The sequence below is a fragment of the Patiria miniata genome, unplaced genomic scaffold (genome assembly GCF_015706575.1).
Source record: "Patiria miniata isolate m_02_andy unplaced genomic scaffold, ASM1570657v1 HiC_scaffold_3, whole genome shotgun sequence".
Lineage (NCBI taxonomy): Eukaryota > Metazoa > Echinodermata > Asteroidea > Valvatida > Asterinidae > Patiria > Patiria miniata.
Genome location: NW_024037069.1, coordinates 42,339,745 through 42,457,869, shown reverse-complemented (window position 1 = coordinate 42,457,869; position 118,125 = coordinate 42,339,745). Strand labels below are relative to the sequence as shown.

Sequence of the window (118,125 nt, the reverse complement as noted above, 5' to 3'; positions counted from 1 at the left end):
TTGAAGAAATAAAATCATTGAATGTGTAAATACATGTACAAACACAATATTGCTGAAACACAAAACTCAGACATTAAAAAAAAAATTGTGTTTGCTCATTCTGACTAATGCCCCTGTCACACAGTGCCATTCTCTAGCCCGTACGTGATATGATGGTCACGACCAAAAAAAAGGCGAAACCTGGCTAGGACGCGGGAAATTAAAAAAAAAATATGGCTCCAGCCTTGGATCCCAGGCAATCCATGTGTGTCCCGTCCTCATCCAGTCCAAGCTGTTCTCAGGCAGTTCTATTCAAGACAAAAGTGGCTCGCACTCCGGTCCCCACTCATTCCTCGTCCCATCCAAGCCGTTGGCGTCAAGTCTATCACATGCTTATCCCGAGCTTACAATGGGTGGAGGTCTGGGTAGGCACTGTGTAAAAGCACGGCATGGACGTAGGAGACTCCTGAGTGAAAGACAGTCCCGATGCAGCTCCGTGCATGCAGTTCTCACAACGATGCTGCCGACCGCCTTCTCGTCGGCCCCACATCCAGGCCGTTCGATTTAAGTCTGGAAGTAAGGAAGGGAGAGGACCTTCCAGTGTCTATCACGACCTATGCAGTCCACCACAAGTCCCCAACACGAGCTCTCCATTCAGAGCAGTTGCAATCAAGTCCTTGTCCAGTTTGGCCGATGTCTGCGGTCGTGACACCGTCGGGATGCCAGAACGGCACTGTATGACAGGGCTTAAGAGGTCACCTACTTAACAAAAAGGCTAACAATGTTTCTCCTTCCAGTCCAGTCCTACATTAAGGCATGCAACTTTCCCCAGGATTGGCCGATTCCTAATTTTAAATTCCTACCAATGCTGTTTGAAAGTGCTTAACAGTAGTAATTTTGTACAGCTTGGAATTTCCTCCTTTTCAGAAATTTACCAAACCACACTGTCTTTTAATACACCTCATACATGTTCATGATCGAGAGCCTAGTTCTCACTGGTCCATTCGCCATCACGTCAGCTGCTGGTGTTGCGGTTTACAAAGCGCATATGCGATGTGTCGCGCACAGGTCAAATAGGCAGGGGTAGTTGATTATCGCACGGGTTACTCGTATGGTAGTCTACTATGCATGTGCTTTACGAAGCTATCGTGGAACTAGCGCAAAAATTTTCGCATGCCCATGCGAACATCCCCCTAGATTCATGAAAAGTTTGGGGCACACGCACAGCAACGTTCTGCTGAGAAAACTGATGTGAAACCAGTTTTTAAGAAATTTCAGTGAATATGTATGAGATATAGTCAAACAAATCAAACATGGTTTGCTTTGGGTGGAAATCGATATCAGCTCTCCTCGGAATTGGAAGTTAACTAAATAGTTCCTGCGACTTCCAATACCTCAGTATTGCAATAACCACACAAAATAGTATCGACTATCAACCCTCAAACCATGCTTTATTTGTATTAACTGTATCCTAACTGGGTCAGATCTTTAGAGATAAAAGATTCATGCAAACTCTACTTCCACTAATACCATTCAGACTTGAGATAAATTAAAAAATATATGTCGTAATAGTTCTTCATGCTGATGCGTTCTGCACCCTGCACCCACTCCGTTCGTTACCTCTAAGTAATGGAGTCTGGGGCGAATTTCAATGCTGATAATCTCACAGAAAAATCTCCGTCTTTTGGATTAGCTTTGTATCAAAGACCAGACCACAGTTTCACTGCATGCAAGTTTTCACAATCATTCAACATGAAATTAATAGCTAAAGATGAAACGTTTGGATATTTTTTTTGTCCAGTCATTTAAGGAAAAATCTCTCTGTACACAGCGCCAACTGACATGCAGCTTCCCCTGCGGCACATCAGGATGAATCTAGATCTGGATAATGATATAAATTGCTGCATGCTTACTTGAATTAAAAATCCCTCACAAAAGGGAAATAAAATTTAAATTGAGCTTGAATCTTTCCCACCTGTCTTTTAGAGTGAGATGCCAGCAATATAAAGTTTTACACAATGCCTGAAAAAATCCCCATCATTGGATTGGTGGTTCATTGATCATGTGTGATCGAATTATTCGTCCCAACTCAAGCTGCGGCCGCCCTGAAAAACAAAAGGTCTATTCCTTAGTGAATAGAACTTCCATTCCACAGTCACACTATTGGTTGCACTACAACACAGCTCTGATGACTCTGATGCTGTACATTTCAAAGTACCAGTTTACAAATTACCAATCAGACGACGAGGATTCATTCAGGTATTGCATTAAACAAATAATGAATGTTTCACACTCGTGCGATGGAAAGAACAATTTCATGAGGTGACAGATGCAATGTTCCATTCACCTCATGGAACGGAACATTTTATACAACAGCCAAGTAAATCCTTGTCATTTGATTGGAGGATTGTAGGTCATGCGGCATTTATCAATCGAACCATTGCACGGCCTACGTCATAACCGTGCATTTTTGGTTCCATTCACAGTGCATTTTCATCTCATCCCTTTTGGTCTATTGCACGCTACGCGCAGCGGCAGGGCGCTATACGATCTTTGCGCTATTCAGACCATAGCATGTGTTATAGCAGTAGAAAAGTTGCCTTTGAAGTTGATGCAATTGCCTTGAATAATGTTTAACTTACCATGTCAATTTTCATTATTGTCAATGATTTGGTTTTAAACCTTGAACAAGCTGGAAAAAAAGAAGTGGATATGATACAATTTTGTGAATTTTGTTCGTTCTTAAAGTTTTATCCTCCAATTGAATGACAAGATCTATTTGGATGTTATATAAAACAAAAAATGAATGTTTTGCATTCGTGCAATGTTGAGAATAATTTCATTCTTTGAAAGATGGAATGTTACATTCAACTCGATTTGCCTCGTTGAATAGAACATTCAATCTGCCAACTCATGAAAATATTCTCACCATTGCACTCATAAACATTCATTAGTTGTATAATATTACACCGACATTTTCTTCAACCTTCTCAGTACCACACTGGGAACAAGGTGGACTTTCAGATCCCTATACACTATGTAGATTAAAAAGCTGCACAGACAGGAATATTCCACATCTAGAATCTGGAGGTGTAACATAACCTTGGACTAGGCATGGAGGTGGATGGGGTTATGAACATTGTAATAGGAATACCAGGTATCTTCAACCTATAGGAAAAATGTCCCCTATTTACAGCTTTAGGTCTGCTTTTTGTTTATGTCCTACAAAAGTATATATTTTCCCATCTATTGGGAAGGGCAGAGTTGTGGTCAAGTCAATCTAAGTAACAGGGGATAAAAAATGACATGTTAATGAGCTCCGTGCACAAACAACAGAGGGTTTGCCCACGTATAGCGCGAAGCAGTGCACGACTAATTTATTCTGAATGTACACAAAGCCATGGCCTCCGTGCGCTAACAAAAGAGGGCGCATTTTTACAACTTCTTAGAGCCCCTTGGACGGGACATCGCGTGTGCGTATTGTACTGGTTTGCGCGCAAAGTACGCACGACTTATTTATCCTGAATGTGCAAAAACCTAAGCCATAGCATCCTTGTGCGTGAGCGTCAGGCGTCGTCGGGGCGTGAATACGTTCTAATTTAACTTGCGATGGTCTCCCAGACTAATCCCCACCCCAATAACGTTGGATCATTCGAAATAGGCAGTGGATGGACCAGGAACCAGTCTGGGTCTCCCCCAACTCTCCTTTTCTGGCCGTTGAAGGGGTACTTGTGCACGGAGCCCATAGGGCGTTTTCGAATCCCTGTTCTTGACAACACGCGTGTAACACGAGAACGTGTTCTCGAGCTGATTGTTACGAACGCGCGGGTGCGTGTCGCATCGATATAAAGCAATGCAAAATGGCCAACAATCGTCTGAATTTGTACTTAGGCCTATTCCAAATGAACGAGGACGACTGTTGCAAAACCGGACATGCGGGGATGAAATTGCAGACCTGCACTATAAATGGTATTCTTATTCCAATCATTAGGGTATTAGCAAAAAAAACAACACACAAACAACTTGACAATCTGCACAGTCCGCCATTTTGTTCAAGCTGCACCTCGCCGAACCCTCCATCAACCGGGGAGTGAAAAATTCGATCCGCGAACGCCCTCTTGGGTCTGTTCGTCACATTCGAGACCGCTGTTCTCGTGTCGGGTTAACCCGAGTGTTGTCAAGAACAGGGATTCGAAAACGCCCATAGTGTCTTCAGCAATGCGTTTGACTGTCTCTCTGTGTGGTCTTCCCCAACTATCCCCTTTCCTTTCGTCGAGGGGGTATTAGTGCACGAAGCTCATAGCTTTACACAACCCTTTCCAACCGGCATTTCAGAGTCATGCCGAACCACTTGAATGGCTCGGGTCGACCAAACTAGAATTTGGTTTCAGACACGGGAACTTTGTATTATTAATTTTCCATTGACTAGATCTTGAAAGACTGTTGATTTTGTGTGTGAAGTCATTTCTAATTTTTAATGATAATAATAACATGGTGCTTATATTGGGCTTTATACCAACGGTCTCCAAGCACTTCACAATTATTAAACCTGCTCATCAGGCAATGAGAGCAGTTTTTTTTCTGCAGCAGTTGGAGATCTACACAATGTGGTCTCTACCTTCACAGGTACCCATTTATACTCCTGGGTGGAGAGAGGCAAGTTTAGTAAAGTGTCTTGCCCAAGAACTCAAAGATCATGTTCCCCGTCAGGGTTCGAACCCACGTACCACGGCACACGAGTCAGACACTGTAACCACTGGGCCACGGCACTCCACTTTGAGGTGAACTCTACTTTTCAATTAGTTCAGCGTTGCTCTGGAATGCCAGTGTGCAATGGGCGTTACTTGACCTGAATGACTGGCAAGTGACCTGTGATTGACTTGACCTACCACTCTGACTACAATAGATCGATCCAATAAGCCCCGCCCACTGCACATGTGGGCAATTAACACATGCTGTGATTGGTCAGAACACAACGGGGGCGGGGTTTAATGGATCAGTCTATTCTGGAAAAGGGGATTCCAAGTCCGTCATTACTCACCAAACTGCCCCTGCTACCTCAGTCATTCCCTCCATAATCTTTAATAAATTGCATCATTTTTCTGTACACAAAGACCCTAAATAATTCCATGTTATGCCTTACATCATTGGCTCTTGTAGTATCTGTAGAACACGATACCTCCAACGGCCACCACGGCAGCACAGATGCCCACCTTGAGCCAGATGGAGTGGGATTCTTGGGACACGCCCTTAAGATGCCTGCAAAGACATTGAAACAAAATCACGAAATTAAGGAAGTTAATGCATAATACAGCAAGCAAACATCGAAGCTGAGGAGCCGAAAAAAATAAATCACGGTAAAGCAACTGAGCATTTCATCCAAGGTTGCCTGAGAAGCATGTGTCACTGTATTTTCATTCTATGTATACATAATGGTGCATTCGAGCGTGTTACTCTTGCTACTCCCGAGTGCAGGAAAATGTTGCGTGTGCAGTACTCTCGGTGCAAGAGTATACTCCCGGACTGAGCGAGAGTACACTCTCGCTTACCCTGGGGCCGTTCTCCTGCTGTTCGTGTGCTCAAGAGTATGTACTTGTGTTAACAAGAGTAACAAGCTCGAACGCACCCAATGTGAAAATAAACAACAATCCATCATTTCAAGCATTCAAAAAGTTCATACTCCATAAATATACAGAAACAAAATGCATAATGTATGTATGCCACAGATACAAGTACGTAGCAAAAAACATGAAAAAAAACACATTAAATACATGTAGGTCTGCTTGATAAGTTGATATGCATCCATAAAATGAAGCATGCATGTGGCCTGTCTAGAAGGGATTTTGATGTTACTGAGGTTATTTTAAACCTAGACCAATGGATCAAGAAATTATGAAAATCATTGTTTTGTAAAATTCTGCTGAGGACGCCACACTTTTGTTGAATTCTGAATTATGCTTGATTTCATCAAGTAGCATGAGAAAGACCTAAATGAGAGTTAGGCAAAATGCTAAATATATGCATGATAATTTTTTTAATTTGTGGTTACAGTGTCATGCAAATCTGTATGCCATTTGAAGTTTATCACTTTTTGCATACAATATCGTTTTGAGATTTAAGATAAAACACAGTAAATAGATAATGAAATACATGTGCTTGAGTACAATTTATTTGTATTTAATCATGTCTACTGTGTTAGTTTCACTGAAATGTCATGTACAACTGGTTGAAATCTGGTTTGATAAGATATAAATTAAAAAATTTCAAGCACAATGCAAAATAATACTATTTCTCGAAACAAATGATATTCACTTTACATTCACATTACGAATGGTTCATTCCTTCACATGCTTCACATAGTGTACAAGATGCAGACATTACACAATCATCTCAATGAAATCATAAACACCGACGACAACTCAAAAAGTCATTCTCTTGCTGGAACACATGGCCAGAAAAGCAAGAAACACAGACTGGAAAAGAGTCAAAAGGAAGGAAAAGGTAAAGAGGAAGATGGTGTCAAAGTAAAGGAAAAAAATGAAGTGGTGAGAAAAGAGGGAAAAAATGACGGCGAAGGTTTGGTAGAAGGGCACAAGATCATCGCTCACTCATGGGTATTTAATACCAGTAACGGTGAAAGTACTGTGCCAACCACTGGACAAAATGGCTGCCCTGTTACGCTTGTTAGAGAGCTATCCATAACCATTATCAACCATTCAATTGTTTCGCATTGTGTACATGTGCGCACATTGCAACCGTTGCCAGGGCTCGAAATATCCACTGGACCGTGGACCGTGTCTAGTGATTTCAGCGTCGGTCTGTGACGCCCAAATATACTAGCAGTTGAGGTCTGATTAATGGCGTGCTTTGAGTTCATTACTTGATTGATTAAAATTACCGACCAAAAAACTCCCTATTGTAAAAAATAGTTCAGGTCTAGTAAGATTCTTTAGTTACTAGACCTGCTGTCTAGTGCTTTTTTTAAATGAAATTCGAGCCTTGAAGTTGCCAATAAAAGCAGTAATCCAAAATGGCAGCCTTCGACCAAACCCTCATATCTGCGGCTTAACCTGCTTTGAAACACCTGGCGCAATATATGTTCAGCAATTCACCCCCTTTCAAACAAATCATACACGATTAAATAACTTATCAGTAAAAGAGGGGGAAAATCTACAATTTACTATGCGTTTCACGCTGGCACTTCGTGCGTGATGTATCCGTGCCCTGTGCACGCGTAGTGGATAGCGAGTTATAATAAGATAAGTTGTTGCGGTAGCACCATGTGGTAAATCTCTTTTGTGAGTATGTGTGGTTCTGAAAAGAACCAGAGGGTACTCAACGTTTCCGACAGTATGCTCTGCCCGTCGTCAGAATAGCGAGTTGCACATGACGTCAAAAGACCACACAACCTGATGGCAAATCTGGTGCGTTAACCGTATAAATTGATTCTGTTCGCTTGCAAAACCTCTCTATTCTGAACAATGGTCGGCTAAAACGCTCATGTAATTACTGCGTTACTCGGTGAGTGTGCAGCAGTCCCATGCTGAGATTAGTAGTGTATAACATGGAAAAAGGTATGAAAGCCGAATGATAAATGGGTATAAAACTAAAATAAAACAATGAAAACAGGGAGTTTTTTTTTTGGATAAAAGAATGACACGAGAGGAAAAAGAAACTTGGTGAGATGATCAGAGCAAGAAGCTTAGAACAAGAGACACATCCAGAGGAGGGCGGGCAACAGAGAGCGAAGAACACAAAGAAACCTTGAGCCAAGAGGGCCGGAGGCTAGCATCAGCTTGTCTCTGATCCACAGGGCGGCTGGGTGCTCCACCAGGACCCCCTTAACAAGACTGTAAAAAAGATGGAGGGGCGGGTGTGATGTGGAGAGAGAAGGCGGCGGGGGATAAACAAAGAGAAACAAGATGCTATATGGGTGTGTTCAGTGGCCCCTTGGGGTTGAGTGTGTGGGGTATGTACTCGGTGTGTCATGGGATAGTGCTGTTGGTGATTTTACATCCCAACTACAGCAACCGCCCAACTTTAGACAAATCGGAGTACGCTAACAAGTCTATCGTGGAGGCCCCCTTTAATGGCGAAAGCATTGTGCTAGCTATTGTCCAGATAATCCATCATGGGCCAGTTGCTTTGTACAATACATGTAGCACGCACAATGGCTTATCCATTAAAGGGGGCATCAGAGAGTTCATTGATCACGTACCCGGATTCAATCATAGTTGGGGCAATTGCTTTAACCCTAACCTTCCCAAATCCTCCAAAATCCTCTTTGCAAAATGGAGGATTTTGCAGGATTGAGGCTATATGGCAAAATGTACGGCTGATTCTGGAGGATGCACTGTTTCAAGGTCTTAGGCTGAGACCTTGTGTTGTTTATGCTCAGCCATACATACATGTATACGCTTAGATTATACTTGGAACTTCCGCACTGCTCCAGGATATCACTGGCTCTGCCTCAACATATTGACAGTCATAGCCGGAGGATTTTGCAGGATTGAGGCAGTGGTCACCCCTCCAAGGACCACATTCAAGAAATAACAGATAATTTTGGAGAATTGAGGCTGTTGCAATCTTTACATGGATGCAGTTGGAGGATTTTGCAGGATTGAGGTTGCATCCTAGCAAAAATGCCTGGGGAGTTAGGGTTAATTGGGATGGAACTGTTGGATTATCTGGAATAGGATTTTAAAAGCGAGTTCTCAACTTGGGGATTGCATTGGATGAATTCAAATTTTCTATGAAAAATCATGTAATAATTAAAGTATGACATGTCTGCCAAAAAAGTTCCAACTGATTTGTTTTGAAGTGTCAAACAATTTACATTGATACTAAATAGATACCAAATATTTAAATAATAAATCAATAAATGCGCTCAGTGTTTAGGCAACAAATAATACACAATTATATTTTCCTTATGAAATACATATTTTCAGTTAATTTCAATGTCACTGTGGCATCAATGTCAGATCATACTGAACGGAAAAAAATGAAGTATAGTGCTTCAATATTGGGAGGTGAGTTTTGTAATTGTTGGGCAAGGTGTGGCAGACAAGGTTAAAGAAGCCGTTGAGAAACACATCTCAAAATAACAAAGCTCAAAGTAATAATGTGCAGCCATCATAAGAGAACATATCAGTGATGCTTACTACTGAAGAGATCAGCAAGAATAAGCTGCCCATGCATTTTATGCCTTCTTGCTTACAAAACTAATAAAAGTAAACTTGCTACGGTTCACATTTCCAAAGCGGAAAAATTATAAAAAAAAAATTACTATTTTGCTAGAGTACATGAACTTTGCAGGACTAAATATGTCAGGTCTAGGATACCAATGAAAAACATGTCTTCCCTTGCCCTGATCTTTATCATGGTCTTTTGAAATATTCCCCCCAACTTTTGAATTTTTAACTAGGCCCTTTTGAAAAGATACACCCATTTGACTATGAAATGCTTACATATCTGAAGAAGGTAGGATTCACGACAATTAACCCTAACCACCCCAACTCCATAAAAATCCATCCCCAATGTTGGTGGATTTTTGGGGACTTGGTCCAGTAGGCCTGGTGTGACTAAATATTGATGGAGTATGATGGACTTGGGCCTAATGGCCTGAAGCAGTGCTAGGGGTATCCGATTGATTTTGCCTAGCTTCCTGTACTGCTATTGTGATAAAAGCCATGTGTATTAAGTCCATGAATGTCAACCAGTGCGTCAGTGGTGGATTCCATTTATGTCATGTACAGTTTTGTATTGGACGCACAGTGATTGATGGATTTTGATGGACTTGGTCCAGTTCCTAGTAAAAGACGCTGGGGAGTTAGGGTTAAAATCCAGCATATATTAGTTTTTTTTATCTCGAAACCGTGCCAATGAATAGTATCTACAGATTGTGACGGTATTTCTTGATGTGCAAATTTACAAGAAAAGAAGTAAAGATCATGCATAGTTTGTGCTGTGAATAGCTTGGCGTGACAGAAGACGAACAACTTCAGTGAGTACTAGGGGTGTGCATCGGAACCAGCTACCCGAGTACCCGACCGCTAACGTCAGGAGCCGGTTCCAGATTATGGGATCGAGATACCCGAAACCAACTTTACAAAGTACTATTTACTTATCAAAAAATCAAAGCGGCCTGATATTTCAGCCTCAGCAATGCCTTCTTCAGAGGCAAATTGTTAGTAACTTCTCAGACAATGAAAAGGGTACTGTATGCCATTTTTAGAGAATTTTCAAAATGAAAACCAGGCTACATGGACAATCAAAACAGATTTCACGTTTATGCGTATTTTAAAGTGGCAAATCCTTTCACCGGCACTGTACACCATTGTATCTTGCTGCACTGATGCGCCGATGTGGAAGTTTTATCGTGCCGACCTTTATGAATAATCTAAACAGCAACTTCCGAGATTTGAATTTTGGGATTAGGTTTCTTTCACAGGTACCCGGGTACCCGTGTTTTACTTCAATAGGGTACCCGGTTCCCGTAAATGCACACCCCTAATGAGTACTGAATTGGAAAGGTTTGAGAGCAGTGTGTGTGAAATAGGTAGCTGTGCAAAAAGACGGGCAACAAAAACAATTAATTCCTGTACACCATGTCACCTATGAGTTCACGCCTGGCGGAACCGACAAGCAAAACAATTAAAACCCAAGTGTATTTCTGTTTTTCTCCTTTTTTTGTATACAGTGGAATGTTGCTATACGAACATTAGACTATACCAAACATCGCCCTTGGCTCCCACTTTTTGTGTACAACACGTACCGAACATTGTTGTTGAAAATGTCAAGAAAAGAGCGACAAGCGGCTGTTATTTCCCCAAGGAATAGCCACCCATTGCTGTAGGTAGTAAGCTCAAAACTGTGTAATTACATAATTCAATAGTCAGCACGTGTTCAAAGTTGTCTTTCAGTAACTACCAATGCATGCAGGGTGAAGTTCTGAAGGGCGCTATTTATTGAAAAGTGAGTACCAGAGCACCGGCAGCTTAAAATCGCTATACCGAACGATCGCTATTGTGAACAATTTCTGTGGATCCCGTGATGTTCGTTATAGCAGCGTTCCACTGTACTGTCTTCTCCCCCTTTTAAGCTCATCCATATGTACATTTTGAGGACCATGCAGTGAAAGGTGGCTTGCAGTGAAAGGTGGCTTGCAGTGAAGGATGGCTTGCAGCAGTGCGTTCCAGCCCCACCCAACTAAGCCTGTGTAACCAAGTGAGGGGAACTTGTGCATTTGTAGTCTTATACTTACGGATATGCAGCCAGGGTTGCCAGCTTGATGTAGATGTCTTTGTTGGGTCTTCCTTTGCTGGAGTAGGTCTGGGGAGGCGGCAGGTTGTGACTGGCGCAGAACTGGGCCGGCTGAAGGGTGTAGTTCTGCCGGACCGGATGCATGTCGCTCTTGGAGGCCACAAACAGGCAGGGGATGTGGCTGCTCTCAAAGTGTTGCTGTGAAAAATAAAATTGCACGATTGTAGAATTTATGCATGAGCATAGATTCGTCACCACTCACAAGAGCTCCAATGTGATGGACTCATTGAGAGAGGGCACTAATTCGCATATGAATGGCACCAGGCACGTCATAATAATAGTACCGGAGTCTTATATAGCACACGTATCTACCAACAATTAGGTACTCAAGGCGCTGGAAATGTCAATTACTAAAGAAAAGTAAATATAGTTTATGAGAAAAATATGAGACCCATTATGTAGCACTTTTAAGGGTTTAAAAGGTGCTAAGGTGCATTATTGCAGCCACTGCCAGAAACACCGGGGTAAACCCCTTCTCTTAGCGATAAGGCCAAAAAAATAAAATAGTCGGTCTCTGGTCAGACCGAAGTTTCAGAATTGATGCGGCGACGCGTTTTTTTTGGGGGGGGGGGTGGCTTTTTTTTTTTCAAGCTTGTATTGTACAGACAAGGTGGGTACTATTTTGCTTTTTTGTGTCCTCATTATACATTGGTGTCCTCCATAATTTGCCTTGGGGCCCTTTATCATTTGCCTTGGTGCAATTTCCCCATTCCTTGGTGCTCTTTGGTACAAAAATTTGAGGAGGCGCGGCAATAGAGGGCGCTGTTGTAGCTTCCGTGTTAATTTGAAGAAAAAAAATCGACATGCGCGCTGACCAGAGACCGAGTAATTTCTTTTTTTTGGGCCTAAGTGTTCTTTAACATGCATTACACAACACAAGGGACCTACGGCTTTGCATCCCATCTGAAGGACGAAGCAAAAATGGTAAAGTGCCTTGCTCAAGAGCACAAGCACCATGTTCCCAAAGTCAGGATTCGAACCCATGTACCACGGCACACGAGTCGAACACCGTAAGCACTGGTCCACAGCACCCCATCTGATTTCACTCAGAATGTGCACGAACCAGCCACCAGTAAATCAAAAGTCCAGTCACAAGTCCAGTCACAAGTCCAGTCACAAGCAACAGACCACGAACAATGCCTTTTTAAAGTTCATTTGAATAATTTATGACTTAAATTGGGACTGGATGACGTGTGTTGGACTTTTGAGGACTTTGTGATGACTCGACTACAACACTTTTTGAGATAAAAATGAGTAAGATCCAGAAACTGAGTAAAGTTTTGAACAGTTTGAAACTTACCTTGTAACTCTTGGCACAATACTCAAAAGTCCTTGGATCGGAGATGTCATACATGAGGCAAACCACGTCACACTCCAAGTCCTCTGATGTCAGCTCATCTTGGAGGCCTACATCAATCTCATGCAACTGAAGTAAGAAGGGAGGAAAATATGCACAATAAACGTTACAAAACTTGAGATACCTTCAACGCTTAATGAAGTACCACTCGTCATTCTTTGTACTTTAACTTTCAAGCGGTTTCATTATGTTCTTTCGTTTTCTCAACAATTCAAATGACGTTGAGCTAAAGGCTCTAACCGGATATCATTGCACTATTAAACTCATAATGACATAACTTTCTCAAAACTTTCTCAAAACTTCCTAAAAAAAGTACAACTAATGAAACAATAGAAGTACAATTGATGTGAAAATAGATATGATTTGAGTTTACTTTTGAATTAGTGGATGGATTTGCAATGACGAATATTGAGAGGGAGTGAGTTCCAGCATCTAAGTCCTGCTACAGAAAAAGCCTTGTCACCTGCGTGTTTGAATGTGCATCCTATTTTTAAGTTTTGCTCTGAGCGGAGGCCACTTCGGTTAGGCATGCTGAGGTCTAGTGAATCTGTTAAGTAATTTGGATGTGTGTTTGCTAGTGCTTTGTACATATTCATTGCTGTTTTGTAGACAGTGCGCTTTTGCCCAGGTAACCAGTGTAATTGTTGAAGAAGTGGTGATGCACGACAGTGTTCGGGTTGAGTGTTTATTTAGGCGAGCGGTGTCAGATTGTTCCATCCCACTGAGGAGAGAATTACAATAGTCTAGTCGTGACAAGACCAGAACTCTCACAGCAGCATGTAATGTGTGTCAGAGTCGATGTATTTGCAAATCCTGGATATGTTTCGCAGGTGACAGTTGATTGATTGGCATGCATTGTGATTGATTTGCACGTAATGTCCCTCCCAGTGGTCTGAGGGGGGTACGTGTGCACCAAGTCCATTGTCAACACAGGGTTTAATGTGATCATTTGAAAATCCCTGTGTCCTTACCAGGAGGTGTTTCTCCTGTCCGTACACCTGTACCGTACTGATGGTGTAAGCCGACAGGTGTTCCTTCAGTGAGTGAGTGGCGGAGTCCACCGTACGATTGGTCAATCCCTGCAGGAATGCCGTCTTGCCAGCGCCCCGCGGACCGATCACATTGCACTGGAACACGTTGCGGGAGGTCTGGCGCTTCTCCAGGTCAATCTTCTTGGCTCTGGACACTGCGCACAACAAAGATGAAGACTTTTAAACCTGGGTTAGAAGTAATTTTGCTGTATAGACCATTATCATGTTGCGGCCATCTTGATTTTTTCTCATTCAAGTCAACGTAACCAACGTGAGGCTGGAAGGAAAAATAGTCTGGTTCCTTTTGCATACCAAAAAATATCATTCAGTACTGTTATTGGATACAGGGAACATGACTAAAATGGTGGCAGCATAATAAAGGTCTTTTAAAAAAATTGATTTTTACCATTTGCTAAACACGTTCATAACAACACCCTTGATTTAATGATTTTTTTTAAACATCTCTTACTAACTTTATGGTCCATAGATGTTCTTTTCTTGAACCGAATACTTTTAAAAACCTTGTTTTTAAAAAAATTCACGATAAAATCTACAGCAAAAATATGGGTCATTCTATAAATCTTCGGTCCGTTTTTTCCCCTATTTCCTGTTACAACTGACATCTATGAGTTTATAATTCTCATGCACTCGGCAAACTACCTACCCAACAAATACAAAATCATTTGAAGTCATTTTTAATGATACTTGAATGGCAAATTTACAAAGTACCAAGGTAACAGGGACAGGAAAAATGTCACACTTTGACCCTAAATTTATAGAATGACTTAGATAGCCATTCACGATGACTGACTATGTGGAAAACATGCAAATCCTAAAAAAAAAAAAAAGAGAGGGCCATCATTTAATAACGTCAATGGAGTTCTGACTAACCAATGATAGCAGACAGTTGGTTCTCGTGCTCTGCCATGACGTATCGATAGCCAAAATACGCTAGGTACTCCAGAGTCCGAGAGACATCCAGAAGAGTTGTGAGTCTGTGGCAAAAAGAAATAACAAAATTTAAATAGTTTCTGTACAACATGCCTGCACGTGCAAAAGTTCTAGGCATACAATTATCAAAACTGGTATTTTGCGTATACCAACTCAATTTCAGCTGAAAAAAAATAGAAAATTTAAAGTAAATGTAATGAAAAAAAACCCACGAAGTCCAAGAATCCCAAGATTGAACTATATTCCAAGATCGGAAAAACCCTAGATTAATCAAATAGCTAGCGTCACAGTGGTTAATTTACAAATAATTTCTCTCTGCTTAATAATGGTTTCTCTCCATTTTTGTGCACCATTTGTGCAAGAACGGACGGTATTTGGCAAGAACAAACAGTATACAGGCCATGGGCCTATTAGACATGAAACTTAACCAAGTTGTGTACTGAAACCCCTGCTGCGGTTGTATGACAGCACTCGGACACTATTTAGCGTCGCACAAATAATTTGTCATGTATTGTGGGGTGCTGTGGTCCAATGGTTACAGTGTTCAACTCGTGTGCCGTGGTACATGGGTTCGAATCCTGACCGTGCGAACATGGTGCTTGTGCTCTTGAGCAAGGTACTTTACCATTATTGTTTCGTCCTTCGGATGGGACGTAAAGCCGTAGGTCCCGTGTGTTGTGTTGTGCACGTTAAAGAACCCAGTAACACTTATCGCTAAGAGAAGGGGTTTGCCCCGGTGTTTCTGGCAGTGGCTGCAATATGCGCCACAGCACCTTGTAAACCTTTATAAGGTGCTACATAATGGGTCTCATATTTCTCATCAACTTTATTTACCTTTCTTTAATAATAGACATAATTTCCAGCGCCTTGAGTACCTAATTCATGGTAGATACGTGCCCTATAAAAGACTCCGATACTATTATTATTATTACATGCCAAATAGTCTCCTGCGTTTACTGCACATGCTCAGCGGACACTTTTTCGCACTGAACAGTTTTTGGAGTGACACCAATGCAGTCTCAGACTCTGAGGCTGTTTGACTTTAAGACCCTTCACCAGTTGGATTGTGTTACACTAGGCAGGGTTGTCCCTTTACCAACTGCTATATGTTGCTGCATATTATCAAGGTGTTCAACCAAAATACCCAGAGGATTGAGGGTTCAACCAACTTACGTCCACTGCGATAAGCAACCCTGTAGCGTTATCCATCCCTTCTCATTGGTGCTGACCGTCATATTGACGTCATTACCCCACGGCATGACGGGACACGTCTGAAAGAAGTTCTGCAGCTCAGTCGGCGATAAGGCACCATCTTTGTCCTGTAAAAAAACAAACAAATTATTTCAATAATCTTGAAAATCATGCCATTCTCAAATTTAAACAAATGCACCTATTAAAGTCCAACCCACTGATAGTTTGACAATCAATGCTATAATTAACCCTAACCTTCCCAAATCCTCCCAAATCCTTTTTGCAAAATAGAGGATTTTGCAGGATTGAGGCTAAATGGCAAAAATGTGCGACTGATTCTTGAGGATGGTAAACAATGTATTAATGCTGAGATTCTCTTTCATAACTATGCAAGAGCTTGCCCTAAATAATGTGATTAGCAACAGTGTCTTTGGTCTGGAGAATTCAAAGTCAAAACGTGCCCAGCATTATGAGCAAGTCAGTGTACCAGATGTTATTCAAATTTAACTCCCAAAGGGTATAGGTTATTGGCAAATGTTTTATTGACTGTATGTTATAATAGTGAGTTAAAACCCTGTATCTTTTTTCATTACTGGCACGATATAACAAAACAATTGTTGACTGCTGTGATGTGGGATATCGGGTTTTTAACCGCCTCTAGGTGCATAGTTTGCCTATTTGCATATGCCCCTCGGGTGCTAAATATGCCATATCCCACATCACAGCAGTCAACAAATGTTAAATATGACACCTGATGAAAAAAAAATAAAACAGGAAGAATTTGAGGGTCCAGTTTCATATTTAGACAGCAATTCATTTGCACAACAGGAAATGTGATGAATGAAGAAGTGGTTCCAATTTTAATAACTGAATGTGAGTGGTTCAGGAAATAATAATGGCAATTCAGTGTATTACGTTTCAGTTGATCGAAAATGAGTAGATAGCTGATGTGTGATATTACCTGCATTGCAGATTGTATTACAAGTGCAACTCATTGCCCTGTCAAGTTCATAGTAAACACCGCAAACTTATCTTGTCTTAGTATCTTTCCACCATGCAAACCTTCAAATCTCAACTCATAACCAAATGGACAATGTCGTGGCAAATTTTAACTGCGTGTACAAACTATTACAGAAGCAATGAGCTATGGTAAGTTCACTTTTATAATATACATGTACAACTTCTTGTACTGTCAAGTTCATAATAAACACCGCAAGAAAGAAAGTGCACACTCATTGAAGGGGTCATTATTTTGAATCTGATCGTCTTAAGGTGACGCCATTTATATAGACCTTTGGGGAATGTTGTTAGCTACATTTTGATACCCCGTTTGCTACCAAAGACTGTAAATTGTCCAAGATTGACAACGGTTTATGAAAAATGATACAGTTTGAAAAGTTGCAAATTTAAAGATTACGCGAGGACAAATTGCTAAGGGCCAACACACGTGCACGTTATTCATTGGCCCCTATCGCCTGCACATTGCCCAAACAAATTGCGGGTAATTAGATTTTGCGTGCTCCCAACGCATACAAGCACCATGCGATCGATATTCCCTGCTGTTCGTTTCGGGCAGTGTAGAATTGTCACACAGTAATTTCCAATCACGTACTCTTTAAATTTACAACTTTTGTTTGCAGTGTTTATGTAAATTTGCAAGAACAGTACTTTACCTGATCATATTTTTCAAAGAGCGTGGTTAAGAACTGGTAGCCCAAGTGACTTAGCTCCGTTGAGCTGCCTCGTCCAACTCGTAACCTAAACACAAACACATCGTACATGATTCATTGATCAAAATAAACACTTACTGGTCAAGGGGAAAGTTTGATGAAAATTTGGTGTAGGTTCACATTCAATGCAAAATGGAAGGTGAATTAGTACGGCAGATAGGTGCAGGGATTGTGCCTTTGATGATACAAGCATGGCATTTGGCACACAGTCAGAGTGTGTCCTGGGAAAGATATTTGGCTATAGGGCCATCGCAGATTTGTCCTTTGAAAAAATATAGGTAGAATAACAAGCAATGGCAGCCATTTTGAAAAATTTGAAAATTGCTTGTTATTCTACCCATATTTTTTCAAAGGACAAATCTGCGCTTGCCCTATAGCCAAATATCTTTCTTAAGGCATACTCAAACTGTGTGCCAAATGCCATGCTTGTATCATCACAGGCACAATTCCCCGAAATAGTTTCCCTATCTGCCCCACTAAATGTTTTAAGGGTCAACCTATAAATTTAGGGCCCAAAGTGTGACATTTTTCCTGTCCCTGTTACCTTGGTACTTTGTAATTTGCCATTCAGCATATCATTAAGAATGACTTCAAACATTTTTTCATTTGTTGGGTAGGTAGTTTGCTATTCATAATCACTCTTGGAGAACGGCTGCATAAAGGCTGCATGCAGAATTATCAAATCATAGACGTCGGATGTAAACAGGGGCAGGAAAACAGTGGACCACAAATTTATAGAATGACCCGCATCTGTGATGTCACCGCAACCGTCTACACTGTGGATTTAATTAACACATTCCAACTCCACCAAATTTTGCAACAAATGTTTAGTGAAGTCATATTTGCTTCGCATTCGCATGCACTATGAACCTGCATCTAGACAGATGAGCGAATAGTCAGGCCATTTCTTAACAACGTGCTACTGCCATGCCGAACACAAATTTCTTAAAATTGGGCACAGCAATAGCACAGCCTTTAGAACCATTTGGCTCGATATTGAGCTCGGCATGGCACCATTCTTTGGCTCAACAGGGTCTGCCGTGCTATCGTCAAATTCCGAATGGAAGTCGCACTGTTCTAAACGATGTGCCATTGCAGGACGAGATCAATTCAATTTGAAATTGGGGCAAACTTTTTAGAAAGTCGCACGCTTATAATACCCTCTCTCGCATACGCATTAAGGGGGAGTGAATGAGGCATGAATACTGGATGGCACGCAAAGTGCTTCAAACTGCTTGAAAAATAAAACAATGGCAGGCTACTCTTGGGCATTTTGTTTGTTCATTTTAGCTTGGCGTTTATCCGCTCCGTTCACAAGTACCCCCTTAGGGGCAAAGAAAGTACAGTTGGGGGTGACCGAACGACGCCATCTTGCCTGACTGCAATATTTTGCCGCAAAGCGCGGCTACTGCGTATACATAGTACAAATCCCCTGGTGTACATGCATCACACAAAAGGAACGGTGCGTGCGTGTCAACCTGCGAAATGTATGTGTCCCGCCCATGGGATGTCGTTGCTAGGTAAAAGGGCGCCCTCTTGTGTTGGCGCACGGAGTCCATAGTAACTGTCATGCTACAGCCGAGCTACTGCCAAGCTCACTTCAATTTAGCTCAGGACGGCCGCAGCAGGACGTTCAGATCAAGCTTAAATGCAACTTAACAAATTTTGGAATTCTAAGCTATACCTTGGCCGGAGATATTCTGCCGTGAGCTTGAGGTGATCTGTGTAGCCAAACTTCCTAAGTACAGTCCACGTGGTCTCGTGCCTACCCCGCTGAATGAATAATGTGTGCAGGAATAAAAACCCTGTCCAAAGACAAAAGAAAACAAGGAAAATTTACAAGTTATTTTGGGGTTAAATGCCATCAAAATTATAAATATCCCAATACTTTACCGGGAAATGAAACAATGTTCCTCCCAAGCATGAGCAAAAATTGCATAAAGGTCTGCATCATTAATCAAACAAACAGAAAAAAAACTTCCAAAAACATCGTAGTAACTTAAAATTTTACAAACTAGAATTCACTGTCAATCCTACGTGATCAAATTAAAAAAACACATTTTCTGACAATAATTTTTTTTTTTTAAATACTCTGAAATACATGTTGGCATTCCAAAAACAAAACAAAGTTTTCCAAGAATTTCCTGAGACGAATGAATCAAATTTTATAAATTAAACTAAACTGTGAATTCTACATAAAAAAAATCACAGTTTGACAATAAAAAAAATTCACTGAAATTCACATTGGCTATCCAAAAGAAAGAAACTATTTTCCAAGCATTTCCTTAGACAGATGAATCATGTGCAATTGCTCTGTTCACCACAGGTATGACACATCATCCATCTGTTGACTACAACCATACAAATTGCCTCGTGAGGATAACCTCAGCTAAAGATGACTAGTCAAAATTATAAATTTATAAAAGTCTAAGCCCCTTTACCATCATCAAGAAAAAGTTGCTGTAACTGTAAAAACAATGCTTTCAACATAATTTTTAAAAAGCATAAGTTCAAATGTTTGATATAGTCATGTTGGAAGTTTGTATAGTCAGGTCAGAAATCGCAGGTAGGTTCTTTTGTGTACATTTATCATTTTAGAGGTTTGGGGCAAACTTTCAAACTGTAAAAGACATGCATTTCATTTATATCTCATTTGTTCATAGGATCTTTCCATAATTTTGGGGTTCAATTTCTGTGTGTCCTTGTTACATCTGGTAGAAAATGTTGTAAATTCAGGACACATTCTTTAATGCCTTCTATCTCCAAGAGTGATTATGGAAAGCAAAATACCTGCCAACCAAATGAAAAAAGTCATTTTTTTTAATGATATATACATTGCAAATTACACAGGTGAAACCAGTGACCTATTTCATAGCACTGCTTAACAGCCAATTTTCTGCTAACAAAGCCTCCGTCTATTTCATAAAGACTGTAAGCAGTAAGCACAGCAAAAGCACGCTTAACCCTGGAGGAAAAAGTTGCTTAAATCCGTGACGCAACAATAGAAATCTCCATGCATGATCAACCGTTAGCACAACTATGCCATGCAATAGTGCTTAAGTATCATCGTGATTTTTTGTATAGTAAGCCTAACTTTTCTGCTAACTGTTAAGCATAATTTGATTACTGCACATCTGAACTGAGTTTTGAGAAATTATTTCAAATGTATCCTGTCCGTCCAGCCAAAAGTAACACATTTACCTATATGGCCAGCATAATTTCTATCACGGCTGGTATTATTTCTTCCAAATAAAAATCCACAATGTAAGTTAGGAATGATTTCCAGACAAACATCATGCTTGGTGATACACAGTCGGTTAGAATCTGACCTATCTGTGAGAGTCCGTTGTTGACGACCCCCTCCGGTATGTTTTTCCTGACGACCGCCTTGACGTCATCCAGGGCCTGAGGCTGCAACGGCGCATTGAAGCAGCGTCTCTGTATGAAAAATCAAAGTAAGTTAGGATTGTCAGTGAAATCTCTCTGATGTACAATCGCCTACGTTTTATCAACTGGTTTCTGCCACTTCTGTTAGCCACTATTGTCATGAGCCCGGTTGCCTTTTCTCCCCCAAAAATTTAAAAGGCACAAAGTCTGTAAAAACTTAGATATTCGAAAATTTTAAAATGTTGTAGGTTTTTAACACTAATTTTAGATTTTCGCAACTACAGTGGTACTTTATCATCCAAGTATTCCAACCTAAGGCTCCATCTTTTTAATTTCATGTATGAATCTCTAGTTGCAAAGAAACAGAATATAGTACAAACTGGAAATGGTCCACAATTTCTGGGTTTAACTTTTCTCCAATTTTTGCAAGTTTTCTCCACAATCAATGACTCAACATAAGTTTTTACAAGCAGCACGCTAAACGAGTGCCAGAAATAAAAGTCACTATAATATTTCCCCATTTAGTCTATATTTAAAATTACTGTGGTTTTTATAGTAATGTGTTTTACAATTACAATCATGTCAATCTTGTTAGTTGAATTACCTGGAACAAATTGAGCTCATAATCATTCAGCACGCCGTCATTATCCAGGTCGCATATTGTGAATATCCTAGACAGCGCCCTCTTGCATTCTGGTTTAAGCTCCTTGTCTTCTGCGGAGTACAGAGGTCCTGTTGGGTGTAGCACGGCCTTCTGGGCATAGAAGAACACCTCCGAGATGTTCTTGAGGTTCCTTGAAGAACACTGTAAAAAAAAAAGAGAATAATTTTTATGAGATCATATTTTCAGCAAGCACTGTGGCCAGTCACATTCAGTCAACAGACAAAAGCAGGCAGGTAGTCAGCACAGCTGTCTTATCAGTCACCTATATGCAAAAAATAGCTGTATCAAGTAACATAAACAGTCACAGGCAGTCAATCTTGCTTTATGTACCGGTAGGCTGGGAGATCGCAACTGTTCAAAACAGTCACTGGATTGATTTTGACTGCAAGTGCAACTTGGCACAGAATGTACGTTTGCATAGGAGAGTTAAAGGGAATATACATCATTTGCTTTTACTGTAATTTTCAGAAATGGATGGAATTGGGGGGTTGGAAATATATAGCAAATATAGTTACACTGACTTTTTTGAGGTTTTGGGTTCGAAAATGCTATAAAAACCAAGAAAAACAATCATTTTCCTGTAGTCTGGTTCCCTGACTCCATATAAGAAGAAACAGAGCAGTTTACATACATTGGGGAATTGTAAGGTCAGGGAACCAGTCTAGCTGGCTCGTACCCGTTCATAGGTTTGTAATCGATTGCAAACAAGTGCGATGGTCAATTGGGTCCAGTATTTTTAAAAAAAGCCAGTTTTTTCCAACGCTGATCGGCCGATCAGCGTTGGAAATTGATACAAAAATACCACTTTTCTTGAAAATGACAGTATACCAGGTGCCATGATTTTACAGGATGCTTTACACTGTCATTCACTAACAGTCCAGCAAGGTATTTCAAAATGATTTGGTAGTTTTATTTTTTGATGTTTGCAAATGTTGTATTTTCCCTTTAATTAGATATCATGGTTAATTGGCTCTGTCACGGACATTACACTTCCTTTCGTAACGCTGGAATTGCCCATAAGGTGTATTGACATGGTATCATTGTAGACCAATGAAAATTACACCAACCACGAGTCCGAGACCCCATCTTACCTCTACGCACGTCTCAATCTCCGAGTAGTCATTCATGATGGGCACCACGCCTTCCAGGCTATTGGCATCCGCCTGGTCAGACTTGTTGCCCACCAGGATGATAGGGGTGGAGTGGTCAGCTCCTAGGGTGTTCCTGACTAGAGGCAGCCAGTAGTCAGTGATGCTGTCAATGCTCTCACGATGGTTGACGGCATACACGATGCAAATCACGTCGGCCTGAGATAGGGAAACATATCATGAATAATAATCATCCTTAAAAATCTTTGCCTTTGACAAAGATTCTGCTACGATCGAATCATTAGGTCTAATTTTATTTAAGATCAATTCAGCCAGCAAGCAGTTTGTAGCAGTTTTATTCATTTTCATGTTAAAAGAAAAGAGTGAGAGAAAAATTGGGAAAATCCATTTACAACGTACCTGCTCCACTTTAATTTCAAAAGAAAACCACCAGAACAAATGTATAAAACTTGACAACTCTCCACGTCAGTGCAACAAGGTCGTAGCTCCATTGTGCAACATACTCGTATCTCGGGCGAAAACGCTCCGTGCAACGAGGTCGTATCTCGACGTCCCTTGACTTTGTGTGTACATCCGGGATATTTTAAGTGAGATACAACCATTTTGACATTCTGAAACTCCCGTTTCACGTACGGCCCATTTAAGGAGATACGACCTTGTTGCACGGACACGACGAACTGTTTCAAGGACTGACATTCCAGAGTGGAGCGGATGCAAATTATTTCCAAGACTTTAATTAAGAAGCAACTACACATGCAAGTCATTAAAAGATTGACTGATGCAGCACTTCAGGTTACTTTAGAGTCTTATCAATGGAGAAATGAGTACATACATGTTTAGTTCCCTGTCTGGAAACAAATTCTATTTTGGCCAACAAGAGTGGCTTCAATTCGGGTGATTCACAATGCAGTGCGCCACCAAGAGTTTGCCATGGAGAGTCCATTTTCAGGTTTACGGTCGACAAAACATTGCCCATTTGAATGAGTGTCAGTAGCCAACTTGAGCTAATTCGTTAAAGATTGGGGCATAGCGTTCTGTCGCCTTACAAAACACACCATGTTGATAAAAAGGAAAAAAAAGGACAAACAGATACTCGAATCATACGCTTGCGAAACTACTGATCGGAAAAACGACCAATGTGAATTTGTTGAAAATCTCCCGAATTGCACTGGGAAACATGAACTCTCCGTGACAAACTCTTGGTGGCGCACTGCATGGTTAATCGTCCGAATTTAGTACATTATTATTCAGTGTGACTCTGGAATGTCAGTCTGAAACAGGTCTGTAGTTCACTTCCAATATCTGCATATTAATGCTTCTGTTTTTCAACTTGATATTTGATTATGCATTGGACTTACCCTGGCAATTTCCTCCATGAGAATCTCATCGTTCTGTTCCCGTGCTGTCAAGAGGGAAAAAGAATTAGAAATTTTAAGTTAGTATTATTCCTTTAGGTACATGGGATCATATGCTTTTTGTGCATTTCTCTTTTCATTTGTAGCAATAAAATTGCTCAAAATCTTGAGAAGAGTGCACAACAATTAAGTTGTTGAAATTTCAGCTCAGTGAATACTGTACATTTTGAGAAAACAGAGAAAACGATTGCACAATATTTTGGGTCTCGTAACTGGATTCCATTGTTGCTTAGGTAAGTATAAACCAAAAAGACTGTGCCCATGGGCACATTTTCTTAAACCAGCTTCAATGATTGTTTTCTTCTGAATGATACCATTTCAGGCGGAATAATTTCACAGGGTGTTTGGTACCAGTCCTATCTTAACTTTGAGCAAGGATTTTCTTGTTACATTGGAAGGTACGTTTATGGGCAATTGCAAATGTCCCTATGTGCCTTTAAATAGTCTCCGCTGATAAAGTACTATACGTAAGGACTCTTAAGAATGTTCATGTCCATTTGTGTAAGGGAATTATTTGAGTTTGCAAACTTTTGTTGTAGATATTATCGAATCATGAGTCATTACTCACAAGAATAATCCACAATGTGTGTGGGGACTTTCTCAGGTGTCACATCTGGAGGAATCGTAATCTCCTCTGCCCTGGCAGGTACCTACACAAAATCAAGGAACGATAGCCGTCAAATATAAACAATCTTATGGAAACAGGTAAAATATGCATTTTTTCTCATACAAAACATTTAATAATTGTTGACTTTATTGACTCCCGAGGGACACATAACACCGAAGGTTTAGCCCTGCACATGCACCCTACATACCTGTGCACTTACAAGGGAAGTTGGACCACAAGGAAATCACTTTTGTATTAAAAAAAAAAAAAAATCAGAACAGCAGAACTCACCTGATCCTCTTCAGGAAACTCATCACTCACGAGGGTTAAAATGAGTGACGTCTTTCCAACTCCAGCTGTTCCAAAAAAATGTGAAAAAGAATCTCTAATATTACTTTGTTAAAAAACGTGATTTTCTTTTATAAACCCTAAGGCCAAAAAAAAAATATTCGGTCTCTGGTCAGACCAAAGTTCCGGAATTGACGTGGCCAAGCGGCTTTTTTTTTTTTTTTTTTGCTTTTTTTTTTTTCTTCAAGCTTGGATTGTACAGACAAGGTGGGTACTATTTTGCTTTTTTGGTGTCCTCATGTACATTGGTGTTCTCCATAATTTGCCTTGGTGCTTTCGATCATTTGCCTTGGTGCAATTTCCCATTCCTTGGAGCTCTTTGGTAAAAAAAATTGAGGAGGTGCAGAAATAGAGGGCGCTGTTGGAGCTACCGCGGAACATTTTGGGAAAAAAAAGATCGACGCGCATGATTAAAATCGACGCGCGTGCTGACCAGAGACCGACTTATTTTTTTTTTGGCCTAACCTCCTTGGCCCTTTTTTGCTGGGAACCATCCTCATTCCTCCAAAATCCTCCAAGACCGCCTGGAAGACTTTAGAGGATTGAGGGTAAGGGTTAAAGATGATTTAAATAATGCAGGTAAGAATCATATGATTTCACATTTAATAATAACAGAACTGGAAACTTCATTACGACCACAAAATCCACAATCCCTGGCAAAACAAATTCTTCCTTTTGCTTTATTTTAACAAGCCATATTCTAAGGCCTGAACAAGAATATCATGATGCTCACAAAACAAACAATGAACCTTCTTGATGCATAAAATCATAAACAATTATTTTCATTTTTCTGCTATGAGAGAAATTCACTTACAATCTCCGATGAGCAGGATGCGTACGTCTCTGTGGCCATACATGTTTTTTCCCCAGTAAACTAATCTCTGGTTTTACTTTGGTTCTTGGGCTTGAACTTATTGAGCAACTGCCGTGGGTGAGTTTCTGTAAGCAAGTACACAAAATACAGACTGTTAAAGGGGCCATGCATGCAATGTATAATGCAATCCTTGAAAACACACATTTGTGCCCCATTTAATCTTTTTTTCAAAATATTGGGGGCCATTTTCAAGTGTATTTTGGTGCATTTTTGTCACTGTTTTTTTTTTTATGCTAATGCCGAATTCCATATTTCTGATGTCATTTCAGGCAGAAACCTCAATATTACAGTTATTTCAGCAACAAAATTGGCAACAACTTCAACTTGGCAACTTGCTGTTGAATTTTTTTCACGAAACTGATCAAACGTTTTACGAATGAGAAAAATTCACAAAATGATTTAGGCCTACCACCAGAAACACTCTCCATACAGTTTAAACGTGAGTAGATGACACTGACAATGAACACTTTAATTGACAATAAAGTAACAAGAAACAAATTACAATTGGATAAATAAGTTTCACAAACCTGAAAATCTTGCAGAAAAAGAGCGCAAAAAATGTTTTCAAGTCAATCATTTCCCATCGTGCCGGCACGTCTAGCACCCGCCGCTGTGAAAGACACGCATACATAATGCATTAGTCGCGCGAAGGGCGCCGTTGGTAATTCACGTACCTCACGTAGACGTACCTCACGTAGACGTACGAACCAGACTATTGTGAGCTCAGAGATTACGCATTGGGTCAAAGGTGAACTGGAAAAATTCAGCGATCGGTAACTCGATCTAGCGCCCTCACTTGGTCACCTACTGCTGTGCGGTTCAATGGCTGAAAGTTGAGCAACGTTGCTAGGGACCCTGCTTCCCCTAGTGATGTGTGACCTTGCAATTTCGTCGGGGTGGCATACCACAGCGAAGGGCCTGAATAGATCGAGAATTCTTTTCTCATAAATACAATGACACTTTTGCGCACTGCAAACATTTACCTTCAAAATCAGCCAAGCTAGACATGCCCTGGGGCATAAGAATACCGGGCATAATAGGGTAGAACTACGTGAGGTGACAGTATATGCCCTATACCTCCATGATTCTAGAAATAATACTGAAAATTTATGGGAAATACTATTGAGAATAATTTGAAACCCCAATAAAGTAATGGTAAATTAAAAGAGTTATAAACCAAAATTTTCAATCGAATTGAAACGGTCACATTTTTTGTGCTGGGTCCATAAAAATCCACCAGGTCGCACTTTAAATCAACTGCACGGTAAGTTTTGTCCCGTGAACATGATGAGGATCAACTATTGTAATATTTAAACTTGACTTATTTAAATGTCCTTTAATTTGATTTGATGAACTGGCCCTTGATATATTTGATATGCCTCTTGAACTGTACAAATATGTTACCATGATCGCCATTGATCGAGGAAACACATAAGCACACCACAAATCAATATCTCTTCTGACACTGTCACGCGTCAGCCTCGGAAATGTCTCTCGCTACGACGACTATTTTATAACCCCACGCATCGCGCAAATTGAATAACTAGAAACAAGAGCTTTCAGCATGGACAATTTTGAATGCCAGGGACCCCAAGGATCAGGGGTGCTCGCCGGTCAACCTCAACCGTGACTTGTTGGCTCCATTAGCTCCTCATTATGTTTCGAGAGGACAAGGGGTATTTCACGAGCGACTTATAAAATCAACAATGACGGGACAGGACAAGTGAATGAGGGGGTTCGGCCGGGCCGTCCCGCTGCATGCTCACGAACAAGCAGACGAGCCGGAATTTCTGTTTGCAAACAGTGCCACAATAGAGGAGCACACAATTGACGTGATTAGTCTGTGGTTCGGATTGGTGGCACCACAAAGCTGTGACCACTAGACACGGGTGGGGGTGATTCGCACGTCCGTTCAACCCTTGTTGTCAGGCAGAAAAGTAAATCTGCCACTCGGCATACCGCTGGCTCAGGATTTGGATCGTTGTTTCCGTGGAAAGGAAACTTTCACTTGACTTTTTTGTAGCACTTAAATCTCTATGATTGGTTGGTAATGGTTACACCTGTGTTCCGGGTACACCGGATAACGGCTACACCGTGGCTACTGTGTATTGTGAGCGGTGTTAATCCTCGACCGAATAGAGCAATTTCTTCGGATGTGTGATAGAGCGTCTGACAACAACTGATTGGATTGAAAAGTGTGAACATGGCAACGTGAATGTTGGATGAATTCATACATTTTGGTGACTTATCACGACGTATAGACCGACACAGTGTCGGTAAGTTTGCATCAGTATTCTTCACTAAGATATTATACTTGAACATGGTATAAGAATGATGACAGGACTACAGCGTCCGTAACCGACGGAATGATGTGTTCTACCGTGGAGCGGTGACTATTTGACTAAACTTCCAAACAACCATGTATTTTTCATTTGCGGAAAAGTAATGTCGCCATAACTGCATCAGCCATGAAGCCATCGGTGTCCAAAACTGTCCACGTGGACAAGCGTCCGAGTTTCGCCGGCAACCTGGTGACCATCTTCGCCGGACGAGCCGAACGGACGGCGGAGACAACGGCCATGCGACAGAACCTCCCCGGCAAGAGCCACGTAGGACGGATCCTCCTCAACGACAACACCAGTCAGGAGAGACTCCTCGACATGAGGCTGTCAGACATCCAAAACGCTCAGAAGAAGACGGCCACCTTCATCGCACACCAGAAGAAGACCTTCGTGACGCGGATGGAGCATCGCCAGAACACCTGGGTCAGGGAGCACTCTAGGAGAGCCGGTATTCTCAACTCCATGGCGAGCAGAAAGCGAGACAGTATCATCGCGAGGAATGCGGAATCACAAGACTGCGACTTCGAAGATGTATCATCTGACGGGGATAAGCCAGAGGTTGTGAAAGGTGATGCCAATTCCAATTTTAAATCTGGAGAAACAAGTGAAAAAGAGCAAGGGAGAACAGATGCCTTGCCGGAGATTGGTTCGGCCCGGACTAAATCCAGATTTCCACGCGGGAAAGGAAACGATGCTGTTACGAGAAATCACACCAGAACGGATCTTTCTCTGCCCAGCATTCGAGACTCGACTCAAGTAGATGAATCCGCGGCCACCGGTGGGACGAAGCTGCCTTCGGTTCTCATCACAGCGGAAGTTGACGCCGATCAGAATCAGAAGTCTACAGCGCGTAGTCCGAGGAGTAGCGCCGAGCGGAGGAAAAAGAAACCCCGAGGATTAGCAGGACACGAAGCGTTCGTGCTACCCCGCCCGTCTGGACCCTCGCCGACGTTCATCTCCGAAGTCCTGCCCAGAATACAGATCCGGGAGAACCTTCGGATGCCCTCCCACCTCTCCAAGAAGGCTTCGAAGCGCCGCAGGAGGACAAAGAGCCACGCCATATCCGGCGAGGAGGACCCGCTGGCGGACGTCAGGTTCCTGAGATTGCAGCACACTTTAGCCCCACACCTAGCCTGGCAGGAATCTAGGGACATGGCAAGTATCGCCTCAGGTGTGTTGACCGCCAAGAAACTTATGTCAGAGAAGCTGAGGAAGATCAGTAAGAAGGTAGATGAAGACTTTGAGGACGGATAATACATATTACAACGTATGCTACTCTGTGTTGCTTCGAAACCATCTAGAAAGTATTTGTCACGAAGTGTGCTTTTTGTAAAGTTTTGATACCCCCAGTTGCTAAAATACAACAGACGTATCTTTGTCCGAAAGTGCCGTATTACATGAAGTGCTTATTCGTTAACACGTCTGCAATTTTGACAACCGATGTGCCAATTTCAAACAGATTGTTGTTTCAAACAATAGGATTTCAGACATTGTAAACAGCCTTTTAACATTTCTTTTTATCGAGAGGGGATTGGGTTTCCAAGTATACCTTGCAGTGTGGAACATATAATTTCCAAATAATCATGACTGTTTCGGGTTTCATTTATTTTGTAAACATTTAACATTGCACATTTGCCATCAAACATTATCTGCGGATTTGCATTTAACCCTATTGTGTGTGTGTGTTTTGCCAATTATGTACCAAGTATAATTATGAATCTATATTTCACAATAATGGTTATTTCATGTGCCAAATGTTTTCGGCTTAAAAGTTGGTTTAAGTATTTTATTTAACGCAAAAATACTTCATGACATTGTTTTTGTTGTGCAATGTTGTTTGTAAAATATCTAAAAAGAGACCATGACTATCCTGCATGCTGCAGGATCTTGGAAAATAGCTGGGTAATATAATTGGCACACTCTGCAGAACTAAATGGCTACATTAAATTATTTAACTCTGTGAAAAATGATTCACAACTTCCTTTGAATTAAAAAGCCGTGCACCAATATAGAATATTATGGGGAAATCGTGTAGGGGAAGGCCTGTAAAGTGTATTTGTATTTCAATGAGAACATTTAGTCCTCTGAATCTGAAAAAAAAAAGGATATACATGTACATTGTGTATATCGATCAGTTGTCACATGTCCTTCAAAGAGACAGTGTTGATATCACAAGTCTTTTACAAATTCGGTCACAAGTCATCATAGGTCAATCACAAGTCAAATCACAAGTCAAATAAAAGTCAAATAAAAGTCAATCACAAGTCAATCACAAAAGTCAATCACAATTAGTCAATCACAAGTCCATCACTAGTCAATCACAAGTCAATTCACAATACCGATCACAAGTAACAGTGGGTGAAGCCTGAAGGCTACAAAATAAGTGCCATTGTCAACAGGGGATCTACCCGATGTTCCCCAATACCGATGTTCCCCACTACCGATGTTCCCCCAAGTCCTTAGGGTTAGGGTTGGGGCTAGGGTTAGGGTTTATTGGTAGGGATTTCGGGGAACATCGGTATTGGGGAACATCGGTATTGGGGAACATAGGTATGCACCCGTCAACAGTCAAGTTAATTTTACATGCATCTTGTGACTTGTGAAGTTGGATTTGTGATGGCCTTGTTGTGGACTAACGCCACGATCTGTGATGGAATATGCAACATACACAAGTTTTGTCCAAAGGCGAGTATAGCTTTACAGCATGCCCGTGTACGACATGTGACTTCTATTTGTCCATAGGCCATGGGAGACCACTTGTTGCAATCCTCTTAACTACGGTTTTGAGCTCAGTCGCTCTCAGATAACTTCGAACAATTTTTTCTATACCTATTTAAACATTTCAGGCATTACTAATTATATATTCCTCACGATAATTAATTCACACCGTTTACGTAACAAAGCATAACAGCGTGACTTCCAATCGATTTTCCCTTGTTCCGTGTTCAATCTAACAAAACACGACGTGTCAATAATGTCTCTGCCGTGTTGATTTAATAATGAGTGCCATTTATTATTGCAACGACTTATGGAGATCCCTTGAACATACATGTCAGCTAAGTCAATAAAGGTTTGTCAAGTGGTGTAGGTCCCTGTCCCACCTTGTGTCGTTTCTGTGCAACCAAATGTGGTAATCGTAACTAAGGAGGGCTCCCGGCTATGTTATCTCAACACAATATCAAGTCCTGTATTTAAATTGTAAAAGTACATTTAGGCCTACTCTCTTGTACATGTATTTCCACAGAGTGAAAATTTGCGTTTCCGTTTGAAAAATATACGACAAGAAACACAACAAAGGGGGCCACTTAGTTACCGTCACGTTAGCAGTTTTTCCAATGGTTGTGATTTTTGGTTCAAGACCTGAAACCGCGAGAGAAGAATTTCAACACATGCATGAACATGCAGCCCACATTGTGTTTCTCGCCATACAAGGGAAATATAGTGTGAGATTTATTTAATCGAATAGATTTAGTTTCCACGAACTGCTCTCTGTTCCGACCCCCATATGTTCCGACACCCCTATATTTAATAGTCCGACAACCCGCACATAAGATTGTGTTATTGGGTTAGGGTTAGGAATGATGTGCAGTCGGAACACAGCGGGTGTCGCAACATGGGGGTGTCGGAACATAGAGATGTAACCAGTTTCCACTCAAGTAATGTCTTTCATTATTCTTTCTCTTTTTAATAATTAATTTTCACTCTAAATCGTATGTATGAATATGTACTTCCAGTGGTTGATTGGGGGGAAATCTCACTTTTTAGAGCTATATTCGAGAGCACATGGAAAATAACAAGCGACATATGCGTTGGATATTTCAGTGAGTTTAGTTCAAAGCCGATTCTATTTTGTTAAAATCATTAGTCAATTAAAAACACAGACGTTTCGGATGCCACATAACAAGTTTGACAATTTTCGCATTGTTTCCCCACACAATTGAACGCAAATAGATTCAAACTTCAAGAGTTCGGTGCCTCGGTCTTTTCACGACCGTTTGTTATTTCAAAACTAAAAATAAGTACGAATGCAATTCAGATTCATACGGACCTTTTAACGAATTGTATGTTTATGAAAACATTTATAGCTTATTCATGTCTTCAAATCCAGGTTGATATTGATTAAAACTAAACTGAATTGCCAAAGTCTCGTTTTTAACAAACATGACCACCTGCTTCTAAATATATCTTTTTATCAAAGTAACTTGGCTATTTTCGGGCAAATTAATTTAGTTAGTACAAAGAAGATCTTTAAACAAACATGAGGCCGATAAAGGACCAATTTGGCGATCGTATTTGAGGTTTACTTGGGGTGTATGAAACGAGACAAAAGTCAAGTACATTCGTGTGATACGAGAATCACAATTTTGTCAACTTATCGACCAGCGGCTATTTCTGTACACTCGCCTCGAAACCGCAAAGGGTATGTCAACCAACGGTTTGGATTGGTTCATTTTTATCTCCCCGAATGACATTTGTAGACAGCCAAGCTGACCTTAGCTTCAAGTTTATAAATAATGACCCAAACTATGGTCATGTCTCCACAAAATGCCAGTCTATATTGCCCACTTAATGTTAATTAATTCAGCACACGGTGTCAGATGGACGCGTATAAAAAGAGATACTATTTCGTATCCACCATTGTTTGCCACTTCCACCGCTGTCCATTCAAACATCCAGCTCCAAATTTAGCCCTTTATTGTCACTGGCGATATGGACACTTTTAAAAATAGCTCCTTCTCAGAAGGAATGCTCTATCATCATGGAGTGAACAGTAGTGATGAGCTCACAGAGACGGATACGCGTAATATATGTGTCTTGAGGACTTTCAGATTCATCTAAGAGTCCAAAGGGACCGCATGTGGTTAAAACAAACTGAAGGGTCAGTTTTGATACTGCTACTGTTTTGCTTTGAAATCGCCGTAAACCCTGAAGAAAAATGGAACTTGACCGACTGCAGATGCTCATAATAGTGGTAATGACGTCACTGCAATTTGAACAGTGTTATTAAATGTGCGGCTAAAATTGGCAGGTAAAAGAAAACGCGCGGCAAACATGCTTTACTGTTTTATAATGCTGACGATTCACGGCTTCAGAAATAGAACATGTTCAGTCAAAAATGGGTCGTGTGTGGCAAACAACTCCAACCGTGTAAATAATTTGATACAACATCTCGAACGTCAAAGGGAATTCAAAACTTTACATGACGAAAGACAACATCTCCCACTCCAAAATAGTGTTTAAGCTGGTGAAGCCGAGTAAAAATATTGACACAACTAAAGTTTGCGCAAGCAAATTACAGTATTTTACGCGAGAGAGGCGTAGGAAAATTGCGTAGGAGTCCAAAGTTTCACGTAGCACCCACCCCTTGCGCAAAACGTCGATTGTCAAGAAAACAACATTGCAAAACTGACAACTGTGATTAAAACTGAGAAAACATCAAGACACTTAAAGAACATAGGTAGGCCTAAGCATACGAAAACCAAAGGTTTGTCAAACTACTTCGGCCTTTAATTTCCACTGCCGACCCCAATCTTGCTGTCCATGTTGATGGAAAAAATACATGTTTTGTAAAATTGCAGCATTTCATGTGAACGCAGTAAACGGGTGCACATGCATAGCAGACGAGGCACAGTCGGCCAGAGAGATAAATAAGAAGATTTCGCGAAAAGGCTAGATATAGACTTCATGCAGTGTGAGCATTGTCAATGTAGAGGCTACGTCTACTTTCTCCAAGATACAATGCAACACGTAAAGTGCAGTGTGCGAATACAAAGCCGCTGCCGGTGGACCCAAGTAAATCGAGCGAACTTTTATTCACTATTCTGTGTACAAAAGGCTTTGCGATTTTATAGACGCCTTGCGTCAGACCATTCCGACGTCACATTTTGAGGACGGGTCTTGCACAGACGAGTAGACATTTTGCACTTTCACCGTCAACACCTATTATTATTGGTGTTATGCGATCCTGAAAAGCATACATCTTCGTTGCGGTTTGAGTGTGACGGTTTAGGCTAAGGGTGTTACTCATTATTCTGATAGAAATGCAAGGTCTTCGTCACAGCCGTTTTGTTTTTAATAGTTAAGATAAATATTTAGAGAAACATTAATCGAAAATTGTTTGATACCAATACAGGCTGATATACCAAGCAGCCCCATTAGTGGTAAATCAGACAGAAGGCTGAAGCGATTCAATCGTGTCTGCAATCATGTGGCGCTCATAAAGCTCTTTTATACCAAACCTAATAGGAGGTTTGGTCTAATTACCAAACCTAGGAGGTTTGGTCTAAAAACAGGTTTTGTTCCTACCTACGAAGGAACAGTTGCAATCACCCAGAAACGTAACTACCGATGTAACGAGAAAATCCATGCTCAAAAGTGAAGATGGAACTGGTACCAAATACCCTGTGAAATTATTCCGTCTGAAATGGTATCATTCGGAAGAAACCAATCCTTGAAGGTAGTTAAAAAAATAAACATGCTTTAGCAACGGGATAAAGGAGACCCTAAAAATTGCGCATCCGTTTTCTCAGTTTTCTCAAAATGTTTATCCACAGAGCTGAAAAATCAACAAGTTAGATGTTATACACCTGTGACATTTCTTAAGATTTTGAGCAAGTTTGTTGCTTCCAAAGAAAAAAAAAGGTAAACGATTGAATGAGCTTTAAACGACTGTTATTAGGCAAGCCTATAGTAAAGCTGGTCCCTGAGTGTACACAAGTTCTATTCAATTGATTTAGAATGGCTATTCACTGAAAGTCTTCTTCACGTATCTGGTTTACACAGTTGGCCGGAGTTAGACGATTCAATGGAGTCACGGGTAATCCTATACAATAGCACTGCCCGACTCACAAGTGCCAATTAGTAAATCAATGAGGTACAAATGACCCTCTGGGATCAGCAGAAACACAACTTGTATAAGTCCTAAGGTAAAGGTAAAGGGGACGAACCTGTGTTCACAGGAACGGAGTACCCATCCCTCTTTCGTTAGCGATTGGGCCAGACTCGAGTCCATGAAATGCTGCTGTGGGAGGATCGCCACACCTCCTCCACAGCGAGTCTGTTACCTTCCCAGCATTAAATAATGCCGGTACCCATTCAACACCTGGGTTGAGAGGAGTAATTGAGGTAAAGCGCCTTACTCAAGGGCACAACACGCATGGCCACGGTGGGGCTCGAACCCACAATCATGAATCCTATGCCCAACCGCTAGACCACACGTGATCAGTACATACATTTTCAAAGCAAAATCATATGGAGCGTAGTTAAAGACGTTGGAATTGTTTCACGTTGTTGGGTGTTGACAAGGGATGCACATTTTTTTTTACAAAGTACGCTACTGTGGTTAAAATATCTTTATAATATACTTTTGCGAAAGTGACACTTTGCGCGGGTGGAAACCCGAAAAGTTTTTGATTTGTAAGAGTTTTTTGGTTCTTGATTAAATAGGATGAAGCCAAATGCAATTGCGCAATATTAGAGACGGAATATGCAACCATTAGAATTAGAATACTCTTTGGTTAAAATAAAGTTGCTGCATGACCGCAATAATTTTTGGTTTGAAATCAGACAGATAGTTGAGACAAAGGTGCGCCTACGTGCCAACATTTGGGTCGAAAAAGGTCGATAGCAGACATCTGCAAAGAGCAAACGTTTAAATCTTATGGATGATGGGTCAAGATGTCAACCTGGCAGACAGTTTTCGTGTTTATTTGGGAGGAGACAAAAGCCGACAAGGGTCAGGCAGAAACAAACAAAATTTGATATTATGAAAACACGGGTCCAATTACCTTTCTGACGAAAAGCAACAGAAGAGTTGTTTGGGTAAACCAAATACCACATTGAAAGTAACCCACATTCAAATTTCTTTGTGAGGATCCAGGCACCTCTTTCGATCCCCACCAGCAGAAAAATCGTTGAAAAATCATGACCGCGCTAACTACGCCAGTGTCAAAGCAGCTTATTAGAATCGATAAAGATGACTCGCGTCTAGTGTATCAGTCAACCCGACACACAAAAACGCGATTCTCGTCATGAAACCGCGAAGGTGACGTAGAAGGGTAACTGAAACCTCGCCTGGTAAACACGGCGTTTCGTATGGTACGACGTACGGCGCGATGTCACTGTTGACGGTGGAGATGCCGTATGAATGAACTGCTGACGAAAGCAGCTGGGTTGACGATGCAGTGGGATACTAGTACACTGTGCATGCAGTGAGGCCCGCGATGCGGGAATGATATATAAGAAACAGATGGGTTTGGGAGGTTGTCATTCGATCAAACTTCGACGAGCGGGAGCAACGCGTGTGTAGCTGTTTTAAGCCATCGGGTTTTCTGGAGCTTACACATCAGACTGTGTACTATAGCTCTGTAGTCCCGGGGTTTGAAAACTCAACAAGCTCGCATCAGCAAGCCAACCCAGTTCTCTCGATTGTTTATCAACATCTTCGGCCGATCGTAACCATCATGTTCCCGCAGGAGTGCAAGTCAAGCCACCATGCCTTGGTGCGTGCCATCTCGGCAGGTCGTCCCCGTCAAGTTGGGATGCTCTTGGATGCCGGAACGAGTCCCGATGAGAGAGACGAGTGCGGCAAGACGCCTCTCATCCACGCCATCTTCGTGGAGGATCCCAAGAACCGCCGCAAAGTCGTCAAGATGCTGCTCAAGAAGGGTGCCGCTGTCGCCACCACCGACGCTACGGGGAGGAGTGCCCTCTCGTGGGCGTGTCTGCAAGGCAAAGACAGGGAGGTGGATCTGCTGCTGCAGTACAGCGACGTCAACTTGGACTTGAACCACAACGACGTCAGCGGGCGCACGGCCCTGTTCCACGCTGCCAGCTCCGGCAGCGCCGCGTCAGTCAAGCTGATGGTTGACGCCCTGGTGGAGTGTGGCATGAGCGTGGATGTGGCCGACTTCAACGGGGTGACTCCCCTCATGCAAGCCCTCAGTCTCGGCTTCGATGTCTGCGCCACCATCCTCATCAAGCAAGGCAAGGCATCCACCACCGTGGCAGATTCCAGCTTCCTGAGTGCCTTCGACTGGGCCAAGCCCAGCCGAGGGTCCCCAGTCCCCCGCAACCATCTTCCCGACATCTCCGAGTCTTCGAGTTCAAGGGGTGTCTTCAGCGCGGACTGCCGCCGTCGCAGCAGCGGGCTGTGCAGGATGTGCACCCGGGTCTCCTCGGTCACCGACACGGAGTTCGATTCCTGCTACGGCTCCGAGTCGTCCTACTGCGAGGACGGCTTGAACGACCTGGACACCAGAGGACGGTCGCAGTCATTCAGCGACGACGACATCTTTGACCTGGCGTCCCTGTCTCTGGCCGACTTTTCTCCCAAGAGGAGGCCATCTTCTCAAGATTCTGGATGCGAGAGCTGTCAAGATGGATTGCCTCCAATAAACAAACGACCAGGCTCGGCAGGTGAGAATCTTTTGTGATAAAAATGTAAATGTTTTACTTTTGTCTGTATTAAATTTCATGTAAAACAGAACAATGTTTTGATCATGACATTACTGTATACGTCATGCCTCTCTCTTGCCGATCTGTACTTTTAAAGCATATCCATATTTCATGAGATATACATGAAGAATTAACAGCCGAATGTCGGCATTATATGCCCACAACGTCTAACTTTGTGAACACGTGATAGTCAGCCTCATGACAAAAAAACAAAACAACCAACCAATAGAATAATCAAACCAAATTAAAGGCAAATTGAATTTAAATAGTCATTCCCGTCATTTTTATTAAACAAATGTTCATGAATTAAGTATGCCTCTATTTTCCAAATCCTTTCTACTAACAGTAAGACGACCAAGAGCGCACATCCGCCGAAACACTGTCTCGGGACGCCTCGGAAATATTCGTGAGAGCACCGGCAGCGACGAAGTGTTCTCCGATGACGATGACGACTGCCGCTCGGCCCTCTCCGACCAATCAGAGATGAGGAGACAACACGGGTTCCCGATGATTTCAGAAGGGCGTTTCTCATTGGCTTCCCGGGCCGACGGCAGCACCAGACCGCTGACTGCACTACGTGCGCAGATCGACAAACTTCTGTAACTTGTAACAAATTCGGATTGTCCAAATTCCGGTGAGATTCCCTTTTTGGTCAAAACATCATAAAATGACAAAAACAATAAATAAAACAACTGAAACTTCAAATCGATTGAAAAGGTATTCATTATAAGCTAATTAAAGCAACAAAACTTACTTAACATTGGCGATAAAACAACAGAGTGTTGGGTATTCACTAATCATATTTCGAATCCTAAACCAGTTTTTCTTTCACTTTCTCGTTAAGAAATTGAATCTATTTTAATGGCATTGTAAAAACAAATGAAGCAAATAAACTCTTTTAGACTGAAATGGTGAATATCATCCGATTAAAATGAAATACTACAGGAAAAGTAAAACCACCCAATAAGTTATTTGCTGACCAATACCAACCTTTGATAAGCTCATGAATTTGTTATTTTTTTTACGTTTTGTAAAACATCGTGCACTGGAAAACGAAATTGAAAGTTTGGCTATTTTGGTGACAGCCGAAGTTGACAGTAATTTGTGGTTTCCTGTGGCGATTCATGTGTGCACTGCCTTTTGCATTATTCACGACTTGAATGTTGTAAACACTTGATTGTGCCTTCTGGTTTTAATGTTAAACCAACGACACCCTTGCGGTGTACAAAATGCTGCCGAATTGTAAAGTAATTTAAGTATTGTGAGACGTCAACAAAGTCTGAGAAAAAAATGTGTTTTCCTTGGACCAAAATCTATATCTGTTTCCATAAACTAAATTGTGTTTACTGGGTTATTTGAATTAAAAAAAACATCTCAACTATTTATTTTTTAACTAATTAAACACTAACTTTTCGTGACAGTAGCAACGAGCTGACAAAAAAGGGAAAGGAAAGGGAAAACATTTACCTTTTATTTCAGTTTATTTCAAATTTCTCTTCTGTAAAATTCAATGCCCGGAAAGACACGCTAGGCACGCACTTTCACACATGAGTGCTTTTGACCAAACTATGAGGCTTTCCATAAATGTACATTTTATCATTGTTTTTTTTTTTAAGTATACAACCTCTTTTTAGTGTATAAATCTCATTTTCTATAACACCTGTCACAATTGTGACTTTGTAAAGTGGCACATTTTTTTTTAAAGTTTTAAGTGTAAATGGTCGAACACACTGGTGCAAATATATGTACAGTATTTCATATTTAAAAAAAAAAATTGTTTCAACATAATATGGCAACTGTAAATTGGTTGTGAACTATAATTTAAACTGTACATGGCGTCTACAATGATGTATATAATGTAAAAAACCTTGATTTTTCAAATAAGGATTTTTTTATACATAACTTGTAAATACGTTTACTTGTACATGTATATATACATACATACCATTGTACAAAAAACCCAGGAATGTAAATGCGTGTATATTTTGTTCTTACTGTACAATAAAAAACCAGCAGTTGTTATAATAAATTCAGTGAAATTGAGATGACGCTTTGTTTTCAACAATTCTTTTGTACCAGTTGATGAGCTGTTTTGTGTTGTTCTATTTGTGGCTATTTTTTTTAAAAATTCTTTACACGGATAGTAGTGAAAGCAATGAAAACTTTTCAATATTTAAAAAAAAAAGGTAATTGCCTGTGCTTGAGAAAACAAAATATGATAAGAGGAATTATCGAAATGGAAACCTTGAAAAAATCCGTTCAAATTTTTTGGCTGCATGGAATTGGCACAAAACGATGTATATATACACATGGGCAGTTGTTAATTTTTAATGTAAATATTACAAAAAGAAATTGAAAAGTGATCTCACGGTGATAAAACCCTGAATGGGAATTTTAAATATTTTACCAATTTGGAGAAATTCAGTAGCCTCCAAATATCATGTACCAATTTGAGAATGGCCAACTCCAAGAACAGGTATGAAAAATGTTGCCGAGAAATTGTGGGAATAAATATAAGTTGTGGAATAACTGGCTTAGCTGGTATTCATTCCTATTTCTTACATCATATGTCTAATAGAAAGTGTCAACATTATTACCACGAGGAACTGCTGGATTCGGAGGGCGCCCTCTTTTGTCCCACTTTGAGCAGATACAAATTATGGTCGAGGAAAACCTGTTAAAAAAGCCTGAACTCCAAAGTGGCCGAGACCCATGTCGCCAAAAATAGCCATCAATGGTGCACCATTTACTAGTACTACATACAGTAAAGAGCGCCCTCTTGTGTTAAATGAGCAATCAGTCCGTGATCCATCTAGGGCTACTACAGCTGGATACAACATGCAGGTCTATGCAGCCACTTCCCATAGGCATGTGTATAAATCCCAGCCGTAGCCAAGTAGCTCGGACGTGGCCAAAGAATTGCGGCTCAGGTTTGTGTTGTTATAGAGCGCCTTCGTGTGTTCAAGCTATGAGCAGATGTTAGCAAATCCATCCATTCATTTATGCGAATCGTTTTCTTTATTTTAGCGACAAACAAATCTATTGAAATTGCTGAAGCTGTCAATTAAAGCACACTCTTGAAGAAAAAAAAATTCTGGAAAGTGTATTCTCTTGAGTCAAGCTTAAGAAAATAACGACCTCAAAGGAAAGAATCACCTCCCAAGTTTTATGAGATTCGTGTCATTGCAAAAACCATCCTTCAAGGGCATGAATATTAAAATCAGCAAAGCTGAGGGGCCTTCTCTGGTGTCCATTATCAGGGCTCCCTCTTGTGGCATTGTTAAGCATAAATGACGACCCGAAGCGTGAGAGAGCTCTTCATAAAACGGGAATCTTGTCCAGGATGAGATCCATATCGTTGCAGAAGTCGCTCGTCAGCGGCACGCAGTTGAAGTACTGGCACCAGGAGCAGTCCTTGAGGAGGCGGAGGTAGAAGACGGTGAAGACCAGGCAGTAGTAGGCCAGCAGACACAGGATGCTGATCAGGATCTGGACGCGCTTACGGGTCCGGTCAAACTCCCCGAAGTAGATGTAAGGCAGGAAGGTGAAGGAGAGGAAGGTGCCGCAGATGAAGCCGCCCAGGTGGGCGTAGTTGTCGATCCAGGGCAGCAGGCCCAGGATGAAGAGCAGGGCGATGATGAAGAGGAGCTTGGCCAAGGCCTTGAAGGGAGACTTGAGGATCTGCCAGCTCTGGAGGACCTCTACCACCAGGCAGGCGAGGAGGCCAAACTGGGCACCCGCTGGTCCCGTCTGGGGGACGAGGAGAGATAAACAAATGATAACACCTGTACCTGTAACTGATTCAAGGCCAACATTTTTTTTTGCAACAAAACTTTACTGCAACATTATCTTTTACTTTGAAAAAATAATTTGTTTTAAGAGAGCAAAATTACCTCTGCCCTGTAAGGAATGAATATTGCACTTGTGATATTGCCCCCGATACCGCTGAATATGTAGATGATGGAGATACGAAAGCAGCCGGCAAGCTTCTCCAAGTCTCGCAGGATTGTCATTTGCATAATTACGCTCAATATACAGTGGAAGATTCTGGAATGGAACAAAGGGCAGATAGTCATTAACGATCAAAATCCATTTTAAAAACAATTTCATTTTATTCTTAACAATTCTTCTTTAAGATTTTGATGTTTTAAGATTTTTATCTTTTAAACTCACCCAGCATGAAGAAATAGCGAGAGAAAGATTCGATAGATCTGATCTGGATATTCCGGATTGGCAAAATTCACCAGACCACATACGGCATCCAAGCAATTTATCTAGAAATGAGGTAAAAACAGAATAATTCTTAGAGCACCGAGCCCTGAAAAAAATGAAAAATTAAAAACTGATCAAATCTCTGCTATTATAAGTTACAATGTTGGACTACATACGTAACCTTAACAGGGATGAACGATATGTTGGACCCATTAAATCGAGTTAAAACAGATTTTTAAAATCAAAATAACAATGCAAAGATTCGTTAATTTTCTTGTTAGCCAATTTTTTTGGTCTTTCCATTCTGGACACGAACCTGTGAGCATAACGTCGCCTCCTCATGGTAATATCCGTTGACAAATGCACACTGGTCCCTACTGACGATCATGCACTTGCCGTAGATACCGACGCAGCACGGTCTACCGGTCAGTTCGCATGTGGTGTGCTCCTTGTCTGGTATCTCGAAGCTTTCCCAACATATCTGGTGTGAGAGCAATTGAGGAAGTTGTAAATAGTCAGGTCCAATCATGGATACTTTATGTCAACAAGAGCATCTTTGAGCAAGTTCAGGCGCGAACTATCCGCTTCGTACCCCCTACCGGCTAAGGAAGTACAGTTGGGGGTGACCGACCGACGCCATCTTGCCTGACTGCATTTTCCGCGAAGTGCGGCCACTGCGTGTACATAGTACAAATACCCTGGTGTACGTGCGTCACACACAAGGAATGGTGCGCGTCAACCAGCGAAATGTCCCGCCCATGGGACGTTGTTGCTAGGTAAAAGGGCGCCTCTTTCGGTGGCGCACCGAGCTCATAGTTCACCATTGTTCGACTAACTTTACTCGAACAAGGGATGGTTGGACTACTCTAGTCGTCTATTTGGAACTGGACCACGGGGCGCCTTTCCATCACTGGTTACCAACAGCCGTGTGCATCATACAGCGCAGCAGGGAGCCAGGACTCAGAAGTTTCATGACAATATTTTGACCATCATTTGACTAGAGGCGGTCGCACGATGAAAAAGTTTTTAAAACTTTCATGATTATGAAAACTTGTAGAACATACACAGTGTAACACATCTGTCGCTGTGTTGTATTCTTAAACTGTGCTTAACTATACAAAAGGCCGTCGAAACTGACTTTGGGCAACAAAGAGAGGGCGGGATTCTAAATGGTAACAAAATGGCGTTTATAGCATTTTGGAAACAGACTCTTCACAGTTTCAATGACAGTTACTCAGATTATGGTTAACTACAAATTGTTCTCGAACTTGTTCTAAGATGCTCAAAGCAGTTTCACTAGAGATAACACATTTTGGTTACAATAAAAATAACAATAAAATAATATGACTTGCAAAATAAAATCAACGTTGTACTACTTACAGGCCATTTACTGATGTTATCCTCCCACTCATAGGGAGGGACCGAGGCCGGGTTGGTGCAAGATCTGTTCAAAAAATTTTTTAATTTTTCATTAAATGTTGAATTTTTTTTAATTAAACTGAGAAATACATCAATGTTATATTAAGCCAAAAAAAAAATAGTCGGTCTCTGGTCAGACCGAAGTTTCAGAATTGATGCGGCGACGCGTTTTTTTTTTTTTTTTTTTTTTGGTGGCTTTTTTTTTTCAAGCTTGTATTGTACAGACAAGGTGGGTACTATTTTGCTTTTTTGTGTCCTCATTATACATTGGTGTCCTCCATAATTTGCCTTGGTGCCCTTTATCATTTGCCTTGGTGCAATTTCCCCATTCCTTGGTGCTCCTTGGTACAAAAATTTGAGGAGGCGCGGCAATAGAGGGCGCTGTTGTAGCTTCCGTGTTAATTTGAAGAAAAAAAAGAAGGTTGACGCGCATGATTAAAATCGACGCGCGCGCTGACCAGAGACCGAGTTTTTTTTTTTGGGGCCTTACACACCATTTGGCAATTATTCTCAATCCCTTTATACCTTGGATCTTGTCCGCAGACAGACCCAGACGTTCTGGAATTTTCGGGATCCGCTGAATCCGGCCACTTGATGAAATTTGAAAACCGCGTCTACAAAAAGAAAGAAAGAAAGAAAGGAAAACACCTGTTATTTGATCAAACAATGGAACACTGATTAGCTAAGCTGGCACAGTGCCAGAATAGTGACATTATATTGCTATCTTTTTAGTTTATAGGTAATATACAACATTTGCTTTTGCTGTAATTTTCAGAAATGGATGGATTTGGGAATTATATTTTATAGCAAATATTGTTACCGGACCCGTTTAAAGTTTTGTGTTCCTAGATGCTGGAAAACCAAGGAAGAAAAAATGCTGTTCTTGTAGTCTGGTTCCCTTACCCTACTTCAGACGAAACGGAGCACTTTACAGACTTTGGGGAATTGTCAGGTCAGGGAACCAGACTAGCTGGATCTGTAACTGACTGCAAACAAAATGTGGACTAACTAAATTTGGTAAAATTGGGGGCAGTGTTTGAAAAATAAATCAGTATTTTCCCAATGATGGTTGGCTGACCATGATTGGAAATTGACACAAAAATTCCACTTTTCTTGAAAATGACAGCACACTCGGTACCCTGCTTTTACAGGATGCTTGAGACTATTATTCACTTACAGTCAAGTAAGGTATTTCATAATAATTTGGTACTTTTGTTTATTGATGTTTTGCAAATGATTTATATTACCTTTAAATTTAAATTTTTTTTTTTTTTAACTTACTGGACAGTCTTCTGGGAGGGTTTGCACGCAGCCGGATTTGTCTGTTCTTATACAGCATCCCGTCGTGCTTTCTAATTCCCTGTCATCATCGATGCTTTGGTGGATCTGACGGTCTCTATGCATGCAGGGTGAAAACTTGGCACCTAGATGTATCAGGTCGGCCTGTGTAGTAAACAGAAGAAATATTATCAAGGATATTACTGAGGAAAATGAGGAATGCATTTTGAAGTCACCAAGTGCTTTGTTAGTGGGGCAGATACGGGAAATTATTTAGGGGGAATTGTGTCTTTGATGATACAAGCATGGCATTTGGCACACAGTCAGAGTATGTCATGAAAAAGATATTGGGCTATAGGGCCATCACAGATTTGTCCTTCAAAAAAAAAAATTAGGTAGAATAACAAGCAATTTTCAAAATTTTCAAAATGGCTGCCATTGCTTGTCATTCTACCCATATTTTTTCAAAGGGCAAATCTGCGATGGCCCTATAACCAAACATCTTTCTCATGATATACTCTGACTGTGTGCCGAATTCCATGCTTGTATCATCAAAGGCAGAATCCAATCACCTAAATCTACAGTGACATGGCAGTGGTAACTTTTGACAAAAAAATGACTTCAAAAATGACGCAATTTAGGTTTGATTAGTTTTTATGGACCACGCAGATAGCAAACTAGGTTACAGTCAACCTTAAAATACTGGCCAGACAAAGGCAACGCTCCTCCCTACCATATCCCATCCCTGTAATTGGTGGTTCTTCCTCTGTTGGATGTGGTTAATAATATGCCCCAAAACAAAGTGGTTGAATTCTGCCCAATTCTGTACTGCAAATGTTTCAACAGCTCAAAAACTGACTGTGCTTTTCAATTTTGACAGAGCCTGTCTATGTCTGCATTTAGGCCTTGCATGCTACGCAGCCCATAAAATCTCATTGCAATGCCCATGGGCCGAACTTTGCAGGCACTGTTAACTGTCCGTTGAGAAGCTTGTTTTGCTGATGTGCCTCTCCAAACATAGTTTTTAGCTGCGGACAGCAGCACAACCAATTGTTGTGTCTCTCCGTTAGTTGGTTGGTTAGTTAGTAACAAACGTCAGCAACAGCCTTGCATGGCTATAAATCACTTTGTCCAGTTACATATCAACTCCTTCCTCAGGCCCGGCCCTCTGTTGTTCTCTTTAATGGGTCTCCACGGACAGCCTACCAATTTTTTATGCAGTCCTGGAAAATGGGGTCACTAGGGTCAAAAAGCTGATGTGTGTACTGAAAACACTACTCCTTCTAGAAATTACATGGCACAATCATGCCACACTAGCATGAACACAAATGTGTTGGCCCGCAGCTTCCACGATCGTTTCGAGCTTGTTTGAGGAATTATATGCTGTGCTTGTTTGGATTGATTTGTACCAACACTGCCTGCAGTAAACAGAGATGAAACTGGCATATGGCAAAAAAATCGGAAAATAGGCCGAACAAAAATACGTGTCCGAAATCTGGGCCGCACTGCAGATACACACATGTACATGCATGTACAATACACTTCATGCCCAATTTCCAGACACCAACTCTTGCTTATTTTTGATTCAAACAAAATTTTACGATGGAAAAAAAAAGGTCAGTGTTTTCATTGCATAAAATGCCTGAATTAGGGTTTAAGTAATGGAGTCATCAACAGAGAAGATCACTTCTTACTTGAGAAAGTCGAGAAAATAGTCCGAAAGACAAGGGCACCGTTCATGGTGCTTCAAATCATGTCCATGATTCAACCACATAACTCCACTTGCATTCGTACGTGGGGAAAAATCAGGCATTATCGTCTTTCTCTTCCAGCAAATGCCAGTGAAATGTTTCGCTAATGCTCTCTTCGCTATCCTCGAGATAATCATCATGATTTTTAAAGCATTGCATTTTGTACAACTAAATCTGAAACCTCCAAAAATCGCACAACATAATGATTTTATCCACTGGTTCGTTCACAAGGCTACCCGTTCCCGACCGGCCATGTGCTAGCGGACAGTACGGTGCGGTACGTACGCTGGTACCATTGCATATGTCACCTGTCAATGTTTAACCTTTTGTCCAGCCAGAAAAGGCTCCGATCAGTGTTACGGCCTGTGTTTCTACCGTTGAAACACTCCAACAATGACTGGTGAAAAAGATTAAAACTACGTTCGCGATGATTTTAACGTGCCATTTCCATCGAATTTTCTTCGAAATTATGATTGAAATAAAATGACATTTTGTGAAAAATCGTTACCAAATCCACTTTTGTGGGACACAGTGTAAGAAAATCGGAAATTTCGTTGGAAAATTAAAAAAAGTCGGATTTCCGATTAAAATCGGAAAAGTTTCATCTCTGAGTAAAGTAGCAACATTTCCTCATGGATCAAGCCTAAGGCTACACACAAAAGCTTATACGTAATGCCAAGATAATGAAAGGGGTAAAACTAAGTGGATTTCCGCAGTTTGGTGCTACAGCTTAAAACTGATCCCTACGATACTTACTGGTCTGGGGCCGATCCAAAAGTTGTCTGGTTCCATGTACCCCACCGTCTGTATCACCAGGTTTGACTGCTGTACCTACAGTACAAACAACCAAAACAACAGATTAACACAAATCCCTTCACTTAAAAACTTAATAAAAAAAACCCAACACATTTAAGAATTTCCCAACTTCAAATGCACTGAATTCATTTGCACTAATACTACACATTTAACACTTTATATCCCAGGAATATTATTAGAAAATGTGGACTAAAAATTACCCTTTTAACAGAACAGAACAGAACTGTAAAAAAAAAAAACATGATGAAATGATCTGAAGGGTATTTTATGTTCATGTCCTGTCCTACGTATTGACTAGTATGCTTTAGTATTCAGGAGACAAACTGATACAGAAACCGAAACTGGCACTTAATCTCTGCCGTGATTATTTGCCAGAAATCGCTTTCGATTGGTATTAGAAAACTATTTGAAGTAGTTCTAACCCATTGGGAAAACATGTTGAGTGAGAAGCAGCCAGCGAGAGGTTTCGTAATGAAGGAAGTACGGAGCTCAAGAGACACATCTTTACTATCATAAAATCCCTCAAATATAATAAAGATTATAACTGAGAAAGGATATAATATTTGGCAATTATTAATTTACACAGGGGTATGTGTTCGCTTACCAGATCTGTCCTCTGTGAATAGCTGAAGCCGATTGGTGCAAATCCATAAAACGCTATGGAAACGATGACGATGACTATTTGGACTGTTGTTACCCAGTATGTAAAATAAGGCCTGGTGAAAAAAATAGAATATAAATTAATGAATTCATTTTTGACAACCGGTCAATTTCTTTGAAAAAAAAAAAAATTACACTGTCAGAGGTCATTAGCACATGCCACAAAAACCACTGCTGTACCCAAAAGGTCAACTAAATTGGATGCTCTGTTGATTTTCAATTTTGCAATTTCCTTACGCCAGAGAAGGCATGCTTAAAAAAAAAAGGAAGAAAATCCACAAAAATGGTAAGCACTGTTATTTAGGTAAGCATGACATAATCAGCAACGATAGGGTAACATCTCAGTTATTTCATGAATTTCCGTACAGTTAAAATCTAGTGTCAAATTCTGTTACCTATGATCCTCAATCTCCTCGATCTGTTTCCGGACGTTGCTGTCCATCCGCCGGGATTTGTAACTCCGGTTCAGCACCCTCCCCACGAGTCCCTTTCCAATTTGCCTCCGGTCTGAGTTGTCAAACGCCCCCTGCATGATCTGCTCGGCAATCTTGTTCCTCCGAATCGACGGCAGGATGGCGTCTGGCAAGTCTTCAGCTAGGATCGGTGCCATGCGGAACTTGTCTTCCGTGTTCTTTTTCCGCCAGCCGATTCCTGTCGGGCTGCATGGTTTGTGTGGAGGAAAAAAAAATGATCAATTGAAGAAAATGTGACCTTTTGAGGCTTGTCTTGTCTCGATAAATACTGCAACAGCGCCCCTTCTCAGGATCACAAGGGCAGGGTTGGTTGTGCGCATGGAGTTGGTTAGTTGGTTAGTTGGTTAGTTGGTTAGTTGGTTGACTTGGGTGCTTCTTTCTCACAGATGACATTGAAGTGTGTGTTGATGGCAGATTTGAAACTTCCTTTATCCTGAATAGATGCAATCTCTTTAGGCAGTGAGTTCCAGTTCACTAATATGTGTGGGAGAAATGATTGCTTGTAGCATTTTTTGTTTGCTTGGATTGGTATGAAGGTGTCGGTGGTAATCACCAGTTTGTCTGGTATACCGTTTTCTAAAAACTTGGCAGACTTAGAAAATACTGCTTATCCAATTTGTTGTCTTCTAACTGGTGCTAAGTACACAAGCATTGGTTGGGCATCAGGTTAATCCCCTCCACCACAAAGCAAAACAAAACCCATCAAAAGTAAAAGCTGGCATTCGATCAAAATACGAGAACAATGTATAACAGCTCAAAGTTCACTTTCATTTCTGGTACACTGAGGCAACCATAATGCTTCTAGATCTTCCATATCAATCCACAAGGAGGTTTCAAAGTACTTTTCAGGGTTGAATACCCGACAGAGCAAAGCCACAAGTGGTTCACACGGTGCCTGATGCTCAGTGAAACTATAGCTAAAATGAATGAGCCATTTGTTCCTTCACAGAGTATTTTGGAATATGCGAACAGAGTTTAAAATACAATTCCCGCACCGCCCCAAACTGCCCTGTCTATTACTCCCTGTACTGCCTGAAAGTACTCGGGCACTCACCGCTTTTAAGGATTCTTTTAGTGAATTAATCCTTACCCTACTAGACCCTCCAACGCATGCCAATATGTGCCTCAAGAAAATCTCCTATGTTTTTTGCATGGCCCTCCAATATCTGCCATGTCATTTCAAGGGTAACTGGACAGGCACTCCAATACATGCCACAGAGAACAATGAGAGTCCTCTGATAACAAAATGAGTGCCCCCAGCTGGTCAGTATCAGGCACCCTCCAGGGCCTCCAACTCCTGCCAATTGGAGCCTTCACTGTTAAGACAAACTATCTGCCAATAAACTGCAGCTGGAGGGCATTGGCATAACCAACTGACATGCAGTAAACTACCCTCAGAGAGTAAGGGTTAATAAGGGAATAAATGTGTGCTTGGGAGGTGTTAAACACTATGTTTAAGACTGGTTGGAGTCTGGAATGCTGATAATTACACAAGGCGAAAAATACCTTTTCGGTCAAAAAATCAAAACTTTTCGGTCCAAAAGTCAAAACAAGTCAAAAATAAAAAATTTCCAACGATTTTGTTCAACAGTTTTACTTTCTGTTTTTCGAAACACCTCCCTAGCTATATAATAGAGTGTCCAGCTCGCGAGTAAGATGTAAACAACTCCTTTTATGGAGATTGGTGTGTGCGTCGCGCGTACTGTGCGATGACGCGCAGATGCAGCTTTGGTGAGTGCGCAGTGAATTTAGGACTATGAAATACTGACTCATTGGTCGTATTGCGCATGCCTATGTGAGGATTGTGAACGTTCAACCAATAAAATGGTAAAAGGCACTGGACTTCACAGGAGTCCAAATGCGACACTGGAAAAGTGTTTAAAACCAGCCAGCCATGTCTTTATCATGCGTTTAAGACCGGCCACGTGACGGGCTCTCGACCAATAGGAATGGGTAAACTGTCTTAGGTATTTATGAATACAATGTAATACAATGTACTACAGATTCTAATGGGTTAAAGGGTTTCAAAAGTGTCTAGAGTACTCCTAAGGATGTGCAACGTGAAATCTTCTCTCTTAGTTTCTAAGTGTTTGTAAATGCTGAATACTCACATCATTTGTGCCATGGCTGCGGCCACTCTCCCGTCCAGAGGCTCACCCGCCGACGGGACGCGCTGAGTGGGTAGCAAAGGCAGGGGTCTGACTCTCAATACAGCGGGGGCCTCCTGGACCTCAGGGGCGGGCTGACTGGGCTCATCGGGGGTGGGTTCTGGGGTGGGTTCTGGGAGTGGCTCTGCCGGGGAGGGTGTCGTGGGGAGTTCTTTGGGAAGTTCCTCGGTGACCTCGGGGCTGGGGAGGTAGGGAAGGCTGGCCGACATTTTGGCTGTGAGGTGGAGAAGTTGGATTCAGACGTATTAATTTAACATGTGCTCAGCAGCTAAGTACACAGTAAAGATCACTTCTGCTTGAAATGGAAATTACACAAACCCAGACAATGTGATTCAGCGAATAGCTTTAACACTTCACTAAAAACTTTGCCTTCGTCTAGGGTTTTACATTTTAATAATAATAATAATAATAATAATGCATTCTTATAAAGCGCATTACATCAAAGAAAAATCTCAATGGGCTTTACAAAATTAATCGCATAAAAAAGTCATAATAGTACATTAAAAAGCTCGTTAAAAATTTACGGTAGATCAGAAACATTGATTAAAACACACAGTAAGACTCATTAGAAATACATTAAAATCACAATCACTTGGAATATTACTTAAAAACTTGACGGTAATAATATGTTTTTATTGCTGACTAAAAAGATATATTTTTTTTTACTACACTCTATTCATAAGATGGGATTTTGCATCGTGATGTAAATCAAATTAGGTTTTGCCCTTCACTGACGTATAAACACTGTATACTCAGTGTATTACCTCCCGAGTGAAAGTTGGAAAAATCACTCGGATGGGACTTGAACCCACAACCTCCTGCTTAACAGTGTTTATACGTCTGTGAAGGGCAAAACCTAATTTGATCTACTGCACTCTATTACAGCCTTTCCATGATGAATACGGCCACGTCCAAAATGGGCATTGTTGTCTCTGGCTACGGCTATTAACAGTAAGGCATCAATGAAAAAAAATCAAATCCATAGCCACAAAATATTCAATTGGACCTGGCCTCATATTCCACGCCATACAGAAATGTATTTAACATTCAACATAAATAGTATGCGAAAGTCACATCAAAGGCTGCTTCCAAATTACTTGGCTACGGCTTGCAACTACACATGTGCATATGGAAGAAGCCACAGCCACTTCCCATGGGCATGTGTTTTACAGCCTGCCATAGCCAAGAAAAATGGCTTTAGACACAGTCATTATACTGTACCTTTGATTTCCTTCATGTCTTGTTCTTTGGGTGCGGCTGCTTCGTCCGTCTCACCTTTTTCTGCTTCCATGACAGTCGGTAGCGAGACGGCCTCTCGTAGCCTGAGGTCATCGTCGGTCAGGTCACAGGGCACAGCGGCCGCGGCGGCAGCTGCGGCAGGTTCTGTCTTCCTCACGGGGGACTGCCGGACGTGTTTTGGGGAAGTGGTGCTGAAGAAGACGTCATCGGCAAGCTCGTCTGTGAGCTGAAATGCAGGAAAGCAGAAAACGATTGTTTTGCAAATTATTTTTCATCTTTTTCACTTCTATCTAGTACCACTGGGCGAGTAACTCGATTACTCGAGTATGCTACTTGTTGTTCTACTCATGGTCTTTCATCTACTTGAGTACTTATCCTGGTGCGAGTAAAGGCAGGAACTCGCGAGTTGCAATGTAGGGTTTAGGGTTCACTGATATACGTCCCATGCAAACAGGGACTCACGCCCTCTACTTCTCTCTCCCAAGCATTCCATTTGTCCAAAAAAACCCCAAAACCTGATGAAAATAGGTTTTAAGGATGTTTGACAGAACAAAAAAAAATGGAGAATGCTAAAACAGGACTAAAAGATCAAGGTTCACCTAGAAACAAAAAAATTGACCACCCCCTTCTAATTTTGGCTTCGCCCCACTGTACTGCAAAATGGCAATTTCCGACTTTAAGCCCGTTTTGTAGTGAAAGGTCACATACATGCACAGACAGGCACAGGAGTTTTCCAAAGAAATAAAAAAGGGATGCCCTTATCCTTCCAGGGGCATCACGCCCAGTGAGAAGCCAGTGGCTGGGCTCTATATAATCCCCAATCCTCCGACTTCTTGGAGGATTTGAAGGATCCACAAGGGTTAGGGTTAATTAACACAAAGTACACAAATTAAGAGAAACGTACCACTCCTGGGGAGAAGAACGGCGTTGTGTCCATTTCCTCCTCGTCCTCGTATTCACCGATGATCAAGCTGGCTGGTGCAAAGCTGCGGCTGTGAAGTAACGGCGGCCGCTGCTGCACCAAACAGTCCTGACTCACGCTCTGCTTGGGAGCAGTCTTGGGTTGCTGAAAACGACAAAACAAGGCGTGGTTAGTATGCCCTCACTGGACTTCTCACTCTGCAGTGCGTTCAAGCTTAATGCAGTTCTGCGAAAGTGTTGTAACTTGAGTCCCGTTCTGTGTCCGCAATATGTTCTCAAATTTTGAGGTTGTAGGAGTCAAATCAAAGCACTTCCAAAGAGCTGGAATCTACATGTTCAAACTCACAACTGACACAGTACATGTATAAGCAAGAAATGAAAAAGTATCAAGAGTTTGAGTCCGAATTATTATGCAAATTTTTTGACATTTTCTGGATACATTGCACATACATGCATTCAAAAGCCCAAATACTTAGACCAGCAGTCTAGTTTCTGAGGTATATCGTAGAGTTTATATCTCGTTTCACTTGTACTTGGAACAAGACTCGAAACACTATTCTGAAGGTCTACAGGAATGCCACAGGTGCTATAGCCTCCGTTGCCTTGTTATTAACCTTGGCGTTCTTTAAGTACCTACATGTATTTAAAAACAAACAAATGGCCTTGCCACTGTACCAAACTCAATTCCAAGCCTGGTGTACTGAAAAACTGGGAACGCCATCTCTTATCATGTATGACATCATTCGTGTCGATTGCCGATAGGTAAAACAGCCACCCCAGTATCTGTTTCATGTTATTTCTGCATGTTTCCCAAATATACATCAATACTTTTAAATTGTCAATATTTTATACATGTAAGTCATAGAATGGTATCATACAGGTCTCTCTCAAACGACCTCACTTCCTACAGATCGTCACGTGCATTAGCATTTTGGGCGTCACATTTTTGTGATGCTCATTGGCGCGCCATATTTCAAACAAAGTTTGAGCAACACGCACACGTGTTTACAACATTTTGCACTCTGCGCACATACGCTCCTGATGGCGTTGAATACACAGTTGTAATTTTCCTACAAAGATGGCGTCCTATGAGAGAGATCTATTGCTGACATTTGTTATGAATGCGATCACAACGTCCAATTTTGAAATCAAGTGTGCCATGGTCTAATGGTAATACATTTTTGTTCCGTCTCACCCTGACGGATTGTCTCAAGACGTCCCATCCCATCTTGGCCACCGACTGCCTCTTGCTGCGTTGCCTGGTCAGTCGGTGCGATACCTGCTTCTGGAACACGCTGCTGCCGGCTGTCATGCTGCTCATGGCCGAGTTCAGCGGCTGGCGGGTCCCGTCCGTTTCGTCCATCGTTGTTCTCATCTTGGGCCTCGCTGTAGAAATGAAAACATAATTTTAGGGGAGTTTTATTCAGGAAGTGTCATGTACAGTTACATTCTGAATGAGACAGTTTGCTTACTCAAAAGGCGAAGTGGGGATTTTGTGAAGAACAAGAGATATCAGTTCGAGTTTCTCTTTTAGCATATTACACTTTACATGTAAATTGTGTGCCTTATGTACTTGTCAATTGTAACCCGCACCCCGGGAGACCCTGGACTAGCAGGGACTTAGCCGGGGACTTCCATATTGAAATTTGGAAACCCCCGGGTAGTCCCCGGTAAGTTTCTAGTCAAGTGCCACGGGCGGGGACACTGTTTTCTTGGAACCCATGGGTAAGTCCCCGCCCCCGACCGCTGGGCATAAGTTGGAAGTCCCCGCACAGTCCAGGCCGTAGTACACCGGGCCTAATGTGGAAGTCCCTGCATATGCCCCGGCAAAAGATGCCTGGCATAATGCCCTAAACTAAGGCCACTCAGTCATGCCTTAGACAATTCATGATTTTCTGATTTCTCAATCCCCACGCATTCTGATGCATGTCGTTCATGTATGTATACATCATTGTACATGTATAGACTAGTGATTTTCCGAAGGTAAGTCCCGGAGTAACTGCTTGGAAGTCCCGGTATTAGCCCCGGGCAATGCCCCGGCCGGCGGGGCATGCTTTTTGGAAATCCCCGGGTATCGCCCCGGCTTGCGGGGAAACCCCTTTGGAAGTCTCGGGTCAGTCCCGGGGTAATGTCCGGGGTAGCGGGGCACCTTTTTCTTGGAAACCCTCGCGTAGGTCCCCGCTAGTGCCCCTTTATAGCCAGGGTCCCCCAGGGCGCGGGTTACAATTGACAAGTGCATTATCACAGTAATTCACAGTAAACTCTTAATGTTATATGCTCCACCACGCATAGCCTAATATCACATTTTTTTTGGCTCAAATTCTGACATGGCAGACACTTCAATTGTTGCATGTTATCTAAAGTACTAAATGTGAAAAATCCTCAATTTCTGCAAAATTTCATGGGCAAAATGCCTTGGTTCAGCAGAATGTCACTATAAGAAACACTGCTAATAGCAGCTGGTTACAGATTCCATGTAGGAACTGTGGCGCTGTTTAGCCTTCTATATTCATGAGAGGAACGAAGGAGGAATGGGTGTGTGCAACTGTTGAAAGCATATGGCACGAGCGTACCGGTACATGCCCCATTTTATTGTCAGGCAAATTAGGACAGAGTTATGGGGACTTGCTGCTGTCCCCACAAGGCAATTCCACGGTTACTCACGTTACATTTTTGATGTACTTTTGAGTTTCCTTGGGCTGTAATTACCTTACTGAAAAAGTTTAATAACTGTTATCCCCATGGTAGTTAGAGTAGACCTAGACCTACCTAAGCACCAAAGATGACATGCAGAAAAATGTGTTATGATAAACAAGACGCACAAAATCGGTTACTCACGTTACGAAAATGTAACGTGAGTAACCGATTTTGTGCGTCTTGTTTATCATACATAACACATTTTTCTGGATGTCATCTTCGGTGCTTAGGTAGGTCTAGGTCTACTCTATCTACCATGGGGATAACAGTTATTAAACCTTTTCAGTAAGGTAATTACAGCCCAAGGAAACTCAAAAGTACATCAAAAATGTAACGTGAGTAACCGTGGAATTGCCCCACAGCATTTTTGGTCCCCACAAATACATGTACCTGGTAAAGACGAGCACGTATGTCCCCACAACTACAGAACAAGAGAGTGCGTACATGTGCGTACATATTTTGCAATTCTGCAACAAGCTAACAGTGATGTTCAAACACACACCTCGATTGAACACCGCCTTTTTTTTGGTTGCCTTGTACCACTTGTAAAAAAAAAAAATTGTTATGTATGGTATCTGTACCATCCAAGGTTGTTATCCACCTCGTGTCATGTGTCAAGACAAACCCAAGCCCTGAGATCACAAGGCTGTCTGCTAAAGTACTTGAGAAGAATTCTTTGCATGTGCACATACACGTGAAACATTCGTGCTCAATCATGACAAGATTCGTTGCTAATTGCCGCCAGATGTTGAAGGGAGGGTAAACCCTTGAGATAATGACAGAAACAGAGCGCTGATGGAATAAAAATATGTTTAAAGGGGGTTCTAGTGTCTTAACTAAGAAGATGAGCCAATGAACATGCATTGCTGTACTGCTGACAATTCTGCCCAATTAAGGAAATTAATTTTAAAGAAGTGGGCGGGGTCGATGGCAAAATCCAGAAAGGTCCACTGAAGAAACTCATCAAATCTGATCTTTTTTTTTTACAGTATAATTGGTTGCATTAGGGGTCATGTTGCCCATGGATACGACCTCTCGTTCCATCAGGTGATACATTATCACAAGGTCGTTGTCACTCATCCAAAGGGTCAATAATGTGCGACCATGGGGTCATGTTGCACATGGACATGACCTCTTGTTCCATCAGGTCATTCTACATTATAACTAGGTCAATGTCACTCACCCAAAGGGTCAATGATGTGCGACCATGGGGTCATGTTGCCTATGGACATGACCTCTTGTTCCATCAGGTCATTCTACATTATCACAAGGTCATTGTTACTCACCCAAAGGGTTGATAATATGCTGCATTGGGGTCATGTTGCCTATGGTCATGACCTCTTGTTTCATCAGGTCATTCTACACTATGACAAGGTCATTGTCACTCACCCAAAGGGTCAATAATGTGCGGCATCAGGGTCATGTTACCATTGGACATGACCTCTCGTTCCATCAGGTCATTCTACACTATGACAAGGTCATTGTCACTCACCCAAAGGGTCAATAATATGCGGCATCAGGGTCATGTTACCCATAGTCATGACCTCTCGTTCCATCAGGTCATTCTACATTATCACAAGGTCATTGTTACTCACCCAAAGGGTCAATAATATGCAGCATTGGGGTCATGTTACCATTGGACATGACCTCTCGTTCCATCAGGTCATTCTAAACTATGACAAGGTCATTGTTACTCACCCAAAGGGTCAATAATATGCTGCATTGGGGTCATGTTGCCCATGGTCATGACCTCTCGTTCCATCAGGTCATTCTAAACTATGACAAGGTCATTGTCACTCACCCAAAGGGTCAATAATGTGCGGCATCAGGGTCATGTTACCATTGGACATGACCTCTTGTTCCATCAGGTCATTCTACACTATGACAAGGTCATTGTCACTCACCCAAAGGGTCAATAATATGCGGCAATGGGGTCATGTTGCCCATGGTCATGGCCTCTCGTTCCATCATGTCGTCCTCTAAATGAGCCTTGATGCCTCCGTGTCGCCGGCTCAGATGCCGCGATCGTCGTGACTGCCATCTCCGCTGATCCTCGTGCGCGTTATCACCCACGCCAAAGAAATTGGCTGTCACGCTCTTAACACGACTGGAAAAGACCAAAAAAAAAAAAAATCAATGAAGTTTCATTCTAAATTGAAATACAAACCTGAGCAAAACATAAATGTAAATTAGAAAAACTCCGGTTTTTCCCAACAAATTTAAAGAAACAAAGTCTCTTAAATTTATTCTAATAAACGGAACTATATATATTTTGCTCAGATGGACAAGACTGAAGATGAAAATGAAATGACCTTTGCTGGAAAAATTGACTGTGTCATGAGGTTCTGTGCGTGTGTACTGTACATACGTACCACCCATCCAGCAAAATGTTGAAGGTCAAAATGCCTACGTCAGAGTAGTACATAATACGTACATGTACTTCATTTGCATACATGTAATGTACATGTACATATATGCATATAGTGTGTTTTGAATTGTACTATACATATGGTATTTTAATACAGAATGACTAGAAGTAGTTAATCATGCTGAAATTTACAACATTAACAACTGTTTGACCTTTAAGATTGAATTCATTATGAAAAGTTTGATGAGCGAAGACTATGTATACACAGACTCAAAATGTGGACCATGACGGACCATTTCAAGTCTGATAGTGGCCTGCAAATTGATTGACAGACCAACCTACCGTACATGTAATTTACATATCTACACGCGTACCAATAGGATGCTGCATTAAGCGTGACTCATGAGCGTGCAGGAAAAGTCGGCCAATCAAAACTAAAGGGGGAGGAGGCACAGCCAAGATGCATAGCAACCAATACGATTAATATAAAGCACGTCAGTGACTCCTGACGACGGGCAGAGCATACTGTCCGAAACGCCGGTTCTTTTCAGAACCTCACAAACTCACAAAAGAGATTTGTCACACGGTGCTACCATGAATCTTTATCGTATTGCTTACCCTTCACCATGCAATCCTTCAAATCTTATCCGACCAATATGATATCAGAAGCTCAAGGCCGTTGCCTGTCCTTATGTGTTATGAGGTCAGGTCTTCAGCCTAGTGTAGTGGTTGAACATTGTATGGGCAGAGCTCGGCAATAAGCCATTTGCGAGTTAAATTTGAATGAAATCTGGAACGCTGACTTAATCCAATGCTTTGCACGTTTTAACTTTGCATTCTCCTGACCTAAGAGACTGTTGTACTACATGTATATCACGTGATTCGGGGCAAGCCTTATGCTACCAACCCCCAGCTCCGGCATGGTCTGGTGTCTTTGTGCCATTCTCACCCATTGTGAGCAATGTATTGGTGCTAAGCGTCTCTTACGTAACTATGCAAGAGCTTGCCCCGAATCATGTGATTAGCAACAGTGTCTTTGGTCTGGAGAATTCAAAGTTCAAATGTGCCAAGCATTCTGAGCAAGTCAGTGTACCAGATGTTTTTCAAACGTAAATCCCAAAGGGTATAGGTTACTCACAAATGGCTTATTCACTTATTGCCACCCTTTGCTTAAATCCCTTGTTTTTTTGCTGGGATACAGAACTTACTTCATGTCAAAAGTGAAGGCTTCAAACTACTAATTTATAATGTGCTTCAAGCAAGATTTGAGTACAAACTGATGGAGAATTGAAACAAAATGTTGAAAAGACGGCCACAATGTCCCATCATGTCAGTCCCGGGGTCACGGGGTCATCAGAAAATATTTCCAACATGTTTCCATCACTGCCCAGGGAAAATCCCAAGCATGCGCCAGCACACCTTACAATGAGGTTTCTCAGAAAAGATACAAATCATTCGGGAAGTATTCAATTAGGCTGTACAGGGAAAAAAACTTACAAAGTACCGGACACATACTGACGTGGCTGTCTCATTGTCTGCTGTTTTTCATGTTGAATACACGCTGTTTTTCATGTTTAATACAAATAGCGGTGTGTGTAATGTATGACTGGACATGTAGGCCTATAGCTTGTCGATTTTCAAAAGCTTATTTTTTGGAAAAGATTCTCTTGGAAAAAGATTTCAGGCTGTTTGAATTATGGGGGGAAGTACACAGTACGGTAAATGTGCATTTCCATAACAAATATCCTAGAAAGGCCAGTGATACAATTGTACATCAAGTCAAAGCTTTTCCATCATCTACTCCAGGCACAATTCTGCAATACATTTTGTCAGTCCACTTTATCTGTACACCACTTGACCCAATCAAAGGTGACATGCCCCCTTAAAGCCGTCTAGCGCATCTAGAGAGAGGGTCCTAAATCTAAATGTGCATTAGCTCTTCTCTCTTGATTGGTTGTGGGGCCTAATGTAACAATGATTGATAGATTGGTGATATACACTCTGACATTACGGTATGAACGGGCAAATCTGTAGAGACAGGGGATGAAAGTGCTTGGCGGACTTAAAGCCAAGCCTTAAAGCCAAGCCGCAGGGCCGGCTGAATTTAATAAACTGAAAAGAAAATGGAAGGAAACAATCCACTTAGTAAAGATTCCTTCAATAATCTCACGCTCAACTGATTCAGTTTCAGTAGGCCATATTTTTGAGATGTCCTTCCATGTAACCGGCCAATACTATAGCAAATCCAATTCCCAATGAAACACTAAGAATTTGTTTTAAAATTGTGAACAAATTTAACTGATCTGATATGGCTGACAAATAAAGAGGTGCATGCTTACAATATCAGGTACCCGGTACATGTAAGCATATGTACTGTAGGCCCTATGTTGTACGGGTTGGAGAAATCAGAGATTTCACAATCTGGTTATCCTAATTTGTTTTCAATCTGAATAGGGTCATTCCACCAGGTTGGGGACCAATGTGTGACATATCACCATATTAAGAAATACATGTACATGTATATGGATGTAACATGCACTGCTTCCCAACCCGGTGGAATGACCCATGTTGTAGTGGTGGCAGAAATCAGAGATTAAGACATTTCAAAATCCGGTTATCCTAATTTGTTTTCGATCTGAATACTGGTAAATCTGATTTCACCAGAAGTTCCCATCCAGCTGGCAGTCATGCCAACAAAAAGTGACGAGTGAGGTGCCACATGCAATGCCCTCCCAATGACTGGGTATATGTACATGTAGTTTGCAGGATTCAATGAACACTGGGCCTTTACAGCTACACTCCAAAGAAGACCACTGTGACTATACCGGTAGTTACAATCAGAGACCATTAGGGGATGTTCCATTTAAAAAAAAAACCTAACCCCCTACTGGTAGTTCCTCAGGACTACCCTGCTAAATCCAACAGAGTCCAGGTCTGGAGTTTCCTGTCCACTGTGCCTTATTTTTAGTTGTCTGCTGAATCCAACGAAGTCCAACTTACCGGTAGCGTTATAATGCGGTTCAGCTGCCTGCTGAATCCAACATTTTGCATCAGGAATGTACACAAGGGGTTTACTGCTCAATCCAACAGGCTCCATCGGGTATATGACATACCGTAGTTGGATCCCGTTGGATTCAGCAGGGTAAGGGTTAAAGGTTGGTTTTGAATATCCGATTTCCAAAATCCAAACTTATAGCAAACCGAATAATGGAATTCAAACCGAATGTTAAAATATTCAGATTTAAATCCCACCACTAGTATACATTCACGCACACATGTACAATTTGTACACATGTACATACATGGAGGATATAACATTTTTCAATGCAACATGTACACGTACATGTACATGTACATCCATGGAACATCGGCATAAATTTGTACATGTACCCGTATGTACATGTACTGTACATGGACATGTCCATAATATGCAGACCTCCCATACTTACTCCCCCTAGCTCTCCCTCTCACATCATTAAATATTGGTTTAGATTAAAAAGTGTCAAATTTCACAATGCATGGCAATTGCTTGGGATTCTATCCCACGGCCCCCTGGGATGGAAGTTTCATCAGTAAATAACCTCCTATGCAAAAACAGCCCCCTGGAAACTCGCACAGCCATTCACGCAGAAACAAAATATTCTTTAACACAATTCATGGCCTACAGGTACATTTGTAGATGTCATGTACCGGTGCATGTTACATGTAATGTCCTCGTGTATACTGACTTTATCTTCCAGTTCAAATCTAAGCCTCTCGGAATTACTATGATCTTGTGCAAAATGAATTTGTTCAAAACATTCTAGAAACGAGCCCACTAGTCTTTCAGCATTCGCAGTGACCTGTGGTGGAGGTTGGGTCTCTGTTATCAATCAATAAAACGAGGGAGACACAGTGGTGCCCTACAGGTATAGAGCTGAAAGGATGGCAGGCATTGTATGCTTAGCAGGAGTCGCGATCTTTGCTACAATGTATGTACCGTACTTCCAGGGAAAGAAATCTGATATGAATTTTATCAATAACATTTCTGCCAGTGTACCGGTATGAACTCTCATACATACTGTGCATGTAGTTTTAACCGGTCCTAGCTCTATGGTTTTAACAGAATGTGCAACAAAAATGTCTGCACTTTTAAGCTGACAAGACAATTGAATTAATTCTTAATTGCCTTTCTACTATCAAGACAAAAATTATCCATGGTTCAAATGATCCGTGTTTTAAAAAAATAAGGTATTCAGATTCTTATGGACATTGGATAGTAAAATTATCCATGGTTCAATATTATCCATGGTTCAATCTTATCCATTGTTCAAAACGATCCATAATATTGGTTCAAAATGATCCATGTTTAAAAAATAAGTTGTCCAGCATTTTATCTAGCAAAATTATCCATGGTTCAATATTATCCATGGTTCAATATTATCCATGGTTCAATATTATCCATGGTTCAATATTATCCATGGTTCAAAATTATTCAAGGTTGAAATAAAGTTATTTGGTCTTATGGACACTGAAAAACAATATTATCCATGCTTCAAAATCATCTATGCTTCAAACTTATCCATGGTTCAAACTTATCCATAGTTCAAACTTATCCATGGTTCAAACTTATCCACGGTTCAAACTTATCCACAGTTCAAACTTATCCACGGTTCAAACTTATCCACGGTTCAAAATTATCCATGGTTCAATATTATCCATGGTTCAAACTTATCCATGTTTCAATATTATCCATGGTTCAAAAAATTATCTGGTCTTGTGGACACTGAAAAGAAAAATTATCCACGCTTCAAAATCATCTGCATGTATGCTTTGAACTTATCCATGGTTCAAAATTATTCTTTGGTTCAAAATTATTAATGGTTCAAACTTATCCATGGTTCAAAACGTATCCATGATTCAAAATTATCCATGGTTCAATATTATCCATGGTTCAAAATTATTCAAGGTTGAAAAAAAAGTTATTTGGTCTTATGGACACTGAAAAACAATATTATCCATGCTTCAAAATCATCTATGCTTCAAACTTATCCATGGTTCAAACTTATCCATAGTTCAAACTTATCCATGGTTCAAACTTATCCACGGTTCAAACTTATCCACAGTTCAAACTTATCCACGGTTCAAACTTATCCACGGTTCAAAATTATCCATGGTTCAATATTATCCATGGTTCAAACTTATCCATGTTTCAATATTATCCATGGTTCAAAAAATTATCTGGTCTTATGGACACTGAAAAGAAAAATTATCCACGCTTCAAAATCATCTGCATGTATGCTTTGAACTTATCCATGGTTCAAAATTATTCTTTGGTTCAAAATTATCAATGGTTCAAACTTATCAATGGTTCAAAACGTATCCATGATTCAAAATTATCCATGGTTCAAAATTATCCATGGTTCAAACTTATCCAGGGTTCAATATTATCCATGGTTCAACATTACATGCATCAATGCTTTCAAATTTATCCATGGTTCAAAAAAATTGTATGAAGTGTCATACGGATACTGGATAACAGATGTACTCATTGTAATGCAACAATATCTGGGATTTATCAAACAAGATTGAGAAGGGCTGCTTTTTATGAATAACAGTCAAACTGTTGCCCCAGTTCAACAATACAAGTTCTGACAATGCAGCTTGAACACACACTAGTACATGTACGTGTGTTACATATACAGTACATCAGCACTGACGCTGACGTCCATATTTCCCGTTTTAACAGACAATCCCCGCAAGGGAATCCGAGCGCAGGTTTTTAATCCATCCCAGTGAATCAATGTACGCCGAGTCGCTGAGTCGTGAAATGACGACCGGTAGAGGCCCGGAGGAAATAATTGGCTCACGCGGAGAAGGAAAAAAAAACAAGAGAGAGAAATACAAATATGAGATGGGAATCTTGACAGAAAGGATGCAAGGGATGGGAGGAGATTTGCCTTAGAATTGACGATGGAGTCGATGTAGGAAATGTGTTTAACATGCGCGTATGATTGCTTTCAGCAAATCCCATTACCAAGTACATGTAGCAATCTATCATGCCTGCAAACCATCTCAATGTTTTTTTTTAGTCTTGCATAAAAATGTGAATGATATCAAGTCAGTTTTGTAATTCTGTGTAATACTGTATGTACTTTCTAATTTATTAAAAGGATTATCTGCAATTTATTGTGCGGAAAATATGACAAACTTTTCTTGTGAATTACATGCAGGAGGAAAGCTACATGTACATTGTAATAATATAATATATTTTACTGTGCGCTTGTTCCATTTAAAATATGTTCACAAGCCCAGTAAAATAATTGCGGTCTACCCAATGTTTCCCAATACCTAGCATCCCAATAATTGCACAAAGCCTACAAATTTGTAAAAACTTTAATTTAAGCAAATTAAGGCCAAAAAAACCCCAATGTATTCGGTCTCTGGTCAGACCAAAGTTCCGGAATTGACGCGGCTTTTTTTTGGCTTTTTTTTTTTTTCTTCAAGCTTGGATTGTATAGACAAGGTGGGGTACTATTTTGCTTTTTTGGTGTCCCCATGTACATTGTTGTCCTCCATAATTTGCCTTGGTGCTCTCGATCATTTGCCTTGGTGCTATTTTCTATTCCTTGGTGCTCTTTGGTAAAACAAATTGAGGTGCGGCAATAGAGGGCGCTGTTGGAGCTACCGCGGAACATTTTAGAAAAAAAAAAGATTGACGCGCATGATTAAAATCGACGCGCGCGCTGACCAGAGACCGACTTATTTATTTTTTTGGCCTAACAATTAAAAAAACAATCAAGTACCAAATGGAGCCATTTAAATGACCTGCTGAAGCACATTAAGGATGTGCCTTTGCGTTTAATTTTGTAAACGCTTAGCAAATATTTTTTAGATCCATTTAAACGTCTGAATAGCCATTTCATCAAGGCTGACATGTTCCCATCATTACATATACATGTATGTCTGCAGATTGGCGTTATTGACATGATAAATCCACAATGACTGAGAGTCGTTAAAAAAGTAAAAACTTGTTCTACATCTACATGTACCTCAAATGTAATCAAGTACTGCAGTGAACAACTGAAAAGTTGAACAAAAAAATTGACTGGAGCGGGGCTTGAACCTGCGACCTACGGATAACCGTTCCAGTGTTCTAACCAACTGAGCTATCCAGCCCTATGTTGGTGGTTCCCCAATTAGTCAATACCTTTGTTCAAGGGGCGCTAGTCAGAAGCCATTAACCAGTATAAACTAAATAGCTCAGTTGGTAGAGCACCGGAACGGTTATCCGTAGATCGCAGGTTCAAGCCCCACTCCAGTCAATTTCTTTGTTCAAGTATTGCAGTGCTTAGAACTAAGGTTTTGTAAATCAAATAGGTTTAAAAGTTAGGGTTTAAGGTTTTCGTGCTCACATTTCTAAATCAAAAATCACATACGGCTGAAATTTTGACATGAATTAAGTTATCAAATAATACAGTGCATTTCTTTTTCAAACTATTAGGCCTACTTGAATTAAAAGTTACCGGTATTTACATTTTGATGACAACAACCTTTTGCCGAGAACTCCTCCTGCCTTAAATGCGCGCTTAAGCGGCCTCTTAAATCATATAATGACCTTCTGCCGGGAATAACTTTGCTTTACCTCTGCACTACAGTGGGAAGTAAACGCACTGGGAATATGTTTGTTACATTACACGCTAACACCATTATGCCCTGAAAAAAAAAAACATGAAGAACTTCCTTCCGTCCTTTTCATTCTTTTTATTACATGTACATTTACCGGTACGTCAGAATTTCAAAATGACATAGCCCCTCGAGGCAAAATGTACACCAAATGAAAGATATTTCCATGCTGTATCATTTACCCCAAAAACCCAAATTTGACCTTTTGACCAATTTTAGCTCTAACAGCCTTCTTCTACTTGTACCAGCCTACATGTACATGTACATGTACAATGTACATGTACATGTACAATGTAAATCCAACAAAATCCCCCCAAATCTTGAAGCAGATTGTGGCATTTCTGAGGGATCTTAGAGGTTTAGGGTAAATGTGATATTGTATGAAAGTGATGACAAACATGTTCCTACCGGTATTGACAGCAGCGATGACAGCAATCATGATAACAACAATGATAACATACATTTGTACATGTACATGTACTTAAAAACGTTCAAGGGCCCATTTTCATGGCTCTGTTTACCGTTAACGAAAAATCCCCACATTGCAGAGATTTCTGTACTAATGGTTAACACATTTCACAGGTTAGCAAAAAATGTTGGCTTACACATGCATGTGTATATATATCTCGTAACTACATTTGTAGTAGTATTACTATTAGTACAATTTGCCAACTAAACCTAATGCTATCTTTTTTTGGCAAATATTTTATAAAGGCATGTGAACAGTTCAACATTTCAAGACTTTTTGTTCGCTCCTAGAAATGCAACACACAAATACCCTACGTCAATTCGTGGACTGTGTGTCCCTGTCTCCATCGATCAGTCCGTCCATCTCTAATGGACAGACTCTAGCCAATGACATTCTGATGAACCCCGGCCCCAGAGTGCTAGCAAGAGAGAGAGAGAGTACGCTGGCCTGGGGAAAATGCGGGAAGAAACAAGACAATCAATACCTGGGGTCTGTTTGGGGAATATCAGTCACGGTCCGGCTGATACATGGGGAGGATTGGCTGGGACGGGAACGGTTTAAAGGTTTGTCAACATCAACGACAACATTGACGTGTACGGTCTGCATCTCTGCGAGCGAATTAAGCTTACTGCAGACAACGGAAAAAGTCACGCTGTTTGTTCCACCTTAGGTCTAGCCTAGGGTTGACTCCAGTGGAAAAAGAAAAGAAAGCTGCGGTTGTTTTTCAAATATGAATGTCATCCTTTCTCCTAAACTACTGCCCTGGGAAGCAAGCAATCAACAAAAGCAAACAAAATATTTGTGAGAAAAAAAGATGAAACTAACTCATTCTTGTTTTTGATAGCCCGCTAAAAAGCTCCACAAGTCTTCAATTGATATAAAAATTAAGAGGAATCCTAAAAATGTTACACACTAACTTATATGCGAGTCCAAAATTGTGTGCCTTCTTTTTAATTATCAAATTTACCACAAAGAATATATTTCATAGGGTTTTTATAATTGCCTTTTAATTTTTTTCAGTTGGAAAACTTGTTGTTGTTGTACATGCAACTCTTTCAAAATGCCTGGTGATTACATGAGAATACAACAATATTGTCAAATTATGAGCAAACCGGATCTCATTTTTTTTCTTTCCCTGAAGAGATAAAATACAATGCACGCACACAACCTTGAAGTCTTGGATTCCGTGGACAAATATCTCAGACTAGTTGGTCCCGTGCCAATGGCTAGTCACTTCCATGTAAACACTCCTGCTTCCATGGCATTCAAGATGACCACAAAAATTCTACCAGCAGCAAGATTTTCTTGGAATCAAGGCTCTGATGGGTTTGAAATGAGTCAATAACTCTTCCTGTGTTTTGTTTAATGGTTTGGGAGGTTTTTGTAAAACCTGCCGAAATCTTGGAAAGATGTCTTTGCAGCACATGTTTTTTTCCCCCCCATGAACTCACAATACATAAAGCTCAAACATTGGTCATTCTGGAAAACAAATGTAATACAACATTTTGTGAGGAAAGACCAACAAATTGTAAATGTAAATTTCAACATTATGGACAGTTTTTCCCCATTTAAAAAAGTGCAACCAAAACAACCTTTGCTGAGTGCTGAATCATTCCGGATTTAGGATATTTTGTTTTGGGAAGAGTGTGTTATCATATCCACGCATCCAGGGCTAGTATTAGTTAACATTTAAAACAACATTGTGGTAAGATTTCTCACATACCCTGTATCTTCTAGAAGGAAGTTGCACACTGTAAACATAGATCCTTTACAAGCTTAGAAGTGATTACATTCATGCTATACATCCATGACATTTTTTTGTGTCACATTTTCCTGTTATACACGTACACTGTGCCCGTACACTGTACATGTACGTACATGTACAGCATGTACCGGTATGTGTACGTTTTACAAAGTCCCCTTTTTTTTCACAGCTTTATAAACGTACCTCGCAAATATCAAAACATATATGGAGAGTGTATGTAGTTCATTAGGCCAAAAAAAAAGAGTCTCCGGTTTCTGGTATGCGCGCGCGTCGCCGTAGCCATGCGCGTCGGCAAAATGAAAAAGTTTTTTTTCCAATGAAAGATGATGTCTCAGAACCGCCAAACTCACTGGTTTGACTGGAATCCTGCTGCTGCACAATTTTAACGTGTTTTTGGATGGGGTTATGATCGAGAATAAGCTTTATGTGGCCTCTCTGGACTCCCATATGTTTGCACTAAGTTTAGTCGGGCACCATTTGCAGTCATCAGCCGACATTTGAGGCAAAAAAAATCAGGTAAAAAAAAAAAAAGCCGCGTCGCCGCACCACTTTTTTGGGCAAGCTCCATACCAGAAACCGGAGACTTTTTTGGGGGGCCTTAGCTTTTTACCAACAAATTTTTTTTCCAATTGGGTAAATGTTTATTGAGTTGTGGCCAAATCAAAATATGCGCCAATTTTTCAATCTGTCCAGGGTCTTAATTGTAACTTAGGAATGTAATGGATTTGGGATGAGGGTACAGTGTAGTTTTGCATCCTTAAATGTTTCAGTCTTTCTTCTTTTATTTGGTTCTTTTTCCTTTTAAACAATGGTCATTTACCCTTTTGGAAGTAATGGTAGTCCTGAAAAGGACTGTTTGGTTAACGTCTTAGAAACATACTGTGCTGCTCTGTCGCTGCCCTCTACTTGGTAGCCCTAAGCCCTGTCCGCACTGGACTTTTTTTGGTCAAACTAACCGAGACTATGGGTACTTTTCCCATTTTAAGTCCAGTGCGGACAGCCTAGGACGTTTTCCTCTCGGTTACTTTTCCTGAGTCCAGCGGTTACTTTTACTGGCCAACTGCTGCCCAGGAAAACTTCCCACGCGCACAGGAAAACTGACCAGGTCACTTTTCCCGAGACGATAAGTCCAGTGCGGACAGTGCGAGTCGGTAAAAGCGGCTCAGGAAAGCGTACATCCGGCCCGAGCACCCTGTTATGCATACAGAGACCGCACGAACCTGCATGTGCAGTGGCCGAACATTTTGTAGAAACACGCTGCGGTGTCAAGTCCGAGCGGTAAAATCTCGTTAAAATATATATATTTCAACGGACAAATACATATACAGAGAAGAGAGATCACGTTCTGAGAATTAATTTGCGGAAATTCTCTTTCTCCACCGATGTATGTTATTTTCTACGATCCAAATTAGTCCTGATACGCTTCTGTAGTCATGCACGGAACATCATGGTCCGGTACCGTACGTAGGCCGTAGTCACTGGCTCCTGGCCCACATCATAGCTTCGATTCTGTAAGCATGCGATGTGAACCAACGAATACTGATGGCACTGCTGCCGCACGGAACATCGTACAGCGGCATGGCTTCGACGACGTGCATTACAAATGCGTCAGAATTATAGGCCTTTTCGTCAAGATTTAGCGTGTCAAGATGAAATAATATCGTGTAAACGATTATGTTGTGCATGCAAATGGCGTGTGTATATTACTGTGTGTATCGGCGGCTGAAAATGTGATCGGCAATTTGTTTTCTGTGTACGGTGAGTCATTATACTGACAATGTGACAGCTCGGTTACTTCTCCCACGCGGTCTGGGTAAATTTTCCCGTGTCGAAAGTCCAAGTGCGGACAGTGGTCACATTTGACCATTTCTCATTTTACCATCGTCTCGGTAAAACCTTCCCCAAAAAAAGTCCAGTGCGGACACGGCTTTAGCCTTTTTTTTTATTGCGTCAGTCAAAATATCAGTCACCATGGACTAAACGAAAAAGCAGTACTTGTTTTCAATTGGCCATAGCTCAATAACGATTTACCCGATTGGAAAGATTTTTTTCAGTGTTAAAAAGCTACTGAAATATACTCCCTTAATACTGATATTTGTGATGTACATGTATTTTTTTTTACAGCTGTGAAAAAGAGGGGGCTTTGAGAGTTTTTTTTTTTAGATGTATACCCTTTTAATTTACCGCTCAAGTGTCACTGAAAACAACTATTTTCATTTGTTTGGTACATGTAGGTACAACGTACAAAAAAACAAACGTAGTTTGCTCACATGTATTGGGGGAAAAGACATTAAATTTAGGAATGCATCCAGAATTTACAAAATTGTACATGTCAGATGTAACAGGGACAGAGAAAAAGATTCTGACTACTTAGTCAAAATCTTTTGGTCTGGGAACAAAACTAAGTTCAGTATAATTACGAATGCGCATGCACGAATCAATCCGTGCGACGTCATCATATATGACCTGGCCTGTTTAATACAGCCTGGCGCCCTGACTTCTCAAGATCAGGAAGGGGCACGGTCATGGCAGATCAAACCAAGATGGCGGCGAGCTCGTCACAACATGCTTGAATATTTTTCATTTTTGTCAAATGGAAAAATTTACGATTTTGGTAAACTTGAGTTTATATTTTATGAATGGTGTACATGTAACTCTCTGGAATATGATGGTGTACCGCTATGAAAGTGTTCAGTGATGTATTTCGGAAGATTTTTGGAATCAAAGTGAGAGATACGACTGCTGGAGCAACATCTTGCATACATACCGTACATGTAGAACGGCACTATCGGCAGGGCTGTAATGGCGACAATAATAAAGCTGATATTACAGAGCCATTTACAGCCCTTTTTGTTGGGTTGGGAAAAAGTGAACCCCAATTTTATAGAAAGACCCATAAGCCCAAGCCACAGTATTTGTCCCACATTTAACCACAGGAGTTCTCATTTTCACTTTCCTTCCAAACCATACTGTTACATGTATATTGATGGTAATACAGCATGGTCTGGCTGGAAATAGATTCCTTCCTGGTAACAATTACCAATAGAAAGTTCTGGACATCCTCTAAATAAGGCAACTTAATGACAAAATCAGTGATGTGAGCTTAAACACTTCCAATTGTTTATGTACATGTACTTGGAACTTGGAAGCAGTTTAACCACTGAACGGTTTAACCACTGAACTAGTGTGGGCGTATTTTATTTTCCTTAGCAAGGATCCCGGCAGTCACCTCACCGCCACAGAGAGACTATAAACATGCACCTGACCTCCTGACACCGGGATGCCATGCCACAAAACACCTGTTAGTTTCTCTCTTATTATATACATGAACCGGTACGTACAGTACTTTACAATTATACCAAATTCAATTTACATTGGTATGCACATGTTTTATTGATACACGTGTATAAATTTAAGTATAAAATTTAAAGTGTGGGTACAACGTACTTTAAACGGATTTACTATCAGTTTTGCAACTTGCAGCTTAAAAATGGATCGATAATGATGAATTGTCAATTTAGAGCATTGTATTCATCTGGACAATAACATCTGGCATTTTGTGGCCTACCAGGTAATTTAAATTTTCATTTTGATACAAACATCCTGGATGATCAAAATTTTGTTTATACACTTGCATGACGATTACATTCCTCAACATGAAATAAAGTGATGTGCATCACTGTTGATCAAAAGTATGTCAATTGTAAGCCCAGATGTTGTTTTCATGCTACTTCCCATTGAAACATTTATAAGAAAAACATGTGCTGTAATTTGTAACACAAATTATTATGGCCAATTCATCGGTATACTCCTTGTTCAAAAGCCTGATGAACATAAAATACGCAGCCAATCGTTGATACCAATGGAGAATTACATCAGATGAACTTGCTGAATATTTTACCAACTTGATGTGAAGGATATTGCTCAAAACATTGTTTTACAAAAATCTCAAACCTAACTTTACTGAGCTAAATGTAGTGTTACCGTATCTTGAGTTTTCCCACACAGAGGGTCAAATGCCTTAAACTGACATTACATGCATCCTAGAATGTGCCAATTTGGGCAACAAAACATACGATGTTACCAGTACGTGTTATTGGAAAGAGCGTTTAAAACAAAAGTAAGACATAAATGTCCACACAAACATCCTTTTGAAACTGGGCATTTGTGTTATTCTTGCGAGAACCATGTGGGAATGAATTTCGGGGGTTAAATTCGTGAATCACAAAAATCGAGGTGTTGAGTGCTGATTGCGAATCCAGTGTTTTGCATTCTGTGGACGCGCAAGAAACAAGTTTAAGTATAGGTGCTGTGTGTATAAATCTACGTGCAAGTACATGTAATTGAATAGCCATGGCTGGAAGTACGGTTTTGAATGTTTGTAAAAGAAAAAAACATCACCCAAATTTGTTTTTGATCAGATGTTACAAATGGTCACGAAACTTAAGATGATGACCATAATTTCACCCCCGGCTTTACCTCGCATTCTGCTCCAACAAGTTTTCCTCCGAGCCATCGACATCTTCTTCCGTAATGACAGACGTCTCGCGATTACTGGAACTTCCATCTTCCTCCTCCCTGGATCCCACCGCGCTGTTCCTACTCCCTTCCAGCTCCGGATCCAGGAAGGAAACACGGTTCACCTTCTTCTCCTCCACAACCGAGGACGACACCGACATCTCGAGAAAGTATCTGACTCTGACGAGAACTCACTAGCAATTTGGCAACATTGAGATTCCTTCACAGGCACAACTACCAGAATGTGAACAGGAATATTTCCTAGTGGTGTTGTCTTGTAAACATGTACCGGAACATGTACAGAAAAATACTACATTTACATGTGGTTTACACCAGGTGAACAAACACTGCGTAGTGTACAACTTCCAAGGATGGTATCATCAGCAATACGTGGGTGGACGCATGGGATCGCACTCGTAATGGTCTGCCGTTAATAGTTCACTAGTGGTACTACATGTGCACAGCACTATACTGTGGACATCTGGGCGGCACTTTATACTGAACAAGCACAAGTACCGGCACTTCCTCACTTCCTCACATTGTCTTGTTACAAACAAATTTGTTATGCTACCGGTATTTTAGCTTGTAGAACACTTTTCCATACCAGAAGACCATGAATCATGCAGCGTGCAACTTCCACAGATGGTATCAGCAACAGCAACGGTATGTGGGTGGAGACATGGGAACTCACTCTTCCAATAGCGATACTGTCCAGGACATGTATACTGTCCGGGACATGTGCTCAGCACGTAAAGGTACTTTCTTACAGTAATATTGTCTTGTAAACATGTACACATGTACCAGTACGGACAATATTTATAAGCTTAAACTACCGGTACAGCTACAGGCACATGTACAGTATATGTTTTCCACAATAGAAGACCATGAACCACGCAGTGTGCAACTTCCACAGACCGTGGCATCAGCAACGGTATGTGGGTGGAGACACAGCTTGCTACCAACACAGCTCCTCAAAATACACGCCAGGAGTAGGTCCACAGTGTCTCAAGTAATGATGACAGCGAGACTTGTTGCTCCAAGAACGTGTGACCTTTGTGGCTAGACTGCGCTGGGTAGCAAGACTCCCCGATAACACCACCCCGTGGGCCAATGACAGGGTCAACCAGTGCACCCCAAAAGCCATTCTTGGGGATCAGATGCCATCTGGGGAGAACCAAAACAAGTGCTTGGTGTCTCTCAAGAGACACATATCATTGCATGGACATTATGAGGCAGTGATAAAAAAGTCCAGGGTGTTCTTTGGTATGAAGTTATTGTGAAGATAATGGACTTGTACTTTTTTCCTGATGAACTGGCTTTGGATTGGATTATTTGGTGAGTTGTTAGATTTTTTTGACAACCTAGGTTTATTCAAGGTTAATCATAAAGTGTAGAGTAATAGGCCTATGTAGTCATAGTTTATTTGTAAGCAAAATTGGCACATAAAAATTTGAAGTTATGCCTGTAACATATATTGCTGTACGCTTGCATACGTACAATGCATGTTTTGTACATTAGCTACATGTACATTTTGTATCCCACGAATGTCAACCGGTTACATTGTAAATTGTGACTTTTGTGTCTTGTCGCTTGGTATGATTTTTTCTTGTTTTCAATTTTTTTTTAAAGTACATAACTGCTATATGAATGGCATACATGTATATCAATTTCTAAGCATTGACAAATACAATGTACCCATAATTTATAAAGTTCTAGTTACATCAGAAAATCCTCCTCAAAATTCAGCTCCATTTTGTGGATAGGTCGAATGCCTTGCGTTCCATATCACTCATCTAAGAATGGTATCAAAGCGATTATGTGCAATATGAAAAGAATTTTTGCAATCAGGACTTGTCAATGTTTATACCACGTAAATTGTTCAACCTTGAAAGTGAATCTCTTGAGTTTTAACAGCTGCAACACTGCTAGCAAGTGATGACACAATCTTCGGATGCCACTGAGCAGATAGATGGTCCCGTAGGCCCAGGCCTTTTCTTAGAATTATTTTTTTGGGGGGGGGGGGGAGCACGTATACAACTTACAAGTACATTTTATCACACTGTTCTCCCTCAATTGTAAAAAAATAATCCTTAATTTTTAATGTTTGGGTTACGAGTTTCAGATGTATACATTGGTCTTACATGTATACATAGCGTGATAAATATACCGTAGATCAATGAAACGATCACAAAACAGTTAAAAAGCAATAATTTTATCAGCACTTTTGTTATTTTGAAAACAATACTTCAAAATATCCTTTGTGTCAAAATTTGTTTTCTTTTTGAGCAAAAACAGTCTATTTGAAAAAAAAAGATTGAAACATAAAAAAACCTTAACTTTCCAGTTTTGCTAAACATATATTTCCTGATACTAACAGTGGAGTGATATTGAAAGTTCAATCAAACACTCTGAAGTCAAAACAATAATTTATTTAAACACCAATTTATAACTTGTCACAGAGAGTTCCCATCTATTTATCACATAGATTTCACATACGTTCACACAGTACAACTGTTGCCTTTTTATCATCGGCTCAACACATTTTTAAACGCTATACAGTACTTATAATTAAGTAGAATAATCTGACATCCTTTTGTTTTTTTGGCCGGTGTATTGGCGTTGGCAGTGTGGTGACATTCATGACATTAAAGCTTTTTGATGTACCGGTATGGCATCCCAAAAGATAGAAAAAGAAGAACTTGCAAATTATCTTATAACCCATATTTAAGCATTAGCCGTAGGGCCTAAGTGTCAAGTTTTCTAATGAGACATAACACTGTCAAAACCAATTGGCCCAGGACAAGAAAAATTGTTTTCTATTCATTAAAAGCAGATGCTTTTTAGACAATCTTCTGTGATCTGCCCATGGAGCTAAAAAAGGATTTTATATACATGTAGTTCCATGGTCTGTCCAAAACTACATAGTACATGTACATGGTTTGCGCAAAGAATTACATGTACATACACGTACATTTGTAAAAATTTACTTCCGGAGTGTAACGGTATTCTCATCAGTTGAACAAAACAAAAAACCCTGAGACAATAATACTTTTCAAAATGCCGTCCATATCCCATAAGCCCACGGTGAAATGTAAATTGATTTCCCAACAGTCATCCCACTACAAGCACGCATTCCCGGACTAGACTGGAGGCTTATTAAACCCACAGCAGGCAGGGAACAGCATAGGGGGGGGGGGGGGGGGGGGAGGGGGAGATCAGGGCTAAAGATACCCAACAGCTGCCCATAATGTAAATCATAATAACCTCCCAAAAATGTCTGGGTCAAACTGCATTTGAGCCGAGTAGGGGAAAATTACTGCTACCCACCAAGCATTAGACTCTTGACGTCAGATGAAAACAGGAGGTGGTAGTGGTCTGATCATGGTATAGCCATATGAGAACTTGCTTCACACGCACATTTGTTGGCAGCAGATAGAAAGATGCAGAGTTTTGCAGACAGCTTTGAAGGTAAGAGTCTATAAATCAGGTATGTGTTCTTCCATTTTTAGCTCATCATACTCTCCTTGTTTGACATATAGCCAGGCCTGGCACACTTACATGTATATGTTCGGTACACTTAAGGGCCTTTCAATTTCATATTTTTCCAAATTCTCAGCGTTGTAACTGGGTCCTTTTCCATGCTCCATGGTCCAACACAGAGATTTGGAGAACCCCTTGCATATTACTAGCAAGAATCCAACACGGCTTCTACATGTACACGGGTTTGGCCGGCGCTGTACTAAAGGGTAAAAATCCAACCCCAGTATGGACCAGGGTTGGCAGACTCTACCGGGGAGAAAATCAAAATTCTTCAGCCTACAAATGTACCTGCAGTGTACACACTGGTGTGAACATACATACTGAAATGTGTACCCTTGTGGAGACATTTCTTTGTTCTCGTGTAGTAAAGTTTTCGAGTTTGAAAGTGAAGTTTCAAAATGCTCTTTTTTTATCCAGAATTAATTTCCTTGGCTAAAATTTGGACTTAATATATATCCCTTTTCTAAAACTCTTCCATTTGCGATGGATCAACCCACCTTGGAAATTCCTAGTTTTTGAGTAAAATCCATATATTTCGTGAAAATCTTGTGGAGACGTATTCATCTATAGAAATTGTCCTGTGGAGATGTATACAATCTTCTGTTCCCTATTGTACACACGTCTCCAGAGGGCACGGTGTATCACATCAGTACAATGAACATGTACATGCCTTGTTCCTTGCTAGGGTCTACCCATGTTTTATGTGAACTGGTTCCACTTCCGGTGGACCAGTGTTGATTTTAACATGGGTATATAGGCAGACGATAGTGTGAAATTAACTCCCTTTTGAACACTGTACAATGTACATGTTCAGTACATTGATGTCACGATTTAGGACATGCATTGTAATCAGTGCAAATTGCGTTTTAATTACACCTCCCTCATTTGTTCCAGAATAAGGCCTATGGCTATGGCACATTAAAAAAACCAATTCAACGTGCCATACTGTAGGTGTTGACAAATCAGGGTATCTTTTTGATTAACAACTTCCAAGGCACAAAGACGTACATCAATAACATCTTAAGGCTGACATACATTTTGTGCTATGACTCAGAGAAGCTCCATGGAGAAATCAAGGCTAGCACTGGCACTGTGTGGCTTCAGATTTTGGGGACTTCACTTACCCAGTCTTTGAAAGCAAACTTACAAAATGAAGACTGCTGCAAGGAAGGCTGATATCAGTGACTGCACTGTCTTACTTTAATTTGACATCAAGGCAGGTACCGGTACCCTTATGTATGAACTCCTAAAGAGTAGGTTTACATGTTTGCAATTTATCATCCCCAGTAACCCTCCTGCAAAAATACACTCTTTACCAAGTATACATGTACATCCTTTCAAGGGGTGGGCGGATCCAGAACACAATATTTGGGGGCCGAAAAAAATATTGGTCCCCCACAAAGTGGGTCAAAAAAATTACGGCGTGGGGTTCCGGGCCCGCCAGGACCCTGAAAAATTTTGGATTCTAAATGCTCTGTGGTGCAATCTGAGGCAATTTCTGACCACTTTGACCATTTTTTGTTTGGAGTGCCTGCCTTTATAGCAACGTCAATTAAAAAAAAAAAATGGGTTCGTTTTTTTGGGGCCCATGGCCCATGTTGGCCACCCCCTGGATCCACCCTTGAGTCCTTTCAGTCAAAACCAATCAAGTGACTGTTTTCAACAGTTAAGAATTCCCAGCCTACATGTACATACATAAAGCAGGATTGACTGGCTGCGACTGTTTATGTAACTTGATACAGCTGTGCTTTGGCTGTGGGTAATTGATACGCCAGCTGTGCCCACAACTTGCCTGCTCTGTCTGTTCGTGGTCTGCTGACTGAGTTTGACTAGTCACAGTGCTTGCTTGACATACATGTATGATTTGACTGTTGGTGACTAGCCTGTGTTAAAACTATAGCAGGGGAAGTGGATGAAAATTATTGCTTCTGGTTGGGTGCATTTTTCAATGTACAGTTACGACACATGGGAATTGAAAGTTGTTAGAGACCGATCCAGATTTCGATTTTCTGCATTGTTTTCAGCAGATTTTGCTCATCATTGAGTACTACTATATACTACTGACTCAGTGCATAAATAAATCAAAACAGATGTATTTTTAACACAGGTGTTATATTTCAGCATAACTTGTCAAAAATCACTACAGTATGGTGCACGAATGACTGCCTATGCAGCCATTACTTTCTGCACATTCCTCATGAATTAAACGAGCCACCTTGCACATACAGCACAATTATCACTTTAAAAAAAAAACACCACCACAATATCAATGATCTGCAACAACATGATAGTTATTCAAGGAATTCAAAGAACGTGTTTGCTATGAAATTCACAGGTCCCGTTCGCGTTTGCTACTTTGCACAGTACCACAGAGAGCATCAATAAATGCCTGACATTCCCCCACACCTCCATCCCCCATTCTTCAGCTTACAGACAGACCCGGCAAAAAAATTCAGTGTCGGTCCAGCTCAACACATCACACGCTTCATATCGACGGAGACCGGAATGCATTTCATTCAATTTCGGTGTAAATACCGGCAGCAGCTGTAAATGGATCACGAACCAGCGCTTAATATGCCAGTTTGAAACCGAATTACATGCAGCGCTCGAAGGCACGGAAGGAAGAAGGGCTGCAGAACCATTATGCAGACCCTCGGAATTGCAAATGGGCACTTGATTCGGCTCACCCGGGCAGAGTCCAGAGTCATTTATACCAATCTGGGCCCAACAGGTCGGCATTTGATGAGAAGGGATGACGATATTTGCAATTGATGCAGCCATATGTGTAGAACTCAGCACGTTTGCAGATGTAACAGCTTTGTTAGAAATAAATCAAAATGTTCACGTGTAATCAGTATTTATACTGATTACACGTGAACCATGTACACGTATACATGTACATGTACTTGTACGTACATGTACATGTATGTACATGGACAAGATATGTTAGGCAGTGTCACTTGTTGCAGTGCACTGTTTAAACCAGTATTACATGCCAAAACACAAAATAACAGTGATGGATATCCAATATCCACATTTGTTCCATTGTAAATGTTACAAGTGATGGGTGTTTGCAATCCAGCTATAATGAAAAATATGGTATAATCATCCCAACGCTGCATTTATTGCCTTCGAAATGTACTTTCAGACCCAGTGCAAACATTGAACCTGTTTTCTTTTTTAACAAGTTCATTCCCTTTCAGTTTCTGATGATTTTCAAATCATGGTTTGAGAGGAGAAAACCCAAGGAGGAGAACCATGTACCTATAATCAGAAGAAAATTTGAAGTTATTTCACAAAATCTCTCTAATTCCTGTTTTTTATATAAATTTAAAGGCGTCAACTGACTATCCAAAAAGGGTAGTTCCCTTAGCACAAATGTGAAACAGTCACAAATTATCTCAAAAAGGAAGATTGTTTTGATATCATTACTCTGACTTACTTTCTCCATGTTCCCGCTTGTATGATGGCAGACTGAGCCGGGGACAGCGCCCCATCGATGCCCATGGCTTCCTCCGCTCCGGGGTCGCTCATCTGGGAGTAGCGACCCCAATCTGGTGACCCAGACATGACCTTTGACCTGTGCGCACTCCGTCAAAGGACAAGCTACTCGGATCACAGATTAGTCTGTTGAAAGGATGGTGTTCGGTATATTCCGTGGTGTTGAATGCGTCAGCTTCATCTGAGCAACCTGAGAAGTACAGTGAACAAGGAGGAAAAAAAAGGTAGATCATTAGAGATGCATACGACTATTCCAAACTCCTTGGCTCTGTCTGGATAAAGAGGGGGTGCTTTTTAGCAAATTCGAGAGACCAGTGGACAGGACATATTATACAACACCTCAATAAATCCCAGTTATCTTATTGGTGGATTGTTGATCACATGTCATTGAATTATTCGTACGAACGCACGGCGCGCGCGTGGCGCGCAGCGCACAGTGCAATGGAAGTTCTATTGCACTGTGAATAGAACTTCCATTGCACGGTGTCACTGCTGCTGATGGTGGCACTGTTTTACATCGAGATAAATTGAATATGATTGTTCTTAACCTGTCGAACAGTTTGCATTAATATAAATATGATGAACTTGTCGAACTTTTAAACAGTTTTTAACCTGAATAAATTGGCTATTAAAAGTTAACCAATCAGATGACAAGGATTTATTCAGGTGTTATATAAAACAAATAATGAATGTTTCACGTTCGTGCAATGGAAAGAATAATTCCATTCGGTGACAGATGAAATGTTCCATTCCACTCAGCTTCGAGGGCGGATCCAGGGGGGGGCCAAAGGGGGCCATGGTCCCCCCCCCAAAACGAAACCAATTTTTTTTTTTTTTTTAATGTGACATCGCAATAAAGGCAGGCAATGAGTACACCACCATCTTTTCCTCAAAAAAAATTGGTTAAAGTGGTCAGAAATTGCCTCAGATCGCACCACAGAGCATCTAGAATCCAAAAATTTTTCGGGGCCCTAGCAGGCCCCGAACCCCACGCCGTAATTTTTTAGACCCACTTTTTGGGGGGACCAAAATTTTTTTGCCCCCCCCCAAAAAAATTGTGTTCTGGATCCGCCCTTGCTCAGCTTCACCTCGTGGAATGGAACATTTCATCTGTCACCTCATGAAATTATTCTTACCATTGCACTCACAAACATTCATTATTTGTATACTACCGGTACATCACATAATGGTTTGAGAGCATACAGTGTGAACCTTTGATGCCCCAGCTACAAATGTACATGTAGCTACAGGTATATGTACACATTACCGGTATGTATGAACACGTGTAATTTGCCACTGGGCACGAACCTCACGAGGTAACCATTTAAAATAATAACACGTTTCTTATAAAGCACACGTACCCACCATTATTGGTGCTCAATGCAATACATCATTATTATTACCCCTGCTCAGTGGAAAAATGAAACATTCCAAAGACAATCTGAGCTCCCTGGGGTGGGTGGGGGGGGGGGGGATACAGCTCAATGCTGCCATTTTGGTGCAAAACAGCCAAAATCAATCACAATATTCATCTCTGCCCTCACAGGTACCCAATTTACTCTTGGGTGGGGAGAAGCAATGAGTGACAAAAGTGCCTTGCCCAAGGAAACACACACCACAACCCCAGGCTGGACTCGAACCCACAACCTGCAGAATTACCTGCAGACCATGAGTTCAATGCTGCAGACCACAACGCTCCTAATTCATAGGCAACAATGTACCATTCCTGATGAAAATAACAATGACAATATATAAAGTCCACACTATTAAAATGTGACTTTTCACATTGGCAAGTTAGATGTATGCCGTGTTTGCATTGGACTTATTTTGGTTAAAACTAAAGGAGACTTATGTCAACTTAACCAAATTAAGTCCAATGCGAACAGCCAGTAAATTTCTCAAATTGTCAAGTGTCGACTGGTTTTACAGGGCCAACTGGGTAGCTGAAGAATTACTTGTTAGTTTTACGTAACAAATGACTTTCCGTGCCAAAATTAATTGAAGTGCGAAGGCACGTTAGAATAACCACAATTGAATGTTAACAATCGCTCACAACAATAACCTTTTTACAACATTACGTCCAATGGGAACGCGGCTAAAGATGTACCAAGTTCTTTGAATACTGAGAACTCAGTTAATAACAAACCAAAATGTATTTTAGAGCTTGAATATGTTCAAAATTTCCTCATCCACACAGCACTTTGGATGTTAGAAACACACAGCAAGGGGAAAAAAACATGAACAGTAAGCTACATATGTACTGTACATTCCGATCCACAGAGACGACCACACCTTTCTCACTTACAAATTTGTCATCTGATCAATATTTCTAGAGTACTTCATGTGTGTACCAACAGATGCGACAATCTGTTACTCATAACGCTTGCAACCGTGAACCATCTTCAGCGGAGGAACCACCACACAAGCGAGTCGACATTTAGGTCACCGGAGCGAGGTGTGATGAACATGTGCAGTGAATATCCACCGCCTGATATTTCTGTCGAGTCCCCAAGAGGACGCCAAGAAGGTCTTCCTTCAAGACACTAGGATCCATTCCATCAAGGTGATTATCATTAAAGGAACATTACTTGTGCTTAGCAATGGCACGTACTCAGTCATCACCGGACAAATTGAAGTGAGGGCTTTAGAATTCAAACGATGGTTCCGGTTTGGAATATTGGGAGAGCTCCACGTTACAAATCGGAAAGTAAAATTATCCCGGTAACCTTTGACAAGGAAATGATATTTTTGAGCATGTACCGGTACACTGTACATGTATATAAACCAAGCAACATGGCTTAAGTAGATTCATGTCCTCTGATTAAATTGAAATGATAACTTTGTTAACAGCACATTGAAACAAATGCTGAACATGTAGGCCTATGTTTTTGGCTTTTAAAAATATCAAATACAGCAAAAAAATGAAAAAATGCTATTAAACTAGGCTCAAGTATACATGTACATGTACATTGTATGTATGTACATTCACAATGCAAAATATTGCATTGACACATTAAAGGTACATATAAACACAACAACAGAAAAGGATGGATTTTAGCATTATGATGTACCGGTTCATGTACAGTAGTACAAGTTCTGTATCATTGTATGGTCTTTATCCCATCTCATTTGGACACCCCAGTCCAGAGATACAGCTCATTAAATGAAATGACTTGAATTCCAAGTTCGGCCACTTGGTATCTATTTAAAATGAAAGGCATTCAGATACCAAGAAAGTGAAGAAGGTGTCCCAAACAGATTTTGACAGTCTTTACAAGCTTTGCCGTAACTTTTAAACAAAAGGTCCAAATTACAAAGAAAGAAAAAATACTGTCAAGGGTAAAGAAAGACTCTTGTTTTCTCAGAAAAAGAAATTGCTTGACTGCCACATTTTTTTGGAGACACCCTGTATGTGCACGTAGGCCTACTTACTGTTTCCAGACCATACATACTGTACATGTATGTAGCATCCTGGGCAATTTTTCGAACATATCATGCAATGAATGACTGCAATCATGCTGCAAGGAACATCCTGTTTGGGTCACAGACAAACATGTTCTGGAAAATGTTACCTGACAACCTTTTCCTGGCTATGTACATGTACACAGTACAAACATACACTCCTACCCAGCTTCCAAACTTTCCCAAAATAGCCGGAGAGAAGATGAAGGAAGGACAAGTTCCATGAGTAATACTCCTCCCATCTGCCCATGCTGGGCTAAATTTAGTTCAAGCCACACACGCTGTGATTCAATGAGGTTGAACTTGCATGTACTGCTATAAATACATGTATTTCCCAGGGACACATTGTGCATGGTACATACATGTTTCTTGACACTACAATGTACATGTACATGATGTACATGTGGGTTCTGTGCATGTACGGTACCGGTAAGTACCGGTATATCCTTCAACGGCCAGAAAAGGAGTGTTGGGGGAGACTTAGACTGGTTCCCGGTCCATCTCATGCGTATTTCGAATGATCCAAAGTTATTGGGGGTGGGGATTAGTCTGGGAGACAATCGCAAGTTAAATTTGAACGTTTTCGCACGCAGACAACGCCTGAGGCTCACGCGAAGACTCAATGGCTTAGTTTGGGTACATTCAGGATAAATAAGTCGTGCCTACTTTGTGCGCGAAGTATAGTACAGTACACGCACGCCAAAAGTGCTAAAACAGCGCCCTCTTGTGTTGGGTCGCGGAGCCATACGGTCATACACAGTACCTTTTACATGAACTGCCATTGAGGATGTCAGTGCGAGTCGAATTGAATCAATTTGAAAATCTCACTCTGTGCTATAGACTGATCGGTGCACGCTATCAATTCTATCATGAAGGCCCCTTCAATGGCCAACGCATTGTGCTAGCTATTGTTCAGAACAATGTGCAACAGCGTGCACAATGGTTTCTCCATTGATGGGGGCCTCGTGAGTGAACAGTCATCACATGCCTGCCCGGATTGGTCAACAAACCATAAAAAAAAATTGTCATTGACCAAACTTTTTATCTGCTGGAAACTTTATCATCACAACATTTGTGGCAAATCTTAAATTGTATTTAAATTTGCGGACTGCCATTTACAGACAAATTATATGCGAGTAATATGCCAAATGACTCACTCAAAGCTTACTAGATTGCAAACCAACAACGTACACGTACAAGAGGGTTAATCACAAGTAGGCCTACTGTTCCAACCACACCAAGGTAACCTTTTCCCCCCACACTACAGACGTAATACCCACAGGGGATCACTCAAGATGACGCAGTACGGGTACGGGTCATGAGACATTTCCTTCTGATCTCACAGTCTTAAGTAAAAATAACTTCATGAACTAGTTTCAAGACTATAGTTCTAGATTATACAGACTGGATTTTATGGTACATGTAACTTCTTGATGTACGTTTATGTACAGACTTTATGTGCATACATGTGTATCTACATCTACCATTGAGCTTAACCAGTACTCATTCAGTCCAAAAACAACTCGTTATAAAATTTGCCCATTTTTAAAAAGTAAAGAATGCAAAAACCAAACAAAACAAATAAAAAATCTTCATTTTTGTGGGATATACATGTACATGTACATCGTACATGTAATCACAAAAAGCACTTATGGGCTCCTCCCGCCAACAAAAGAGGGCGCTTTTTTACCACTTTTGGGAGCTCCGTGGATGGGATACACAGCTTGTGTGTACTTTTCGCACGTGAGGTACGCGCGACTTCCAGAATGTGCCAAATCTAGCCGCAGCCTCTTTGAGTGAGCGTCAGGCGACGTCAGCGCGGGAATACCTTCGAATTTAACTTGCGATGGTCTCCCAGACTAATCCTCGTCCCCAATAACTTGGGATCATTCGAAATACGCAGTGGATGGACCGGGAACCAGTCTAGGTCTCCCCCAACTCTCCTTTTCTGGCCGTTGAAGGAGTACTTGTGCACGGAGCCCATAAGCACACAAAAACTGATTCAATTCTGAAAAGGCATTCAATGCTTTCAATACTCACAAAAAAAAATTCCTAATTCAAATTTCAAATTTACTAAATTTGCTCTTCAAACCTTCCACACCCAAACAAAAATGTAGTCACCGCAAATAAACAAATCCTCAAAAATAAACATTAAAGTTCACAGGCGTAAGATTGTATACCTTTTATGGCAACAGTTGTACAGGTGCGTCTTCTAATGAATGGAATAGATAATGAGTCATCACTGCAAATGGAACAAAAAAAATTCCACTGGCCCTGAAAAGTAAACAGGTTTCTGTACACGTACTACCCTGTCTCCACATGGTACCAACTTGAAAGGGTGAACAAATTAGGCACAAAATCTGCTTGGACAAAAAAATGGCCAAGCACAATCAACTTTGAACTGTCACATGCACTTTGAATAGTTATATTTTCTACGGCACATTATTTGTTCAGACAGATATGGTACGTATACATACATGTAGTGTGGCCAGAATATTTCTGATAGCATTTGCTGTACATGTACCGGTACATGTCACTTTGCAGCTTCATACTTCGTGTACAATATAGTACAAATTCTACATTGCATGTGCGCATACAAACAAATATCTATTGAAAATCTGGTTATAATTGAATTGACAGTTTTGATAAGAGTCCTCAGAAATGTGTACTACACTGTATGTATTTTGTGAATATTCAACTCAAATAAAACAAAGTTTAGTCTTGACATTACGAGGAAGAAAAAATTATGAGACGTAGGAAATGTGAAACTTAAAGGCAATAATATACAACATTTGCTTTTGCCGTAATTTTCAGAAATGGATGGATTTGGGGGCTAGTACCCGTTATTTTAAAGCAAATATTGTTACACCATGGTTGCACTGACCTGTTTCAAGTTTTGTGTTCATAGATGCTGGAAAAACCAAGACAAAAATGCTGTTCTTCTGGTAGGGTCGGGTTCCCTGACCCTACTTACAACAAAACAGAGCAATTTATAGACGTCTGGGAATTGTCAGTTCAGGTAACCAGACTAGCTGGCTTGCATCCGTTCACGGATGTGAAACTGATTGCAAGCAAAATGTGAACTGCCTAAATTTGGTAAATAGGGGCAGTATTTGAAAAAAGTCAGTTTTTTTTCCAATGATGGTCGTTCCTTTACAATGACAGCACATCAGGCCCCATGATTTCACAGGATGCTTGAGACCATTCTTCACTTACAGACAAGTAAGCTAGGTACCGTATGTCATAATGATTTGGTAGTTCTGGTATCTGATATTTGTAAAGGTTGTATGTTACCCGAAAATGAAACAAAGTTTTAGTCCTGACATTAAGAGGAAGAACAATAACTTTCATAAGACACAGGAAGTCGGGAAATGTTCAACTTTATACATGTACACCGTGTAGTATGTACATACTATGTACATGGTACATGAATGTTGTCTGTGTGGAAATCCTTGCACACAAAACCTCTTTCAGAAAAGTAATTTACTGGTGCCAAGTGCATTTATGTAAATTCTGCAAAAAGTACATGTACCGTACAAGTGATTTATACACAATGAAATTATAAACTTACCCACTGGATGTAAATTCAGGTTATTCAATCCACAGGTATTATTATTTCATCAGATGAAATTCTGAAGTGTCCAACGTACATGAGTATGTTCTAAACAAGGCAAAGTACTGACGCATCTGGCTCTTGGCCGGGCAGCTCTGTAACCTGAGTTAAGGTCAAAGTGTAGGAACGGGTCCACCTATGATTCCGCAATTGAACGTCGGCACTTCCAGGACGACAGGACAACTGACAACAACTTTGCACCGCTTCCCCTTATCAGCACGTTGCATTCAGGCAACCCGTGATTCACTCGCTATTAACACACTCTGTGCCGCATGCTTAAAGGGACTTGTCCTGCATGCTTAAAGGGAATATACAACATTTGCAAACATCGAAAAATAAAACTACCTAGTTTTTACGAAATACCTTACTAGGATGTTGGTAAATGACAGTCTAAAGCATCCTGTAAAATTATGGCACCTGGTGTGAAGTCATTTTCAAGAAAATTGTATTTTTGTAAAAATTTCCAACGGTGGTCGGCCGACCACTGTTGGAAAAACCTAACTATTTTTCAACTACTGCTCCAAATTAACCATTTTTCTTGCAGTCCAAATTTTGTTTGCTATTGGTTACATGTTCATGAACGGGTGCAGGCCGGCTAGACTGGTTCCATTACCTTACAAGTTTCCGGCATCTGTAAATTGATCCATTTTATATTTAGTGGAGTCAGGGAACCAGACTACTTGAACATTTTTGTTTTTCTTGTTTTTTTCCCCAGCATTTTCGAACACAAACCTTCAAACATGTCAGTCTAACAATATTTGATCTATTATACTAACCCCTCAAATAGTTCATTTCTGAAAATTACAGCAAAAGCCAATCATGTATATAATATTCTATTTTATATATATTCTATTCTATATTCTTTTTTTTTTATATATATTCTCTTTAAAGGGACTTGTCTCCCCTTGTGCAAATTTAAAGGGATTTGTTTTCCCTGCCATAGAAGAAAGTTTTCAAATTTTTAAGCTGTCATAAAAAAAAACCTAAATAAAATAATAGGATGTCTAGTTTGCATTGGAAATATTAAACCTGTATACAACATTTGCAACCAACAAAAAAACTACCAAATTATTATGAAATGCCTCACTTGACTTCAACAAGTGAATAATAATCTCAAGCATCTTGTGAAATCATGGCCCTGGTGTGCTGTCATTTTCAACAAGAGTGGAATTTTTTGTACAAATTTTCAACGATGGTCAGCCGAAAAAAACTGACTTTTTCCAAATACTGCTTCCAATTTACTAAATTTAGTTAGTCCTCGTCTTGTTTGCCATCTGTAACACATCCATGAACGGGTGCAAGCCAGCTAGTCTGGCTCTCTGACCTGACAATTCCCTGGCATCAATAAATTGCTGTTTTGTCTGAAGTAAGGTCAGGGAATCAGACTAGAAGAACAGCATTTTTCCTTGGTTTTTCCAGCATCTCTGACCACAAAACTTTAAATGGGTAAGTGTAACAATATTTGCTATAAAACAACCCCCAAATCCATCCATTTCTAAAAATTACTACAAAAAGCAAATGTTGCATAAATTACCTTTAAATCTTCCAAATTTCCTGCAAAATTATTAAGTTGAACAAAGAAATTGACTGAAGCGGGGTTTGAACCTGTGACCTCCGGAACACCGTACCGGTGCTCTGCCAACTGAGCTAACCAGCTGTAAATTTGTTAATAAATTAATTTACTTTGAAATTTAGATCATTTTCCGAACCTGTCATGGCTTCTATATAAATAACACTGATATCAGCAATCAACAAAGACTACACACATCAAAATTCTCATTATTTCTGCAATGATAACAGCACTTTAACCCTACACGTAACTCCCTACTGAGTTAAAATTACTATGAACAGTACCAAGTCCACCAAATCCATCACTGACTCTGCTTCACTTAACCCTAACCCCCAGGCCCTTTTTGCTAAGAACCATCCTCAATCCTCCAAAATCCTCCAACTCCGCCTACATTTTTCAAAATTGTCAGACAGTCCTACCTCAAAATGCATTCATCGTCAATCCTCCAAAATCCTCCTCATCCTAAAATTTTGCACTCGTGTTTAAATGAAGGATAACCAACGCCAAATCCTTCAAAATCATCAGACAGTCCTGCCTCAAAATGCATTCATCCTCAATCCTCCAAAATCCTCTTGTGCTTCAATCACCATTCATCCTCAATCCTTCAAAATCCTCTTGTGCTTCAATCACCATTCATCCTCAATCCTCCAGAATCCTCATTTGATTCAATCACCATTCATCCTCAATCCTCCAGAATCCTCATTTGATTCAATCACCATTCATCATCAATCCTCTAGAATCCTCCAAAACTGCCAGGAGCAAATCTGCCAAAATCCACCACAATCCACCAAGTGCTGCTATAGGTGGATTTTTGATGGACTTGGTGTACACACATGGCTTGTCGGACAAAATCCCCCCAAATTGATGGGATTGATTTTGATGGAGTTGGGAAGGTTAGGATTATAAAGCATTATACACAATGTACAAGAAAATCTGTACATTGTTAGCATCACACAAATATTGATTTCCACCAACTTTCAACCCTTTTTATTCAACATTCCTTCAAGCCACATTCAAGAAGAACATACCCCATTACATCTTTGCTACATTGTATTACATTGTATTTATTCACTGAAGAATCAATAAAACCAGACAGTGGAACTTGTGGGGCATTACATGGGTCCTAGCTCTATGCAGGGAGTAACAGGCAGGGAGGATGAGGGTGATACAAGGACTAGTGTAAATACACACCAAACAACAAATGTACACATATTACTGACCACTTGGCATAATATTCAAGGCAGTGACTGGATTTCCAGGCACTAATCCAGGTGAGTCTCTTTTCTCAAGTATTGAATATTTCATCAGATATCGCCATATGGTGTGAATCTAATCAGCAGTTCTGGGCCAGGAATGCCTGCTGTGCTCAGCCCTTGACCTTGGATAGATTGAATATTCCCCTCAATTTCATCCCTGGCGTCGTCTTCAGGCTACGGCAATCTGACTTAATTATAAACCTGTCCATCTCGTGACTACACTAAAGTACAGGGATATCAAATACTGTACTATTAGGCCAATCCTTTGCGATAGTTGCACACTAAAGGAGTTAGGGCTGTTTGAATTTTTGATCATCAACTGAAAATTATACATAATGTTGAATAGCATTTTTTCCATTCGTACATTTAAATAAATGTGAGCAATCTTGAGTTGATGATGAAACATGTCCATGATATTATCTTAATCGTATGAGTTGTGCTGTTATTATTGTTTGTCAAATGCCGCACCTTTGAGGAAAACCAGTTTCACTGTTTGAGAGCTTCCCTTAAAAACATTAACTCAAATTTCTTCTACTTGTTCCTTATATAATGTTAACAAGATCTTTGATACGCGCAGGTGCACACAAATCCAGATCGGCGGTCAGGCTGGCGCTTGTTAACCCGGGCCCAATTTCACGGCCCTGCTTAGCACAAACATTTGCTTAGCACAAAAAAGTCTGGCTTATAAAAGAAGTTTATCAGCCAAAACTCCATGTGATTTTCATGCTAAGCAAACAGCAGCTGAATACCAATCACAAGCAATATACATGTACATCACGTGGAGTTTTGGCTGGCAATCTGCTTTTATAAGCCAGACTTTTTTTGTGCTAAGCAAATTTGTGTGCTTAGCAGCGCCGTGAAATTGGCCCCTGATCAGTGCATTTAAAAATTGAATATTTGATCAAGTCCAAGTAAATAGCAAATGATAGAGTTATTTGAAAACTACATTGCCCTAATGATCCCAGAGTAGGACATATTGAACCTGGAGATGAATTCCTCATATTCAGAAAACACCCTGGTAGTAAAGTAAAGTCTGTCCCGAGCCTACGTGTATATGGCCCATCAGGCCGGCGTTTATCTCCGGTTTCCTTGGCATGAAACGACTGAGAATATTTTTATTCCCCTTGGACAGGATGCCAGTCCATCGCAGGTTACTCCCCAGCTCATGCTGGTACCCGTTTATACTCCTGGGTGGAGAGAGGCAAGTGGGGATTAAGTGCCTTGCCCAAGGACACAACATATGACCAGCAGCTGGATTCGAACCCCTGACCCTCTGATCATGAGTCATGAACCCTTACCGCTAGGCCACACTTCCCAACAAATACCCAGGCACCGGTACTTTAAATTGGAAATAAAGGAACACATAACACTGATTAGAAAAAAAAAACACCGAGTGATGGCACATGGATGTTATCTGGCATCCTTCCTCAGCTGCACATTTTCCAAGAAAGTTCCAGTGAAGTGTTGAAAAAACCACACAAGTTTGCAAATTTTACTTTGAATTCTGTAGAATGCAATTAGGATGAAGTTAACAACAACATTTTTGCAATATTCTCCAAATGTGCTTTGTCCATTACTGGAGGTAAAATACAATTTGTGCATCAAAGTTGGGTTTGTCCACATCTGGTCTTCAATCTGTTACAACCTTATAATATAAGGAAAGGATTTCTATTTTTATTATAATTTAAAAAAAAAATATTGAAAGTATGGACCTTGGACAAACAGGATTGTCACAGAAAATAAAATAATGTGACCCATATGGTTAAAAAAAAAAACCAAAAAAATTAGACAGATGTTAAACAAACCCTCAAATTCAAAAGCTTTTTGAGGACAATTTGATTGTTGTGTTTTGAAACCAAGGGAAAAAATCTCACCTCTTTAGACCATGAATCGAAATGGATCACTTAACATACAACAGGTGTTGCCCAAGAGACAATAATCACAAGACCGTGTTGTTGTGATCTTCCCACAAACAGCCAGCTACCTGATAGATCACATCCTGTTGTTCAGAGAACGCAATCATTTCTTGTCACAGACCATCCAACGCAAGAGTTATGCGCCGGGCTGGCACTAGAGGATGTAGGATAATCTGCAGATCCTTGCAATTTAATTGTCAGTCCGTGCAGCGGCAAAGTTCAAACCAAAGTCAGGGAAATGATAATTAACTGCCTACAGTACTCAGGTACCGGTAGTCTATACATGATTATGATCAGACTCTACATTTTGTTCATGGGTTTGTGTCACTCTCTTGGCCCTTTTACTCAAGGTCCTTACAATTAAATTACTTCTTGAAAATGAGTCACTGACCATATTGAATATAAACCCAAAAATAACGATGAAACATATTACAATCTATTGTGTTTATTTTTTTGTATTCAGATTTGAACAAAGTGAAACCATAGAGCAAACGAAACCCAGCAGGATTTTTAAGTGTTCCGAACAAAATTAAAGGGTGCTTTCATTTTGGAACAATTGCAGAGTACCCAACCACTCATCTATCACATCTTGTAGCCAGCTTCTTGGATGGTCACGCTTGACTGCTTACCCACAATATGCGTGCACTTATTTATTTATATATTTATTACATTTCTTTACTCCGTATCCCCATAGTCACTCCGGGGGACCTACTTTGGACTTGGACTTATTTTCATCTTCCCCATTTACGCAGTACATGTAAGTACTGATTCATCCCCTTGGTGGATTTTTTTTTAAAAGGAAAAATAGCGCCATCTTGCACCCCTCCCTGACTAAATCCCACTCCGTATCTGTGTATCCGCGTAGCCACTCCAAGCTTTGGACAACGGACCATTTGGACTTGGACTTTTTTTCTTCGAAGTGGCTATCGTTACGGGAGTTGTTGTTTAGCGCCCTCTACGATACTTTTTTGATACGCACGCAGGTATATAATTATTTGTTTCCACAGGGTCTAGCGAGCAGTGCGACAGCTCAGTCGATAGATGGTAGGATTTTGCACCGCGAGGTTGCGGGTTCGAATCTCAGTTTTGCACTCGAATTCTTTTCCTTTTCTAACCTGAGGCTTTGGAGAATTTTTTTTAAAAGGGAAATAAAGTCCGAATTTCATAACGTTCAAATTCACCTTTTTCCTTCAAATTTTATATTTTCTTGTCATGTTTTGATAAAAGTTGCAGTCTACCGTAACGATAGAAAATGGGAAATGCGTAACGGCTGCCGTAACAATAGCCACTGCGTTTTTTCTTACTCCTCTGACTGCGTAGCCATTGAATTTTTGGGGGTGATCTTTGAGTGGCGGGGTATTCTGCAATTACTCCTTGAATTGTTTATGTCAGTTTTTCAATAGTAGAATCTAAATTCTAAGGTCCATTTATCGGGCATGGGAAAGCATGTAGATTTTCTATTTGTTTTCTAACAAAATGTTTCTGACTGGTCAGGTCGTTATGAACAAGTTACGCCAGGATTTGACATTTCTTCCAAAGTCTGCATCTCCCTGACAAAGTTGTGGTCATTTATTGCAAATATATTGAAAGAAACCCCAAACTTAGTTTCAGTAACATTTACACACAGGAAAAACCACCTCTGATTGGTGACATGTTGCAATATGGTTGGGGATTTCCCAAGCTGAGATTAAGGTCAACAACTTGTGACTGTCTGTGCCTGAGGGCATGCATGGTGGGGAATCTCTTTTTTGAAATCGTTCGATTTCGAATAAGAAAATACAAAATTTTAAAACGATCTTAACTCACAATTCTCAGGATTCTGTACATTTAATTACTGTTACTCACTTTACTCTTTAGTAATCCCTGTGAAAAAAATAAAACAATTCTCCGAGCATTACGAATACGAGACAATAATTATCTTATCATACAGTCGCCTCAGTTCAATTCAGCACGCCGTCCCGCGGTCATCTCGCCTGTGCATGCAGTTTACAGGTGCCGCGGCGTTCATGGCGTTCATGGCGTTCGGCACATGACAGGTTCATGATTATGTCAATTACGACGATGTCGAGCAAAACCAATCAGCCGAAAAACACAAGAAAAACGAAACCTTTATCTTTTGACTTACCGATTACATCAGGTGTTCAACTGAATTTTGTACATAAAACTGTTCGTAATAATTTCTTTGCGCTGAGGACTTGTCCCAGCTTGTCAACACATTAAAATGTGTACACCATGCATCAATGGCATGCATTATCCATGCTATAGTGTTGCACCATTCATATGGCCTTAGCTGGTAAAAAGCTGGCGGATACCAGTGAAAAAGGTCACTTGATTTGGTGAACCCGGAAGTGGTTCGATTTGCGCACCCTGTCGTCTGCTCCGCAAAAGCTTACCCAGCAATAGGCCTACTTGGTGAATGTAGCATGTTGTTTGGGGTTTTTCGTACAGGAAAAGTTTTAAGGCAGATGTTATATTCGGTAGAGGCTGAATTTTAGGGACTAACTGTCAAAGAATAGTGTTAACAAAATGAGTAACTTTTTGGGTTTTGTGCAGTTTTTAATTTGTGTTCGATTCAGAGATTTTTCATATTGATTTCAGTGTCCCATTTTAAGATTGGAATAGTAGGCTTCCGAGTCACACTTTAGTAATCCTGGCCATCTTAATTTGGGTTTGTCTTGTTCATGTTTTTATCTTTTTTATACCTGTTCCACTAGTTTTGTCCTGTAAAGTTTCATTGTCAGATTCTCTGTAATGTTTTTTGTTTGTATAAAATCTTGGCTGAATAAATAATGCCTAATAATAATGATAATGCTAATAACTTGGACACTTCTTAAATTTTAAAACTTATTTGATTTAGCATGTTCAGTTGAACATGAACTGGTGATCAGATGGTTTACGTTGCGTAGAACCAAAAGTAAAAGGCACCGAGTGTCATCTATTTTTGTTTTTTCAATTAAATTCTATTCAATTAATTACTTTATTTTTCACATAACGTTGTGCGTCAGGACAACATCACTTAGTTCAAGAAGTAGCGATGGTGTTAAATAACACAGCAAGTTTTTTTTCCTAGGGGAACTTGATTTACCACTGAAATTACTAACTGTAACTGAGCGGGAAATGCAAATTAAAACAGAACTTGAGAGAAAACTAGTCTGGACCCAAATTATCGCATTTTTAACATTCGGACATGGTCTGGTGCGCACAATAGTATCGCCAGACCATGTCCGAATGTTAAAAAGGCGATAATTTGGGTCCAAATTACTCGGACAAAGAGAAAACAAAAATTAGCTTTAAGATGTGTGGCAATCATGCTGTCACTGCAAACAATTTACTGATTTTGCTGACGGCGTTTTTTCTGAGGTCATTTGGAATTCAAATATTTACTTAATACTCCAAAGTCCAAAGTATACAGATTTACTTGTAAGTAAATTGTATTGCAAAATCTTCATAGAAAGGAAACAAAACATTTTGCTGGTAGTGGTACTAAGTATTGTAACATATTGCTTTTGAAGGATTTCACGGGGGTTTGAATAATGTATTATGTACATTTATTATCCACTTTTCCTGTTGCAAAGTTGTGTAAAAATCCCATGCTGAACTCATAATAAGAAAAACTGCAACATAATATTTTTACGTATGCTTGAATTTTGATCATTGTGATTGTTTTACTTCTTATGTTGTCAGTTTAATTTTCATCTTGATTACTTTATTATGTTATATGCTTTTGCGCAACCAGCACTTTATAAATGTAAAAAAAAATATTAAATTGTTACATTGTTCTATTATTATTATTATTTTAGCAAAGAATCCCGGGCCTTAGCACAATGCCAGGACCACGGAAAGGTCACAAAAGGAAACACGAGGGCAGTGCAAGCAGTGATTCTGGAAGAAGCAGCGGCAGCAACAACAGCAGTACCGGTACTACGAGTCCTTACTTCTCTAGAGCTAAAGCTAAAGTCTCCAAAGCTTCAAAGAAGAGTGAGTTAATCCTATATTAAAAGATCCTACGCTGTCTGATGTCTGTCTGTCTGATGTCTGTCAGTCTGTCGTGCTGTCCGTGTGTCACGTTATATTTGTAAAACGCAAGCACAAAATGCAACGGTAAATGGAGAGGCTTGGTTATTGTACACAGGTCTTTAAGTTGAATGCCCCGATTTCAATGTCCTCTGAAGTCACGGTTGGCACATGCAAATAAAAAAAAAGAAAGAGCATGTTTTGTTTGGCTTTTTGGGCAAATTTGTTTCTTTCAGACTTTGAGTAGTTAAATACAACGACATTATCTCTATGAAAACACTCTAAAACGTATCACTAGAACGCAAAACATAACGTTCATGATGAAAAATGTGCCAAAATACCCTTTAACTGTCGATGGTACGACTTTGTATGATATGAATATGCATTTTGAAACCCGACTCAAAAATACGTCAATGGACCGATCCAGTAAGCCCCTCCCACTGCGCACGTGACAAATTAACACGTGCTCCTCTCCAATGCCACACTGCATTTTCCTGCCGCGCGCGTCATACGTGCGTGCACGCATGTCGGACTTTTGTGCACGCATGTCGGACATAAATCACGACTGTGATTGGTCAGAATACCATGGGGCGGTGCTTACTGGATCGGTCCATTGAGGGCGCACTGATCAGTTGTAAGACACCCAGCTCACTAGTGAATAACAATAATAAAAAAGAAGACAATTTAAAGTATTCTTCACAGATATCTTAAGGTGGGGGAGGATTACAACTCAGCTCCCATAGTGAGCTTCTTAAACTTTTTACAGAGTTGAACTTAAGCCAAATAACATGAGTCATCACAAGTCAATCACACGTTTTCCAGTCTTGTTAATAAGCTGTTTAAATGAACTGACATATTAAAATGTATTCCGTTCTTCATTGTGTTACTTGTAACGAACTTGTGTAATGACTTTTAATTGACCTGTTTGCAAGTCTACTTTTTCTTTAAGAAAACCAGCTTCAGGAAATGGCTATGAACTGCATCCCTGTAGACCAATCCTGGCACGCCATCAATTCTATCACGGAGGCCCCCTTCAATGGTGAAAGCATTGTGCTAGCTATTGCTCTAGCTTTTGTTCAGATAATCTGTCACAGGGCAGTTGCTTTGTACAATAGCGTACACAATGGTTTCTCCATTGTAGGGGGCCTCATGAGTGTACAGTGATCACGTGCCGGGATTCGTCTGCGACAAAAACTGTCGTATCTCACATTGAATATTCTTGTCACCTAGATGATGCAAGATTGCCAGCCTCATTCTTTGACAAGCCCTGCGAGGACTTGGCCAAGTCACTCCTGGGTCAGAGGTTAGTGCACGTGCTCAGTAGCGGGGAGCGCCTGTCCGGCACCATCGTCGAGACGGAGGCATACTTGGGATCAAAGGACTCAGCGAGCCACTCCTACGAGGGTCGTAGGTCGGATCGCGTGAAAGCCATGTATATGACTCCTGGCACCTGCTATGTGTATCTCATCTATGGCATGTATGACTGCCTCAATATCTCCAGCAAGGGTAAGCAAATAGATAGACTTGGCCCAAGTCTGGGTTGCGCTCGGTCTGTATCTATAGTAAATGTATACGCATAGCGCATACGTATACACTCCGTATCATAACGCGCACCCTCATGCGTCAAATCCAGACCAACATGTTAAAAACATATATGTACGTGTTATTTTTATAGATGCAGTAACCCAGACTTCGTCAATCTGCCAAGCGTACGCGCTTCTTTGTTCACATTTTGTGCATTGGTGATTGGTCACTGCTGTTCCTGAGCACTTGTGCTGTATACGTGTGTAACACTACAATACTAGACACACACAATGTGTATCGTACCTTGTAAGAAAACAGCAGGAAACACGAATCATACTCTCGGATACGGTAAGACATTAGGTTGGTTTCCTTTCAACCAGATGTTTGGTAAGTAAACAATCCAAAACATAACATTTAGGGGGATTTCAGGACACAGTGCCCTTTAAGATACAGACTTAAAGCAATTACGACTTGAGTCAAGTCTAGCAAATACAGCATGTGCCCTGTGACGCAATGTGGCTGTCAATAGTGTGAAATGAGTCATGTGTGGTATATACCAACAAATCTGATTTCAATAACTTTATTATTCACTTTTGTTTTCTCAGATATATTATTTCACCATACCCGATTCTTTTTGTATTTTGTAACCAAGGTGATGGACAAGCAGTACTAATCCGAGCCTTGGAACCCAAGGAGGGCATCCCGACGATGCGCAAATTCCGCGACAAACGGCGCAAGAACCCGACCAAAGAACTCAAGACCAAGGACCTCTGCAATGGACCGGGCAAGCTGACAGAGGCACTCCAGATAACCAAGGCCGAAATAAACCAGGTCAGTTGGGATGAAACACTACTGAGGTCATGATACAATACATATTGCAATATGTATCCCGAGCTGAAATTTTTGGTAGTTACGGTAGCCATTTGTCATGTATGGACTCAAGTTGTCCACATACAGTCCATATGCATAGTGTTCTGTTTTTCGTAATGTGTGCAATGCTAAAACACCACCACAGCATCCTTTTGTGTTCTCAACTTGCATTTTGGAGGTACATTTTAACATGGTTGGTTGCACTCACAAGATGTTCTTTCTACAAATTCAGCTTCTTATGCCTCAAATACAGGTTGCCCCAGTGTTGTAGTACTCGTACTTGAGTACTACTCGAGTACTTTTTTTGGAGTACTCGTACTCAAACTCGTACTTTAATGTCAAAGTACTCGTACTCGAAATGACGGTTCTCGTACTCGATCCTCAAAGTACTCGTACTCGAATAGCAGTACTCGGGTTGAAGCTTTGTTCAAATGATAAACTGATAAGCTGCACTAACACACTATTGACCCATCCTTTGTGATTTTCAACCCTCGAGTTCGATGAAGCATATAGCGTTTGTTCCAATGCATCGATTTGAATGAAATGAAGTTTGTATGGTAGATAGGTTATCTGACATTAAAAAGTTAATTTGAAAATAGTCCAAAACTCACATGCAATATACCTTTATCAATTGGTTAGGTTCTTTGTGAGACAAGCTATAGTATGTTCAAGTTTATTTGCTAAGTATATTCATAGCCAAGCATCGCAATACATTTTTTTAAAAATCGCGACAACGTATTGCTGCATTTCATATCGTAACTATCGTGATGCGTTACACCCCTACAGATCAGCTTGGCCACCAGCCCTGCTTTGTGGGCGGAGAGGGGAGAGGGTCAGATCAAGGAGGGGGACATCATAGCGTGCCCTAGGATCGGAGTGGATTACGCGACTCCAGAATGGGTGAAGAAACCTCTGAGGTTTTACGTCAGGGGTGATGTGTGCATCAGCAAGAAGGACAAGGAAGCAGAGAAGGCTGCAGAGAAGGCTGCAGGGAATTCTTGATCAATGCAAAACACTTTAAGGTGATGTTGTAAAATTTGACTGAAATCGGAAAATGAAATATACTTAGACCATCATAAATGCACTGGTTTTCAATGTGAAGTTATTCAAGATCATTCTCACTTTGATCATGTAAAAAGATCAAGATAATGAGGTAAATATAGCAATTTGTGTTAATTTTTCAGCTAGGGGTGAGCATTTACGGGTAGTATGGGAATCAGGTACCCAAGTGAAAAAAACAACACGGGTACCCGTTGAAGAAACCCAACCCAAAATTTAAATCTCAGAATTTGCTGTTCACATTGTTCATAAAGGTCCGCACGATAATACTACCACATCTGTGTGTCAATACAGCAAAATACAAGTGTGTACAGTGAGCTCTTTAACTTTACGGTGCAAGTTGCATTTTCGCAAGCATCATAAACGTGGATCTGTTTTGTTTTTCCATGTAGCCTGGTTTTCATTTTGAAAATTCCACATAAATGACATTCAAAACCTTTCTTTTTCATTGTCTGATAACTTACTAAGTAATATGTAAAGTTAATTGCGGTACTTGTTTCCATAATCTGGAACTGGTTCCTGACATCAACGGTCGGGTACTCGGGTCCGATGCAAACCCCTATTTTCAGCTAAGTATGTAAGTGCAACAGGGACTTCTTTATGGCCCTGCGTTTTGTGTATTCATCCAGATGATTTGTTTAAATTATGAAAATTACAAAGCAGCAACTCTGTAGTTTGAAGAAAAAAATTGTATTCAGTGATACAAAATGCAATTTCCTCCTCGGTCAACATGAACAAGTAACTAGGACAAAAAACAAGTTCATGATGTGCATACAGGAAGAGAATTGCAAGAAGTTTTTATGAGTGTTAAGATCTGTTTTCATCTTCAGGAAAGACTTTATACGGGTAACCTACTGTGAATCAATTTTGAATAAAAATGAAGTAAGCTATGGAACATTAAAACTCTTGCAAACTGGTAAAATTTTTGTGGCTTTTAAATTTTTATGTTTCAAATAAAAAAATTTACATTTCTTTTTTTTTCTATGTACAATTTTTACAAGTAAACAACATACATTTTTCTGTTGGACAAAAAAATATTTCGGGACACTTTTGCATGATTTAAAATTAGTCGTCAAGGGAACTTGATTGTGATTTTTCCCCCTGTTTTTTTCCATTGTCAATGAGTTAAATAAGGGGGGGGGGGGACGACGAACCTGTGTTCACAGGAACGGAGTGCCCATCTCTCTTTCAAAGCGATTGGGCCAGACTCGAGTCATAAAATGCTGCTCCACAGCGAGTCTGTTACCTTCCCAGCATTGAATAATGTCGGTACCCATTTAACATAGTTAAATAGAATGCTGCCTAGGTATGTATGCGTTACATTACATTCACATTTATACACCACCTTTAGAACATGGTTGGTAGGGTAAGGTCTTTTGATAACAGGGTTTCCACAAAAATCTCAAACTAAAATTCAATGACTTTTCCAGGACAAAATTAGGTCTTTCCATGACCAATTCCTAAGCTGTTTTGGAATCCAAGAAGCCTATTTATAATACACTGGCAACTCATCACACTGAGGCAAGGGACACCACTGCCTTTCAGCTTTGCAGTTTGACACAAGACCACTGAGCACCACAAAAGCATCTCAACGGTGCACTGAACGTGTAACACAAATATGGAGCATACATACAGAGGAAGTAAACTGAAATCCATGAGGACCGCCATAGCCAAATATTTCACATCATAACGCATGGGTTGTGCAGGATTCTATGACTCTTCCATGACTTTTTTCTTGAAATCTCAACTTTACTCATTGTGAAATTCCATGACTTTCCATGATAGCTTTAAATTCCAGGATTTTCCCAGAATTTTCCCAGATTTTTCCAGGACTGTGGAAACCCTGTGATAAACTCCCTAAATTCAGTCAAAACTAATCTGAGCATCGGTCCATTTTCCTGTGTTGTGAACTGCTTCATCAAAAGCTCCAACAGTATTGAGCTAATGCATTACCTCTCTATTTTAGTTGGGGATAGATAATTTGAAGTTGTCTACGAGATGTCTCAAATTGTTTCTCCCTGCTCACTCTGAGCGAAATACTCGAGGTAGAATATAAAATTCTGACACAAGTTTAGACTCCAGTCCAGAATAAGATATATATTTCACTGATTGCCAAATGAGCTCCAACCACCGTCAGCGTAATGCTATAGGAACTCCTTGTAAGCCACTGTAGCCGCGTCTTGGTGGGTACAGACCACCAGTACTTGCTTGAACTTCTCCAGGAGCATGTAGACTTGGGATCGGTTGACATTCTCATAGTACATGATCTCTTCAAGGTGGTGACGACCGCGGAAGTAGGGACAAAGCCTATGATAATTGGGATAATAAAAATTGGGATAATAAAAAATTGGAATAATTACAGTAAAATGAAAAAGTTTTGCTTAAAATACTAATTAAAAACTGAAGCATGGATGACCTGCAATGTAATCTGTATTGGCCTTCCCGTTTCAAGAACATTAACCTATCCCATCCCATATTTTAAAGGGAATATACAACATTTGCAAACATCAAAACAAAACAAAAACTACCAAATTATTCTGTTAAAGATGGACAGTCTAAAGCATCCTGTAAAATCTGGTCACCTGGTGTGCTGTCATTTTCAAGAAAATTGGTATTTTTGTATAAATTTCCAACGCTGGTTGGCCGACCAGCGTTGGAAAAAAACTGACTTTTTGTCAAATACTGCCCCCAATTTACCATATTTAGTAAGTCCGCATTTTGTTTGCAATCAATTACACACCTATGAACGGGTACAAGCCAACTAGACTGGTTCCCTGACCTTAAGTGGAGTCAGGGAACCAGGCTACAGGAATATGATAGTTTTTCTTGGTTTTTCCAGCATCAATGCACACAAAACTTCAGTCACTGTAACAATATTTGCAATATAATACTAAACCCTAAATCTATCAATTTCTGAAAATTACAGCAAAAGCAAATGTTGTATATTCCCTTTAACTTTAAAGAAAGCCTAGGTAGGTTGCTGAATGACTGGTGCTTCAGACTGAAAATCATTCATTAGTGTTTCAAATACCCATTCTGTGATTGACAGGCAGTAAGGGTACATTTCAGCTAATCAGTGTTCTCAGACAACACAGTAGGGAGGTTTCGCAAGCGAACGGATACGCTTACACTTACGTTTAGCTATCCGTATCCGTTTTTTACTAACGTGTAGCGAGCGAGATATGCGTGTCGTCTGCACGTATGACGTCAATGCCACTCACTATCCGCTAAACGTGCAGACGACACGCATATCTCGCTCGCTACGCGTAAGTAAAAAACGGATACGTATAGCTAAACGTAAGTGTAAGCGTATCCGTTCGCTTGCGAAACCTCCCCATTATTCCTCACCTTGCAAACAGTTTGAGATCCTCCGGTTTCTTGGCGGCAGGGACGTTCATGACGCACTGTCTCTCAGCTTCAGTCAGGTTCTCCTTCAGCATATCCATGAACTTCTGCCTGCTGTGACCGTGTCCCTCATTGTCTAGAGAGAGGGTAGAGTAGGAATCCAGACTGGTGCTCAGCTCATCTGAATCCACTGAAACAAAAAGATTTCCTAGATTAGTTGTTTAATGATAATGGATTCTTTGGCTAGTCCCAGAGGGCCAGCGTGGAGTCCTTTTTGCGTCTCACCGACTGACTCAATGTCATTCGTGACTTAGACTCATATACCTATCTCACTGACTGTCATGAGTGACTTAATTACACACCATATTTGCATTATTCCAAAGATGAAATTTTGTGTCGGGGTGATGTACATTCAGTATTGGATAATGCCCTTCATCAAATTACTTTACAAACACTGTACAGTCGAACACCTTTATAACAAGGTCCTTGGGACTCTACAAATTACCTTGTTATAGCAGGTACCTTGTATTATCAGTAATGGAAAACAAAGGAAGAAAAAAGGAAAAACAAAGCCTCAGGCCTAACATTTTGCTTGTTATAAGCAGGATGTTGCATTACAGTGCTCTTCTTATCAGGGTTCAACAGTATACTCGGCTTTTTTACCCAAGTGATTATAAGAAAAAATCACAAACTACTCGGGGACTTGAACCCATGACCTCCTGCTTACTAGTGCAGTTTCATTGCTTATTATAGGCAAAACGGACTGCAAACATGAATATGGAAAGGCAGCTTTACTTGACATGTTATCCGCCACGTTTCCCGTGGAGCCGTGGTGTGAGGGGTTGGTACTGGCTGAGCTGTTCTTGTCTTGTGAGGCTGACGACGATGATGGTGACGGCCTGGAATGCTTGTCTTGAAGATTAACAAGCTGGGTGGGCCTCTCAGTAGGGATCATCAGGAATACGTACGTATGAAGCTGTAAGCAGGATCAGTTGAAAACAATACGTGGTTGTTCAATGATTCAAATTGAAAGTGGGGCTTTGGTCTCCGTGCACAAGTACCCTCTCAATGGCTACACTGGAAGAGAAGGGGGAGACCACTGGAAGGGACTATAATGCACTGCTTCACGCTCACGTGAAGTCACTATACCTTTGTACACATACAGAAAAAAATAAGTTGTGCATAATTCCTGCTATGCACCTGCGAACGAGTACGCGCACACAGTGCGTCCTGTCCATGGGCAGAGATCCCGGAGAGGGAGGGGGGGGGGGGGGGCATATCTCCACCCCCCAACTTTTTGGGCAAGGGGGAGGATCTTGTATACAATCATCCCCCCAGAATTTCCAACACCCTTTATTAAATAGCGCCCTCAATCTGCGAATAGTCTCAAACCCCTTCCCTTTTCAAATATTTTGCAGGCGCAAATTTTTTTCAGGGTCACTTTTTGGGGATTTTACCTCCAAAATTGTGATCATCCCCCCACTTTGTGACACAAATCTCCGCCCCTGGTTCTGTCCACGGGGCTCTCGAAAAGCGGTCTAAAAGTGCCCTCTACTGTTCATACACGGAGTCTATACTTGTCATCGCAGAATCACAAAGAAAGACAGTTTGTTTTTTTACGAGTAAATTTTAACTCCTGTGTCATTTCTGCAAGGAACCTTCCTGAATGCAGAATTTGTTTTTCACAGAATTTGTTTTTAACAAATTCTTTGTACAGGTCACCTTTTGCTGCAAAACATGGATATTTAATTCCGCTTGTACTGTTTTAAGAGAAATTGATCTACCTGTATGAGAAGTCTCTTTTGCAGCAGCCAGACCAGAATCTTCACCTTTTCAGCCTCATTCTGTCAACACAAAATTTCACGAGGAATAAAAATGTTACAGCAGACTACTTGCTGACTGACATGTATCAATTGTAAAGGACTAGAAGGCCAGGCATCTTCATCCTATAAAAAATATTTCTCAGAATATTTAAGAAGGTTTCTGATACGAGGATGAAAGTGTCGGGTCCTCCAACTTCAATGATCTCACAAAGACATCATGAACAGAATGCAGTCACAAAAGTGACTTTCGCCACGAAATGAGCTCAAAAGCAGATTTTTCAAGAATCAAGATACCTGTATTTCTGTGTTCTGAAAAACAACAGCTTTTCCAATGATATGCAACATTTAAGGATACTGAGTTCAGTAACAGAAATACAAACCGACAACTCCATGGAAGTCAAGCAATTATGTAATAAATTTGGAGGCTTTTGTGACATTTTTACAAACAGGCATGAGAATGAATTTCAATGAAAAAAAACAGGAAAATTGTGGAAAAACAGGAACAAAGATGTGAAATCGGGCAAAAAAACCCCAAACAGGCTTAAAATTAAAAAAAAACGCGGAAATTTGGGCAACAAACAAACAGGAATTCCTGTTTAAACAGGAAGATTCTCATGCCTGTACAAAAAAAATATAAAAAAGGAAACAAAAATGTTTTTGAATTATGGCTGTGGCCCACCATACTGCAAAAATGGCAATTTGCAACTTTTGGCTTATTTTGTGGAGACAGGTCACAAATTTGTCATTATACTCCTATCCTACCACTAGTCTGTGGGCAGGGATTGATAAGACTAAGGTGTGGGTGTGGGAGGATGCATGGGGGGGGGGGGGGGTAAGGTTAAGGAGGGGGGTGTAAGGGTTAAGGTGCCACTTTTGACCTCTTTCTCTCCAATGTTCATCACATCGCTGAATGGAGTTGGCTGTGAGAATGCAGCCAGCGCCTCTGTTAGGAAGCCTCCTGCTGTGATGTCACGGAACTCTTCATGGTACGGGGAATTTCTGCGAAGGAAATTTTAGAAATAAACAAGTTTCTTAACACATCTTTTGGATGGACATCGATAAAATCTTAGTCATGACTACACAACTAGAAGTGCTTTATTATCACAGCTGACTTGATGAGAAAAAAAGTAAGTCCAAACTAGAGGATCATGATTTTCATTTCTTCAGGAAAGAAATGAGCTTTTTTTATGATGAAGGCACCCCAATATCAATTTTTCAAAGTTAAATATCCAAAACAAAACTCTCCACTTCTCTGTTCAATCTGCTAAATGATGGGCAGTGCATACTGCCAAATACTGAGTTTTCCACTTTTTCCAGAGATTTTGTGTCATATTGTAATGAAACCTACTCAGGGATCCGGCAGTTATTAAGTGAAAGTAACACAAAAATAATTTTAGAAGGAACATGTCTAGTGAATGACTTTTCAGCTGGCACGAGTATCAATAGTACTACAAATCATTCCATTCCTACTAGACAACAAATTAAAGTGGTTTTTGCTACAATATGGTGCAACTGCAAAACTTTTTTCTCTAAAGAAATGTATTTCAAGTAAGGCCGAGACTCTATCCTCGTACAGAATGCAGAGGAGGCTTTTTTTAACGTTCAAAGGCTAAATACATGTACTTTTTATATTTATTTGTGCTTCATAATTGTTTTTTTTTTAATGTTGTAAATGTCATGCAATTCAGTTTGTAACTGCTATATGTCATGTTTTTAAATAAACCATAAACCATAAACCAAACTTGAAACTTACTCTTTAAACTGACTTCACCACCCAAACTTTCAAATTATCTGTGTACATACTCGTTGAGTGTGAATGGTTGGATTATTGGAAGCTTTATCCATTGACAGGAATCTCTTCTTGAAATATTTCAATTGAAAGCAAGGCCTTGTTAGGTTTCACAGATTTCTCTGCTTTAGTTTTGACTTACGCTGACGTAGGAGCCCTTGGTGATAAGATATACACATTGCTCCCACAGATTGGGTAGATGATAGTCGCTTTGCCCCAGTACACCATGTGACCGACAATCTGAAAGACCTGAAAGAAGAAAAATTGAAAATGGATAAGTTTTTAGAGCAAGAATGATGAGTTTCATAAGCAACAAATGTAGGAAGTGTTGTCCATTACTTCAAGTGTATTTTTTTTCCAATTCATTTACAACATTTTTTATTGAGGAGCCTTAAATTATCTCGAGACCGGTCTCAGAGACCACTTTTTTGCTGGTCTCGGTCTCGGGAGCTGTGGTCTCGGTCTTGGTCTTGGTCCCCTTTGGTCTCGATATTTTGGCTAATCTCGGGTCGAGACCGGCAATATGTAGCATTTAGAGCTCGATTGATTACTTTGTGTTCACTTTGTTCAGTACCGTTGATAGTTAAAACATTTGCTAGCCCGTAGATCATGTTGTCAACCTTGTTAACGAATCTTTATATACTATAGTTGGTTCGGACTGCACGTGTAACTACTTCTTGCTCAAGTGAGGTGTCATGTATATGTCAATTTTTCAACACTGCCACTGGTCAAAATTTTGTCTGCAATCTTTGTGAATACAAAGGTTACAACTTACAACTGTAAACTGTGTGTCTTGTTTTTTTTTTAGATTATTGTTATTGATTATCCGCGGTCTCGGTCTCGGACCCGGACCCTATCAGTCTCGGTCTCGGTCCGCCTTGAAGGGGCTGGTCTCGGTCTCGAAACTTCAGGTCTCGGTCTCGGACTATCCGGTCTCAACTACAACACTGTTATTAACCTTCAAAATGGGAACGTAATCATGAGAACACTGTTGTAATCAAGTGCATCACATGGCCATACAAGTCCTCACAAGTCCATCACAAGTTCAGTTACAAGTAACGAAGGAAGAAACACTTGATTTGAAAAGCGTGTGACTCGACAGGGACTGGACAACTTGTGACTGACTTATGATAGACTTGTGATATAACTTGCGAGGACTTATGATATGATCTGTGATATGACACGTAATGGACTTGTGTTATGACTTGTGATTACTTGTGATTTTGATTTAGACTCGTGTAAATCTCTACAGTGCGTCCCAAAATATCCGCAACATAATTTTGCGAGGCTCTAGAGTCTCCGTTGAAACGCGAACTGCCATTATTTTTATATCATTGTAAAGTTTGGAATCTTAAATTATCCCTGGTAAGTATTTGTTTGATTTTTAAAAAAGGTTTTGAAATGATTTGTGTTCAAATAAAGGCATGTCAAAAACAAACTCAACCGATTTCACAGAAAATCAATCATGCTCATTTTTTCTAATGTGGAAACGGTTCATCATGTTCGTGATGTGACAATCTCGTTACCTTTTTATTTCTGCGTTTCCTATTCTTTTTCTATCCACGTACTACACCTTAAATTAATTCACAATATTGTTCTTCGTTTCAAGTTCAATTTTGAAATTCACGTGCAAGCATGTACCTATTCAAAAAGCGCGCTCAAAGTGTGACCCGAAATTGCATCTAATGAACCACAACATCGATTTTCCTTGAAATCGGTTGAGTTTGTTTTTGACATGCCTTTATTTGAACACGAACAATTTTAAAACTCTTTTAAATATCAAACCAATACTCGCCAGGGATAAAGTTCAGATTCCAAGCATCAAAATGGTATAAAAACAGTGGCGGTACGTGTTTTTGCGCCGACGCTAGAGCCACGCAAAAAAAAGTTGCGGGTATTTTGGGACGCACTTTATGCACACAGGCCATACCTGAGACAGAGCTAGATCGGTGTCCTGACTGAGCCTCTGCAGACTGTTCAACGGTGAGGACCACTTGATGACGCGGCGCAGAGACGGTGAGCAATCCTTAGGAAGAGACTGCTGTAGTTCCTTCTCATCCTCCAGGAGGAGCAGGGCGTGGTAGGGTCTGATGGCAAGAAGGCTCTGCTCTATCATCGTGGGCTGATGGAGGAAAGCATAATAGTGTTGCAATGCTATTTGCAGGCAGCGGCGTAACTGGCATCAAATTTGCAAAGGGGCAAATAGGGGGTCTTCATTTTCAAGAAGGGGACCCTAAACGGATTTGGCCAAAATTTTTTAAAAATAGGTCAGGTTCTGGTAAGGATGTTTTATTTGAAAATTGAGCAAGGTGCTGTGGCTCATAGGTCTAGGATTCTGATTTTCTAGTCACTTCTGCAGGATGGAAAGTTTAATAAGGAGGAAGATTTCATGTCTTCAAGAAAAATGGGGTGTGAGGCAAAAACTTCAAAGCATGTGGTGACAGTGGCTTTTCTGTACCTGGTAATGAGTCTTCTTTGGAGTCACAGGGCATTAAGGAGTAGAATAACAATCAAGCTATTACATGTCATCACAAGTCGATCACGATCCGGTCTAAAGTCAACTGACAAGTTATTCCACTGAACTGTGACCAGGGGAATCATTTGTTACTTTTCTCCCTGTTAACAGTGACAAGACATGTGATCGGTGCGTTCACACCTATTGATCTTCTTGAATAAGGGAATAGCTGTGCTTTGGAGATTTTAAACACTCTGTTTAAGACCAGTTGGGGTCTGGATGTTGATAACTACCCGAGCAGAAGGCCTGTTCGTTAAAAAAAATCAAAAGTTTTTGGTCCAAAAGTCAAAACAAGTAAAAAAAATTTTTTTGCAATGATTTCAATCAACAAAATACCCCTCTAGCTATACAATGGTAAGGCCCTCTGGTAAACAACTCCTTATATGGAGCTTGACGCGTGCGTTGCGCGTACTGCGTGATGTGGCGCACAACGAAGATGTACCATAGTGTGAATTTAGGACTATGAAATACTGACTCACTGGTAGTATCGCACATGCCTACTTGAGGATTGTGAATGTTCAACCGATAACGGTGCTGGCACCGGATTTCGCAGGAGTCAAAATTTCATGTGACACTGGAGAAGTGTTTAAGACCAGCCAGCCATGTCTTTATTTTCAAATGTTAAAACCGGCCACGTGACGGGCTCTCGACCAATAGGAATGGGTAAACTGACTTAGTTAGGTATTTATGAATAAATCTTTATAGGTTTTGATGCCACATGAACATGGCTTTTTCACAAGCCATATCGTAAATATTCTTACGTCGATGACGACCATCTGATCCACGTTGTGCACTTTGTGAGGCAGGCAGAAGCTGACTTCAATCCAATTATTGATGAAGACGTGGATCACACCCTTATCACACAATCTGTCCACAAAAAATATCAATCAAAACGTAAGTATTCCTGTTGTCTACATGCATTCATCTTTGTAATTGGCCAGTAAGTTATTTACTCAAAATGTAAATTTCGACAGTAGTAACTGCAGCTGATTTCAGTAAGAAGAACAAAATCAGCGGTGTAGCCGAAAGAAATCATCAGTCCCCCACTGGAAATTTGCTAGTCCTTTTTCACGAGCGGCCTTTTTTTTCACGAGTGGCCCTTTTTAACCTTGTGAGAACATCTTTAATTCATAGACATATAATAAAACCTAGACACGACGTTTGCTATTGCGCATGCAAGTAAAATGCTGCGTGCATTACGCGAACGCTCATAATGGGTGTGACGTGTCGCGCAAGAGAGCGGTCTCACTGCGCGTGCTATTTGAAATCTTTTGGTCCCGTACGCATGCGGGAAAAAATACTAAGGGGTGCACAAGTGCGTTGGCGCTGGCATGAACATATGTGGTACACGTGTGAAGTATGCGCGTAGATCGAAGCCGCATGACATTCGCGTATCGCGCCAGGCCGCGTGACGCAGCAGTTAATGTCGTGTCTAGGTTATATTATATGTCTATGCTTTAATTGTGCCGCCATGAAGAGCGCCACCTATTGTCTGATAGTGTCCGCTTTGAAGGCCACCCCCATAGAAGATGGTGTACATCTAACTCTCTCCCCCCCCCTTCACCCTTTGATTTTACGGAGGCCGGGTGACCAGTGAAAAAAAGGTCTACCTTTCAGCACAGGTGCTACAGAAATTGCTCCCACCACTCGCCCCCTATGGTGAGAACGCTGGCTACATCGCTAATGAAAAGTATGGCAAAAAAGTCCAGAGGATGACAAATTCAATACTGCATTTGCTTTTCTTTCTTCCTTCACATCTACTAGAGGTTGATGGGGTACAATTGACTGTCAAAAGACAACATACCCATTGAATACATGTCGGAGGTCCCGGCAAAGCTTGCTCTTCTGCAGCATGATGGAAAATGGCGATTCCTCTGCATCTGTAGGCAGATAACGATAACGAAATGTTCAATATACACTGTAGGTACATACAAACTCCCCCAAAGCATCAAAGACGCACAAAGTCTGGACCAATTCAAATGCCTCCTCAAAACACATTTGTTCAATTCTGATTAATTTTTGTCCTATTTTTAATTTGTACAGCGCATTGGGACTCCGTGTGTAATGCGCTTAATAAGAACGGTTTTATTATTATTATTATTATGTACCTTAACCCTAACAGTACCAAAAGCAGCAACATGCAACATTTATCTAAGTGACAAGTCTGCCTAGTGCAGCAAGATCCATCAGGCCAAACGTCTCAAGGCCAAACGGCCTCAGAGTCTGTGGTCACGGAATGCAGCAGGCTACAACTGTGGCACTGTGCTATGGGATTAGCTCTCATTGTTTCAGAAGTGGCCGTTTGTGCACTGGTGTTGGTAGCTGAATGCATCAAAGTTCACCAGATCTTTTCCACCTGATGCACTGTGTCTGACAGGGTAAGGGTTCAAGAGGGGTGAAGAAAGGAACAGGAAAGGGTATGGGTTGGGGCGACGGGCAGGGGGTACAAATGTAGGTGTTAAGTTCCAAAGAAGGAGACCAGTTCTGGGATGCTCTCTTACCTTCAGGCATAGCAGCCATCTCGTCATGAGCTGACATCACCAGGACAGCTTGATGGCTGGAGTTTGAAGAGGTGTGGTGGAAAGAAAGGCAGAAGATAGGGTGTGGGATGGGGGCGAAGCGGAGGGGACACGTGTAAAGTTCTTAAGAGGAAGGCTGGTTCTGGATGGATCCTTACCTTCAGGCAAGGCAGCCACCTCGTAATGAGCTGACATCATCAAGACAGCTTGATGGCTGGAGTTCGAAGACGGGTGGTGGAAAGAAAGGCACAGGAAAGTGTGTGGGATGGGTGCAAAGCGGAGGGGACATGTGTATAGTTCCAAAGAGGAAGGCTGGTTCTGGATGGATCCTTGCCTTCAGGCATATCAGCCATCTCATCATGAGCTGACATCACCAGGACAGCTTGATGGCTGGAGTTCGAAGACGGGTGGTGGAAAGAACGGGACAGGAAAGTGTGTGGGATGAGGGCGAAGCGGAAGGGACACGTGTAAAGTTCCAAAGAGGAAGGCCGGTTCTGGATGGATCCTTACCTTCAGGCATGGCAGCCACCTCGTCATGAGCTGACATCATCAAGACAGCTTAATGACTGGAGTTCAAAGGGGTAGGGAAACAACGGGACGGGAAAGGGTGTGGGATGGGTGCAAAGCGGAGGGAACACGTGTAAAGTTCCAAAGAGGAAGGCTGGTTCTGGATGGATCCTTACCTTCAGGCATGGCAGCCACCTCGTCATGAGCTGACATCATCAGGACGGCTTGGTGGCTGAGATAGCCGCATCGTCTCTCCTCATGCTTGAGAGCCAGGACTAGACGCTTGCTGAGATCATGATAGCACCCAACCACTGACGGATCCGCACTGGCCTGAAATGAACATGACAAGACCAGTTACTTCTTCAACCGGTAACTCCCCTTCATACTACAACATCTACCAAAAAGCTTGGGAAGATTTCACGTGATTGAGGACATTACAGCCGAGCCCTTCCTACTTGATGTGAGACTTGATACTTCTAGAAAATTTCAGTACACAGAATGTACCACTGGTTTCCTGCACAGTTGTGGATTTTGAAGGGTTTAAGAAGGTTCCTAACAAAAATGAGCTAGGGTTAAAAAGTACAACTTTCCCCTGTTGATAACCCTAGTTTCTACCAATGTTGTTCTCCATGTGGCTTGTACTCAATAAAAAAAAAAAATTCAATTTTTACTCACATGGAGTACAAAGACCAGGTTGAACATGGCCATGGTACGACTCTCTCGTCTAGTCTTCTCATCATGTCGCCTCTGTCAATGACAAAATTTACACGTTATTCTGTATCGAATTGTGAAAGAATGAAAAGAATAAAACAATTACTAAATGTCAACACACTTAACCATAACTCCCCCTGGCCCTTTTGGTTTGGAACCATCCTAAATCCTACAAAATCCTCCAATTGCTACCATGGTAAAATTGGATTCATCTCAATCCTCCCAAATCATCTGTTATTTCTTGATTTTGTTCAGTGAAGGGGTGACCACTGCCTCAATCCTTCAAAATCCTCCAACAATCACTGTGAATGGGTTGAGGCAGTGCCGATGACATTCAGAAGCAGCGCAGATGATATCGAGCATAATGCAGGGCTCAATTATGCATGAGTGAACATAAACAATGCTGGGGACAGCCTATGAACTCGTCACAATGTGTCCTTAAAATCAACCGACACTTTTTTGCCATTCAGCCTCAATCCTCCAAAATCTTCAAAATACAGAGTACACTTTACAAAGCTGTTCATCAATCTTGATAGTTGCCAGGTCCCAATTTCACGGCGCTGCTAAGCACACAATTTTATGCTAACAGAGCCTTCGTCTATTTCATGGAGACCGTTAGCATAAGCACAGCAAAAGGCACGCTTACTTCGGGGGAAAAATTTGCTTAACGTAGTGACGTAACAATAGAAATCTCCATGCACGCGCGACCGTTAGCATGTCCACGGCGTGAAATAGTGCTTAAGGTTAGCACATTTTTCTGCTATGCTTAGCACAACTTTTCTGCTAACTGTTAAGCAGCGCCGTGAAATTGGGCCCTGGTCTTAGTTTGTAGATTTCAATAGTAAAGGAAATGATTTATACTTTCATGGAGTGACTTTCCATAGAAAGTATCATATTGAACAAAATGTTACAATCCAAGGTGGAAAGGAAAACAACAGGACCAAAACAAGAAACAGATATACACTGTGCAACAGACTTTGTTTTAAAAAAAAATAAAAGGAACAAAAATGAAGAAATACGCTGATTTTCAGAGAGGTTGAACACAAGTAAATGTAGCATGGGCATACTTACAAAAGCAAATCCAAAATCATTCAACTTTTGAAAAAGAGCAAACTGTGACGTGAGGTCCTGAGTTAAAATGTTCTTGCCCTGCCTCCCCCTCCCTAAAATTATGGCAAATAAACATTTAATTTGGAAGGTTGGCCTTGAAATGTTTCCTTTGAGTTATTCTTACCAGTTTTCTGCCCCCACCTACTATGAGGGTCGGCTGTCCGACAAACTTCACATCATCAATGGTCAGTTCAAAGCGGTGGTCACACAGGCCGGTCTCTGTGGTCAGTATGTGGGCTAGAATCTCATCAGAATAACTGATAGGTGTACAAGCACAAACAAATTGAAAAACAGTTACAAGCTTTTCACTTGTATCAAGGAAATTACCAAACATGGCTGAAAATTGGCACAACAGGGATTTGCAAGGCGAAATGGAGATTGGGATGTTAATGTGAGTCTTTTTACTTCATACATATGGATTCTGGACACCATATGAAACTAGAAAAGTCTCCAATGATTTCAAAAAGATTCTGCAAGTTTCACACAACAGATATAAATAAATATGGAGCAAAAAAAGCCTAATTCAAATGGCAATATGGCCCCCCCCAAAAAAAATTCGGTCTCTTGTCAGACCAAAGTTCCGGAATTGACGCGGCGACGCGGAATTCGTCGGGTGCCCGGCAGAAGGGCATATGAGCGTTCTGACGCAAAAATCATTTTCAAGAAAATTGCATTGAAAGGTCCTATTGTTCCCCCGCGCGCATTTTGTATCCAATGCTCTCCCACAAGTAATATAAATCGTACGAATTTGAAATTTGTCACACGTATGAATCATAAGTTTTGGAACAACTATACACGTTAATTTCTGACGAAAATGTTTAAATCTCATTAAAATGGAGGCAGTTTTCTGCATATGCCCTTTTGCTGGGAACATTTTGGTCATTACGCGCTATTGCATAAGGGCATATGCATATATGCCCTTCTGCCGGGCACACGACGAATTGTACATTGGTGTCCTCCATAATTTGCCTTGGTGCTCTCGATCATTTGCCTTGGTGCAATTTCCCATTCCTTAGTGCCGTTTGGTAAAAAAAATTGAGGAGGTGCGGCAATAGAGGGCGCTGTTGGAGCTACCGCAGAACATTTTGGAGAAAAAAAAAAATTGACGCACATGATTAAAATCGACGCGCGCGCTGACCAGACTTATTTTTTTTTTTGGCCTATAATTTGTCATACAGTAAAAAAAAAAAATATCTGCAGGGTGTCTCCCAAAAAAATGAACCCTCAAAGCACCCGCTTTGCCACAGCTTTTCAAAAATACATCAGAAATATTGATATTTAAAAAGCATAGTTCATCAACTTTTCAACAACAACAAAAAATTTCCAATCGGACAAACATTTATCTAAACAATTCAAAAAAGTTTTGCCTTTTCATTTTGTCCACGGTCTGACAATTAATTAGGAATGCAATGATTTTTTAATCTTGCTTATTTGGTTCTTTTATATTTTCTACTTTTTGTAAAAATGGTCATTTCCTCTTTTTGGAAGAAATGGTAGTCCTGAAAAAGACTGTTTTGTTTAATTTCTTAGATGGTAACTGTTCTGCTCTGCCCTCTACTTGGTTGTTTCATGGATGCAAGTTTTTGGACCTTGTTCTCATTGCAGCGGTCAAACATCGGACGCCATGGACAAAATGGAAAAAAAAAAGCAGTGTCTTTGTTTAAAATTCGCCACAACTCAACAAGTCTTGAACCGATTGAAATTATGTTTTCAGTAAATTAAAGCCAACAAATTAAGGTTTACGGACAAATCTAAATAATCTTGATTTCTGCTTTATAAAGCTGTGAAGATTCCAAATTACTTTATTGCTCACCCAACAAGCTTGCCATGTCTGATACTGGAGGCTGGTTTACAGTCGTTCAAGTCATCCTCTGGTAACTGCAGTGCGTAAGGGTTGCGTGTTCTATCTGCAGGCGAAAGGCAAACAAATTACAAATCTAATCAAAGTTACAAATACGTGAATCGTAACCGCCTAGGATCCATCCTAACTGCCTTTTGGCTAGGATCCATCCTCCATCCATCAAAATCCTCCAATTACCACTTTGTATTATTTAACCATTTTTATGCAGCCTCAATCCTCCAAAATCATCTGTTATTGCTTGCATTTGTTCAGTGTAGGGGAGACCACTGCCTCAATCCTTCAAAATCCTTCAACAATCATTGCAATGCAAGGAATTGTCAACAATGATAATGATATCCAGAAGCAGTAATGATGATATCTAGTATATTCTGGGCATAATTTATGCATGGCTAAACATAAACAACACAAGGTGACACAATGCATCCTCTAAAATCAACTGGCACAAAAATGTCATACAACCTCAATCCTCCAAAATCCACTAAAATTAAAACAGCCAGATTGATTTTGGAGGATTGAGGGTTAGGGTTAAGGCACATAGTGATATGTTTTTCAAAACTTAGTAGCTGTATTAATGGCAGCCGTAATGCGAGTTTTCAACTGCTATTGTGACGGCATTGCAAGAACACCATTGCAAATGTTTGTCACTTATAACTGCCCTTCCAACCTCAGCGCTTCGGTAGCTCGATTGGTAAAATGATGGACTACCATGCCGAAGGTCCCAATGGATCAAATTTGCACTGTGAGAATTTTTTTAGGTCTAGATATTATCTTTTTATTTAGTGATCCATGGCTTTTTAAAGGGAAATAAAGTCCGAGAATCATTCGGTTGGTAGTCGGGTGGTTCTAAGAACCAAGACTCTGAAGTTGAATATTGTCAATTCTGGGAACCAGACGGTCGACTGCCGTAAGGATAACCACTGTTGGTAAAAAAAAAAGGGAAAAAAAGAGAATTGGAAAATTGTGAGCTTAAGATTTAGTTATTAATTTCATGATCGTTTAGTCATTACTAGTTTTATGCCTAGCCTTATTAAATAAAACATATATCAATCATTCATGTTCTTAATATTGGTTTATTGACAATAATTTACAGGAAATGTCATTATTTATGTTAGAATAGAGTCACAGTTTATAGGCCTAGTGGAACAGTGCAAATGTAATGAACATTGAAATGAATCAAAACTAAAAAGTAAAACACAATTTACAATCATGACAATGTACGTTACCAATTAGTCCGAGTAACTTGGACCCAACTTATCGCCTTTTTAAAAATTTGGACATGGTCTGGCGATAGTAGGGTCCTAGCCCCATAAATGTGGCCTATTTACTGGACTGCCTCCGTAAACATAGGCCACACGTCCACATGTACAAAAATCGTGTCGACTTTGCCAAATTTTGATTTTCACATTTAGGCTTAGTTTGTAGGATTTTTTTGCTTTAGAAGCATACTCACCCACTTTATAGACTAATCAGAAAGTGCTGCCTTTTTCAGATGTATATTTTTCATGAAATTTCCAGATTCATTTTTACACGTTTGCGTATCAAAATTTCAACATGAAATTTCACAAAAAATTAGACATCTGAAAAAGGCAGCACTTTCTGAATAGCCTATAAAGTGGGTGAGTATGCTTCTAAAGCAAAAAAATCCTACAAACTAAGCCTAAATGTGAAAATCAAAATTTGGCAGAGTCGACACGATTTTTGTACATGTGGACGTGTGGCCTATGTTTACGGAGGCAGTCCAGTAAATAGGCCACATTTATGGGGCTAGTAGGGTCCAAGCCCATTCCGAGACCTAGACAACACAGTCACTGACAGTCCCAAAAACCAACATTTTCCAACAAAAAACATCAGATTTCACCTTCAAAACGGCCTCCAAATTACTAGATATGCCACCTGAGGTACAAGTAGACATCGATAATTAAGATGGTTGTACTGAAGTTTACTTACGATCCGGAAAAAAAGTGAAATTTTCCGTTCATTTCGGAGAGCTCCCCTCGCGATCTTGAACACGTTAAATTTGCGATCGTGTTTAAAGTTTGAACGACGCAATTTCTTCTACATGCCCAGCGTACATTCGATGGTCCCCGTATCCCGAGTGCGATTCCGTTACCGAGCGCGCGCGATGCATCGATTATGATAATGAGTAGACTGGATCACGTTTGTAAACACATGTGCATTTCAAACGATAATAGGGAGTCGGGAACTAGCGTAGCTTTTATAGCGGGTACCAGTTCAAGCTGGTTCCCGATTCCCTTTTACAGTTCGAAATGCACATGTATGTGTTTACAAACGTGATCATTATCATAATCGATGCATCGCGCGCGCTCGGTAACGGAATCGCACTCGGGATACGGGGACCATCGAATGTACGCTGGGCATGTAGAAGAAATCGCGTCGTTCAAACTTTAAACACGATCGCAAATTTAACGTGTTCAAGATCGCGAGGGGAGCTCTCCGAAATGAACGGAAAATTTCACTTTTTTTCCGGATCGTAAGTAAACTTCAGTACAACCATCTTAATTATCGATGTCTACTTGTACCTCAGGTGGCATATCTAGTAATTTGGAGGCCGTTTTGAAGGTGAAATCTGATGTTTTTTGTTGGAAAATGTTGGTTTTTGGGACTGTCAGTGACTGTGTTGTCTAGGTCTCGGAATGGGCTTGGACCCTACTATCGCCAGACCATGTCCAAATTTTTAAAAAGGCGATAAGTTGGGTCCAAGTTACTCGGACTAGTTACCAATACCATATAGAGTTCTACTTCAAAACAAGTTATAACATACTCTTTTGAACAACTTCTTTGTCACTTTCCTCCTGGTAAGGATATCGGAAGAGAAGTCTGTTTCCTTTTGAACCTGATGAAACTAAAATTACACTTAAGGGAGTCGATCTTCCAGGCATATTGTAGAATTTGTACCGCAAATTATATTTTCTTGTCTGGAAGAAAGTCCGGAAACTTTGGTCTAGCTTCCCACGCCCACTAGGTATTAACTGGTACGCTTTAAATGTACCCAGAGGATCCAGACTACGATGCCAACAGCCAATTTGGCAACAGCGCCCTCTAGCATTGTTATTTTTTTACCATGAATTTATGAACCGAGAAAATTTATTAGTAGGCTTGAAATTGGGTCGCAATTTAATCTTTTGTTAAAAAAAATGCGGCGTAAGAATTTTTTTAAGAAACTGGTTTTCAATATTAATCACCAAAGAATATTTAAATTTTAAGATGCAGTCAGAAAACGGACATCTCAGGTTTTTTTTAGTGGATTGCGGTGCGGATCAATAACTCATCGTCTCTCTAAACTGCAACATCCACCGTGACGTTCAAGAATGCTCAGGAATGTGCACAATCGGGTGGAAATAATTAATTGGAAATATAAGATCCTCATGCAAAATTTATCGACCTTAATTGTAATTTTTCTCCACTGTCTTTTTCTTT

At 40.7% G+C, this 118,125-nt stretch overlaps 6 protein-coding genes across 14 annotated transcripts; 3 read left to right on the top strand and 3 right to left on the bottom strand.

The window, feature by feature from the left end:
- Nucleotides 1–4,849: 4,849 nt before the first annotated feature.
- On the bottom strand, nucleotides 4,850–26,664 carry LOC119738041 (mitochondrial Rho GTPase 1-A-like). Of its 2 annotated transcripts, none has more exons than XM_038212761.1 (16): nucleotides 26,493–26,658; nucleotides 25,906–26,030; nucleotides 25,035–25,099; nucleotides 24,705–24,786; nucleotides 24,080–24,123; nucleotides 22,704–22,919; nucleotides 21,553–21,753; nucleotides 20,891–20,999; nucleotides 19,246–19,366; nucleotides 17,505–17,589; nucleotides 15,814–15,959; nucleotides 14,581–14,684; nucleotides 13,630–13,844; nucleotides 12,602–12,727; nucleotides 11,243–11,439; nucleotides 4,850–5,238 (listed from the first exon to the last, which is right to left on the bottom strand). In XM_038212761.1, the coding sequence occupies exons 2-16, from the start codon at nucleotides 25,946–25,948 to the stop codon at nucleotides 5,124–5,126; spliced, it is 1,869 nt and encodes a 622-aa protein (XP_038068689.1). In that variant the 5' UTR covers nucleotides 25,949–26,030; nucleotides 26,493–26,658; the 3' UTR covers nucleotides 4,850–5,123. The 2 variants fall into 2 exon arrangements, with proteins under 2 accessions (XP_038068689.1, XP_038068688.1); XM_038212760.1 differs by lacking the exon at nucleotides 4,850–5,238 and adding an exon at nucleotides 7,636–7,829 and having other exon boundaries at nucleotides 26,493–26,664.
- Nucleotides 26,665–27,484: 820 nt separating this feature from the next.
- Nucleotides 27,485–30,399, top strand: LOC119737994. The gene has a single exon (XM_038212693.1). The coding sequence runs from the start codon at nucleotides 28,434–28,436 to the stop codon at nucleotides 29,559–29,561; it is 1,128 nt and encodes a 375-aa protein (XP_038068621.1). The 5' UTR covers nucleotides 27,485–28,433; the 3' UTR covers nucleotides 29,562–30,399.
- Nucleotides 30,400–35,863: 5,464 nt separating this feature from the next.
- LOC119738417 lies at nucleotides 35,864–38,747 on the top strand. The gene is made up of 2 exons (XM_038213312.1): nucleotides 35,864–37,724; nucleotides 38,110–38,747. The coding sequence occupies exons 1-2, from the start codon at nucleotides 36,770–36,772 to the stop codon at nucleotides 38,364–38,366; spliced, it is 1,212 nt and encodes a 403-aa protein (XP_038069240.1). The 5' UTR covers nucleotides 35,864–36,769; the 3' UTR covers nucleotides 38,367–38,747.
- Nucleotides 38,748–39,207: 460 nt separating this feature from the next.
- LOC119738415 (inactive rhomboid protein 2-like) lies at nucleotides 39,208–93,261 on the bottom strand. Of its 5 annotated transcripts, none has more exons than XM_038213308.1 (17): nucleotides 93,166–93,261; nucleotides 79,165–79,413; nucleotides 57,302–57,504; nucleotides 53,896–54,086; nucleotides 52,684–52,845; nucleotides 51,762–52,005; nucleotides 50,484–50,754; nucleotides 48,295–48,558; nucleotides 47,844–47,955; nucleotides 47,180–47,254; nucleotides 44,676–44,837; nucleotides 43,920–44,008; nucleotides 43,356–43,419; nucleotides 42,292–42,456; nucleotides 41,937–42,037; nucleotides 41,657–41,810; nucleotides 39,208–41,513 (listed from the first exon to the last, which is right to left on the bottom strand). In XM_038213308.1, exons 2-17 carry the CDS (start codon nucleotides 79,290–79,292, stop codon nucleotides 41,082–41,084), a joined length of 2,817 nt encoding a protein of 938 aa, XP_038069236.1. In that variant the 5' UTR covers nucleotides 79,293–79,413; nucleotides 93,166–93,261; the 3' UTR covers nucleotides 39,208–41,081. The 5 variants fall into 5 exon arrangements, with proteins under 5 accessions (XP_038069236.1, XP_038069238.1, XP_038069237.1 ...); XM_038213310.1 differs by lacking the exon at nucleotides 93,166–93,261 and adding an exon at nucleotides 92,886–93,012; XM_038213309.1 differs by lacking the exon at nucleotides 93,166–93,261 and adding an exon at nucleotides 86,257–86,275.
- Nucleotides 81,300–99,429, top strand: LOC119738418 (DNA-3-methyladenine glycosylase-like). 4 transcript variants are annotated; one of them, XM_038213315.1, is made up of 5 exons: nucleotides 81,300–81,786; nucleotides 94,841–95,018; nucleotides 96,285–96,560; nucleotides 97,231–97,409; nucleotides 98,235–99,429. In XM_038213315.1, the coding sequence occupies exons 2-5, from the start codon at nucleotides 94,865–94,867 to the stop codon at nucleotides 98,448–98,450; spliced, it is 825 nt and encodes a 274-aa protein (XP_038069243.1). In that variant the 5' UTR covers nucleotides 81,300–81,786; nucleotides 94,841–94,864; the 3' UTR covers nucleotides 98,451–99,429. The 4 variants fall into 4 exon arrangements, with proteins under 4 accessions (XP_038069243.1, XP_038069241.1, XP_038069242.1 ...); XM_038213313.1 differs by lacking the exon at nucleotides 81,300–81,786 and adding an exon at nucleotides 93,362–93,452; XM_038213314.1 differs by lacking the exon at nucleotides 81,300–81,786 and adding an exon at nucleotides 93,460–93,570.
- Nucleotides 99,430–100,462: 1,033 nt separating this feature from the next.
- LOC119738414 (GATOR complex protein NPRL3-like) lies at nucleotides 100,463–117,683 on the bottom strand. Its single transcript, XM_038213305.1, has 14 exons — nucleotides 117,470–117,683; nucleotides 114,640–114,733; nucleotides 112,951–113,083; nucleotides 111,681–111,752; nucleotides 111,182–111,335; nucleotides 109,784–109,859; nucleotides 108,741–108,846; nucleotides 107,395–107,586; nucleotides 105,607–105,713; nucleotides 104,554–104,674; nucleotides 103,637–103,696; nucleotides 102,648–102,828; nucleotides 101,856–102,042; nucleotides 100,463–100,814 (listed from the first exon to the last, which is right to left on the bottom strand). Exons 1-14 carry the CDS (start codon nucleotides 117,585–117,587, stop codon nucleotides 100,652–100,654), a joined length of 1,764 nt encoding a protein of 587 aa, XP_038069233.1. The 5' UTR covers nucleotides 117,588–117,683; the 3' UTR covers nucleotides 100,463–100,651.
- Nucleotides 117,684–118,125: the final 442 nt, after the last annotated feature.

Coding starts and splice junctions, on each gene's coding strand:
- LOC119738041 (XM_038212760.1), bottom strand. CDS start 25,948: ATGTATGGCCACAGAGACGTACGCATCCTGCTCATCGGAGATT. Junction 24,124..24,704: donor ACACATTGTGGATTATTCTT/GTGAGTAATGAC, acceptor CCCTCTTGACAG/CACGGGAACAGAACGATGAG. Junction 12,728..13,629: donor GACAGGAGAAACACCTCCTG/GTAAGGACACAG, acceptor TTCTTACTTCAG/TTGCATGAGATTGATGTAGG.
- LOC119737994 (XM_038212693.1), top strand. CDS start 28,434: ATGAAGCCATCGGTGTCCAAAACTGTCCACGTGGACAAGCGTCCGAGT.
- LOC119738417 (XM_038213312.1), top strand. CDS start 36,770: ATGTTCCCGCAGGAGTGCAAGTCAAGCCACCATGCCTTGGTGCGTGCC. Junction 37,725..38,109: donor CAAACGACCAGGCTCGGCAG/GTGAGAATCTTT, acceptor TTCTACTAACAG/TAAGACGACCAAGAGCGCAC.
- LOC119738415 (XM_038213306.1), bottom strand. CDS start 72,343: ATGTCGGTGTCGTCCTCGGTTGTGGAGGAGAAGAAGGTGAACCGTGTT. Junction 54,087..57,301: donor GCATATTATTGACCCTTTGG/GTGAGTGACAAT, acceptor TCATTTCTACAG/CGAGGCCCAAGATGAGAACA. Junction 43,420..43,919: donor GTCTGCGGACAAGATCCAAG/GTATAAAGGGAT, acceptor TTTTTTGAACAG/ATCTTGCACCAACCCGGCCT.
- LOC119738418 (XM_038213315.1), top strand. CDS start 94,865: ATGCCAGGACCACGGAAAGGTCACAAAAGGAAACACGAGGGCAGTGCA. Junction 95,019..96,284: donor CTCCAAAGCTTCAAAGAAGA/GTGAGTTAATCC, acceptor CTTGTCACCTAG/ATGATGCAAGATTGCCAGCC. Junction 96,561..97,230: donor CCTCAATATCTCCAGCAAGG/GTAAGCAAATAG, acceptor TTTGTAACCAAG/GTGATGGACAAGCAGTACTA.
- LOC119738414 (XM_038213305.1), bottom strand. CDS start 117,587: ATGCCTGGAAGATCGACTCCCTTAAGTGTAATTTTAGTTTCATCAGGT. Junction 109,860..111,181: donor GGTGGCTGCCATGCCTGAAG/GTAAGGATCCAT, acceptor ATCTGCCTACAG/ATGCAGAGGAATCGCCATTT. Junction 102,829..103,636: donor AAAAGAGACTTCTCATACAG/GTAGATCAATTT, acceptor TCCTGCTTACAG/CTTCATACGTACGTATTCCT.